This window comes from Manis pentadactyla, chromosome 9 (assembly GCF_030020395.1).
Source record: "Manis pentadactyla isolate mManPen7 chromosome 9, mManPen7.hap1, whole genome shotgun sequence".
NCBI lineage: Eukaryota > Metazoa > Chordata > Mammalia > Pholidota > Manidae > Manis > Manis pentadactyla.
The window spans coordinates 106,469,758-106,591,653 of NC_080027.1; the positions used below are offsets into that span (position 1 = coordinate 106,469,758).

The 121,896-nt window shown below is 43.8% G+C and overlaps 2 protein-coding genes across 10 annotated transcripts; both read right to left on the reverse strand.

Moving 5' to 3' along the window:
* Positions 1 to 19,733: 19,733 nt before the first annotated feature.
* On the reverse strand, positions 19,734 to 69,545 carry SEC16B (SEC16 homolog B, endoplasmic reticulum export factor). 8 transcript variants are annotated; one of them, XM_036916754.2, is made up of 27 exons: positions 55,698 to 55,782; positions 55,088 to 55,162; positions 52,279 to 52,632; positions 50,862 to 50,974; positions 50,294 to 50,414; positions 49,508 to 49,616; positions 46,302 to 46,446; positions 45,511 to 45,662; positions 45,079 to 45,140; positions 43,622 to 43,757; positions 42,915 to 43,145; positions 40,380 to 40,477; positions 38,391 to 38,472; positions 34,206 to 34,323; positions 32,940 to 33,051; positions 31,232 to 31,337; positions 29,475 to 29,615; positions 28,201 to 28,314; positions 27,393 to 27,462; positions 25,870 to 26,139; positions 25,016 to 25,083; positions 23,395 to 23,547; positions 23,170 to 23,262; positions 22,718 to 22,826; positions 22,527 to 22,600; positions 21,492 to 21,590; positions 19,734 to 20,857 (listed from the first exon to the last, which is right to left on the reverse strand). In XM_036916754.2, exons 3-27 carry the CDS (start codon positions 52,572 to 52,574, stop codon positions 20,789 to 20,791), a joined length of 3,141 nt encoding a protein of 1,046 aa, XP_036772649.2. In that variant the 5' UTR covers positions 52,575 to 52,632; positions 55,088 to 55,162; positions 55,698 to 55,782; the 3' UTR covers positions 19,734 to 20,788. The 8 variants fall into 8 exon arrangements, with proteins under 8 accessions (XP_036772649.2, XP_036772651.2, XP_057363888.1 ...); XM_036916756.2 differs by lacking the exons at positions 55,088 to 55,162; positions 55,698 to 55,782 and adding an exon at positions 69,524 to 69,545; XM_057507905.1 differs by lacking the exon at positions 55,698 to 55,782 and having other exon boundaries at positions 55,088 to 55,234.
* A 13,125-nt stretch (positions 69,546 to 82,670) lies between these two features.
* Positions 82,671 to 121,580, reverse strand: LOC118928006 (quinone oxidoreductase-like protein 2). Of its 2 annotated transcripts, none has more exons than XM_036916762.2 (10): positions 121,301 to 121,580; positions 121,112 to 121,220; positions 119,010 to 119,106; positions 117,634 to 117,692; positions 117,034 to 117,099; positions 116,172 to 116,281; positions 115,250 to 115,331; positions 111,395 to 111,576; positions 108,815 to 109,043; positions 82,671 to 84,657 (listed from the first exon to the last, which is right to left on the reverse strand). In XM_036916762.2, exons 1-10 carry the CDS (start codon positions 121,348 to 121,350, stop codon positions 84,589 to 84,591), a joined length of 1,053 nt encoding a protein of 350 aa, XP_036772657.2. In that variant the 5' UTR covers positions 121,351 to 121,580; the 3' UTR covers positions 82,671 to 84,588. The 2 variants fall into 2 exon arrangements, with proteins under 2 accessions (XP_036772657.2, XP_036772658.2); XM_036916763.2 differs by lacking the exon at positions 82,671 to 84,657 and adding an exon at positions 100,136 to 101,106 and having other exon boundaries at positions 121,301 to 121,434.
* Between the last annotated feature and the right edge of the window lie 316 nt (positions 121,581 to 121,896).

A 121,896-nucleotide genomic window follows, 5' to 3' on the forward strand; every position in this document is an offset into this window, starting at 1 on the left:
CTGAGCTTTAAAGTCCTATGATTCTGTGCTGGACCAGCTGTCCAGCTCAGGATTCCAGCAGCCCTCCATTCTGCCTTGGTTTAGATCTAATGCACCTGCTCGTGGAGATACTGTCAACAACGAGAACTTTCTTTTTGAAAAAGAGAAATCCCTGCTCCAGCTCCACTGGAGCCTGGCACACCTGCCAGGTCCTGTCCCGGACCACAGTCAAACACTGGGCCAGAACCAGGTGGAGGAGAGCACGTTCCGCTCCAGAGCACGGGAGTTCGAAGCCACAGGAAGAGCTGCACCTAAGCTGGGTTCATAAATGCTTTATTGTTGTTCTGCTGAGCAGTTAGCCCCATGACAAGCAAGTCAGAACAAGCCTTCTAAGCCGTGGTGATGGATCTTTGCAGGAAACCCACGGGAGTTATTAATATTCACGTTCCCATCACACTTTTGCAAGTAATGGAAGCTTGTTTTCTGAAACACATCATTAGGTGAGGAAGACAAGTGACCTCCCAGAGTTTTGAAGCGCAAAGGGTGGCTGCCCAAGACCTAGAAGGAACCAAGGGGGAAGCAGACAAGATGAGATGGGTGAAGTTGTTAAATGTTCTCTTTTTGGAGACCCCCCAAAAGACTCTTCCAGTGAATGCAGACCTTCGAGGGCCCCTGCGGAGTGAGCAGGGGTGGAATGTGGGGCTGTTCACTGTCTGTTCCATCCCACAGACGGGAGCAGGACCCAGTGCTTTGTGCCTAAGTTCACAGCTTTTGGGGCACCAAGTTGGGGGTTGGGATACCTGGGCTGAGCAGTGCTGTCTGCCGTAGAGCACTGGCTATGCCAGCAGATTCGGGACCAGAATAGCAGGGAGCCAAGTGGGTCAGAAAGAGAGCGCATGCCGAGCTTAGAGGAGACCAGGTTCCCAGCAGCGGGCATTGTGGTGAGGAAGGGCAGAGACGTCCAGCAACTAAAGAGCTGGTCAATGAGGATGGGAGCAGGAGAGGAACCACCCCAAACAGGCCTTTCTAAGCCACCCAGGGCCCCTCCCCACCTGGGAGTAACCAGTTAAAATCTAAGCGGCTTTCACACACCCTTTCACACCTCCGAACAGTTCCCTACTGCACCATAATTAGCTGTGTGGCCTTTTTAATGCCTGTCTCCTTGTCTGCAAAATGGGCATAAAAATAAATCTACCTCCTTTTGTTGTAAGAATTAGAAGAGTTAATATACTTAAATGTGCTTACAACCCCACCTGACATAGTGCACTCCATTAAGTGTGAGCTATCCTCTTTATTCCTATAGCACTATTCATGTGTCCACACCCTTCCGTAGACTAAGTTCTCTGGAAGCAGGAACCATCTCATTAGATCTGTTACCCCAAAGACAAGCATTGTGTCAGGCGCAAAGTAACTGCACAATAAATACTTTGTGAATGAATGAATCTATGAATGAATGGTGTGTTCCTTAATCCTGTGGTTGTAGGAAAGCCCTCACTCCATTCTTGGGCTACACAGAGTCATTTCTTCCTACTAATATCAGGTCATTCATTCATTCAACAAACAAGTATTAATCACCTGCTCTAGACCAGGTGCCGTTCTGGGTGCTGCAGATACAGCAAGGGAACAGCAATGACAAGACCTCCAAGCCTCTTATGGGGGAGATAAGGCAGACAAATGAAAAAAAAAAACAACAAGCAAATTCTGTTAAGGAGAATTTTTGTATGGAGAAAAATTGAATGGCAACAATGCCAGGGAACAAGGGTGCCGGGTACCAGGCTGCAGGCTGAAGACGGCCTGAGAAGGGGGTCCTTGCAGTTGGCCATCGAGGCGAGGGAGCTGGCCACTCAGGTATCAGGGAAGAGCCCTCCAGTTAGAGGGACCCAAACGCACAAAGAGCAGCTCATTTTTACTGTGCTCTGGCCAGTGACACCTCAGAGACAGCTGTCACGGCCTTACTAAAGTGAAAAGGATTTCCTTCACCACCTGAGTGGGCAAGGTGACCTTATGATGCCCAGTCTTCCACACAGTCACAGCAGTCAAATAGCAACAGCCCTTTATTAACCAATGGGTGTTTGCAGAGTGCAACTGGATTTCTCAGTCTGATCAGAAAGAGACACTCCTGAAAGGTGCAGATTTGTTTCTACCTGTATATCATGAATCTCTCTTCCTCCTGGGTGTACCAATTAAATGAGATACATATAAAATCCTAGTACTGTACCTGGCACATTGCAACTGCTTGAAATGGTTATTCCTGTTATTCCGATAACTCCCTCACCACCACCCCCAACAACTCTCGCCCTTACAAAATAAGCTACAAAGGAGGAAAAATGCTGGAGGAGGTTGTCGTTCTGTTGCTCCTGGGGGACTGTGGGTGGGGCCGGGAAGGGATAATTGGCCACGGAACATGTATTTTCCACACCATGCTGTGAGCAGCTTGGGAGCAGCAATCTCTGATGTTGTACCTGTACCCAGCAGAGGCCCTGCCCCACAGTAGGTGTTCAGTGAGTGCTTGATGAAAGAATAAATGGAAAATACAGTACAGTAACATGCAATGGGTCAGGGTACTGGAGCACTCTTCTAGCAATGAGCCCCGCCAGGCTTCTCAGGCCACATGAGCTAGGGACACCCACAGAGGAAGGCTTGGCTGAGACCTAACATCTCAGAAGCTGAAGTCTCTTACTGTCTCACATGCACACTCCCTCAGATGCCACCTGATATTTTGGCTGGTGAGTGAGTGGCAGCCCACGAGGAGGGTTTGGGTGATTTTACTGCCGCATAGCTTTGTTGGCATTTAGAGAAGTCATCCCTTTCTGTGATTTTAAACTTTAGCTCAGTGCTCTCAGAGAAGAAATAAATTATTAAACAAAGGAAAGCAACTCTGGCTTCAGATCAGATGGCAATTAGCATCACCTAGCCCTGAGAAAAGTCCCTTCATGTGGCCCATGTGTCAGCACAAGGAGCTTATGATTTGGCAACCATGCTTACGTTCTGACTGATGTTAATCTCAGATGTGCCTGGAATCCAGAAGGACTAACTGAAATGATTCAGACCTTCACCCCCGCTACCAAAGGAAATAAAAAAGAGAAGAATAAAGAAAAGAAAAAGTAAATCTTGGCATAAGAACAGAATTTCTATTAACTGCTCCTTGTCTGTGCGCCATGTACGCCACATATGTCTCATTTTGATTTTTACATCATGAGGTAGGTGCTCCTATCTCTGTTTTGCAGATGAGGAAATGAGTTCAGACAAGTTAAGTAAGTCACAGTACAGCACACAGCAGGTGGAGGAGCTGGGAGTGGAATCTGGCTCTGCCTCATACTAGGCTGCCTCCTGTCAGATGGCAGGGGGCCTGCAGGCAGCCGCTAGGCTCATCCCGAAGGGCTCACGGGCAAGGAGTGGCAATGCCCTGGAAGAGCCTACCCGTGGGCTACCCCCTGCGAATGAGGGCACTAGGAGGGAGGAATGAGTCTTCACACATTTTGGTGGCATCAGAAATTTCTTCCTTGTTAGAAGAAAAGATGTTCTTTATAGCAAACTGAGCAAAAGTCGTGTGGTCCTCGAGTGCCATTTCTCGACTTTTGGTTCACTATGGCCCCTGACTTTTCCATGTGTCATGTCTCCTCTATTAAATTATAATCTGTATTGTATGTGAAGGTATAGAGATAGAAGAACAGTATCTATTTTGTATTCCCCCTCAGTGTTAGAAATGGGCCTTGCCCCCAACAGGCACAGTAAATAGTCACTAAATGAATATTCTGATGTAAAATCTATCGTGGGAAATAAAAGATTATATCGGATTAGGTTATCCAGCTAAACAGGGTTCAAAAAAGAGAAGACTTTAAGCATTGATTTTTTCTTTTTCTGATTCCTAAAGTAAATCCCTCTTTTGGAATTCAGAAAATGACAGGAATTATTGACAAATGGAACATAGGGAGAGGGGAGTTTGAATTAATCAGGTACCAAAACAAAAACCTTTATTTACCTAAGAGTCCCTGTGCCCCTGCCAGATGCCTCTTATGATAAAGAGTTTTCACTTCTCGGGGATGATCCTCATAGTAATGGGGGGAAATGTGTTTTTAAAAGGTAAATAGAAGAGTTAAAATGACACCATCAGGAAGGCATGTAGGATTCCCAAGTCACATTCTCCCTGGTCAGACGAATGTTAGTAGGAGGGAGGAAGGGCAGAAGGCTGTATTGCAAAAGACCCTCCAACTGCCAAGACAAAAATGAGACTCTGAACAATGAAACCAGGGATGTTGGGAAGAAAATACTGCTTCAAAAATTCCTAGTAGACCCTCTCTATGTATATGGAGAGACCACACACATGTAACTGATGAGAATGTCCCCTAGCCTTGGTGACCTTCCAGTCGTCATGGTTGCCAACTACAGTGCTCTTGTCCCAGACCACCTGCTTTGTATGACACAAGCCAGATTTCAGCTGAGCATCTCCAGACCATCGTAGTCCACATCAGCCAGGTGACTTGAGCCTGAGGAAAGAGCCAGCTTAAACATTCCACTTGGGATCACGCCAAAAGCAGCTGCCTAAATAACAGCCCCATAACCAGCTCCAAAAAGATTCCCTCTAGACGAGAAGGGTCATTTACACTGCCAGGATCCAGGCTGTGAGGCAGAGAGAGATATCTAAGTAAAATAAACTGACAATATGATAAAGTCTAGATCTTTTTCCTTGGAAATTTCATACCTTCTTAGAACAATGACCTAGAGATGCCCTCTGACAGAGCTACTGTCTGCCATTCTATAGCGAACCCACCTTATAAAAAAGCTATAATGTATTCAACATTCAATATGTGCCCAGTACTGTTATAAATATTTACAAGTATTAACTCATTTAATCAATTTTAAAAATTCTATGATGTGAGAAATATCATTACTCCCATTTCTGGACAAGGAAACTGAGGCCCAGGAAAGTTACCTTGTTCAAGATCGCATAGCTCTGGAGCCCACCCACTTACCCACTACACTAAACTATGTCTTATATTAGGATCCCAGGGAAATGCTCTTAGATGTTTATCTCACTTGTTGTCGTTGACGCAGTGAAACCTCTTATTCTTTCCTTTGGGAACATATGGGTGTTCCTGAGGATTTATCCAATTCAGCAAATCCAATGAAACCTTATTCAGCACCTGCCTGGTAAAAATCAGAGCTAGCTCCACTTGCTGGTGGGAGTCAGGTCTCTTCTCACTGCCAAGGACAAGGTGCACTGATGCAGGGCATAGCTTAGAACATCCCTGGACCATAATGGAAGTTGGGGTAGTCTGTGCATTGAGTGCTAAGTGACCTGCTCTCTCTTCTTCCTATTTAGTTCCTGACGTTATCTCCAGATTGTGTCCTCACATTTGGTTAGTGTGATGAGTTAAGCCTCTGGCTTCCTACCAACGTCCCTCTCCCAAGCCCTTCAGGAGTTTGACCTGGGCCACCTCCACTAGGCTGTATTCTCCTCGACACCCTCTGTTAGATTCAGTTGTCCTCGCCCTCTTACCTTCACACAGAGTGGTCAAGACTTGGATGTGGGTCTCAAAGAAGAGGACTGAGGAAGTCAGTTTTTAGGCTGGTCCTTGAGCACTATGGGAGGAAAAGAAAAAACTGTGACTCACCCTTGGTGAAGCCAGCTCACCTGGGCCATGGGTTTCACGTAGAGGTTTTGGCCAACACCCTATAGTAAATAAGAGTGTACTATTGTCTGGCCATGTCCTCCTTGAACATCCACCTCAAAAACAGTAGTGGTAACAGTGACCGATTAAGGGTTCTCATTCTCCGGATCCCACTCACGTCTATCTCCCTCTCAGAGACATCATAGGCAATAAGATCAATGAACCATGGTCCTTCCCTACATTCAAGGAACTTACAATCTAGTGGGGATATTGGCTTAAAAACAGTAGTCAGATATAAGGTAGACAGACACACCGTCTGCCTGGGAGCACAGAGGAGGGCATGATGGATTTCAACTAAAGCAATGAGAAGAGGTTTCACAGGCCTTGAAGGAAGGAGAGGATTTTGATGGCAAGAGAGGAAAGCAGGTTCCAGGTCACAGGAACAGCACAAATGGAAATCATGAAGGATGACAGGAGTTTGAGGAGTATCAATGATTGACACGTTATGCATAAGAGAGGCTCAGTGAGAAACATGGCTGAAACCAGCCCATAGAAAACCTTAAAACATCACATTAAAGTGCTTGGCCTTTGTCCTTTGACAAGTAAGAAGACATTATAAATTTTGAGTATTTATTTTCTGAAGACTTTCTCCTACCTCTCCCTTGAAATCTGGATAAGCAAATACAGCTTCATGAACTTGGCACACCTCGCTTGTAATTCTCATACATATAATCTCAAACCTAGTATTTCCAAACCAAACCTCTCAGTCTTCTCCCCACATCTTCTCTGCCTATAGTCTTCCCCACTTTCCTGCTGCTAGAGCCAAAATCCTAGGAGTCAGGTTTTATTACTTTTTCTTCCCTTGGCAAATTCCATAGCTCAGCCTCAAAAATACATTCAGAATTCCACCACTTCCCAACACCATCTCCACAGCTACTACTGTCCCCTCCTCCTGAATGCGGGCTGTTACTCACACACTGAGCATGCTCTGCCTCAGGACCTTTACGCTTGCTATTCCCTTGGCCTGGATTATGAGATGAGAAGATTAGCCTAGATTATCCAGGTGGGCCCAAAATAATCAAAAGGTTCCTTATAAGACGGATGCAAAGGGATATTTAATAGAGAAGAGGAGAAGGTGATGTGATGTGATGAAGCAGAGATTGGAGAGATGAGTCAAAAGCCGAGGAAGGTGGGCAGTCCTCAGAAGCTGGAAGAGGCAAGTTACAGTCTCCCCTGGACCCCCAAGGAACCAGCTCTGATAACACCTTGATTTTAGCTCCCTAAGACCCATTTCAGAACCCTGACCTCCAGAACCGTAAGGTAATAAATTTGTGTTGTTTGAAGTCACTAAGTTTGTGGTAATTTGTTACAGCATCAATAGGAAACTGATAGAGCTGTGGAATCAGCGATGTCTGTCATAGTAGAAAGGACTCTGGACAAGGATTATTGGGTCCCCAAGAATCCTTTTATTCTTGAAATTCTAAGAAACTAAAAGGGCCTTCAAAAAAATCATTGCATCCTCTCCTGCTTCTGGCTCCTTCCATGGCAAGATGTTAGAGGTGGAGGCCAGCTCTGCACCAGCTCCTGTCTACTCAGCAGGACCTCTTATAGCAGGCGCTTTAGGAAATGTATTTCCAGACCTGACACAGAGAAATCATCTTATCTTTTAAGAGCAGGAACTTTCCTAGCTTTTTCTTTCTTTCTTTTCCCCCAGTGGGAGGAGGAGAAACAGAAGACTTCCTGCCCTGAAGTAGAAATAATTACCTTTTGGACTTGAAGACCGCTTTCCCACTGCGTATGACATTCTGATCAAAGTCAGTCATGAATTAAGAACAAACCATAGCCTTCTATTAACTATTTCTTTAAATAATCTCTCTGCCTCTCCTCGTTGAGAAAAAAAAATTTTTAACTTGAAGACTAGCATTACCCATAATGATAATGTTTCACATGTACATTCTCAGAGCATTATTGGCATTAGGGAATTAATGTGTATCACACTTCTCTTGGGGGCAGGTCAGTGCTGTTCCTCCCCCTTAGCAACAGGGGCCCAGGTGCCATGAGACTCAGCACTCACGTCTACACTTGTCACCCATCAGTCTCAGAGTGAGGGCTGGAAACCAGGTTGACAGAACCTCAGATCTTTTCAAGGGTATGTGGAACCATGAGCGGCCAGCGGCCTCCAGAAAAGATTGTGTTTATTAAAAAGAAAAAGGTTATCAATTAATAACAGGACTCAGAGCATTTCCATTCATTAGGGGAGATAAGACTTGTGAATAACAAAGAGAGAATAGAAGATAACATGAAAACCAAGGGCTATCCTAGGTGGCCTAGACAGGAAGAGCTGTGGGAATTCAGAGGAAGGGGCTGGGATGGTGTGCTTATGCAGAGTCTTTCTCTCCTGTAATTCTAGAATTCTCCAGAGAGGTTCTCTGTATTTACACAACCAGAGCATACATGTGTTCTACCTAACAACGCAGCAGCTGGGCTGCATTACACATTAGTGGGTTGGCCTCCCTGCTCCTCTAGAAGAGTGACTAACCTGCTTTAAGAACTCTCCCATAGCTTAGTGATGGCATTACTGCAAAATTTGTGTGATCCAGCCTGGATCTCTGCTCTGAAGAGACAAGGCAGAGGGATACTTAATAAGACTTGAAGCATCTTATCATTTGCTGAAACAAAATAATTCTTTTAGGCAGCCCAGTGTCTCACTCAAAGTGATTTCAATGAATTTTTTTCAAAAGGACAGAGATGAGTTAAACCAATGGTTTCAGACTTTGGGTTTTACAGACCAATTAAACTTCTGCTCCCTCCACCAAAAAAAGAAAAAAAGGCAGCAGCATTGAACGAGAGTTCCTGCAGCCGGGATTTTCACCTGGCTGTGGTTAACTAGCTCACTGCACACCTGTGTGCAGTACATGGCTGCTGACTCTATATAAAGAGTTCCGCCCAGCGCTCTGGGCGCGACATGCTGGCAGGGCTGTAAGGCTGCAGGAGAGCAGAGGCTGGAGTGGTGGCAGTGCCGAGGACAGATGCCCAGAAGATGGCTGTGCAGACAGAGGGGCCTAGAGGCAGAGACCGGCTTGCTGCATGCAGACTCGCTCTGAGTGAACAGGATTTTAGTGACTGACCTGCCACTGTGAGAATAAAGTTGGATATAACCCTTTCACCCCAAGAACATTTTGCTGTCATTTTCTTTGGTCACACTGAATCCATAGCAAACTTGCCCAGGGCTGAAACTCATTGGCAAGACAGGGAGGGACCCAGGAAGTTTTTGTTTTGCCAAATAAAAGCATTTTAGAAAATGCTATCACCTACTATTACCATCATTTCATAAAAGCAAGTCATTTTAATGTCAAATAAATTAGAAGGGCCTAATCTCAGAATTCTATCAGAAAATTCATGTAGCTTTAAGAAAACTCACCACATCATCCTGATTGGTCTAATCTCATTGCAGACTGGTGGAAACTTTGCAATGTTCTGGCCCCAGCTGCAGACCTGTGTTTGGAAATGTCTGGGCTAAATGCTAATTGTGGTCTCTGACAGCCCTTTGTTTAGAGATCTCATTTGCCATTTCACCATTTGTAGGCAAAGTCAAGGGAAGCCATATGCCACACACCTACTTTGTTTCTTGAAGCCTCAGTGACAAGTAGACTATGCCTGCAGAGGGCAGTCTCTGAAGAAACTCATTCATTCAGCTACCCATTCACTCATGTGTTCATTTATGGAGCACCTACAGAATGCCAGGGGCTCTTTGATTTCCTAAAATAAGCAAAGGGAAGCAAAGAAGAATTTTCAAGCCCTAAAGGCATAAATCACCGAACAAGGAGACAACATTGCAAAATGCACCAAGACTGCAGAGAGCAGCACCAAGGTTTATCCAGGAAGGGTCAGAGATGAGGGGGCTGGGGCAGTAGGAAGGAGGAGCTGTGTGCACGTGCCATACCCACCAAAACTCCCATCTTCTATTATACACATGCTGGTAACGATGCTGACAGCAGGCGTATCTTCAGATAAGGCAGACAATGATACATCCCACTGTTCTAATTCGGGAACTGCTAAGCCACCTCATTAATATGTGAAAATGTGTTAAAAAGCTGCTGATAAACAGCTGCACAGAGACAGAAATAGTGGCTCTCATCACATTTGCAAGCATTTTGGTTCTCAAACATGCAAGAGAAACGAAGCTTTGCCTGCATGTATAAACTGGGCAATTTGCTATAATACACCACTTTATTGGTAGATATTTTGCCCTATCGTGTCTCCTTAACCACAGTTTAAGGACACTTCTGATTTATGCTGCTCTCTAAACTGCCTTTCTTAGAAAGACCCATCATGTCGATTGGCAGAGTTGTTATAACATTCCCATTTATCAATGAAACAGAAGATTGACTAGCTTCCACGCATTGCACCATTTCTAATAACTGAATTTCTATTCACTCAGAGAGCATTTGATTAAAAATTAGATACAAGTTATATATAGAGGAATTCAAGCCCTGAGTCGACTGAGGCAATGGAAAAGTGCATGTCTCAGGTGGGGGCTGTAAAGTTTTATCCTAGTCCAGGACCAGACCTGGAGTTAGGAAGAGGCTTGTCTGAAATGCTATAGAGGGAGCAGATTGTCATTTCCCCCAGGCATTGCTCCCAAAGCCCCCGTTTACCTTACCGTGGGGATGGCTCGCTCCATGTTTCTCTAGCTACACTTCCAGCTGGAAGAAAAGTCCCCAGTGATGCTCAATTCCAATTACCTCCTCTCTCCCCTACCACCTGCCCCTTTCTGGTGATAGATTGATGGCCACCTCAGGTGCCTCCTGAATGTACCGCCTGACAGGGGACAGCATTGAGCTCGCTGAATTGATTTCCACTGTGCCCCTGTTTAGACCAGGCCCATGGAGGTGATTTCCATCACCGACCTCCCCTCAGCCTCCCCAGTACCACAGAGGAGTTACAGCCTGCTTGGCGGGGTGGGGGGAGGGGGGTCTTCTCTTCTGGATAAATATTGGACTGTCTTCTGTTTGGTATCAGGTGGCAGCTGCTCCTTTCCTTCTGGGTTGGTGATTATGTATTTGTGTAATTTTTATATTGTGTTTGTTTTCTTGGCAGATGGCTAACTTCTCATTATTGGGGTGCCACGGTGGGAAGAGGAAGGGTGTAACTCTAGGGGCATATTCTTTTTGATAAAAGACAGATAATAAAAAGGTGGCGCTTATTTTTTTAATGCACAAGAGCACAAGTATGTAATTTAACTAAACGCGAACAGCCTTGGATCCTGCAATTATCCAAGCAATAGCCAAGCAGTGCTTGGAAGCAGGGTAACTTAGAGACAGGATTTTCTTTCTTAAAAGCATTTCTCTGATTCTAGTGGCACACATGTCTCTGTTTGCCTAGGTCCCCTGGACACTGTCCCCACCCCACCACCCCCTGAAGAGTGCAAAAATGGATGCCGGGTCAGGGTGTCCCCACATCTAGAAAATGTGAATGTTTCCTGGCAGTGTCAAGAATAGGGGCCTTAGAATTGCAAATGCAGGATTAACTTAAAGACCTTGATATAAAATTTGACCTAATTAAGACACTACTGGGGCAAAGCATTCCAATAGCAATTATGCAGGTTGTAAAGGGGTGAAGTACCTTTTAAAACCAAGAAATGCTTCTGCCAGAAATAAGCATCCCTGAGGTTATATGAAGAGTTGTAAATGCAGGACATCACTTGCCTTGACCTCAAGTGGGGCACCTCCCAGCAGCTGCCACAAAGGCTGCCTGCCTGGGAGCCTCTGCAAGGAGCACTGGGCTCCCCCGCTTCCAAAGAGCTCTAGCATCTCCCCCACGAGCAGTCTCCGAAGCTGTGATGACCCCCTCATGTGTGCCCCTTGCCTTCCTTACTAAGCCATTCTGTCATTCACAGAGGTTTTTTTTTAAGCATTTACTATATACCAAGACCTGTCTCATCTTCTAACGATGCAGAGATGGAAGAAATTCTAACAATAAGATGACGCCACAGGGCAACCTCTAAGGCCAGAAATAATCTGTGGGCATTTCCTTGCAAACAGTTTGAAGTTTTCATGATGGAAAATTATTCACCCAGGTCTGTTTTGAATACTGAGCCCTGATTAGGCATACCAGCAGTATAGAGATAAGTTATGGTGCCCTACCCCCAAGGAATCACAAGTCTAATGGAAAAAAAGACATACACATAAACACTTCCGATAAGGAGTGATATAGCTGAGGTGCAGGTGGGAAACAGGAACAGGGATTCACCCTAGCTGACAGAGCAGCTAAGATGGAACAAGGTTCAGTGGTCTTACCTGGGTTTGCAGAACAACTATAACTACTTAAACCTAAGTGAACAAGAGGTAAGGGTCTAGACTCTGATATCAGACTGCATAGGTTCAAATCCCATCTCTTCCTCCTACTGTGTGATATTGAGGAAGCTACCTTAACACTGTGCCTCCATGTCTTATAAAGCCACCTCTTTGAGTTGCTTTAAGGACAAAGAAAATAGTATGTGTGAAGCACGTGGCATGATGCTCTCCCAACTCCATCATAAGCTGTATAATGTCGTGCAAGTTATTTGAACTCTGTGCTTAATTTCTTCAAAACACCTACTTCACTATACGGTTAAGAGATTTTAATGAATAAACAAACTCTTGTAACAATGCCTAGCACAAAGTCTTAGTTATTAGTATTGAAGTTTTATTACTACAACCACATCTTCAGTGTAATAATTTTTAAAAAGCCTTACATTTTAAATTATGTTCTCACATTCAAAGGAAAAGACCATTATTCTGGAAATCAGAAATTTAATTAAAGGGATTTAGGAAAATTGATTAACCTCTCCAAGCCAGGGTCTTTTCATCAATGAAGTTACCTCTTCCAGAACATTTCTAATCACCTCCTTCCCTGGTGGGCAGAGTCAGGAGGCTCCACAGCAGCACATCAATAACACCCAGAGCAAAAACTCTCCTGGGATATGCTTGTTCACTTAGTTTCCCAACTTGTTTATGAGCACCTTGAGAGCTTGTACTTTGCTTTCACCTATCTGTCCCATGGGAGGTCCTAAATAAATGTTTGTTGAATGAGCGAATCCAAGTTTTTGGCTGTGAAGTTTGGGGACACTGAGAAATTCAGTTCCCTCACTAAGTCACCAGTTTAGCTAGTGGGAGATATGAAACCTAGAACTGAAAGTCTCACTCTTAACACCAATGTCTTCTACAAAGTCAGCCATTACAAAGTGATACACTGGGAGTGACTGTTTTCTTTGCAAATAATTGTTTATTTTAGAGGCTTACGATCAATTACCTTTAAACTGCAAGTTACTCTGGTGCATTCAAAAACTAATTTGATTTAGCCTATGTCAGTGCATCCCCAACTTGTTGGTAATATACCTGTTGCACGAAGCAAGTGTGGCTGGATCCTGACTCAAGATATTAACTGATGTGCATTGTGAGGATGACGAACACCATCTATGGGTGTGGCGGTTGGTTTATTGATGTCTGCAAACAGAAGCTGGAAAGTTATATGAAGAAGTCATGACAGTAAGGCTCTTGTTTGCTCTTCATTCAGGGGCACTCATCTAAATACTCAAGGCAGTAAAAATGAAATATTGAAGCCCTAATCTCAAATTATTTCTACTCCCAGACAATGAGATCTCCTGATCCCCAATCGTGATGGTAGAACACAAGAGTGAAAAACAAAAACCGTCAGTGATCACCTTTTACATGGCAGAATGGGCCCTCAGAACTCAGAGATAAGTTTTCAGAGTCAAGGCCTTTAATTTCTAAGAACCCAGTTTGAGGGAACATAAATTACCTAAAATTTTCTAGTCAAAGTCTGGATTTATTGACATAGGATCTGTTACAGCCTGTTCTGGTAAGTGGGACTCTGCAAGTATCTGCACAGTACCAGTCACCTGGAAGACGCTCACTGGAGAGGCTGTCTTCTCGACAATCCTCTCTTGGGTACACAGTAATTGTAAAGAAGAGGAAATAAAGGGCAGGGGGTGGCTTAGGTGAATAGAGATACGCTGGGAAGGGGTCTCCATGGGCTGATGTCCGTGTATGTGTACACCCACAAATTCACATCTGGGACCCTCCCCTCTATTGAGTTCCATTGCCATATGCAGTCTTTTCCAGCCTCAGAATCCTGTAAACGGCAGGAAGAAGCCAGAAGGGGTTCTGTGATAGCAGATTGGCAGGTTTACATCAGGTCATCTCCCTGTCAGCTGCCGCTGCTCTGCGGTATTCATGATCCCAGCGCACTATCACCCCGGTTCCTTCAGACTTCATGCACACCCGCATCCTAAAGCCACTTTAAACCTGGCCAGACTTGCTTTTCTACATGCTAGCCAGTGAACTTGGATCTCCACCTACAACAGGTCGTACAATCTGAACATATTGCCTATTAGCCCTCAAATTATATAAACAGATGAAACCCCAACATTATTAAGGGATATCAAGGTACTAAGTCTTTGAATGTATCTTTAAGTATAATGGTCTTCACATTATGCAATAATTTCTGTGTTTATATGTCTTTGTCCCTCACAAGACTATGATTATTTTAAGTGCCAAGACCATCTTGGGAAAGCAGTGCAATGCCTGATACATCATTTAATCAATAGTTAATGAGCAAGTTAACAATAAATGTACATATATACAGGGACAACGTGGACAAACACCCAGATTCCGAGGTCAGACTATCTGGACTCTAAGCCCAACACCATCCGTACTAGCTGTGTGACCTTAAGACAAATTGCTTAAAGCCTCTTCTGAATTTTGAGATTTCCCATCTGTTACATTAATACTATATACTTCACTGACTGCATACCACAGTGCCTGACAAAGTAAACAAAAAATATTACTATTATTATTGAAATTCAGAATGTCTGGCCACTGAAGCTACCAAAATACGCCAAGCATTTAGCTGGTTTCATCCCCAACTCTAGTCAAGAGAAACCCATTTGTGTGCCTTTATTTCATAAGCTGAGACGTGATTTAATGGCCTTTCTGAATGTGAGAGCATTCTGGGCACAGGTGGTGGTGAGCAGCTGTTCTCCATCCCCACTGAGGACCAGTTGAGAGCCTTAAAGAGCCACATGAGTGATTTGAGTATAAAGCATTAAGAAAAGCTTCCTAATGCTTGAGGGTGTGACACTCTAGGTAGAAGCCTCAAGGGAAGCCAGGGAGTCCCCCTCTCTTGAGATTCTTTAAAAATCAGATACTTCATTGTCTCTGAGGTGGATAAAGACCAGAGAAGCATCTCGCATTAAAATAACAAGCAGTTTACACAAGTCGGTCAGGTCTGAGTTACATTGCTATTGACCTAGTTCCAGCGGCACTATAACCTGGAGATACAAACAAAAAGGAAGAAAGTATGGGAAGGTCATTCCTCTACTTGGTGAGATCATAACGAAAACATTTTAGTATGCTTTTAATCCTCACATACAAAATAACTCTAAATCTCATTAAGAACCCCTTTCTGAAGGATGCAAAACGGTGCCTGGTGTTAAGTACCTCAGGACAGGTCATGGTGGGGCCATTTCAGAGGCAACCTCAGGTGAGTGTCTAACATCCTACTGCATGCAGGTCATGGCTGATGCGATTTCCAGCTCAAGGTGGCAAACAGAAGAGGGAAAAGGTATTTCCATTCCGCTAGTGGGGTTGGGGAGGCAGGGGGTGGGTGTCAGAGAAGTGCCTGTGAGCAGAGAGACCCAATTACACACCCATTATTCGTTTCAAACAGAAGAGTGTTTTGCATATTTCCTCTTGGAAGAAAATATTCTGACTTTAGTGAAGAGGTAGCTGCAGTCTCTTGCTCTTCTTCTTGGTTGCTCAGAGGAAGAGACCAAAGAAAAAGATGTCTAGGGGAAAGAAAAGCTAGCCAAGGCCTTAATCCTGGGCAACCTGCAGCTTGAGTGAAAGCTGAAACGGGAGTATGTGTAGGTGACTGAGGAATCCAGGCTTGTTTGCACTGTAAGGCCATACAAAGGGATCAGACAGAAGGCTGGAATAGAGATATGCACGAAGGACACTTAAATGGAATATAACAGTTTGTTCTCTTCCAAATTACTGAACATTAAGTTTAAATGTTTTCATAGAAATATTAAATTATATGTATATAGCAGGGTCAAATTTGCACATCACTACTCAGTTTTTAAAGGAAAATGTCGCTTCTCTATTTCCTATAACCATTCTTCTTCCACGCTTGCAGTCTATTGAGGAGTAGGGGAAAAAAAGTTTGCCAATTAATATCTTGGTCTCTTCCCTTGTAAACAGTATCTTTTTTTTATTTTATTTATTTATTTTAATTTATTTTATTTTTTTTATTGAAGGGTAGTTGACAACAGTATTGCATTACATTAGTTTCAGGTGTACAACACAGTGATTCAACATTTATATACATGATAATTCTAGGTACCAGCTATCACCATACCAAGTTGTTACAATATTTTGACTATATTGCTTATGCTATACATTACATCCCGGTTACTTATTTATTTTACAATTGGAAGTGTGTTTACATATATATATATATATATTTTGTGAGGGCATCTCTCATATTTATTGATCAAATAGTTGTTAACCACAATAAATTTCTGTATAGGGGGGTCAATACTCAATGCACAATCATTAATCCACCCCAAGCCTAATTTTCGTCAGTCTCCAATCTTCTGATGCATAACGAACAAGTTCTTACATGGAGAACAAATTCTTACATAGTGAATAAGTTACATGGTGAACAGTACAAAGGGCAGTCATCACAGAAGCTTTCGGTTTTGTTCATGCATTATGAACTATAAACAGTCAGTTCAAATATGAATATTCATTTGATTTTTAAACTTGATTTATATGTGGATACCACATTTCTCTATTATTATTATTTTTAATAAAATGCTGAAGTGGTAGGTAGATACAAGATAAAGGTAGAAAACAGAGTTTAGTGTTGTAAGAGAGCAAATGTAGATGATCAGGTGTGTGCCTGTAGACTATGTGTTAATCTGAGCTAGACGAGGGCAATAAAACATCCACGTATGCAGAAGATTTCTCTCAGAACGTGAGGGGGGAGGTTCTAAGCCTCACCTCTGCTGCTCCCCATTTTCTCACCAGATGGCCCCCTGCGACTGTGCCTGTCTTAGGTTGTTCCTCCCTTGAGGAATCTTACCCGTCTCTGGCTAACCAGTCATCTTCCGCGGCCATACAGGGAAATGTAAAGTTGGTAAGTGAGAGAGAAGCCTTATTGTTTGAAAAGGTTAGCTTTTTACTTCTTTGCATATTTATGCCCTGTGGCTTCTATGCCCAGCATTTGTCTTGAAGTGTCTTTACCACTTGGAAGAATTATGATACTCGGTAAATTCGACATGTGGCACGAGTTCTATTTAAAGGTTGTGATTAGGTAGGAAGAAGAAAAGCTATAGAAGTAGCAGGCAGAAGAAAGCCTGGGAAGATTGATTATTTCTTTGACATATCTTCTTGTAGAGTAACTTCAGCATGGATAGGTTTTAAACTACTAATTAAATTGTGCACACACATTAACATAATAGGAGTATAGTTACATAACCAAAGCATACCTGTAATTACCAGCCATCTCCAGTGAAACCAAGAAAACCAGTTAGGCACCTTAGGCATTTGTGAAAACTTATCTATGATATGGTGGATATTGTCCAACTGAACTTAAACAGTCTGAGAGAATTCAGATAAACTAGAACAACCCATTCCTGGGGACTGTTCATATCCTATATGTTCTTTTAACGATAAATAGTCTGTGGTTGTAAGATTTTGGAGTGCTACAATTTGCACTTCTCCTAATTCTTGGTTGAGTTCCAACAGTATAGATCCAGTCCAATTTTTGTTTTACTGTATGCACAGGCCAGCTTAGATATCTCCTTCCTCATTCCCATGGCAAGTCCAGGAACTGGTGGGATGAGTGCCTCTACACCTGTGACAGTGCGTGGATCTTTGTTGGAGTTTTTTTTTTGCTGATCATCTTCTGGCATGAGTCTTCCCGAGAGTGCTGATGTTGGAAGTTCTTTTTCATATCGTATCTTAGTTCATTTTCGGGGTAGCCAAATTAGGCTTTGATCCTCTGTATAAACACAAACAGACCCTTTGCCTACACTTTTATATGCCCTTTATATCATTGTGTAGAACTCATTAGAGGTTACCACATAGGAACTGCTTTTTTTTTTTTTTTTAATCATTAATCTACACTTACATGACGAATACTTTGTTTACTAGGCTCTCCCCTATACCAGGTCCCCCCTATATACTCCTTTACAGTCACTGTCCATCAGTGTAGCAAACTGTTAAACAGTATCTTTTGGTAATTCCTTTTTTTAAAGGAAGAATTATGTTTCTTGTCTCTCCCCAAAACAGCTCATGGTGATGGGAAAGAGGGTCTATGGTTTGTATGGTGGGCCCTATTGTTTGGAGGTGGCTGGTCTGGCCAAGCCCTGACCTATGTCCGCTGGGGCTCAACTGGTCCCTGGTGGCCTACTGGGACACTATGCAGTCATTCTCTGCAGGAGTCCACACACACCAGGCTGCAGGAAGCTGGAGGCTCTGCTGCAGCCTATGGTCCTTCCCGAGGCCCAGCTGCTTTGGCTGCCATTGGCCAAGTTGCCAGGCCAAAGCAGCTTCTCCTTCAGGCATGCAGCCTCTCCCAAGCTCCCCGGAGGAGGGAAGGCTCCTTGGTCCCGGCAGCACATTTCTATCATGATCGGCTCTGCTCCCCAAGTTTCCACCTTATAAAGGAAGAAACGTTTTCTCCTTCCATCTCCACTTGCTTTGTTTCACCACAAGTGATTTTAACCAGCTGAAGCTGTCAAATGCTCGTGACCTTAAGCAACCTCACTACCACTTTAAAAAAGCTCATAAACAGCTAAGAACTCTGAGTGACCCCAGTTCATGAGACCCTTAACTGGACCCAACTGAGTGAGGGCTCTTTCCTGACCAATGGACAACAGAACTTGTTGTAACCATGTACAGATTAATGGATGAGCTCTGACTTTGCCAGAGCACAGGCTTTCAATCATGAATTAGCATAAATACCATGACCTCCTCCTCCCTTTCTAGTGCACAGACCCCCTGACTTCCGCCCTCAGAAATGTGCTCACTGCTGCACATCCCTCTGCCTGGAAAACAACTAAGCTCAGGGCTTTGTTGACACTGTGGTCACTGGTTTTCCGTGAATAATCCCAGCAGGAGGCAGAAGTGAATACACAAGCATCTGAGGTCTTTGCCTTCCTCTCCTCACTCTCCTCCACAGTGTTTCTTTTTATGGGGTAATACTTTCCCTATGTCATTGTTCCCGGGGCACTAAGCTGCATGACTAGCATTGATGGCAGATCGGATACGGGAAGAAAAACTGGCTTAGTACTAAGGACACATATTGAGAAGTAGCTTTCAATTATACACTGATATCAAAAATGAGAAATCCATAGTTTAATCTGGTAGGCAAGCAATAAAATAGCCAAGATTTTACTTCTTAGATTGTATACTCATATTAAAAAAGCACTTACATAGTGCTTAGCATGTTTCAGATACTTTCTACGAGCTTGACTCATTTAATATTAATGTAATGTCCCTATGTGATAGGTACTGTTGTAATTATCATCCTCATTCTATAGATGAGGGAACTGAAGCACAGGACAACTACATGACCTTGTCCAAGGTTACAAGGTGAACTGTATACGAGCCAGGATTCAACTCTATGAACAGTTTGGTTCTATGAAATTTAAACCTTACTGCTGTAGTACTGCCACTGGGTGTCAGCATACCAAACTGAAGGAACAGCAGTGTTTTAAGGAAGAAGGGAAACAGGATTTTCTGAGGGCCTTCTAGGAGCAGAACACTTATGCATACATTTCCTAATTTAATCTGAGAGATGAATAAACTTCTTGGAGAACAGAATATGCAATATTTAGTTAATAGATGACTAATTTGTATCAGAGGAGCTTTTGTCCATATTTTTTTAATTGAAAAATTAACATGAGAGTAGATTTGGAAGTCAAGAGGATCAGTCCCTAGAGTCTTCTTTAACACAGGGCTCTTCCCAACTAATGGCACCTTATCACACAAGCAAACTGTTATTAGAAGGACTTCAGGGAAGAGACCACTCAGCTTTCTAGCTCTGCAAAACTCAGCCAGAAGAGCATTAGCTATAAAATTATCAGGTTTAATTGCTATAACATTAGAACCATAGTACATTAGAGTACAAAACCTGTATGTACAATTACACATACAAAAAAATGTTCTCTGTGAGGAGGAATTTTCAGCAAATCTGCAAGAGTTATTCCTATTTTGGGCTTCAAAGGAGAAATGGAAATTTCCAAGATGTCCCCCTCCTCTCTCTGGTTCCAGTGACCCTCCAAACATAAATTTGCCAAAATCTGAGGTAGGAAGGAAGCTTTTAACAGTATCAGGCACTCAATCCTCCTTGCTCATGAAAGGGGTGAATTTTTAGGAAACCTTTTCCATCATTTATTATACTGATGTTCCATCCATCCGCATCATTAGGTTCAGTAGTTACCATGACAATGTGGTGCCTACAGCAATCTAACTTGATAGCCAGATGCCAGAATGGGAAAAATAGGACCAGCTAAGAAAGTAAGAAATATAATTAATCTGAACCACAGAAAAATGTGCTCAAAACTAGGACCAAGAAAGAAACTGCTGAAATGTCAGTGACAAGGGAATTATAACAGGAAGCAATAATCAAGTTCCAGTATAAAACTTTTGCTACCTAGAGCCATGAACTGGTCTGTAACTAAGACTGAGGAAGAAGTCAAAGTTGGTCCAGAATAATGCTCTGCGCGTCAACCACACACACATTAAAAAATGTTCTCTGCAGAGCCCAGTGGTGCGGTTGACTCCAGCAGGGGTCTGTGTGGTATGACCGTCTTGAGGATCTGAAACCCCCATCCTAAGTGCTGCCGAGACGGTGCTCTGCTCACCTCCAGTCCGCTGCATACCAGCTTTCCCATCTGATGAAGTAATCACCACCGTTCTGAAGCTAGTCCTAAGAGACTGGGCTGAGCTGTGTCCTGGAAGCCCCTGTCCCCTTGCCTTCTCCATGCCCAGGGGAAGCAATAGGCCAGCACAACCCTCTTGGGGGCCCCAGTATGGCAAAGGAACAGGGAGAGTAAGAAAGGAGAGCAACACAAAAGCTGTGCTCCAGAGAGACCAGTCTGGGCTGGGCAGTCGTTCTCCTCATGGCTGGGCTGGGTAGCGGCGCTGAGCTAGGCGACTTGGCCGGTTCAGGCTAGTAACAGCGGAGAGCTGGAAAAGAACAAACACTGCGCGAGATTACAGCCCCAGGCGCGACTCCCCCAGGCTGACGGCTGGAGTGCGCGGGGCAGCCTGAGAGTCTGGAACACTTCAGCTACCCTTGACTTCCCACAGTGGTATCAAATTATTCACTTTCACCCAATACCTTCTCCTCTTAAATACGGCAGAAGAAATTCAATTTTATAGAAAGGGGAGGCCAAGTGATCATGAGAACAGTCAGTCTGCCCCAGGTCACTGAGGAGCAGGGAGGCTGGCTCCTCTCAAAGTCTACAATGATCTCCTCACCCTGACAACAGAGCGATGGTACATCCGTACCACTGATCCCAACACTAATTGTGTCTCTCAAGTCTTGAGACTTATGAAAGGTCAAGAGCAATATTAATAATAGCAACACTGAGCATTTTCTGCATGCAAGGCCCTTCCACATACATCCTCCCATTTAATCCTCACAACTCCCATGAGGTAGCTACTACAAACTCCATTTTACAGATGCAGAAACCGAGACTTAGAGTAAGTCACTGTTCAAGGACTCAACCTACAGTAGGTGGTAAACTAGAATTAGAAACCTGGGTCTTCTTAATCTAGAACGTGTGCTCCTAACTCCTGTCCCTCGGGGCTACCTTACCTGGGGGACCTGAGATGGGTTGTAGAGAGGAACTGCCCCTTCCAAGGGAGGTGGGGGAAGCAGAACACCAGGGTTGGAGTAAATCTCAGAGGAAACGCCCTGTGACAGAAAATGACAGAAAAGCTTATCAGTCTCTTCTCTGATTCCAGAACATCAAGGGCCTCCCTGAGCATCAGCTTTGGCCAAGAGCAGATGGGAGGGTTTCAATACAAACTCGGGGAATCTCAAGCAAAACATAGTTCAAGTGAGCACAGCCAACTCCTGGGTCTGGGGTGGCAATACCAAGGCTCAGGGTACCCAGAGCACATAAGAAGTAAAAGCCACTTAAATTACACTAATAGCATCATAAAAAATAATATCATATTCTTTGAAAGACCTAAAATACTACAGGAGTGCTCTAACCAGTCTGCAAGAAATAAAAATGTTTTCTTAGCAATTGACATGAAATCCATACCATGAATTTCATGTCAAGTGAAATGATTCCTTGAGAATTTATGATGGCCCTTGCCAGGAACATGGGCAGGCTCTGACTCCCGAGATGGAGAAGAGGCCGTTCTCTAGAATTCACCTATGGAAGCTGTGATGGGCTGAACTGTGCCCCCACCAAAACTTCGTATGCTGAAATCCTCACTCCCAGGACCTCAGAATGTATTTGGATACAGGGTCTCTAAAGAGGTGGTGACAGTAAAGTGAGGTCATGAGGCTGGGCTCTAAGCCACTCTGCCTGGTGTTCTTATAAGAAGAGGAAACATGGACACAGGCACACGCAGAGGGAAGCCCATGTGAAGACCACGGCTGTCTACAAGCCAACGAGGAGCCTTGCTTCAGCCGAAGCAACCCTGCCGCCACCTTGGTCTCCAACTTCTGGCCTCCAGAACTACGAGGAAACAAGCCCCCTGCTCAGGCGCCCTAGTCTGTGACACCTCATAACGGCAGCCCTAGCGAACGAATGCAGAAGCTTTCTCCATATTCCCCTCCCATGTGAAAGATCAGACCTCACACACCCAGGCTCTGCTGGGGCCCCAGGCTGCTCACCTCAGGTCCAGACAAGCCCCCGGTACCATCAGCTGTGCCCCCGCTGGACAGTGATCCTCGGAATTCACCCCCACCTAGAAAGCATTGGGTCAGAGCTGTTTCCATGGCTCAGGACTGAGGAGGGCCCCTTCCAGATGGCCCCCAGGGAGCACAGGGAGAACCACAGATGGCCTGGAGAATGTTGGCAGTACCTGTGCCCCTGGAGAAGGTGCTGGTGCCCAGCAGAGACGGGGGCTCTGGGAGCGACGTCAGGGAGAGGCCCGGGCCAGGCTCGGGGGGAGAAGGCGCTCTGGGGGCGTCCTGCTCAGGGGAGAAAGGCAGGCAGCGCTGGCAGTTAACAAGCCATGCTGGCCTGCTGGGTGCCTGTAATGGCCACCACGGGGCCTCCGCCTGCTGCTGGGGTGCTCCCCCCAAACCCCTCATGCCATTCCTCTGCTCAAGAATCGAAATCACTGCTGGCCCGCTAAAGTTAACATTCTTCACCCTGACTTTTAAGGCCTTTCATCCTCACAGGACCAGTTTATGTCCCATGGTCGCCCATCACGAAACCTCTGTTTCCTCCAGACTCAGAGTCCAGTGCCAGCTCAGGACCCTGGCAGGTGCTGGGCAACCCCCCGGAAACCCTGGCCTCCCCCGAGGGTACCTCAGCGTCGGGGCTGTCCGACGAGTCTTCCTCCCCTGACGTGCTGCCGCTGGGCTTTGAGCGAAACCAGCTGAACCAGCCGAACCCGGAGCTCTGCAGGGGAGAGGGGAGGTCCTGCGGCTCCCGTGCGCCCCTCCCGCTAACCCACCCCTGTGCCGGCGGCGAGGCGGGAGGGCCGTGACCGGGCCCAGACTCCCCGGCCTGCTCCACCGTCCAGGTCCCCACCTTTCTATGCCCTTTCACATCTCCTGGCTTTTCTCTCTGTGCCGCATTTTGGGAAGATGTTTTGTCTGCCTCATCAGAAGTCTCCCCCTCGTCCTCCTTGACTGAAACGCTGGAGCTCTCGGACCTACTCCGCGCTCTGGGAATCAGTGGCGCCTGGAATTAAAGAGAATAAGAACCAACGTTTTTATGATGCTCGGCAGTTACAAAAGCACGGTTACCTAGACTCCCCCACCTGACCTGCTCAGTGAATTGGTGGCTCATGGTCCTTCAGGATCATGCTCTGCTGATGAGCAGTGGGGTAGCCATGAGACAGGACTTGCCCAAGATCTCCGGTCAAGGCCAGAGCCTGACCCCAGCCCTGGTACTGTCCCCAATCCTCTGGGGGTTTTAGTCCCATTCAGGGCCTTTGCTCTTGCCCGTCCCTCTGCCTTGAACACTTGTTTCCGAAATCCCTACCCGGCTCATGCCCACTGTCCATTCCAACCTCTGCTCAAGGCCTCCTCAGAGACGCCTTCCCAGGCCACCCCAACCAAAGTAAAACCCCTCATACGCACAGCTCTTTGTTTGTAGTCACCTCCACCACATGGAGGCACCATCAGGGGAGGATGTGCCTGGTTCCCTGTGTGTCCCCAGCCCCTGTACAAGTCCCAGGTGTGCTGGAGGAACTCAGTTTTTGTGAATGAATAAATGAATGAAAGATGGTGCTTTCATTCAATCGATTTTATCATACCAATGTTAAAAATCATATTTACGAATGACGTGGAAAATATTTTACAGTAGTAAAAAATAGGAAAGCTTCATATGCACGTTCTTAACCATTTAAAAATGTGTACATATGTATATGTACATATATATGTATGTGTATACTATATAGTCTGTATATATGTGTGTGCATATACATAGAAAAACATTGGAAGGAAATAACCAAAATATTTGTGGGATTATGAATGATGTTTGTTTGATTCTTTATATGACATTTGATCTTTCAAGGTTTCTATAACAATAATGTACTACTTTGAGTCAGAAAAAAAAAAAAACCTGAAAGCTTTTTCAAGTCCTGTAGCCTGGTTACTACTTGAGAAAGTTATCTGATGGCAACGTCCAACCAGGTAAAACTAAAGAACATCTTGAGTTTGGGACCAGCGATGCCCATTTCTGGGGAAAGGGGCTCATTCATTCAGCAGCTGGATAGAAAGATTCATTGACATGGTCACCTGAGACCTTACAGCTTCACCGAGGAGAAAAGACACAGCTGCCATAGGTCCTTCTTGGACATAAGCAAAGTAAAAATCGTAATAAATAGCAAGACTCTTCTATGACAGGGCAGAGCGCCAACAGTGTTTGGTTCAACAGTAAGAAGAGGGCATCTGAGGGGGCCGATCTGTGAGGCCAAAACTAGCCCAGCCTGCTGCTGCTCTGGCCACAGGCACAGGCTGGTGGGACTGATCATCAACAGGAGCACGGCCTCCTCCCCACCACTCAGGATCTGGTGCAGAAAGCAAGCACAAACAAGATGCAGTGTGGAAGAGAGAGCTTAGGAAGGGGTCTGCGTGTGGCTGAGAAACCAAGGCAAACAGTAAAAGCCTGAACATTCGATGGCAAGCCACCCGGGTCTCCCCACCTGTGGTTTGGAGACAAGCTTTTGACCATCAGGATGCTGGAAGGATTCTTGAAACCTTGTGTTCTCCCCTATGGCACAGAATGCAAACAGAAAGAGTGACTTGAAGTTCTATTTTCTCCATCTGTCTGGAAGAAGGGTAATGAGGAAACAGTTGACTTTCTTAACTGCTAAGCAACTGTAGCTCAGAGCCCCAAACCCCAAGTGGATCACAGCAGATGCAAAGTCCACTTGCAAAATGCTTTCAATTCCGGGTGCTCCAGGACATGCTGGCCACCCAGCCTCCACCCCAGCCAAGGTCATTCCTTAGGAATCCTGGAAATTAGGGCCATTTCAAGCTAGATCCAGGGATCCTCCCCGATCTTCCCCTCCATCTGAGTCTCCCATCTTGGACAGGACCTTATCTTAGAAGGTCCAAGCTCTAACCCTTCTGTTTGGTTTCCAGCACATCCCTGGCCTCTGTGAGCACCAATCATCCACACTCAGCCCCCGCTGTCCAAGGCTTGATGGGCCTGGAGAAACCTGGGCCAGGACAGAAGCACAGGCCTTGTAGGCCTCTTGGATGCAGCAGGACTTCAGGAAGAGGAGGGTCTACACTGAAGCTCAAGGTGCCCATGGCACTTTTTTCCCTTCCCCACCCCGCAGCCTTGTGGTAACTAGGTTTTCCAAGGGGAGGGCAGGTGTGTCTGCTGGTGGTCTTGCTGTGCTCATCCCCACAGGAGGCAGGCAGGATGAAGCGCACACTCTCCTCTGGATACAGGGAAGCCCTGCCATGGCTGAGGTCTCTGCGCCTCCCTCACCCGCTTCCTCCCCTCCAAGACCATCCCCAAGGCTCCATCCTGGCAGGCTCGTCTTACCAGGGGGAGGGCATGTCTGTGGGGTTTCCTTCCAGGCCCCTGAGACTGGCAAGCTGCCACCAGTCCCTGGCAGATGCCTCTCAGGAACCGAGTAAAGAGGCACTGGGACCCCCATCTGCCCCGAACCTCCTCCTGCCGGGTAGGAGCCCGGCTGGTGGGGAAAGGGCTGGGCTGGGCCTGTCTGCTCCGCTGCTGGCCACAGAGCTGAGCGGTCCCTCAGGTCTTCCGAGTTGCCTGGATGTCCCGAAGGCTCCTGGTATGAAGTGTTTTCTAAGGACATGGGACAAAGATGAAGATGTGAGACCTAACAGGTGGCATTTGCTTGAACTGCTCACCCCAGGAACATTCCTGCCCACGTCCTCTGTGGAGAGCAGCCACAGGACACGAAGTGGCTACCATTTCTGTGACGGCAGGGACAACCTGCTGCTTGTGACCCAGAGTTCACACAGTTATGCCCACCACCGTGATGGCCTCTGAGCTGGTCGGGAGAGCAGAGATTACTCTCTCACTAAAGTCCACACTTTTTACATTTTGGATAAACTTTCTCCTTTAAGGACGTCCTAATGGGCTTAGGTATTTGAAACTTAGAAAGTTCCAAACCAGAACTGCAGAAATGATGGATTTGCTCTTAAAGGATCAGAGCATCGGCCCAGGAAGGGACATCGGTGGTAATCATTCTGGCTCTGCCAGTTTGCCGAGGACACAGACTAAGGTGTGGATGTGTACGATTGGCCAAGGTCACAGGGTTCTGCGGGCGGCTGACCCACCCGCTGGACTGGCTGACGGGAGACACAGCTGCTTCCTAGGGGAAGTGGCCACTGGGAGATACCTACCCTGGCTCCCCTCCCGTCCTTCACCTTCACAGATGCTGTGACACCGCAGCAAAGCTGGGAAACGGAAGCCAGGGCCTGCCCTTCCTTGCCTCCCCTTCCTCATTCCTGAAGGAAGTACTAAAAGGCTGGGAAATGACTGGAAGTAAAGGGATGAAGCCTGTCTTGACCCTGACATGAGGTGTCATTTGGGAAAAGGGCAGGGAATTAACTGGAGGTACTAATGTCAGGCGACCCAACACTCAGAGGCATCATGAGAAGGGAGGGATGTGTGGAAAAGACCTTGGAACACGTTTCACGTGTGTGGTGATTAATAGCTCAAAAAGCCTGTGAATTTTCTACATCCCCAACACTAACATGACATACACATAATCCGCCATTTCTGGCATGGAAAAATGCGTGCAGCTGGGGAGAAGTCCTGACACAGGTGAAACAATTAGATAATGATGCAATCCAACAAGTATTAGAACCTGAACGTGAAGCCAAAACTCTAACGATGTGGGGACTCAGATGTGCAGGAGGCTGTGACGGGCCACTGCTGGGTGGGGAAGGTGCCTGGACCCATGGTCAGATTTACACAGTAAAGGCAGGAACTCCAGGAAGGGAAGGGTGGATACTTTTTACATTCTGTTATCTTGTATAATCAGATCCTGAGAGTCAGCTATTACACACTCAACCCATCAGCCCAGATACCTGTTGTTCCTCTGGCTCCCAAGATATCTGAGTGAGAACGAAGATCTGCAGTGTCTCCTGCTACCTTTTGCTGTTTAAAACAAAGTCAAATCCTTTAAAGCACACAAACACAACCAAGAACAGGGAACAGTGGTTTAACAAGTCAAAAAGAAACTTCAGAGGGAGCGACAAGGTCAAGGAGCCTCAGCTGAATGTGGGGGATGGCTGTGGGTGAGGTCTCAGCCCTTCCTACCTCCCAGCCTGGGTCCCAGAGCATACGGCCCACTGGCAGCGTAAGGGCCTTGTGTGCCTTAGCAAAATGCACCCTGTCCTTTCTTCAGAGAGAGTGCAAAAAGAAAATGCAGGAAGCCCTGCTCCAATTATTGTTCCAATTACTACCAGCAGTTGTCGGAACAAAAAGGGAAGGCCCGGAAGTCTTTTCAGCAGTTGCCCTACATTACATGAAAGTGACACGGGTCCACTGTGATCCATTGTTCCTAACAGAGAGACGGAAGCTTTGGTGGTCATAAAATGTCTTTTCTGGGACCGCAAAGAAGGGTGGCAAGGAGGATTTGGAAGAGGGCCCCACTATCTCACACAGGCAAACACAGGAAACCCTTTCCACCCAGGAGGGAGGCAGCAGTCAGGAAGCTGAGCGCTGACCCTTCCCTGGTGGGACTGTGCCTGGGTCTCCTGGGTGCTGGGGGACCTCGTGGCCCTCCAAGGGGCCGGGGGCTTGCTGAGGTCAGTGCCCGCCCACTCTGTGTCTAAGGGAGCAAACAGGGGCACAAAGCCCCCCTCCGCAAACCCGACTCCAACGCCCACGCACCTCCAGCTCAGTGAGCCGCCTCCGAAGGTGCAGGAGCCAGTCTGGCTCGGAATGCCCGGCTCCACGGCACTGTTCTAGCACCAGGGGATCTGACAGCTTCAGTCTCTCCGCCAGCTGTGCCAGGTTTCCAGACAGGCCAGGGCCCGGCAGCACGAGAGGGGAAAGAAGAAAGAAAAGTAAGGGAGACGGAAAGAAACGGGGACAGAGGAAAGGAGGAAGAGGGACAACTCACGTGTACATTGGGTTATAAAGCATAACTGAGAGATGGCAAATGCAGCAGATATGGGCCCAAAATTGCAACATAAGTAAACAAGTAACCCATCTTGGTGTTAAATAATAAATAAAATCCAGGGAGGAGCTGTTTCTCAGCTTTCCAGCCTGCAATGCTGTCTGCTCGGTGCCGGGGCCCCTCGAACTTCGTGTCCATGGGAACCACCTGGACCTTGTTCAAATGCTAGTTCCAATTCCACCAGTCCGAGTGGGGCCTGAGAGCCTGCATCTCTCACAAGTTCCCAAGTGACGCCTGTGCTGGTCAAGGGACCGCTTTATACTGCGAGACTATTCCATCATTACATCTCAAAACTCTCCTTCTCCTCCATTCTGGGTGCCTGAGCTCACTACCACCATCACCCTTGCTGGGGAATTTCAGGGTAAGGGGGCTCAGCCCCACAACTCTTACTGGCTACAGAATCGAACACTTTGGAAGGCCTCTTCAAAAGCAAAGCAAAAATTAATGGTAGGCTGCTTTTTTACTCTCCACTTAATGGATTTTTCTTCAATTAATTGGAACAACTATTTCCCTAATTATTTTCTTTCCTAGGAATTAAAAGTTGGTATGTTTTTGTGTTCTTTTTCAAATGTATCCCACATGTGATAAAATACTCCGTGCATTTAAAAACATTTTAATAAGGATAATTTCCTGTTGAAATCACTGAAATTTATTTTCTAAGCCCAGCTGTTATCATTAGAACAGTTCACCATAACATGCGTTTTTACTGTACCAGTAAAGGAGGTGCAGAAATGAATTCCCCCAGTAGCACACACCTGTTTCCCAATCCTTCAAGCCCACTGCCCCGCCCCTAGCTTCCTTCTTTGTGCATTCTCAGGCCTCTGCTTATCACATCTGGGCACGCACATGTGGCCAAAGCCCACCATAGGCTCCAGTCTTACAGCACGTTCAAAGAAGATGAAATGTGGACTCTAAGCTGCTTTACAATAGCTTTCTCTGAACACTGAAGATAAAACACCTGCAGAGAACGCTTTGAGAAGCTCACCTTGATGAGTTCCACTAATAGAACAGGGTGACTGCTCTCTCCCTGGCTGAGGATGGCTGTGCCAACGGCTTCACAGTAATGCAAGGCCTGGGACGCAAGGCCATAATCTGCCAGACGGGAAGCATAAAGGAGCTTATACACCTGTGAAGAGGAACAGGGCCAGTGACTAGTCCATCCAGACAGGGGTAGAAAGAGAGAAACGTAGATAAGGCTTTTTGGAAGTCAGCTGACCACCAGCTCCCGCTAACTCTGGCATCTGAATATCCAGGAGGACTCTGTGCCATTTGGGGCATCCTATCTGTGTATGGGCACAATTGCAAACCCAGCCTGCAGTTCCTGTATTACAGAGAAAGGCATGGAGGTCCCATCAGCTCAATCTCCCTAGGCCCTGGTCACGGCAGAGATGCACCAGACTACTTCCTATCAGGCCACAACTCTGGAAAGCCCGGTGTACATGGGCACAGGACCAGGCACCAGGGGACATAAAAAAGAAGAAAAAATTTCTCTGAGGCAAGGGGTTTAAAGTCTAAGGGACAGGACAGGCAAATACAGGTAAACTTCACAGAAGCCTGAGTGACAGGCTCGAGATGGAACATGAGGGCTTGGCAACCAGACAGACCTGATTCAAACCCCAGCTCCATCCTGCGTGTGCAGCACTGGGCTGGTCACCCCACTTCTCTGTGCCTCAGTTTCCTCAGTAGAGCACCAGGATAATAACACTATCTACCTCTCAGTTGTTGGAAAAACTAAAATGAGATCATCCACATCTAATACTTAGGACAAATGTATGTAAGAATGTGAGCTGACAGCGTGTAACTCCTCTGAACCTATTTCCTCTTTTGTGAAAGCGGGTAATCACGTCTGCCTCACTGGATTAGGAATAATACTCTAAAAGCACAACAGTGCCAGGAATCTAAAACACAGCCACAAAAACCAGCTAATCTCACCCCTCTCAGCCCAAAGGTAACTGAGAGGTGGGCTGACTAAAGAAAAAAGACGAAAGGCTGTACCTGCAGGAGCCGTCAGGCAAGGGAAAGGTGAGTCCAGGGAGACTCTTGAAGAAGACGCGAATGGGATCCTTTCCCTATACCCAGGAATTCATTCCTTCTCAGGGTTTTGTTTGTATTTTGTGTTGTGGGGGGTGTGCACACAAGGTGGGCACACGTTACTGCTGCCGTATGCAGACTCCACACAGGCACTGAGGAGTCTCCAGGGACTGACGGTGACAAGAAGGCACCGAGCGGAAGAGCTGAGGAGAGAGGTCAGAACCTCTAATGTGGACACCACCTGACAGCTGAAGGATGAGGGCCAAGGACAGAGCAGGGGAGAACCTCCAGGGTTAAAGACAGGCATCCAAAAAGATCAGAGGAGCAGGCCAGGAGAGGGAGAAGGATGCGCAGCCCATCGGGTGGCCTTCCAGCTCCTTCTCCTGGCAGGGTGGCGGGGGCTGTGGAGAAGCAGGCTGGTTGGAGAGAAGAGGACAGCAGAGCAGATGCGGGCACTGAGCCTGTGCTGCCGGCATGCTTTTCACGTGTCAGAAGAGAGTCAGGAGCCTCCAGCAGACAGGCCCCTGCAGTGTTTTGCTTTCGTATCTTAAAATGCAGACCTCTAGGGACCTTGAAAGAAACCCTACCCCTTCTCATGCTCAAGCTAAGCAGGAAAATCTGGTAGATGATTTAGCCTGGCTACTATGTGCCATATAGCAGAGCACAGCCATCTGACATGGCCAGGCTGGTGGCTTGTGTGGCTTTAGTTACCTGGAAAGAAGGGATGAAGGATTTGGGACGGCCCAGCATCTGGCAGTACTCAAAGATCTCTGTCCTCTGAATGGCCTCAGTGGTTGCAAATTTCAAAAACTCTTGACTAAAATCAGGGAATAACAATAAAAGAGAATGAGGGGAGGGTCATGGGGAATCTGAATGCCAGCAGACAGCCAAGCATGTGCTCCTCCCATTCATGGTAGAGTTTCTGATCCCTGGGGCAGCTCCAAGAGAGGAAGGAGATGCCGGGACTCCAGAGCGAATGTTCTGCCTCCTTTTGCCCCACCTTCTAGAGGCTGGGGAAGGAACAGAACAGAGCCCTGCACCACACGGAGCAGAGACTATGGGCACGGGGTCCTCTGCCTTCCTTGCTGGAGGGCCACCTAGGGCACACTGCTCTCCCTCTCGGCTCGGGCACTGGGTGCACCTCGGTGCCCTGAACGCCAAGCACATGCACCTGTGCAAGGCCACCCCTCACCTAAGCAAAAGGGTGTAAGAGAGGGAGCCACATCACGCACCAAGAGCACTGAACACAGGTGGCGTGGCAGGGAGTGGGGGCTGTGGAGCAAAGGTCAAGCAACAGTCCCTGTGTCGATGTTCACTCAGCCAAGGAGGGAGCAGACTGGGTGAATGAGATCTGAGGGACCCCCAGTCCTGCCCCTCAACAGCTCGCCATGGGGTTTGAAATCGCAGTCCCTAGGGCTATCTCTGGGGTTAGGACCAGCTCTCCAGAAACTTCCTCCTGCAAGAGGAACCTGAGAACCTACACGGTCACCACACAGTCGTTGGCACACATTCGGCAGAGAGAGGCTCCTTGACCAGCTGTGTGCTGTCGGAGAGCACGACCCTGAGAGAACACGAGCCAGTGCATCCCTACGGAGGCAGGCAGTTCCGTGCCGCAGTTAAAGGGGTTTTACAGCCCGATGGCCCGATTCCAAGTCCCACTTGACCCCACATAGCCTTGGACAAGGTATTTAACCTCTCTGCACCTTGGTTACCCCCCTCTATAAAGTGAAGATTAAAAATACACCTTCACAGGATTAATCTGTAATGATTAAAGGAAATAATGCAAATAAAATGACTGGCACAACATAGGAGTTTAGGAAATCCTAACTATTAACGGGAGGAGGAAAAAGAGATCCAGAGGCTGGGACCGCTACAAAGCAAATGAGTCATTTTGTCCATTTGTCTAGGGACTTACTGGGGCCCTTCTGTGTGAAACGCCCAATGTTAAGGCCAGCAGAATAAGTGACAGGTGGGGGCTTTGGGTATCTTGTGTGCCAAGTCAGTGGTGGGGATGTAGGAGCTAAATATAACTTCTTCCGTTTTCCATTTCTGCCCAGGGCACTTCTGAGAACAGGCCTGGGGCTGCCTAACCCAGAGCCTTAAGCCTCCGCGTTCACGCATTCTGTCGGTCTCTGGTCATGGAGCCAGGGCGCCACCGAGTGGTGAGAGGGGCACAATACAACCCACAGGCACGAGGGGGCGGCTTTCGGGAGCACGGAGGCCCCCTGGTGGTGTGATACTGCCTCCACTGGCATCTCCTTGCCTGTTCTGTGCAGAAAGCAATCCTCCCAAAGGGGACCTGCGGTAGCTGAAATTCACACAAGAAAATGGAAACCTAGCCAAGAAACCCAACAAGGGCTAAAACAGTGTCCTGGAGAAAACGTCCTTCCTATCCCCTTTCTCCCAGAAGATCACATACCTGTGGCTACTGCCCAGCAAGGCCAGACGGTCTGTCTTCACGGTGTAGTGGCCAAAGGGCACGTGAGCCATGAGGTAGCAGAAGTGAGCTGCCTCCACCAGGCCCTTCGCGGCTGCAGGAGGAGCAGAATTAGCCCCGGTCGTGGAACATGCCCATGTGGGGACCCTTTTCTGAGTGGGATGGGAGCTGGAAGAAGCGGCCCCCAGGTCAGAGGGAGAAGCCTTATGGGTATAAAGGAATGAGCTTCCGTGTCATGAGTCACACACCCCAAGCCCCACACCTGCCTTTTTGGCCTCAGACATTACCTTTCAATTCCCTTCACCCAGAATAAGGCACTATTTCATATTCCCCCTCATGGATTTTTTATTACAAATTTTCAAAGCATTTTAGTCCTTCCTGAAGGTGAGAGGTGAATAGGGACGCCCACACCAGAGCAAAGGAGGGGGCCATCGGGCACAGCAGTGTTTAAAGTAGGCTTCCTGGGGCACTGATGCTTCCCCTGCTAACATCAAACAGTAAAAGACACTTTCTGGTGTTCATAAAAATCATAGTACCAAACTGACAGGTTTACATGTTCTCCCATACATTTTCCATTTCCATACATTTCCATTACCTCAAAACTGAATTAATTCCAGTAGGTAAAGTGCCTAGCACAGTGCCTGGAACCCAGGTGGGACTCACCTGCCATCTGACTTGGCACAAGCTTACACTAAGCTACTCCAACAGAGCTGGATTTCGGCAAGTTCCACAAAGAGAACTGAGGGTTCTAGATGTCCTACCCCTTGGCCAAATTCGAGAACCACTGATCTGGGACATCCAAAAGCTCTTAAGTGTTTATAAGAGAGATGATAGGAATAAAGACTAAACAATTACTCAGGGTAGTTCAGGCAAAATCAGAATTTCCTATCCGGTTGAGCTGTGTCACTGTGCGACTAACCACAGCAGGAGACGAGTGCCCCGTGTGTTTACTCCTTCTCCTGGGCAATCTGGCCAAGATGGAAAATCAGCTGCTGAGACATGGTGCCTACAGCAGCCCAACCCCAGGGACAGGTCTGCATTGGCTTGCAGCAGAAGTCCCGGGAACAGAGAGGCAAACTCCTTTCCCTGGAGTTTCTGTCCCCAAAGTGTGAGGCTCCTGGGTCAAAGGAAAGCCTGCAGCACCCACTCAGGCCCCACACAGAACCTGAGGATCTAAGGATGGGGTGTTTCAGGCTCACCTGCAGCTACCCCACGGAGAGCTGGGGGACAGTGCTAGCTTCTGCTTACCCAGGGTGTCCCCCATGGTGACAATCGCACGCTGGTACAGCTCTGGGTCCCCACCTTGATTCGACAGTATCACAGCCAGGTGAGGCCTCCAGTCTCCCCACTTCTTGTCCCCGCAACACTGAAAAGCAGCAGAAAAAAAATGGAAGATTTCCTGAATAAGGTAGCACTGGCCAGAATGGAGGTTAAAAAAAAAGGTGATTTGGAGGAGTTCGAGGAAAGCCCATTATACTGTCTGCAATGCTGCCATTCATTGATTTCAAGTCATCTTTTTAAAAAAGCAAAACTCCTAGAAGGATGGGTAAGCAGAAAGGCAGACACATATACATACATACAGAGGGTTACTGGGAGCTAGATAAATAAAATGACACTGTTGGTCACCTACTAATTTTCAGATCTCTTCCTGGTACCCCCAACCCCAATAACGAGGGACAAAATCCCCAAAAATCCCTGATGTTGCAGTGGAAGAAGATCACACATCCCTGGCTCATGAGACGAGTCCGCATTAGCCTGCTTGAAGTCAGGGGAACACTGGGCTCCTTAAAACCTTGCCAAATGGCTAATGATTTCTGGTTTTTCAGAGCTGTTGCACACACATCACCTTATTTAATCTTTTCAACAATCCTCTGAACCCTAATTCCTATTGCCACCTGAAGAATGAGAAAACCAAGGCATGTGACCCAGCCAGCGATGATCCCTATTCCTCTTCCTCCCAGCTGACGGCGGTGCTCCACCCCTCCGGGGCGATGCAGAGGCAGCAGAAATCCACGAGGGGGCAGCAGAGTGTAAACAGAGCCACCCGCTCGGGAAGAAGCCCCTCACAAATGGTGGGGCTATGACCACCCTTCTCCTGAATGAAGGGGAATTTCAGGACAAGGAATATTAATTTAAAAAAACATAATGTCACAGAAACAACCCAGGACCTGGATTCAACAAGATCCCTGCTTCTTACTAGCTGTGTGACCTTGAGCAAGTTTCTTAATGTCTCTGAACCTTTGTTTCCTCACCTCTGAAATGGAAATCATAATTCCTGCCTAAGAGGGTTAATGTTGATAATAAGATAATTAGGTAAAGCACATAGCATAGTGCTCTACACTTGGTTTGCAGTTTATTAAATTACAGGTGCAAATTAAGTGTAAATACCCATGCACACAGTCACACACATACACACCCACACATATACATGGAAGTCCAGCAAAAGAAAGAGGGGATTCGCTGACCAACCAGTCCATCTTCCAATTTGTTACATAGAATGGGTAATGCAAGAGATTGACAGTAATAGCTAAGATTTAGAGGTCAAAGCAATTCACATTTATTTGGTCTTTGTAATTATCTCAAGGAACAAATGGTGCTTTAATCCAACTCCATTTTATAGTTACTCTTTGTTTATCTGGGCAATGCAGTATGAATGAGATGATGATAATAATAAATCACAATAGCAGTTGTCACTAATTGAGCTCCGACCATGAACCATACTCTGTGCTAAGCATTTTGCTTCTAAATAGTCACATGCACTGGGTGCTATTATTATCCCCACTTTAACATGGAGCTAAAGGAACCAGCAAAAGAAAAGCCCTTGTTAAAAAGAACTTAAAAGTCATTCTTCTGTCTCCTCACCAGGTGATCTAGGGAAAAAAATCACTCTAAAGCAGATCTATGGAGAGCAAGTGCGACCTTCCATGGGCGAAGCAAGGGGTTGATATGGTCAGATATTCTCTCTGTTTAATTTTCACAGTAACTTTATCAGTTAGGGCATCAAAATGCCCACAACAGTGAAAAATGGAGGCTCTGAGATTAAGTAACAAGGCAAAGTTCACACAGTAGTAGGAGCAGAGTCAAGGCTAACCCTTGATAGGAGCCCACATCTGTGTTTTCCAGTTGGCACACTTTTTCCACTACACCATTTGTTATATAAGCAACTAAGTCTAGCTTTCTACTGGATGCTGTCATGCTAGAACACTCTCAGACACTAGGATCAAATACCATATTGGCATATGACCTTGGGCTCCCCAGTTTTCTCACCTAAAAGTGAGGAACACTTAGCTAACTCCCCCATTGCAGGGAGACCCAGCTAACTGTAAGTTGATGACATCATTTCCTGCATTTAGTGCTTCATGACATGATGCCAATTCATGGCAGAGCACAGGCCATTCAGCTGCATTGTGAAGGGCACTCTGTGTTCCAAGACAGCCAGTTGGCTTGATGATAAGGCATGAAAGTCATCATTTATCTTTTCTTTTCTTGGAATTGTCCACAAGCAAGAAGAAGAACAAAAAAGCAAAAGTGTGAAGTTCATTTTCATTAAAACTAGGTGTCTGCAAAAATCAAAGCCTGGAAATACAAGAAAAGCTGCCAAAGTAATGGAGACTGAACAGTGGCAAGTTCAGGAGGAGGCTGATTTCTACTGGATGCGGCCATGCTAGAACACTCTCAGACTCTAGGATCAAATACTGTATTGGTATATGACCTTGGGCTCCCAGTTTTCTCACCTAAAAGTGAGGAACACTTTCAGGAGATCCCACAGCCATCTCTTTCAGCCAGGAAGAAGCAAACACTACACATATGCTCACAGAAAACTCTGGGTCATGCAGAAGATGCCAGATACCCTGGAAACGGCCCTGGTCCCTCCCCAGCACAAACCTGCCACAAATAACTGGTTCAGGGGAGACTTGACTCCTGTAAAGGAACAAGCACAGAATCTGTACAAATATACTGTAAAGATACAAGGAAGGAAGTAACATGAAAAATAAATGGGAGGAAGAAAGAACATTCACCAGAAAAAGGTTACCACAAAACAAAGAATGGTCATCAAACATTTCATCATGAACTCAGGCAAAAATAAAGTAATGAAACAATTTCTTCTACAAAGCAAGAACCTAAAGCAAAGTTACAAGAGCTTGGGAGAGAGAAGGAGGGCAACAGGGGAAGATAAATGTGACCTCAGAGCTCAGGAAAGACAATCTGAAAAAGTAACAGCAAAAATGGAAAGAACACAAAAGCAAAGAGCCACTGAGAACAACACAGGAGGGGATACACAGGATGGAAATGAGCAAAGCAAGGGAGAAGAAAAAAATAAAACAAAAAAAGTTCTTTTTAACTAAAGAGAACATTATATACAGTTGACTCTTGAACAACACAGGTTTGAACTGCACAGGACCACTTATATGCAGATTTTTTTTCAATAAATACTGTATAATACTGTAAATGTATTTTCTCTTCCTTATGATTTTCTTAATAAAATGTTCTTTTCCCTAGCTTACTTTATTGTAACAATACAATATACAATAGGTATCACATACAAAATTGTGTTAATCGACTATTTACATTTTGGTTAGGCTTCTGGTCAACAGTAGCAATTAGCAGTTAAGTTTTGGGGGAGTCAAAGTTTTACACAGGTTTTCAACTGCATGGGAGGTCAGGTCCCCAACCCCCACATTGTTCAAGGGTCAGCTGTTTATAATTCACATATGTATATGCACACAGTTTACATATATTAATAAAATGTATATACATGAATTGTCTGAAAAGAAGACCAAAATAATGGAACACAACAAATATTGAAGAATATAAATCAAGAAAATTCCTGTACTGTAAGATACGAATGCATACTAAGAGAGCATGCTGTGCCCCCCCTGCCAAAAACTGACTCAGGCAGTCAACCCTAAAATACAGCCTAGTAAAGTTACTGTACTTCAAAAATAAGGAAGGAATAATTTAGGGCAAAAAGATCAGTCTCCTCTAATGGAAAAATTATCAAGCTGGCCTCAGACTTCTCCTGAGCCTTATCCAACTGTAGGTGATATGTAAACTCTAATACGTCCGACTTTGAAGGATCAATGTGCAATGGTGGAAAAGGAGGGCAGTCCTGCTGTGGGGGGCAGAGCAGCCTCGGGTTCTATTGCCACTCAGGGAAGAGCAGGCAGTCGTGGTATTGTGGAAAGGGCAAGGTCCTTGGAATCAGAGACCTGGACTGATCCTGACCCCACCGCTCCTGGCTCTGTGATCTAAACGGGGATACTAGTTCCTACCTCTGTGCATTAAGTGGAATAATATGAATCAAAGTGCTTAGCACAGGGCCAGGCACATGGTAAGTGGTTAACAAACTAGTGTTTTAGTTTTTAAAGCCATCACCTCGTTCATGCACAGTCCCCACCCCTAAACCCTGAGAGGTCCTGTCACAAAGGGTACCGTGGCTGCTTGTGGGATCCTCCCCGACATGAGCTGGAAGAGGGTCTGCAGTGGGTCGTTGAGCGCCAGTGTGCTGGTGAAGCTGCAGAGAGAGGCGACCGTGAGCGGGGACCCAGCCAGGAGAGCCTTTCGCCCATTGCCAGCCAGGCCCCAAGCCTTGTACATTTCTATTTCATTTCAGCAGCTTCCCCTGTAAAGTGGGTTTCTCTCTGCCCTCCCGTCCTGCCTCTGCCACCCCCCACTTTCGGAGGGGACCGCAAGGCTCTTCACTCCACCCCACACCCAGGGCAGAGGTCCTCGCTGGGGGACCATCTAGGCACTGCTGCATGATGCCCTAATTCTTGAGTAACCATTTCTGTAGGCCTTCGTCCACCACAGAGATGACCCCCCCCCAACATTTTAAAGACCCTGGATCAACATGAATGCCCTCTCTGTGGGCCTCCCCTTCCTGGCCACCCTGGCCTCCCGCCGCCCAGCAGCCGCCCTCCTCCCTGCCAAGCCCCAGCGCTCCAGGCTGTTTTTCTGGCTCATCACTGGCCTGGTCTGTAGTACTTTTACTCTCAAGCACTTAATAGCCATTTTCAGTAACCAAAGAGGTGTAGAATGGGGACCAGAAATGATCCTGCTGATGATAAACCATGGGATATGCCTAACAAGTATATAATAAGCTCTATAGCTGATTTGAGATTTCAACATACTCAGTAAGAGATATTTTTCACAATTCACTGGGCCCCATCAAAAATCAATGGCCCAAGGCAAAACTCTCTAACAGAGATGTATGCTACGATGTGGGTTGTGGGTGTTCATTTCCAAAACCCAAAGGAAAACCATTCCTCAGAACTCTGCCTTTTATTTAAAAGCACCCTTGCCTGGGGAGCTTAGAGTGCTTATCATCATAACACTCCTAGCGCTCTTTGCCATTCCAGTCCCTGCACACACGGAAGCGTGCAGGGGTGTTACTAGTGCCTGGGAAGACAGAGGCCTGCAGCAGTAAAGGGACTCGGTGGCGGCCATCGCAGGGAACTGGCTCCTGCGTTGTGTGGCAGCCGCCAGCCCCAGAGTGAACTTGAAGGGACATGTCCAACAGGGTTTATGACCAATTTAAGTTAAGTTAAGCTGAGAGGGTAGCATCACAGCTTTAACCAACACAAGAAGATGGACATTTTGAGGTAATATCTTCTCACTGTCTGACCCAAGCCTGCTCCTTATAGGATGGTCCTCCTGTCCCACCCCAGCCCTGCCACATGTCTGTCCCTGCCAACCTATGGAAGCCAGCGGCAGCCTGAGGGACTGACTCAGAAACCCTCATCCAGTGCCCTGACACCCACTGCCTCCACATGACCCTGATTCTCTTCTGCTGTTTCATGCCCCTTATTCCAAACTCCTGGTATGTAGTCACACCTCCATTCCTGTCTCATCCTGGGCTGCAGGCTCCTCCTGGTCTAGCCTGGTACTGGGGTCTTGACGTGCGAGGTGCTTTCCGACTAAACACACCCCTTCAGTCTCGCCATCTCTCATTGCCCTAGACAAAGACTTGTGGGGCTACCGCCCCATCCTGCAAACCCCTTTTCCCAGCACAGCTCCTGCTCTTCCACCCGCAGCCATACTTCTCAGCCCCACATCCCCCCACAAGCCTAAGCCATGGGAGCCACCAGCCCTTAGTCCTGGGCTGTCAGTCGACCTGAAGGGATCATCTGTCCCCTTGCTGATGAAACTATCTAGACCAGTCCCTCCCAAGGAGAAAAGGCTACTGCAATGTAGAAACCTACTCAAGTTTTGGAAACTCTGACCCTGGGAAATATTACTAAAATATTTTATTCAGTTTAGCAGGTTGAAAGAATGCAACTGTGCCTAGGTTGCAAGAATCTGGAAAGGAGATACGCTATGTCCGGCTCAGAAAACAGAAACTGATGTCTCCTTGCCTCACACGGCACCTTTGCTGGGAGGCCTCTCTGCTCCACTGGTCTCCTTTGCAAATCCCGAACTCACCCGCTCATAACCCAGCTGTAGGTCCTGGGGTCCATCTTGCTGGCCAGGAACAAAGCGTGGCCCCACAAATGGTTCTTCATGGCCCACTCCAAGGCTTCCTAAAAACAAAAACCCATATTTAGTATTGCCTTCCTCTCCTTAATCTACAAACAGCAGCAAAGGGCTGTGCTTAGGTGCCGCCCCCTAGCAGCAGGGGCCAGGTTTCCGGGAAGGCTGTTGAGCCTCACCTGTGAGTGGGAAGTGGGCTTTAATTGGCATGGGTTTCTCTCTAAGGTATCCCCTTCTCCAGCCTTCACTTTATCAAAATCCATGATGCTATCTCATGAGGTCCCCGCGAGCCTCACCTCCAGTTAACCTTATTTCGTTAGCAAAAGTCACACAATACTTTTGTGAACCTAAGCACCAGAAATAAGAGAAACACGTCACCCCCAAGGATTCAGCCTCAAAACACAGGGTGCAGAATGGTATCTGTGGGGGCATGTTGAAGGAACAGTTTTTTAACGACTGTGACAGAGACTCCTAGGTTCTCGCCCAAACCCGTTCTCCCAGGCCAGCAGCTGGACCACATTTCCTCACCTCCCTTGCACCTAGTGTGACTGAGTTCCAGAGAGTGCAGTGGAAATGAAGTAACGTGCGCCACCTCCAGGTCTGGCCCATAGAACCCCCCACATCCTTCCTTCATGGCCTTTTCCCCATCTGACTGGCTGCAAGGGAGGGGACATCCATCCAGGCACCTTAGAGACTGCACGATGAGATGGGAGGGCTTCCCACATGCAGGTGCTTGGATGACTCCATGGAGCAAGGCCGCCCCACTGTTATGTTCTCCGCCCAGTGATCTCACATGACTAAAAGGAAGCTGCTTGTATGTTTGAACCAGTATCCACAGCAGTTAACCTACCCTACCTAATACCGTAACTAATGCTTGTTAATGATCAAGTGCTTGTTAACTATCAACTTCATGCACTAAATTAATGACACTATTAACTTGGTGAGGTGCATTAGAAGCCGCAAATTTTAAAACATTCACATACATATATTCACCTTTTCATTCAATATTCAGAATTATTTAGTAAGGGCTTAATTTACATGTGCGCTTTTGACCTGGTATTAATGATTTCCTCAGTGCCCCAAAATAAGGTGATTTTTGGACAGGAAGTCACTCATGAGGTGACTCCACTGCCACATGAAAATTTCTTTGATCATCCCAACACCACCATGCTCTTATTTGAAGAGAGAACAAATTTAACTGGCCATAGTTAGGAAATTCAGCCTCATATCCAATATAAGGAAAAATGACATAAAGAGTTACTTTTTGTATGCTAAAGTATGCTTTTAAAAGGATTTTTAAAAAGGAAAAAAAATCACCCGTAGTCCTACCATTAAAAGATAACATAATTAATATTTTAATATATTTACTTCATAGTATTTTTTAAAAGGAGTCACTAATGATTGGTTGGGAATCAGCACTTTCCTTAAACACCTGCATCTCCAAAAATATAACTGAAGAATGAGTGAAAAAATTTACTCTATCAGAACATCTACGAGAACATCTATCAAAGATACCATCTCACAAAGCCAGAAGTAAGACCTCAGTTAAATATTAACAAAGGTTTTAAAGATATTTAAGGTGACTTAGTTCCTCATGACTCACTCTGACCCCCTGTATCCTATCCCTCACTCGCCTCTGGGAAAGGTGTGCCAGGTCAGAAGCCCGGGATGTGGGAAGCCCTCCCACCTCATTGCGCAGTCTCAACTCACCAGGCTGCCCACCTCTAAACTCTGGCTCTTTCACTTGCTAACTTTCTTCATCTGTAAACACATAAAACAATAATAGAACCTAACCTGCAGGGTTTCCAGGATGATAAGTGAAAGAATGCATGTGAGATTTAAGTGAATGCCTGGCACACATCAAGTATTTTTCACTATTTGCTTCTGTTGTTGTTGTTATTATGCTCATTACTTATCTTTCTTAAGGAAGCAGATCATCACTGATCTATCGCTGTGTTCCCCACTCGGTTCAATGCCTTAGAAGTAGTGGCTGCTTAATAGATGTTTAGTGAATAAATGAATCACTGGTGAATTTGCATGTCCCTACTATACAGTGAAAACAATATATACACATATATATATGTGTGTGTGTATATATATATGTACATATATACATATAAATGTGATTTGGAGATAGGAATTCACTAATGAGGTGATTCCATCTCCAAATGAAAATTTATGTGTAATATATATCATGGGAGTATTTCACCACATAAGCTTAACTGGAAAAAAAGAAATAACTGTACATAAAACTTAATTTTATTTTTAATATATATGCATAGAAAAATACTAGAAGTAAATATATTAAAATGTTAATAATGTTATCTTTTAATGGTAAGACTACGGGTGATTTTTTTTCTTTGTACCTCCCTGAACTTCTTAAGTGCTATAAAATGATTATATATTCCTCATATAATTTGGGGAGAGGTGAGTGGTGGGGCAGGGGAGGCTTTTTCAAAACAAGCATGGTTGAGGGGTGGCCCTTGCCTTCCTCCTTCCATAGTACAGCAGTTTAGTGAATTTCTCCACGATCTGCGCGGGCGTCTCCAGGCTGGGGGGAGTCTCCCCGGTGAGGAGGTTCGGGGTCCCTGAACTCAGCACCGGCCAGTCCTCATCGGTCAGGTTGATGAGGTTGGCCACCGGCGGCTGCCTCTTGTAGTTCTCCAGCTTTTTGCAATCTTGCATCAGTAACTCTGCAATGTCAGATCCCACCATGGACTGCAAGGCAAAGGGGGTTCATCCTCAGGGACAATCCTGCTCATGCTCATGCTGGGAGCCAGGCTGAAGAAGGCAGGTACCAGAGCACCTGCCTTCTTTACAAGGGGCCAGCATGCGAACGGCCCTTTCTTTTATTGTTGTGTGACAAACTTCAGCTTCACTCTCATGGTTATTTTCTGCCCATCAGGAGCCACAGAGGTTACCAGAAACATGCACACTCTCATACATGTATCACCTGCTTGGTGCGGTGACACAAGAACTGCATGGTGACCCCCCACCAGAGGAGATGGGCAGGGGAAAGGTTAGCATTACCAAAGTGGCATTGACATCTGAGCGATGTTTACCCTGGGGTCCTTCATTGCTTCTCTAATGTCACCTTTTGTAATCAAACCATAAACCAATTCTTTTCTGTCCCCGGAAGACTTACATTTCAGTGCAGCCGGCACCCGCCCGCCCATCAGAGTGGTAATACTTACCCCATTCTGCCGACAGAGGAGAACCAACAGTTGCCACAGTAGAGCCGAATCTCTGCTCCCTGGTGTCTCAGATTTGCGGCTCTGAGCTGCTTTCTGCTGGCAAAACGTGATGATATCCACCTTGTGTACATCTTCCCTATGGAGAGATTTCAGGGAGCAAAGAGTGAGGGGCGGGCTCTGCCCCCATACAGGACCACAGGCTCCTCCTGCAGTGCCAGGGCTGGCTGGGCTGGGACTGGGACAGAAGTCTGATCGCCCCGGACTGGGGTAACAAGTCTGCAGCTATTTCCTTGAAGAACAGAAAGGGGCCTCAGAGATTCTCTTGTGCACTGTCTTCACTTCACAGTTGAGGAAACTGAAGGTCAGAGCACAGAAATCGGAGTCAGACAACCCTGGGTTTAAATTTAGCTCACCATGTCTCAGCTTACATGAGTTTCTTATCTCCTCTGAGCCTCTGCTTTTGCCCCTAAATCAGGGATTTAAAATATATATACCTGCATACAAAGTGGAATTAATAAACTGTGTAGTTTATATTGAGGCTTAAGAAAGGGGTATATTATTTGCTCGAGATCATTAGATAAAATCAGTCAACTTAAGACCAATACCCACCCTAGGGTCCAAATACCCATCTGGGTGCTCCACCCCACATCCGTAGACTGAGTGTAAAAAATTGAAACAACACTCATTTTTACTTGAAGGAACTGTCAAAATACTATGGGGATTTTCTTGGAGAGGGAAGCTTCTGGCAAAGAATACATTTACATAATAGTGATGACATTTAAAGGGCTTCCATGTGCATTATCTTATTTGAGCCTCACAGCTACCACCCGGAGTTGGCATAGCTAGTGTGACATCATTTCTTAAAGGGAAAACTAAGGCTCAGAGAGGCCCTGTCTGCCTGGTACCTCTAGCTAGTAGGCTGCCTGGGACTAGCCCCCAGGTCCTCTGACACCAGCCAAGACTCTCCACAATGAAATCTCCAACCTGAATATGGACAAAAAACATAACTAGGAATGTAAAAGCAGTTCTAGCTCAATCCTGCAGAGGGCAGACTTGCATTCCGTCCAAGAAACTCTGACAGTGACCATGTTATTTCTCGCTCTAGAAAAAGGGAGGAATTTTTTTCCGCTATGAACCCAGTTGTTTGTGATTTTCCAGGCTGTGCTCCACGTTTCTACCAGTATCTATTAACTACACAGAACACTAAAACCTCCTACCATGGAGCCTCTGCAAAACAGAACTGATTTCAGATTTTTAAACTTTTTTCTTTCTGCCCTGCAACTACAAATTGCTTGTTGAAATGGCTCAGACCACATTTGGCTCTATTTTGTGGCACAGAGAATTTTAGTCCAATGGGGACAGACATTTTCTTCCAAGGAAGCCAAGAACAAATCCCCAGAATGCTGACCTGGGCAAGATTTTGTAGGTTTCAAAAGCCCTTGCTTGGCATTGTTTACCTTATCAGTGGTCCTGAGAAACTCCTCATCTCTTCTTGTTCTTCGTAATCATTAAGAATAACCTGGAACAAAAAAATCAGATTTGGTCTTAAGACTAAGCCTGCCCAATGCCCCTTCCAGTCAAGTCCGGCATCAGTACCCAGAGCCACAGTTCTAGGATGTGGCTCAGGATCTATGCAGAGGGCATGAGGACAAAAGTGAGTCCTCCAGTTGCTGAAAATGAGCCAACAGCATCCCAGCAAAGATCACTAACATCACCTCTTTCTGAGAAGATCCTCACCCGTTCCTTCACACATACAACCCCCCTCCAATCCATTAAGGTCCATGGCTCCGTTCCGCACAAGAGCACCCCATTCCTGGAGACGCTCAGGCTCAGGCAGAGGGAAGCAGGGAGCAGTGTACCAGCACTGAGAGACACACACTCTTGCTCACCTCCATGCTGTGCAGTTCAACAAGGGATGTTTGTCCATCGCTGGGAGACCTGGGGCCCACGCACACCAGCTGACCTCCTGGCCCAAAACTCACAGGCACATGAGGAACATAGAACTTCATGGGCTCCTGGGGAACAGCTGCTGAGACATCCTCTGACCAACAGGTACAGGTGGACACTGTTAGCCTCACTGCCACTGCTCTGCTTTACTTTAGGAATAGGCTACAGACACATTTCTTTCCAAATTCCAACTGAGACCAAGATAAGATTCTAGGGGGGCTACATAATTAGAGGAAGCTCACACTCCACGTCAGATTTAAGCCTCTGAGTATCTGTCAGAATATAATGCAACGATTAGATGATTTGGTCCAAATAATAATGCAGTAGGCCCAGACTCTCAGTGACGGGGAGAGGCAGGGATTCTGGCTGCCATAGCCCTGAAGCATGTGACACTTGGGCTCTGTGACCTGCCTTTGCTTTACCAAACTGACTCTGGTCTCCACTTCTTCACCTGTGCTTAAATGTACCTCTGAGGGCCTCCTCTCTTAGCCTAATAATGGCTCGGGGCATTCTTCCCTTCCAGGAATCAGCTATGATGCAACTTCCAGCACAAAAGAAAGGTGGAAAATGGAGCCAAAATTGGCCTCTCTGCCCAGGGAACCTACGTAAGCAAATGAGGTGGACAATAACCCACTCTTGGCAATACAGAGTAAAGGTGACTTGCCAAGAGACTTGCCACCCAGCCCTCTTCCAACCAGATTCGACCAGCTCCTCGGCACACTCCAGGACCCACCAGCCTGAACTGGACTCCAAGCCGCTGGAGACATGGGGTCATACAGCTCAGGGGCATCCGCCAGGTACTGACTAAGCTCGTAGCTGCTGGAGCTAAGGCCAGACTCGTGCTGCTGGAGAAGGCTGGGCTCATCCATCAGTGTGGGCTAGAAGTTAAAAACAAGGAAAACACATGGGAAGAGTCAGAAGCACTTCCAGAGAAATAGTCCTTCCAAGTGTTCCTTCAAAGCAACAAGATTCAGACTTGCAAATAAATTCAGTGAATGTGGATGTGTTGAAAGGAAAGGAAGGGATCGTTTGATTGACAGGTATTTGCTAAAGGATGCACGATGGCCTACTAGAGAGAGTACAGGCCCCGGGGCCCAAATCCCAGCTTTGTCAACACCTAGCTGCTGTGACCACAGCCAAGTGACTTAGGCTCTCTGAACTCAGTACCCTTATCTGTAATACAGATCATTATATCTGCCCTATATAGTTCAAGTACTTACTCATGCATGTATTCACTCACCAACTACTTAATGAGTACCTACTATGCTCCAGGCACTGTGATTTCCCTGGGGGTTCAGGTATACAAGAAATTCATTGACCTTACATCTTGGGAGGACACAAATTAAAAAAAGGATGCCAAAGCTCTTTGTAAACTGTAAAGTGCTATCCCTGTATATGGCTTCTGTTGTTGTGTTGTGTTGTATGACTAACAATGTTAGTCATAATATGTGTTCTATCCTGTTAAGCATTGGGATACAGAAAAAGCTATTGTCAAAAATCATACATATCTAATCAGGGAAACAAAATTAACATAAAACACTCAAAAATTAAGGGCTTGTTGTGACAGACCTATACGCTGAAAACTCTTGAGGGAAATTAAAGAGGACACCAATAAATGGAAATTCATCCCATACTCTTGGGTAGGAAGAATTAATATTGTCAAAATGGACATCCTACCTAAAGCAATCTGCAGATTCGATGCAATCCCTATCAAAATACTGACAGCATTCTTCAACGAACTAGAGAAAAAAGTTCTAAAATTCATATGGAACCACAAAAGATCCCAAATAGCCAAAGCAACACTGAGAAGGAAGAATAAAGCTGGGAGGATTATGCTCCCCAACTTCAAACTCTACTACAAAGCCACAGTAACCAAGACAATTTGGGACTGGCACAAGAACAGACCCATAGATGAATGGAATAGAATAGAGAGTCCAGATATAAACCCACACATATATGGCCAATTAATATATGATAAGGGAGCCATGGACATACAATGGGGAAATGACAGCCTCTTCAACAACTGGTGTTGGCAAAACTGGACAGCTACATGTAAGAGAATGAAACTGGAATACTGTTTAGCTCCATACACAAAAGTAAACTTCAAGTGGATCAAAAACCTGAATGTAAATCATGAAACCATAAAACTCTTAGAAAAAAACATAGGCAAAAATATCTTGATTATAAACATGAGCAACTTTTTCCTGAACATGTCTCCTCAGGCAAGAGAAACAAAAGCAAAAATGAACAAGTGGGACTATATCAAACTAAAAAGCTTCTGTACAGCATAGGACACCATCAGTAGAACAAAAAGGCATCCTATAGTATGGGTGAATATACTCATAAATGACATATCCAATAAGGGATTGACATACAAAATATAAAAAGAGCCCACGCACCTCAACAACTAAAAAGCAAATAACCCAATTAAAAAATGGGCAGAGGATCTGAACAGATACCTCCCCAAAGAAGAAATTTAGATGGCCAACAGGCACATGGAAAGATGCTCCACATCACTAATCATCAGAGAAATGCAAATTAAAACCACAATGAGATATCACTTCACACCAGTTAGAATGGCCAACATCCAAAAGACAAACAACAAATGCTGGCAAGGATGTGGAGAAAAGGGGATCCTCCTACACAGCTGGTGGGAATGTAAATTAGTTCAACCATTGTGGAAAGCAGTATGGAGGCTCCTCAAAAAACTCAAAATAGAAATACCATTCGATCCAGGAATTCCACTCCTAGGAATTTATCCTAATAAAACATGATCACAGATTCAAAAAGACATATGCACCCCTATGTTTATCACAGCACTATTTACAGTAGCCAAGAAATGGAAGCAACCTAAGTGTCCATCAGTAGATGAATGGATAAAGAAGATGTGGTACATATACACAATGGAATATTATTCAGCCATAAGAAGAAAACAGATCCTACCATTTGCAGCAACATGGATGGAGCTAGAGGGTATTATGCTCAGTGAAATAAGCCAGGGGGAGAAAGACAAGTACCAAATGATTTCACTCTTCTGTGAAGTATAACAACAAAGCAAAAACTGAAGGAACAGAAACAGCAGCAGACTCACAGAACCCAAGAATGGACTAACAGTTACCAAAGGGAAAGGGACTGTGGAGGGTGGGTGGGAAGTGAGGGATAAGGGGATTAAGGGGCATTACGATTAGCACACATAATAAAGTGGGGCACAGGGAAGGCAATATAGCACAGAGAAGACAAGTTGTGATTCGATAGCATCTTACTATGCTGATGGACAGTGACTATAATGGGGTATGTGGTGGGGACTTGAGAATAGGGGGAATGTAGTAACCACAATATTGCTCATGTGAAACCTGAGCATAAGATTGTATATCAATGATACCTTAACTAATAAAAAAAATTAAGGGCTTGCCTCTGTAGTATCTCTGCAATTTTTTCATAAATCTAAAATTATTCTAAAATAAAAGGTTTATTTTAAAAAAGTGAAAAACTCCATTTTGTGCCCAGCTGGTATACACAGTAAGGTTATAGGAGAGAGAGATGGGAGAGTCAAGAAAGGTTTCAAGCTCTGCTTTTCAGACCTGAATTAAAAGATTCTAGCAACTTCCCACTTCCTGGGAAAACCTAATTGCTAGTCCTCTGGGGATACTGGTGGCAGCCTCTTCTCCTCTTTACCAGCACCTCAAAGTGACTTAGTGACATTTCCTGATCCAGCCAATTTGACGAAAATGCAAAAGGGCCAGATCAGGGCCCAGACCCATATGACTGAAACAAGAAGGCAGGGAAAGCAGGAAGTATGAGTGGAGCCCTCCCAGAGAGTAAGAAAGGGGCCCTTCAGGCTGCTGGCCACTGGAGACCTCCACCAGCAAGGGCCCTGCCCCACAATGGTGGTTGTGATGCACTTTCATAGGCCACTAAGCCCATGTCACTTTGGGTTACCTTATTCTTCTGGGTCCTAGTTAGCAGACTCTCCGGAAATAGGTCCCCAGGCCTCTCCTGTCCAGAGTTAGAAGCAGGACTGTCTTTATAAGGATTCCAATTCTTAGATCTACAGCAAAGTGACAGGAGCGGGTGAGAGGGGATCCTGGGCAAGCCAGCAAGGCTGAGCTGTTCTCTGCTGCAGGCTGTTCTGCTGCGAGCTCCTGGGTCCATGGTGCAGTTACTAGAAGGGGCCCCAAGCCCTGCAGAGAAGGGTTGGTCTCTGCAGCCTGACATCCTGGAGTGACTGAAACCAGAGCAGCTGGGGTGGGGAGTTCCAGGCAGAGTAAGCAGTCAGGCCTGTGGCACCAGGACAGCTGCTTGTGCACAAGCCTCCCGTGCGCACCTTCCCAGGGGATACCCTATTCTTGGGGCCCAGAGGTGAGTCAAATAGTAGCACATAGCCCCAGGCAAGACCTAATGATGAGAACATTTGCAAGGCCTTATCTGTCCTCAGACGCACATCAAATTAAGGATTCCACACCTTCAGGATGGCACTCAGGTCACTCTCCAGGGCTCAGACCAGCCCACCTTTGGGAACTGCCTCTCAGAGTCAGGAATCTCTCCTCCCAGGGTCCATGTTACAGCTGGCCGTGGCCAGCCCGGGCTACTCCCACATCCCTGTGGCCATACAGAAGCAGATGGGCTTCTGGAGATGAGGGACCAGCACCTGATGCCATAGTACTTGCCTAACATAGTCTGAGTTTGGCTGAATCACGTTGACCCGGCCTCTCCAGTCACACTTACTGGCACTGAGTCTCGCTGTTTGTTCCAAACGAGCTGTTCTGGTTTTCATGATGATGTTCATTGAGGTACCTTTGATCATGGTAATCTTCATGCCAGATGTAAGGACTCCCTTGCCTCAGCGCTGCACCCTCAGAGAGAACAAAATGCAGGCAGGTCACTTCCTACTCCTAAAAGTCTAGAAAGATGCTCGCAAGCCATGCAGCTGAGTTACTGAAGGCACTGGAGCACACCGAGTATAAAAATATATTTGCCCAGTTGAATAAAATGAGTAAGTTAGCAGTAGCGGAGACTAATTTTGGCTATAATGAGGGGTAGAAGCAAAAATGTGGATGAAGTACAAACTATCCAAAATACTGTAACACAATGGTAGCTTCAGTACTATCACCCACACGTAGAAAGAAAAATGGCTCCTTTCTGTCTCTTCTCAAGACATCCAGCAGCTGTGTCTTTGCTGTGGCCTCATCTGGCCAGGAAAGACTCTGCCTCAGCCAAGCAGGATGCCCAAGGGGATGCCTGGGCACCAGACCAGCCACACCAACCCAAAGGCTTCTTGGAGATTATTCTATACCTCCTTCTTCCTGTTGCTGCTGCGGGGGTCCAGGGTAGTAGTAATTTCGGTAAGCATATTCTTCCCTTAGGTTTGAAGAATAATAGCTCTGATATGGATCCTCAATACCTCTCCTAAAACATCACAAAAAAGGTCAGTCATTCAGGGTGAGTGTGGGGAAGAGAGAAACCCAAGGGAGACTTGACAAGTTTAATAACTTCAGAGGACAGGACTGTAACCCCTGTGCAGTATGTGCTTTAAAGACACAGTTAATTCTAGATCCTATAAACAGAAAATACAGAAGCAGAGCAGGAGCCAGAACTTTGTTTCAGAACAAGGCTGGGACTTTAATAGCAAAACCATAGTCAAGTGTCTCATTCTCTTTCCCCATGATCCCTCTTAGTCCTCAAATACACACATCCAGCAAAACAAGATGTTATCTTAGAAAACCCCTTCCTAAAATGGCATAAGCACCCAATATGCCATTGTAATTCCCATGCATGTTACAGATGGAAATGAGATTAAAAAGTCAAGTTGGACTATCTTAAATCTGATTGCTTGTATTGCCTCTGTCCTAAACACACCTTCCTTCAAGAATTTAGTACAGATTGGGGAAAGGAATGTCATGTTGTTAGTATTTCTTAGTAATAATTTAAATTATTCCAAGTAGTTTTGAAAGACTTAGGAATTCTTTAGTATTTCAAAGGAGCAAAATATTTTACAGTAATTGTCATAATTTCAACCCTAAATCTGTAGGCAGGTAAATATCACCCACCTGGAAAAGATAAAGGAGAACATAGATGGCTTGCAATATTCCATAAAATATTAAGCCTAGTGCTATGAGTTAGAACTCAAGAGCTAGAATTCCAGATTCTCCTAGAATTACCTCCCTGAGACCTCACCATTCTGAACTTGGAGCCTGCAAACTTGTATCACCTTTCTCTGAGATTGATTTTTTTTTTTCAAGTTCCCATTCAGTCATTCAATACATATGTTTCCTTATTATACGTACTGTTCTAGTACTAGGGCCCTTGTTAGAGCTAGTGATGTCAATGCTAACCCTGGGTCACAGTCATCCAAAGATGATAAAGAACTTTATACAGGGATCCCTAGGAAAAGCTTTTCCGTAGTCTACAAATTGCCTTTTATGATCCCAAAGTCAGAGGGTCCCATCTGCCGTCCAGATTTTCACATTTCCTTCTACCCTTCTCCCCCACCCACAACACCAGTCACATCGTGATGGCTTTTTTAAGAAGCTCCACTAGGGAAATACTATTTTCAGCCACCAAACACAATTTGGGAGACGAAAGGGTTTAGCTAAGACAATGTGGTGGAAAAAAGGAAAACGTGGAGAAATATAAGGAAAAGGAAGAAGGAAAAGAACAATCTGTTCATAAGCATTTAGAAGCGCTGGGTCAGTTTCAAGGCAAAACCGCACCTTGAGTACAGCCGACTGGAATAACCACCTTCGCCGTAGTCAGCCCCAGCCATAGGCTGGTGCTCTTCCCCAAGTCTGGACGCATAATGAGGCGCCTGGTGGTCTGCCCTGGGGTCCTGCTGTGACTGGGGGCTCCCTCGGATGTCTTGCCATTGATAGAGCCTCTCTCCGTGGTGCGAAGAGTGAGGAACAGGCCGATGATACCCGTCTCTCCAAAGCCCTCGGTCTGCAGCCTTTGATGATGCTGTGGGCCTCCCTCGCGGCTGAGGCGGCCACCGGGGAACCCAAAGTTCCATCCCTGAGCCCCTGAATTTCTCTTGTGTTTTAAGTCAGTTATGTAGTTATTTTATCTTCCTGAAGACAAAACAGAAAGACCAAAAAAAAGGAAAGAAAAGACCATTTTAGGCATATATCCAAATGATGGTTGGTTAGGTATTGTGAAAAAGCAGCTATGGTCCTCAAAATCTTCTATCCAAAACAAACTGCACGGGCTGTGAGAAAGAGGTATCAGGAAAAATCTCAAGCAGATACACAAAATAAATAACAGGCTAGACAATTATGTTGATGTCACTTTAAAAATTAAAAAACATATTTGGAGCAATACAGATGTGGGAGACATAAAAGACAGAACAGTAATGAAGTTCCAAAATGCTATTCCAATTATTCCAACCGAATAAGCATTTGGTCATTTATTCCACCAGCAAATATTTACTCGACATTTACTATAGAGGCCTCATGCTATCATAGAAATAGAGTGGGCCTTAGAGCTAGATGAGAGTTCAAACCCCAACTCTGCCACTTGTCAGCTAGTTAATTTTTTCAAGTTTCAATTTCTTTACTCTTAGGATGGAGACCACCACCACTGTTTGCAGAGTAAGTGATAACTTATGAAAAGAGCCCAACATACAGCCTGGTATATAATAATTACTCAATAAATAGTAGTTAGTGTTATCCAAGATAAAGATTAGGTTAGTGTGAGTGGCTGAAGATATTCCCTAAACATAAAGAATCTCAAACTGACCTCAAGAGACATCTTTTCTGAATCCGTAAATTAAGCTCTTAGAAGAATTAGGTCCTATACTATGGCTATGACTGCCCCTCCTCCAAAGGAGCCAAAGAGAGGCACGTTCAGGGTGGCCTCTCTGACAAGTTAGAGAGCCATGTCTCAGTAATCTTCCTGACCGGAGATCTTGATTCCTGCAAGTCTCCCCAGCATCAAACTGATTTTCCCTACTTATTCTAGAGAAATAGCTCCAGAGAGCAGACTACTTCCCAAGTTCCTCTGCCCGGATCACGGAGGAGCACCTGCATGCCTCTGCCTCCAAAGAGGAAGCGCACATCAGACCTTACTCCTGCTCAGAGATTCTCGTGTCAGGGGAACAAACACATCAGCTCACTCAGACCCCATGTTTTCTCTCCCTTGGGAACTGTTTTAAATGGAAAGATTCTGATCAAATGCAGCTAACATGCTCCCACTGCTGAAACTCCCAGCCTAACAGAACAATTCACAGCAGAACAAAGGGTCAAAGGGCATGTGTTGAAATCAAGATGTCACTCTGCTCGAAAGCCAAGGAGCCAGGGTCCACAGCTATGAGCTGTAAGCAGAACATACTGGAAGAGCAAGGCTCAGAAGTACCCTCCACCCTCAAGATCAATCACAGCTAGGGAAAACTTGCACCTTCCTTCCCATGCCAGCCCATTCCCTTCAAAAAGCCAGGGCCAGGTGCAAAGAGAACCTTTCCAGCAAATTCCAGCAGACACTCACTGCCCCAGAAGTCCACAGAACTCAATACCATCTGGACACAAGGAAGCTTAACAAGAACAAAGCCTCTTTCACCTCGTCCCCTGGTATTTTCACAAGACAGCCTTTCTCCCACTACAAAGGTGCAAAACCCAATCTCTGCTGACATCACATCCTTTTGTTGCCAAGATATCAATTCCAGTACTTTAGACCCCAGGTTATATAATTAAGGACACAACGAAAAGCACCTAAGATCCTCAAAATGAAGGCATTGTCTACAGTGACAATTGCACATTCATGTTAATGACCTTCCCTGGCCCCAGTTAAGGGCAATGCTGCCCTTCTCAGGCTGACAGCACAGTGTGTGCAGCTGAAATGGACAGAACGCAAGCCCTAGCATTCCCACACACCTGCTCTGATGGCTTTCCATCTGCCTTCAGCGCAGCTCCGCACCTGGCCCGACACTGTCTCCTCTCCTCTTGGAGACTGTCAAAGTCCAGATGCCACATCTACTAAGACTTCCCAACCTTCAGATCTATAGCCAGCCAGCTGCCTTTGGAACTGCTTGGCGTCCATGGGGCTGATTCACTAGGGCAAAGTACAGCCCAGCCACCTCAGTCTAGGACAGATCTGACTTGGAGTATTTGCTTAGAACCCTGTCAGAGACTAGGGCTTCTGTTTGCCTACTCCTGGACTGACCCAGGTTCACTCATGTAGAGAGCTTCCAAACCCCCAGAGCAAACAAGGACCAGAGACACGAGGGAGAGGAAATGCAGAAAGCCCTTAGGCAGCCTGGCTGATCAGAGAGCACCACCTCTGGGGTGCTGGCTTGTGGCCCTACCGGCTGGCTCTACTACTTAGCCTCTCTGAGTCTCAGTTTCTTCTTCTCTAAAAGGGGAATAACGATACTTAGCTGATAGGCTTATAATTAGGATAAAATACTGATAAATTGTCACATGATATATAATATACACATGATCTATAAATATTATATTTTCCTTTCATAAGAGATGAGCTAATTCCATTGTTTGAGGTAGATAAGAGAACTCACGTGTGGATGGTAAATACCTGGTTTGTCTGATTTTGGTTTTTCTCATTCATGTTTCTCTCCACAGGGTCCTGGTTGTGTATCAGCTGTGTTATCTAGACAGAAGGCAAATTTTAAATGCCCAATATTAAACTGAAGGCATTGAAAAGTTTTCTGTTGCAAGAAAGTAAGTTCTCACATTTGAAAAATACCTTTTTTTCAGGTAAACACAATAAGCTCATGTCCTCTTTTGAATTAATATTTTAAAATTTAGGAAATCAAGTTATACATTTTGAACTTGGACAGTATTATAAGTCAATTATAGCATAATAAAGTTGGGGGGAAATAACTAGAATTCGGAGTTTGCTCATAAAAAGCCCATACAGTTTATTCTCATCCAACAAATACTTCCTGAACCTATTATGTGCCAGGATTTGGCACACATAAATACAAAAGATCCAGTCCTTGCCTTCAAAACACTTGGGGCTAATTAACCTTTCACGTTGTTGCTAGTCCAGGGCAGACACCATAGATGGGTCTCACAGTCAGATAGGGTAATGTACCTAGACCACAAGATTTTTGTCTCAGTCATTCAACTGACTCCTAGACCCAACTGGGTGTAGAGTTTCCTGACTGTGGTAGTCTTCTTACCCCACTGGCGGGCCATGAAGCTTGCCTCCCTAATGCATATACTGTTGTTTTGAATCCTCCTGGGAAGAGGAGCTCAATTCCTCCTGGTTTCTAACCAAATCTACCCAGCCTGACAGGGCATCAGCAGTTCATCCCCACCAGGAGGTGGGTTCAAATTAATCTTGCCACCCCGAGTCCTGGTTGCAGTATGCTTGCATGACACCATAAGCTCCCTCCGGCTGGACAGCTACAGTCTTCACAACATCCCTTTCCTGAGGTCCTGTCTGCATGCCTGTTTCCTGCTCTGCATTCCAGCTATGACCTAGAGAAGAACACACACATCGACAGCAGGAATCAGAACATGGTTGATTATGACAGACTTAGATATCAAAGTATGTGTCCCAATATATCCCAGTAATATTCATGAAAATCTCATGCAACTGTTTTGGCTTATGCCAAGATGTTAGTCCTTCCCTCCAACACCAGCTCCGATACTGACGTGTTGACTTTGGAAGGGACTAGAGAGCTTATTCTAGTAACTTCAACTTACTGATGATAAAACTCCAATCTAAAGAAATGAAGTGATTTACCCAAGGCCACAAAACAAACTAGAAGTTCAGTCCAGATTATACTGGTGTGCTGGAGTTATTTTGCACTGAGTTTATAAGAGTTGATTATTAAATATTCAGGAAAAGTTATGAGCCAGTAGTTAAATCACTGGCAATTTGAAATCCACCACAGGAGGAGTATTTATACAGAAACTGGCAATCCTGCAAAGCAAGGTGGTGGTATTTGCAGTGAGCCAGTTTACCAGCATCCTGATTACAACCCTAAACTCCTAGCTCTTAATTCACTGTTCTTTCAGAAGTAGAATTGTCCATTACTAGTCTTTATAGCACATATCTGGTTTAAACATCTAGCCCCGCTATCCCTAATCCTCCTTTTGTGACATCCCAAAGCATCTCTAATTATCTCAAGAGTTATTATGAACCTCTTCAAATACTCACCAACCAAAATTAATTTTAATTAGCTTTAATTATTTTATATAGACATATGGCATCAACAGTTATATGGGTCATGGAAGGAAAGAGATTGGGGTGGGATCTCACCACTCCAAAAGGTTTGGGATTATTAGTCCCTGTGTTCCCTCCCCAGTCCTACATATCTGCAGTACTAAGTCTTTCAACATGGCAGCTCAATTCCTCCTGGTTTCTAACCAAATCTACCCAGCCTGACAGGGCATCAGCAGTTCATCCCCACCAGGAGGTGGGTTCAAATTAATCTTGCCACCCCGAGTCCTGGTTGCAGTATGCTTGCATGACACCATAAGCTCCCTCCGGCTGGACAGCTACAGTCTTCACAACATCCCTTTCCTGAGGTCCTGTCTGCATGCCTGTTTCCTGCTCTGCATTCCAGCTATGACCAGAATTAGAGACCTGGCTGCTTGCTAACTTTTGTGAATTTCCTTTCCGTGTTCCTGTCTTCCTTTCCAAATACCAGACCAGTGACAAGGATCCTGCTTCAAATAGAAGTAACTACCTTGGTCTGACACCCGTCTAACAAAGTCAGATTTGCCCTTAATCCATGAACACTATAATTTAATGACTGTTTACTCTGTCAAGGGACAGCTCACCAGCTGAGACCACCCTAGGGTTGACTCCATTCCTTTACTGAAAGTAAAAACTTAGAAAACAAACTGAGAGGCCCTTATGGCAACAAGTGAATGGTAATTATTTGTCTGGATAATGGGACTGTGGTTTTATTTTTGTGGCTTTATTTTACTTTTCTTGCTTTTCCATATTTTCTAGCTTTTCTACAATAAACATGTTATTTTAAAAGACAAAAATCAACCACATTGTTTTTAATCAATACTATGTCCAAAAGTGTCATTGTCATATCAGTAAAACTAATTATGCACCTGAGTTGCTAAAATGGGGTAGTGTTCCTCCAAGCATCCAAAATTGGTGAACCGTGCTCAGTTTGCTCTTCTGGGAAAAAGACTCAGGAAATTATTCAGACTAAACAAGTATTTAGTGAACAGCCACTACATGCCCAGCATTGTCACATGTATAGGAGGAATACAGAGAGAAATAACATATAACCCCTTCCCTAAAGAAGCTTTCAGTCCAGTAGAGCAGTGGACATTCAAGTATGCAATCATAAGGCAAGGCAATCATTACTCCAATGGATATAATGGATTTTTTCTAAGGGAAACACACACACAGGAAGGTGCAAAATTAGAAATGGGGAGGTGCACTATTCAAGGTTATTCCACAAAACAAGCAAGACGGATGGATGCCTGAACTAGACCAGCTGCAGAGGGTGGAGGAAAGGAGAGAGAGAAAACATATATGTTCATATACACATTCATACACTTATAAAATATTCATATGTTAATAAAATAGAATTGACATGAAATGATACTCTGTTGAATGCAGAAAGTGAAAAAGGACAAATGAAGGACAATCCCAAGTTTTCAGGCTGTAGAGAGGGGACCGTGTTGCCTTTTTATGGATAATAAGCTTGGAAGAGGAGCCAGTGTGGTGGAAAGATGGTAGCTTCCATTTCGGATGTGCTAGTCGGGAGGGGCCTGCAGGCAGAGGTAAGTGTGGCCGATGCGTAGTTGGCCCTAAGGGTCCAGAGCTCAGGAGAGAGGTGCGGTGATCGAAGCCACAGCATGGGCAGTATTGCCTGAGAAAAGCTTAGGTTGAGAAAACGAGTCCCAGGAGGGACTCTGAGGAGCAGTGATATCTAAAAGCTGGATATGGAAGAGGAGCCTGTGAGAGATAATAAGAAGGTGCCAGAAAAGCAGGCAGAGAGCCAGGGGAGGAGCATGCTCCAGGAGCCAGGGGAGCTGGTGGCTTCAAAAATGAGAGTGGCCGCGACGCCAACCTTAGGAGAAGTATCGGGGAAGGCAGCGCATGAAGTGCCCTCGTCCGCTGACCTACTTGAACCATTAGGAGGTTTGGTGATCACAAGGTGAATGATTTCGTGGAACTAAGGTTGAGAGAGTGAGGAATTAGACACAGAAACCACTTACACAAGAAACAGTAAAGAAAAGGGGATGGCAAGTAAAACCACTATTTCTAGACGCCTGGATGTGAAGAAAAGGGAAAAATAGCTGGGGCTACTATGAGGCAGTCAGGTTTGAAGGACTGATTCAGGGTGGAGAAGACAAAGAGAGTTCACACAGTAAGTGAAGAAATACATCTCAGAAGAGGCCAGTCATGTGAGATTCAGAGTATAGGAGCAAAATTAAGCCTCACTAAGAGGAAAGGCATCTCTTCCTCTGGAAAGGGGATAAAGGAGGTGAAAATGGGCATAGAAGGTGACCCGTTTGCACATAAAGGGACCTGGTTCTGGGAATTCTCTGTGGAACAGACTGTCAAGTTCCTCTGGCCAGAGATCAGGGTGAGTATTTGGAAGGAGACTTGAGAAACATGAAGATTTGGATTACCCAGCTGGAAAGAACAGAGTGGGCTTTAACTAGGAATGTGTGCTCAGAGTAACAAGTAAGCTGGAAACGCAACTGCTACTGGCCACCTTGATGGACCTGGAGCTCCACAGGGACGTGCCCATCTGTGCTTTGTTCCAGGCGATCCCCTCAGTGCTTAGCACAGTGCTGGACAATGACAAAAGCACAAGAGAGATGTCATTCATGAATGAATGGACACCTTACATTCATAACAGCAACATCCTAACTGTAGGATTATGTCCAGTAGTTTTCACACCCTGAATATAGACTTAATCTTTGACAGGAAGTTTCTAGTCAAAGTAAAGAAGAATGTTGAAGCAGTGAGTTAAGGGGACTGACCAGAGAGGTGTTAAAGGGATGTCATGTGAGACATACATGAGACAGAAACAGATGCAAATTATCTGCATACCTTATTAAACTGAGGTCCCTACATATGCTTAAGACACACACTCTGATAGGACAGTAAAAGAAAAACACAGAATCGTAACTTTTCTAAAAACCCTTAGCCAAAGTAGGAATGCCTAGATAACACCCATACCTGTATTTCCAACCTCTGATTCCTTGAGGCTTTTCTAAGTCAGCACACACCTTGGATCCCTCCTCCAAGAATGAGTCAAGGGGTGAAGGTTTCTACAGAACGGCAAAGCAACCGCTTGGAGCCAGTGTTGGAGATACGGAGCTCGTGGCCTCAGCTAGGGACTGGCCACCAAGGCTTTGACCCCTTCCCTCAGGTGAGCTGGGTTCAGCACAGTGTGTGCCAGTCAGCAGTTCCACTTATCAGGAAAGACAGGTGCCAGGGAAATATAGTCTGAGAGACAGAGACAATTAGCCTGGCACAGGCACCATGAGCTGCCAGTGCCAATTCTGGGACTTGCTCTGGCCACAGTCTGAGTTGGGAAGGTTTGGGCCTAATGCAGGTTTGTTACAGGACCAAGGAGCACTGTGCACGAGCCCTGGCAAAGGGGCTTCTTTAAATGCCACCTACCTTGCCACCTGCAAACGTGCCCTCTGCCGCCAGAAGCTAGAGAAGCAGTAGAGCACTCAAGAAGCATGACTCCATTCTTCCTTGCCACCCACCTTCTTCTCTCTTTCCCTCTTCCGTTTTATTGATGCCCCCTGAACCAGGATGAATGAGGTCGTAGGTGGATGCTGCTATGACTGCTGACCTCACATCATGCTCCACAGGCAGAGGTGATTTGCCCACTAAAGGAAATAAAGAGCCATAACATGCTTGGAGTGTTCACTGAGCCCCCAACACCCATAGGACTCAAATTCTCCAGAGGAGAGGTATAACTTGGTGGCCTGGAATAAGGCTTCCTCTCTGTATCTCAGCTCCGCTAATCTGCTGGTTATGTGAACTTGGCTAAATCAATCTGTATCCCCTTTTCTTCATCTGTAAAATAGGGATAATAGAACCTACCCCACAGTTATTATAAAGGTATAATTAGATTAAAAAGCTACTAAGTACTTTACATACAGGGAATGCTCAACAAATGTTAACTGTTCTCATTTCCCTAGAAATGCTGTAAAGTGCCTAGGAAGTGTTCTGCACAAGTCATCAGTAGGGATTAAGTTTTCATTACTGCTGTGAAATCCACAACTCCTTCTTGACACTTAATTCATTGCCCCCACTAAGCCATAAGATAAGGGGAAAATCGAGAAACTATGTCACATGATCACAAAGGACAAAGAGAATGGGTTAAAGTAAGAACATGATAATTAGAAGCTTCAAGAAACTGCAGTCCAGTGCTTCTCACACTGGAGTACTGGTGGCCCCAGGGACAATGCAAGATTCCACCAGAAAAGCACCAATTTTATTGCATAAGCAATTTTAAGATGTATCTTAATTTTAAACAAAGACTGTACTATTAAATATTATGGAATAAAATTCAAATTCTTGCAAATTTTCACACTGAAGCAGGCAACATCAGTGGGATCCATCGTACCACACACATTCACATACACATACCTTGCAGCCCCAGAAATTACTCTCTGCCATTTGGTGGAAATGTTTGAAAGACACATTCTGAACACAAGCAGATATTCAGGCACATAACTGTTGAGCTGGAAAGAATCCACACCTGCAGGTGATGCAGTTTCTAAGCCAAGGAGACTCGGCCGGCCCTGGCCCTCCTCGCCTACAGCTCTTTTGTTTACAGGCCCCAAGCCCCACAGCTCTTCACTGCTGGATACAAATTCTCAATTATAGAAGACTCTGTCCAGGGTCCAAGAGCCCCGTGGACTCTCTCGATTTGTCTGGGGCAGGAAGAGTTTGTCCTCCAGTGAAGGCAGGTCCTCGGGCTCCTTATAGAAACATCTCCCAGTATTTCAATAAAGAGGCTCTTCTAGATGGATATCACATGTATGTGACTCAAACTGTAGTCAGAGCACTTTGAATAGGAGAAAGCAGCCATCATACCCCTCAGTAGCCTTCCCCTTCTGGATTACAGAGTCCCAGTCCTCTTTATGTTTGCTAAAAAAATTTCCTTCTAGCAATCATTTGGGGGAGTAGCAAAGGCCCAGGGGAAAGGAAATAGGAATTGAAACCTGAATTTGGTTTTAGCTGTGCCATTTCGCAGCCTGTGCCTTTGGGAAAAGTCACTCAGTCTCCATGAGCCCCTGTTTCCTCACCTTTAAAATGAACTCTAAAAAGATACCTCACAGGGCTGTGATGTGGATGACATGAAATGATATGGGAAAAACACCAAAGTGCCTATCAAATAGAGGAATGGGTTTTCAATAATTCTTCGCCCTTCCCTCTTCCAGGTGCCTTACATTCTGTCAAAGGCATGACAGAATGTGTAGAAGGTCAAGTGTGTACTGAGCTCATGAGTGTTGTGCAGAATAGCAGTTAAGAGCTCAGGCTTTGAGGACTTTGCACAATGGGCTTTGAGTTCCAGGGCCTCTGCTGATGGCCGTGAGACTTCAAGCAAGTTACTTAACCTCTCAGGTAAGCATCCTCATTTATTAAGTGGCTGTATAATAAGAGATATTTTCACAAGGTTGTTGTAGGACAAGTGAGATAACGTACTCATTCACGGCACGTAGCAGCTGCTCAGTTAATACCCGATGATTCGATGAGCACATGATCTAGGAAAAGCACCTCACATGGTACCTGCTCATAGTAAGTGTTCAACAAATGGTTGCTGTCAGTGTTGTTATTTAAAAGAGCACAGCAGAAGATTAACTCTCTAGGCTGTTCAAGCTATATGTTCTTATTTTGTTTTTATAATAGCATATTTCATTCGTATCTTAGCTGTTCTTTATTATTGGCTTTACCTGTAATCTGCAGTTATTGCTTAATTTTTACTCTGCCTTCTCTCTCATCATCACAATCCATTGCTTTCATTGCTTGTCATCCCCAGAAATGCCCATCCTTGGCTCATTATTTTCATTATCCAGTGGCATGGGTAGTGGGTTTGTCCCTTTTGGGGCAATAAAAGCAAGACCAGAAAGGGTCAGAGATTTCACCATATTCACACAATGTCAGTATCAGTGACCAGGCAGAGGAAAATCAATCACAGGACTTCTATTCAAAGCTTCGTTCACAAAAGCACACTGGTTGGTAACAGCCATGTGATATATTTATCACAAAAATGCAATTACTTAAGAATGCATTCCACGAAATATAATGATTACAATCTTCAAAGCTATCAGTCAGTGCAAATAGGTTCATTCAACTTGATATATACACCTAATCATAAAAATAAGAACTCAAAGATTAGTTTTTCTCATTTTCTCCTTATCCCATTTGATAGTCAATAAAGGTGCACACCACTTTGCTGGTTCTACTCGTCCGCCCACTGTTCCATGTCCAAGAATAGCCCATGTGTGTGCAGAGGGTGAGTGCAGACACTTATTTTAGTGGCACTCCCATCCCCGTTCTCTCAGTCGGGAATAAATGACTGCAGATACAGCAAAGATCCCAGGGGTGCTGCTCTGATGCTGAATTTAGCACATCAGGGCAATTTCCATAGGAGGCACTTAGAAAGCCAAAAAACAATGTTCAAACTTCAGTTTCTGGAGGACATTGAAGGGCATGACAGGATGATGGAGAAGTTTCTTTTCTGAGCATAAATAATCTGCAGCCATCACAAGGCAGATGGCCAAAGTTCATTATTTTCTGGGAGCATCCCATAAATGAATGTTACAGATTCTCTGCATGCTGAGTAAATGCTTACTGCCTTTCCCAACATTGCTTCTGTGATGTAGTCCCGTACAAGATTCCTAAGAATACTTCCTTTTTCACTAAGGATGCAGCACTTTTTTATGCCTCATGACATCATGACACTATACCTTGTCCAAGTGCCGGTCCAAATGTCATTCATTGAATGAATGCTGTCACTAAATGACCCTGACTAAGGTATATATCCTTACCTCTGGAATGAAAACAAAATTATTTCCTTCATTCAACAAGTAATATTTAGACAAAAATCAGTTCATTATTTATTGTAATAAAGACATTTTCTCCTGTATGAGCTGACTCTCCATCATTTATTTCCCCAGTAAGGCTGCTAAGCCCAGGACTGTGTGGAAGGAACCCAGAAGAGTCCCTGTTCCTATTTAATAATCAAAAAAAGGGTGAGAAACTGAGTACTTCACTCATCATGTATTCACTGAGTGCCTACTATGTGCTAAGAATCATTTTAGTTGTGAGCTGCGGGCCACATTATATATATATATAAATGACCAAGATGAGATTGTTCTTTATCCTCTTGGCATTTACTGCCTGATGGAGATGCAGACAAGGTAACAGGTAATTCCAGTGATCAGTGCCAGCAAAGGGTGTCTGTAGGGCACAGATGAAACACAAGCAGAGGTGCCAGATCTAGCAGAGAAGGCTTCCCAGAAGAAAGACATCTCAACCGAGACCCAAGGGACGTGAATGCGCTAGCCAAGGAGGGGAAGGAGAGCAAGCGAGAACATGTTCACAGCAGGATGGATACCATCAGGGCTCAGAGATGAAGAAGGGCCAGTGCATTCAGCACGTCAGCAGGTTTTCTGTTCAGTGTGGATGGAGCCTAGAATGCAAAAAGAATGCTTATATACTCAATGTTTTTGCCCACACCACTCCCCATTCATATGTTGAAATCCATCCCAGGGTGATGGTGTTAGGAGGTGGGACCTTTGGGAGGTGACTAGGTCACACGTTGGAGCCCTCCTGACTGGGATGGGTGCCCTTATAAATGGGCCTCACCTTCTGCTCTGTGAGGACTCAGCAAGAAGACAGCATTTATGAACCAAGAAGCCCTCACCAGGCACCAGATCTGCCAGTGCCTTGATCTTGGACTCCCAGCCTCCAGAACTGGGAGAAATAAATTTCTGTTGCTTACAAGCCAACCAATCCAAGATAATTGGTTATGGCAGCTCAAATGGCCTGCAATAGGGACAAGTGCTGAGGCAGAGAGACTCTCCTAGCTGCCTCAGCCACATTGCTTGAAGTAGGTGTGACCCACAGGCTGCCACTTGAAAGAAATTAAGCTGAGTCAAAAATAAGCCAGGTTGTGGTTTCAAGTAGAATAGAAAAATCAAAAAGAAGAAAACAGAAAATGCCCACCACTATTTACTGTGTGGTTCAACCTCAGCATCCTGAAATTCATCACCATCAGCTCAGACATTTTTGGCTTTGGAAATTGAGGGAGTCTCACTAACGTGTTTCAGTAGAATGATGGATAAAATCAATTTCTTTATATAATTAATATGCATGCTTTTTTCCATCAGCCCTGCCTAGCCTAGCTCACAGAATTGTCCACACGGGCATTCGTATATTCCTTCTCAGTGGCAGAAATGCCACTTGCTGGTTGGTATAAAATAGGAGATGCTTGACCATGTCTCCCTATAGTGGAAAGCCAGTTACAGGAGAGACTGAAGAGATAGGGGAATAAAGGAAATGGCTGATGGATGTGGTCACTTAGGAGGGCAATGGGCATGGGGTTCGTTAGCACAAGAGAAGGGATTATTCAGGGGTCAGGAAGTTCATTTTTGCCACTGAGAAGGGAGGGAGGCAGCAAGGGATATACGAATGCCCGTGTGGACAGTTCCGTGAACTAGGCTAGGCAGGGCTGATGGAAAAAAGCATGCATATTAATTATATAAAGAAATTAATTTTATCCATCATTCTACTGAAAGATGTTAATGAGACTCCCTCAATTTCCAAAGCCAAAAATGTCTGAGCTGATGGTGATGAATTTCAGGACACTGAGGTTGAACCACACAGTAAATAGTGCTGGGTCTTTTCCATTTTCTTCTTTTTGATTTTTCTCTTCTACTTGAAACCACAACCTGGCTTATTTTTGACTCAGCTTAATTTCTTTCAAGTGACAGCCTAGGGGTCACACCTATTTCAAGCAATTTCATTTTCCTTAGCATCAGGCTTTTTGTGTTTTTGCCCCTCAAAAATCAGCAGAAATTGTAAAGGTTCTTGTCCCAATCAATAACCATTGGAAAATAGAAAACCAGATCTTTAAGATGAGTCTGTGTGGAATTGCAGCCCTTCAGACATCTTTCTCAGAAGCAACCTTTCCTTCTACCAATATCATATCGTAAATGGGCCCATCCAGAGGGATCCTTCAAGTTTCTGTTATGGAAAATCTTACTCTGACGAAGCCTGGGTGATGATATGTAAGGTGCAATTCATAACTAAAGCACCTGCTTCCAAACTGGCTGTGGAGCAAATTCACTGCTATGTAGAAAGCTGTTCAGCAAGGGAAAAACTCACACACTAGGTGAGGAATCAATTACCAAAGAGGTCATTCTTTCCAACCCGTTCATTTTACAGCACATAACTGAAGCCCAGAGTGCCATATGGTTAACTGGGACCAAGGCCAGGATCCTAATCCAGCTCTCTTGACTCCCCACCCACTATTCATTCCTCTTCTCATAACATCTGTTTTTCCTGCTGGGCTGCAAACCCCAAAGGGCCAGGGACCTCTTCCATCTTGTTCATTTATGTACCCCAGCATTGAGGTAACAAACAGAAGTACTTAGTAGTAAGTTAAGCACACTCAGGGTGAAGAGCTGTTGGACATTTGTGAGGTTTTGTGCAGAGCTGAACATCCGAGTAAACGGTCTCAACAGAAAGGGGAAAAAAATAACCAACCCATAAACACAGGGTTTATGAACTCTGAAAACGCACAGAAACTTCAGACGTGGCTTCCAGGGTGGACGCCTTGGGAACGGCAGCGGTAGAGCCACTTCTTGCTAAAGGATCCGGGCCAGGATTTCATTTGTTGTTGGGTTGGCAGACACCATGACCCTCATCATCTCTATAACTTGAGAACAGAAGTTTCCACATTGCCTCTAAGTCAGCTTTAACCATCCTGAAACCATAAAATATTTAACAGGCTCTCTCCTCTCCCCCAAACACTGTAACTGCTAAGCCTCCTTTCATCTTTCATAATAAATTAGGACAACAGTTGAAATAGCGTGGCCTTTTGCACGTTAGCAATGCATCCCATCCCACAGGGGACAACCCCTGCCAGAGTTCTCAAATGAGTTTGCTAGAGGGGTCTTTAGTGCGAATTGCATTCCTTCTTAGCATTCGTCCGTTGGGTTTGATGTGGGCTGATTAAGGGTGAAAATAAGTACTTACATCTTTTGCCCCTAAATCAGGAGTTGCTGCTGGTACCCCTGTTCTATCCCATCATGAGAGCCTGCTGTTACCCTCACCGGGCAGAACTGTAAACTGTGACGCCACGTCAGCTACCCAGAACCTTTCTGCTGCAGCAACAGTTTCCCAACGGAATGATTTTGTGCGTGCATCCTGAGGCTGGAAACATGATCTGACCACCACATTGAGAAGGTCTGAGGAAAGAGGTCTCTGCCTGAAATACAGAGAGAAGCCACACCTACCCCATCCTGTGTCTAAGTAAGAATTCCAAGGAGAACCTAAATATCTTGTTGACTTTCTAAACATCATGACAGCAAGTCTGAACTGACCAAAAAAAAATCAGGATTAGATGTTGAAAAGGTAAAATTTAGAGACTTTCAGTCGGCATTATGGTTTTTAGCTCATTAAAAAATTATGAGCTTGGAGTGGCAAAAAATTGGAAAAGTGAATGCTCGTGGGTAAGAAAATAGTTGAATAGATTATGAGATTTTTTATGTCATGGACTATAAGGATATCTAATAACAAATAATAAATTAGGACAACAGTTGACTTGCAGGGGGTCCTATGGCATATTACCTCGCAAAAAAAAGCACAATATTACTCCATTTGGAGTGGCTATGACAAATTGAGTGAAAAAGTATATTATCCAACATGCTATCATATATGCATAGATGTAATTATATGTGATTATATAGGAGCATTTATATATTTGTACAGATGAAAGTATATAAAAGATAAATACCTAGTAGTGAATAATACTTCCTTTGTTTAAGAGAGAGAATGTGCTAAAGCAGTGGCTGGGGGCAGAAGTAACTTTTTAAGGGCTTTACAATAAATAGCATTTACTACATCCCATTCCTGTACAATTACCTGGATGTGAATGCTGTGTGTGCTTCCAGAGAAGTATGTGTATGTTTATAAAAGTGTTAATTAGATATCTTAAAGTGGTGGGATTCCAGATGACTTTTATTTTATCCTCTATAATTTGATGTACATTTCATTTTTTTCAGGAAAATAATTTATAATGTAATCAGAATACGCAATAAAGCTGTTTCTGTTATATAAAAATTATCGACAAGTGGTAACTTGCCTAGACTCATGTTTCTGAGTCTCTCTGCTGAATCTTAAATAGATTTGGTGTTTTTCTTCTCTGTGTTCCAAATAGTCTCAAGAATGCTTTAGATGTCTTGTGCTTATCTGGAACAGACAAGAGAAATGTAAAACACTCTTCTAGCCCAGACCTCACATGGCCCTCCTCTCCTTTGATATCAATGTCAGAGGTGGGTCACATCTTTGCCCTACTGTGACGTGTGGTGAGAGGGAGGGCTCCACAGCAATGCACACACAAAGATGTTGCTGACAGTCCTGTAATGCACACTGTCTTAGATTATGCCCCTGGGGGCGACTCAGAAATCATTTGGGAAAATGCCAATTGAGGAAAAGAAGGAACTTGAAATTAGCCTACCAATCCCTGCATTTCAGCAACAAAGGCGAAAATTGGGAAATAAGCTCTTATTCATCAATGACCAACACAGTTTACATAATTAAAACACCAGAAAGTTCACTATATATATTTACTGACCATATTTTCTGAATTGAAATGAGGTATATGAATGTACTTGGATGTTTATTTATCTTAATTTTATGAACAGTGATACATCACCTGGGGCAACCATAGAAAATTCAAGATGTCAATCACCATAAAGCTGTATATCAAATAGATAATGTATACATTAGAAGGCTTATATTGCATGTATTTATTCACTGCACTGAACTGAGGGGAAGCTCTCAATTTAAACTTAAATGGGGAAAAGGCCTGATTTAGGTAAAATTTCTGAATTATAGAATTGCTTTTAAAATAACTTTTTAAAAAGAAATGTTTTTTTACTTTCAACTACAAAAACAATCCGAAACACAGCCCCAATTTTTTTTTTAATCCTAGAAGGATCTTTAATTCAACTCATCATTTTAGATAGAAAGCTCCACCCTTTAAAGTCCATTCCTTAGAGATTCAAAGTGATAGGAAACTTGCCCAAGGTCACACAAAAGAAGTTAGGGGCATGGCTCTCAAGAAACCATCCCACAACATCATGCTGTAAATTTTAAAAATAGATTCTGCCTCATCTGACTTGTCATAACTACAGAAGACACTCATAGTTAACATACTCTTGCTCTGTACACAGGGGACCTCCTTAGATTTAGGCGAAGAATATGCTTTGTTAAATACGATCTGTATTTGTCTTCTTATCTTATGATTTACTCTCCTTTATCTTGTTAATAATTACTCAACTAGATGAAATGAAGGATACAAACAGGCATCAATGAAAAGTAGAATGTAAATAAATGCCAAATGTGGGATGGCCACACTCAATGCTAAGAGATCAGAAGAGGGAAGTAAATTTAAGGTCGTTCTGAGAAAAGAAATCAATGCCAAAGGCACAGCAAGAATATTCAAAATATGAGGCTTCTTACCCAAGAACACTTCTGTTCAGGCTACTACTGACAATACTGGGTCTTAGTTTACATGGGCCCTGTGACCTGATGTGAAGACAATCTAGCACTCTCATTTTCCATACCTTTCCCTTACTTAAAAAGAGACACATTTGGAAAATGTGCAAAGAGTATATACCCGTATTTTCATAAACCTGCACTTTCTTTGACTCAGACATCTTGGGTAAATTGAAATTATAGATGTCTGTTTGTAACTTAACAACTGAATAAAAAGAGGAAAATGCAGTGATTATTATGCTCCCAATTACATACCTTTTGATTTTTATAGACACACTCTTTCCAAAATCAACACATTGGAGGTATTAGTTCACACTTTGCTGAACCAGAACCTATGGCAGAAAACAAATACAAGTGTTGCTTCTTGAAAGAATTTTAAGTTCTATCCATTAAACTAAAGTACTTATATGGAACAAACCAAAAGTCTCATGTTTACCTGCCACAAGACTGAGTCAAGTGATGGGAAAACATCTTGAATTCCCCAGGAGAGATTATGCAAAATGTTTTTAAGCAGAGACCTTACATCATCACAGTGGTTATGTACACAGGCTATGAAGCCACACTGCCAGGCTGAGGGCCTTGCTCTGCCACTGACGTCAGATAAATGACTGACCGTCTCTGGGCCTCAGTTCCTTATCTATAAAATGGGTTAATAATAACATCCTCAGGGGCTGTCACTAAGAGTGATTGAAATATTACAGGTAAAGCTCTTAGAAAAGTGCTACAGCCTTTGGTTTATACCTCTAGCCTAATAATAATAATAATTGTTATCATTATTATTATATAACAAAAATAATTTTACGTAATCCACACAGCAGCTTTACGGAGTAGCTCCTGTTTTCCCCTTTCTTTTATTTATTTTTTTAATTTGCCCATTTTAAACTTTATTTTTCTTGTTATTATTAGTTTGTAGTTCCAGCTCTGGATATGAATCCTTTGTCAGATAGCTGAAGGAGGGTATTTTTCCCCAGTTTGTGGCTTGCCTTTTCATTTCTTAACTGTCTTTTAATAAGCAGAAATTTTTAATTTTTATGAAGTCCAATTTATCCATTATTTTTCCTTTAAAATTAGTGGTTTTGGAGTCCCATGAAAGAAATCTTTGCCTATCCAAAGGTTATGAAGATATGCTCTGAATTTTTTCTTCCAGAAGTTTTACAGTTTCAGCTTTCACATTCAGGTCCACGATCCATGTTGAGTTATCTTTGGTGGGGCATGAACTTAGGAACAAGCAGACAGAAGTGATGCATAGCACAAGGCGTGTGGGAAGGGATGTCAAACTTCAACGCTCTCTCCCAGCACCACCCTCCAGTACCTCCATGTGATCACAACCCTGGAAGATCCTCCCCTTTCTTTACAAATGAGGAAACAAGAAGCTCACAAAGGGTGAGTAATCTGCTCAAAGTCCCACAGCTAGTAAGGACAGTGCCAGACTTTGAATCCAAGGCTGGTGTGAATCAGGAACTTGAACTTCTAATCCCTGTTAATATTGCCTCCCAACTCAACAGTTCAAAAATATACAACATAGGCCCATTCCTTCATTTGTTCATTCCCTCATTCATTCAATGAGAGTTTACTGTGTGCCAGGCACTACCTGGTGCTGAGATGTAGACATGACTAGATAGACCAGGAAGGAACTGGTTCACAGAGCCACATGACAGTGAGAAAGACAGACAAGCAAACAAAAACAAATCCACCCTGTAACATCAGAAAGAAAATCAGAAAGAGGATAGGAAGTGTTAGGGTCCAGGTGGGAGGCTATTTTAGGTAGGCAGGCGGGGAATTCTTCCCATAAGTGAGACGAATCCAGTGTGGGGTGTTCTACGTTAAGATCTGGAGGAAAGTGCAGAAGGCAGTGAACTGCAGGTGCAGACGTCTTGAAGCAGGAACAAGCTTAGCCTCTTGGAGGAGTAAGGAGGCCAGAGATACTGGAGGGAGCTGGTTTGGAGGGAGAAGGTATAAAAGAGCCTCTCAGTCCTTCATGTAATTGTAGATTAATGATACCAAAATAAAATATTATAAATAAATAAATAAAAGAGCCTCTCAAAGTATAGGAAAGTGAATTAACTAGGGAATTGAGGCCATGTGGCCAGGCAGCACTGAGAACTGTCTTGAGCTCTGTGGTCATAAAATGAAGACCTGGAAGCCAGCTGTGTGTTTATCCAGACACATTCTGAGATTGGTGTTTGGAGGCAGATGTGAGTAGGTGAGCACAGGGTGTTATTGAGTCCAGGGCTTTGCCAGGTGAAGGCAGCAGAGGTGAGAGGCAAGGGAGTTGAGACTGCCCCCATGGACTCTGGCAGGGTGAAGCAGAAGGCAAGCCCTGAGAGCCGTGATGGACAGTGGGAAGGTGTCTGGGTGATGGACAGGGGCACCTGGCGAGATCAAACAATGCTTGCAGGGGGTTCTAGAGGGAGTGAGCTGGAAGTGAGGAGGTGGTGTCAGAAAACACCGTTTTTGAATTGGGGCAAGTTGACTAACAGCAGAGTTACTGTAAGACTAGGTGGCTAAGGTGGGAGAGGGACCGTTCAAAGAAAGGAGGTCCAGGATCCAAGAGGCCAGGACATTGCTTGGAACTGGTGTTCTCTGACCTGGCCACATACTAGAGTGACCTGGGGAACTCTTAAAAATGCACAGGCCTCCAACCCCCAAAGATTCTGGCTCAAGTGGTTGGCAGGCAGTGGGAGAGCAGTGCCTAGGCTTTTTTAAAAAGCTTCTCAGATAATTTTAAAGTGCAAACAAGGTTGGGACCAACTGATCTAAGTGGGCCAAACACCAAGAGTGAGAACAGAGTGGCAGTGAAGGGGGTGGACATGAGCCAGTGGGGCTCGGAGCTTCACTGGGTAAGGAGTGGCCACAGGCTGGGAGTGACCACAACATGGGAGGTTTATAGAGACTCAATAGCCTGCCCTTCAAGGCTGGTGGGGGAGGGCCAGGAAGGGACAATGGTCTGGGAATAGCCATGGGGAGCAAAACAGACATCTCCCCCACTACCAAGCCCTGGGACACCTGCAGTGTGTCTCCAGGTCCCACGAGTGAGTCAGGTATCTGTCAGAGCAAAAAGGTGAGGGGTATATTCAGAGAAGAGGTTGAGGACATAGCAGAGGGCTTGGGGGTCCACAGGGTGGGAGATAAAATCAAATAAGGGTGCATGCAGAGCTGTGTGTGGAAGGAGGGCCTGGGAGTCTAGGACATTACAAGGTCATTACAAGGGAAGGCACGGCCTTTCAGAGGAAGACAGGTATTCGACTCTCAGAGCCTCCCTTTTGTATGTTATTTAGACTCTTAGGCAGTGTATTAGTTTCTTGGGGCTAGTGTAACAAATCACCACAAACTTGGTATCTTAAAACAACAGAGGTTTATTTTCTCCTAGTTCTGGAGTCTGGAAGTCTGAAATCAGGGTGTCAGCAGGGCCAAGCGGCCTTTGAAGGGGGCAGTCCTTCCTCACCTCTTCCTGGCTTCTCGTGGCCCCTGGCCATCCTTGGCCTTCCTTGGCTTGTAGCTGTCTCGCTCCAATTTCTGCCTCCATCTGCACATGGCCATCTTCCCCAAGTGTGTGTCCAAACCTCTCTCTACTTACACGGAGACCAGTCCGTGGGTTAGGACTGCCCTAATCCAGCAGGACCTCCTAACTTGATCACATCTACAAAGACCCTATTTCCAAATGTCACGTTCACAGGTACCGTGGGCTAGGATTTTGACGTCTCTTTTTTCTTTTTTGGTGGCAGTGGGGGTGTAAATTCACAACAAGCAATTCATAGAAGTGTTGTGACAGCCAGGAATAGTTCTTACCGAAAGAATGCAGGCTCTTGGGGCTGCTATTAAATCCTCTGAGAGCCTGTCATGGTGGAAGAGGGCAGCTATAGGCCCCTTTCCAGAAGTCAGTGCCAGATGGGGGAAAGGTAGTCTCCCCAGGCACACTCACTGCTCAGTGGGTCATCCTCAACCATGCCCAAATGAGAAAACAAAGCTGATTCAGAGGACACCCATCCTCACAAGGGATAAACCGCTCAGGCAAATTCTGTGCTCATGGAAGGTCAGCAGTATCCCTGAATACACAAATAGCACGGATTTCATGAGAAGCTATAAACTGGCGAGCTAATGAGAGCCTAAAAGATTTCCTGCTAACTCACCATCAGCAGCCAATGCTGAAACTGGAGAAAGATGAAGAAAACAACCTACGTCATGCTACAGAACCAAATTTAGTTAAACAGATAACGTGCTCCATCTATCAGTGACCAAGGATTAAGTGCCGATACTGCAACATGGACACAAGAAAAAAAAGCATAGCACCGTCCTGCAAAGAACTTATCCACCAGTTGGGGAGGTGAAAACACTAGAGCCAAATAGTAAAGGCAAGGTGAAGTTGAGCATTACATTGTCTGGTGTGGATAGATTCCATAATACAGAAATCCAAATGCAGGAAAGATGAATGATTCCAGCATTACTCAAACTGGGCTCACTGGAGTTTGGTAAGTATATCTTTGGATCCTGGTTTGTGTGCCCCACTCACTGAACTGGGCCCTAACCCACAGCCCTCACTCAATGAGATCACCAGCATCTCTGTTTCACAGGTGAAGAGACTGAGGTGTACACACATAAAGTGACTTGCCCAAGGTCAGGCAGCCTGTAAGCTTCCAAGCCAGGAACTGACCCCAAGTCTCTAATCCTCAAGTGCACGGCTTTTTCCACAATGCTGTGGAAGGTAAGTAGGATTTGGATAGGTAAGGAAAAACAAGGGGAGTGTTTGATGTGTGGTAAAGAGGATTAATATTTTATTATTACATTTAGCTAATTGGCTCCTGAGAGCCAGCCTGTATCCCCGGACGAGAAGCTGCTGTCAGTCTTCCAGCTCGTAAAAAATCTGGGTCAGTGCGAAGAGGATCACAAGGTCTCCTTGTGGTTATTTTTAACTTACAAAAATAACTTTTAAAGAAAAGGAGAGGATAAAAATGAAAAGGAGCAGAAATCTTACAAGCTGAAGTTCTATAGGATTAGCGAGGTTATTGACCCTAACTTGGAAGCTGCAGGATCCCTGGTGGGCCACAGGGCTTCCTGGCTCCCTCAGAACGGTGACAGGTGGCCTGGAAGCTACATCAGAAAGTGGACCTGGGCCTTAAGCAGAAACAAGGCAGGAGATAGGCAGGTACTGGTGCCACTTCCCCATACGTTCTTTCAAAAGGACATCACCCTTGATCCTCTCTTCAGAGAAGAAAGGGAGAAAGGAATTCAGCGGAGGTGTTCCAGCTTCTACCGCTGGCCTTTGCAATTTTCAGAACAAAAGGAAAGGATGAGGACTCTTTTAAGCAATCATCCTGTGCTGCTTCAAAGTGGCACCAACTGACATGTGGATGCTGTTCTTATGAGAAAAAAGATATTCTCAGGGCTGCTTCATGTTTGAGACAAATTTGCAATAATACAAACCCCTGTATAGCTTTCCTATCAACTCAAAGACACTAGGAATGAAAAAGCCGTAAGTGCCAGAAACTAGGTCTCCCAGGACCTCAGAGTGAGAGGCTTTTGTAAAGCATCCCACTGTGATATTGTGTCAAAAGCCGTTGGAGGCAAGATGGGTACTTCCTGCACAAAGCCCCATGCCGGGCAAAAAGGGTCAGATACAGGTCTGGGCTCTAAGGGTGCGTCTCTAACCCAGGGCTCCAGTGACAGCAAGCATTCAGTAAATGTTGAACATCACTGAAGGATATGACTAATGTGTATGATGCATCATGAGCTATGCAAATCCATGGCTCTCGGAGGGCTAAACTGCGCGCTGTGGAAGTTTCTAGCAGAGCTACATCAACACAGACTGGTTTCACTGAGGATGAGCCTTCAGCCAGGCCCTGAGTGGATACAATGTGCACAGAAAGGGAGTGACTGGTTCCTGGTACAGAAATTCATTTCTTTAGGAGCTGGGCATGCACCCCAGACACAATGGTGAGCAAAGACACCAGGTCCCTGCTTTCACAGAGCTTGGAGTCCAGCAATCAGCTTCCCTAGGATAGAGGGTACTGGTGGGTCATGACAAAAGCTGACATTTATTTAGGGCCTAGGATGTGCCAGGCACTGTGCTAAGGGCTTCACAAGTAGATCCTCACTACAACTCCAGGAGAGGGGGTTAACTATTACCACCATTTTAGGGAGCAGAAGCTGAGCCCACATGACTAATTAGTGGTGAAACTAGATTTCAAATCCAGGGCTGCCTGGCTCATGGGCCATTGTCTTTCCATGATACCCCATGGGAAATGAGATTGGGTGAGACTGTATGATGGAGTGTTAGAAGCCAAGTGAAGCGGTTCCTAATTGCCATGGAGGAGATAAGAGATTACTTGTTATCAGTTCTCTCCTTCTGCCATCACCATACCCCCTCTGCCAAAGTCCCCAGGGATACACACAAAATTCAGATACTCTAGGCAAGAATTTCTCTCTCCCTCCAGATCTCCATAGGTTTTCTTGCCATAGTAAACTGCAATGGCCATCTTGAAAGGAAATGTCAGAGTCCTATTTTCCTCTCTGCCTTACACCCAAAACCTATGATGAGAAGCCAGAAGAAACCAGTCCCCCTAGTGTTTCTCACCTGGCCCCTATACTGGCCCTGTTCAGTTTTCCTAAAATCCACCCAGAGATCTAGAACACCACAGTTTTGGAGGTGGCATCTCACCACCCAAAACATCCAAAGGAGAAGAGATTCTTGCAAAGTTCTCTTTACCTTTAGTTCACCACCTTCACAGGGAGGAACAAGGGAGAGTGGAGAGGTGTCTGCACGGCCTCCAGCTCCCCACAGGACAGGGGGCTGTTCCCTGCCCTCAGTCCTCTCCTTCATTTCTGAGTTGGGAAATACTGCTCCCTAACAAGATCAGAGTCACGAAGAACACGATGAAGTTCAACCCACTTTGAAGACACAGAACGGGAAATGCTACAATAAAAGTGGGAAATCGTTACGTTCATATGGATATCTGCTTATCACCTTCAAATCACTCCCAGAAACATCCCTCATTTGAATCTCTCACAATAGTTAGGTAGGTTTTGATGTTGATATTATCTCTTATTTTTTTTGAATGATGAGGAAACTGCAGTACCTAAAAGAGAAGTGACTCTGTAAAGTCAAAGGCAAAACATACAGCTGGACCCTCCAAGTTCAAATTCTCTGCTCTTTCCTCTCCCCCAGATCCACTAGGACCCCTGATTTGGGCAAAGATGACAGATAGGGAACAGAGAGGTTAATGGCCACTCTCCATGGTGTCATTCTCCAAGATTAAGGACTCAAAATAGTTTGGGGACCCATTAGGAACTCAAAAACTCAAATAGTTTTAATTTCATTTTATAATCTCCTATGAATCTGTCCTCCAACAATATTAAGTTTTTGTCTTATATTTGGTTTTGGTCTGAGCAAGCTTTGAGACTGATAAGTTCCACAGACTTACACATTCCTTATAAAGAAGTTCTATTTCTACTTTGCCCTAAAATGATTTCTTTAAAATGATAAAGTTCTCCTAAGTTCTTATACTCTGGAATTTATTAAGTTCATGTTTTTGTCCTATGATTTTCATTATTTTATAGATTTCAATCATAGTTCTCTCTCTGTCTGTGTCTTTCCAGAATGGAGAGCTAAATTCTTTCATCATTCCTCACAAAGAACTCCCTCTGGTCTCTGGATCAATTAGGTGTCTTTCTCTAGACCTTGACTGGCTCCACAAGTCTTTGAGCACATCTGATTATCAGGCCCCCATCACTTTGCCATTATTCTCTATAAAAAAGCACAATGACTTCAGCTAAAATAAAATGCAGGAATATTTGAGAGGCACTTCTAAAAATCAAATAATTCCTTTGCTCCATGTCAGCCAAGCATATGCTAAAAAATATATACATTTTGCTTCAACTCTGAAATGAATTAAACACACTGGTAGGCAACCTTGTAATCTATTATGAAAAATGACAATTTGCAAAGTACTTTCAGCTCCTCTGACCCTTATATAAACCATGCAAGGTAGAAAAAAATTATTATACTCTTTTTTCACATTGGAAAAGTAAAAAGATGAGTCTAACCCAAATTCAAACAGCTGGAATTAGAGCCCCAGCCATTAGCCCTACATTGAGAGAAAGGTGCTTTATCCACTATGCAATACAGCCTTCCCCCCTCCCTTCCTTCCTTCCTTCCTTCCTTCCTTCCTTCCTTCCAACCACTGTGATTTCTTTTAAATCAGCAAGCTATCCATTGTTAAGCCTCATTTACTGGTCCACAGCACAGTCATGAAATATTCTATTGAAAGAAAAGATGTTTAACCTTGGTCTAGCCCCTCTTCCCCTCCCACTCTACGTGCCCAGCAGGGGCAATCTCAGCCACATCACAGGCATCAATACCACCTCCATGCAAATGACTCCAGTTTCTACCTCTGGGCCACACCTCTCTCCTGAGCACCACAGGTAACCAGAATGCACACTTGACATCTCCTGGATGTCTCAATATGTACAAACATCATCATCTCCCCGCATCACGTTCCCCTCCACTGCCAAAACCCAACTCTCTTTTGATGCTCCTCCTCTCAAGTTCCTGTCCAGGAACCTAGGAGTCATCAGGACATTTCCCTCCTTCCCCTATCCCTGCCCCTCTCTCCCGTCTAACACCAAGCCCTTTTGCTTCTACCTCCTGCATAGCTCTCCAGTTTGTCAATCTCTCTCCTTCCCCATCATCACCACCTGAGCCCAAGATACCGCCATCTCTCAGGTGGACGTTCGTGGACTTCTAATTGCTCTATTCCTCTCCAATGCTTTCTTGCCACGATAGCTAGAGGGATTCTTCCAAAATGCCATTCTGGTCAGGCAGCCCCCACCCACCCCTGCTTAGGGAACTTCAGTGGCATCCTATTGCTTTTAGGGTAAATGCAAAACACTTACAGCTGGTCACAAATCCCTGCCTAACCTGGTCCCCATCTCCAGGCTCATGTCACAAAACACATCTTCCTTGTTCAAGCCCCACTACCTCCTTTCAGCCCCTTGTACTGGACATGCTTTCTTTGCTGCAGGGTCCTAGAATGCTCTTCCCTTTCTTCTCTGCCTATTTAAATACCTACAATTAAATTCCTAGAAACTCAGAGTTTCAAGGGTCCTTCCTCAAGGAAACTTCTCTTGATCTCCCATACTTAAAGCCCACAGCCCTGGCTTGGCATGGTTTTGTGAACTTAATTAATGTCTGTCTCCCCCACTAGATTTGTAAACTTTTGCCCACCATCATATCCCCTGTACTGTGCTGAGCTTGGTACACATTGTTACATAAAATAATAAGCCCATGTGGATAAAATGAAAGTTCCTATGACCAGGATTCTCACCTGGCCCTGGCTGGCTGGCCCACTACACAAATGTGGGCAATATGTTGCTATTGACTCTATATAAAGAGCTCTGCCCAGTGCTATGGGTGACATGATGGCATGGCGGCAAGGCTGCAGGAGAGCAGAGCAGAGGCTAGAGCGGTGGCAGTGCTGAGGACAGAAGCCCAGAGGATGGCTGTGCAGGTATAGAGGCCCAGAGCATGGCTGTGCAGGCTGGGAGGCCGAGAGGCAGAGACCAGCTCACTGTGGAAATAACATTAGGTATAACCCTTTCACCCCAAGAAAGTTCTACTGTCATTTCTTTGGTCACATTGAATCCATAGTGAACTTGCCCAGGGCTGAAACCCATTGGCAAGACAATTGGCATAGTCAGCAGGATTCATTGATGACCAAGGAAAAAGAACAGGTTACCCTCATGGAAGGAGTGTTTCAACAGGCTTCCCTCAAGGACAGGGAGAAATCTGAGTGTCCCCTGTGGACATGTGGTACTGTGAAGAGGTGGAGGACTGGGGTCCATCCCAAGAGAAAGCTGACTGAAATGGCATCACTATGAAGTGCTGTGCACAAGAGGAAGCAGCACAAGAAGGAGCAGCGGCCCGAGAAGGAGCGGCATGAGAAGCAGCAGCACGCAGGCTGCCAGGTGTTGTGGGGCAAGAGAAGGATGTCGTGGAGCCGTCAGCCCCAGAAATGGAGGAGCGGAGGTTCGATGAACAAGTGGGGCTGGAGGCCCTGCCAGTGCTAGAGGCATCGGCCCCTCCACGATTGAGACCCCCACCTGGTTGAAAGCTGGTGGAGAGCCAGAAGGACTCGGCAACTGTGGGTTCTTTCAGGAGAGGTGCAGCCCCCTCCCCAGGTTGTGGAGCACTCCACCCTCTGCTTCTATCCTCAGGCTCAAGTACAAAAGGAAATACAGTCTGCTTCTCGAAGGAAGAATTTAAAGGGCCCCGTGAAGGTCACAAGGACCAAGGGTTGGTTTGAAAACACAGGAGCAGACAGAAAGAAATTGGACTGAAGCTGTGGCAACTTAAACCAGAGCAATGATTCCAGCTGCTGAGGATGAAGCAGAAGGCAGAGATAAAGCAACAAGACCACTTGTTTGTCTGCAAGACTTTTTGCTGGAGAGGCTGGAGGTGGGTATTGTAAGGCCCACCCATGGTCCTTTTGATTAACTCCTTTGAATAGAACTGATTGGAATACAGCCAGCGTGACCACTTGGTGGCAATGGATCTCCTCAGGCTTGAGGGTTATTATAATTTGTTAGAACTGGTTTGAATACAGCCAGGATGCAATGGATCTCCTCAGGTTTGAGGGTTATTACAATTTGTTGTAATTTTTGTTATTTGTATATTGTCATAGCCTCTGTTGTTATTATGAAATTTGGTTACAATGCTCCAGCTTTCTCGCACAGGGACCACTGCAGATGATTGAGGGCACAGAGACTGAGAAGAGAGAATCCTGGAGGGTTGGAATGTGGATAAAATGAAAATTCCTGTGGCCAGGATTCTCACCCGGCCCTGGATGGCTAGCTCACTACACACATGTGGGCAATACACTGCTATTGACTCTATATAAAGAGCTCTGCCCAGTGCTCTGGGCAATATGGTGGCATGGCTGCAAGGCTGCAGGAGAGCAGAGCAGAGGCTGGAGTGGTGGCAGCGCCAAGGTCAGAGGCCCAGAGGATGGCTGTGCAGGCCGAAAGGCCCAGAGGCAGAGACCGGCTTGCTGCATGCAGACTCACTCTGAGTGGATTGGGTTTTAGTGATTGACCTGCCACCATGGAAATAAAGTTGGGTATATCCCTTTCATCCCAAGAAAGTTCTACCATCATTTCTTTGGTCACACTGAATCCAGAGTGAACTTGCCCAGGGCTGAAACCCATTGGCAAGACAGCCCCTAATAAGGGAATAGTTGTATATGATAAACATCCTCATTATGGACTACTCAGCCGCTGTTAGAGAGAATGTGCTAAGTCTGTATTTTCTTATATGAATGATCCCATGACATATTATTGAATAAATACAGTACATTACAGAACAGTATATGTACTGTGATTGGTTACTTTTAAAACTTGTGCATCTTTATATAAATAAAAAACGAACCTCTGTGTACATGTATTTAAAAAGGCCTGCATGACTAACACCTAACTGCTTACAGTAGTTTCCCGGGAGAGTCGGAACAAGACAAGATACAGAAAAACAGAACAGTATCTACTCATAAACTTCTTGCTGGTTTGACTATTTCAGTGACCATGTGGAAGTGTTATAATTATTTTAATAATGCCATTTAAAAGATAATGGTGCAATTCACACTAAAATTCAAGAAACTGACCAATTCCAAATATAGCCAAAAAAATATCTTTTTTAAAACCACTTTGTGTATGATTTCTCAACTATGGTAAAGTTCCAGAAACTGGTATTATTTCCAGCCCAGACCTTCAATCTAGCAATAAGCTGTGATGAAGAAGTAAATGGAAGAGAACAATTAGACGTGCCAATATTAGTTTTTTTAATTAGATCTTCCCCTCATATGACTTTTATAAATACTTTTGAAAATTCACTGCTCTTTGACTCACTTATGCAATCTTGGAAGGAAAAATAAAAGAAATAATAGCATGAACTTTTCTTAGTTTACATAGTGTTTTTGTTTAAAAAATGTAATTATATGAAGACACTTTTATTTTCCTTCACTTGCCAAATAAATCTTTTGTCTTTCCCATAACTCAGATAGAACAGATAGCTTTCTAAAGCCACACCGATTGTAGATGAAGGAGCAGGGACAATGATACTGGTGATGTGGAGACAGAATTATTCCACAGCCAGGAGAACAAAACCTCCCTTGGGTTGTTGAGAGAAGCATGTGCAGGTGGACAGGCCAGAGTGAGTGAAAAAGAAGAGGCAGGTATGGGGGAGTGATTCCCGAGCTGCCAGCCCACAAGGGAGAACTGGGGAAAGTCTACTGACATAGGTGAATGCTGTCACTGGGCACCACACTGACTCTTTTTTCAGACTAACTAATGGCTCAGATGATGGAACCACCAAACGATGACTAGAATATGAGTCAAATGCTTTCAAATCGAGTCATTCCAATGAAGCAGGAACATGACCAAGCAGGGAGCAGGTCATTAGAGACTCTAACCAACACTTGTTAAACCTGAGGACACTCGCTCTCCTTAATGACTGCCACTTTCAATCTAAGTGATCGTGATGTTAGTGAGGTGGGGACAACGATCTTTATTACCAGTGGCACCTACTCTTCGACTCTGAACAGGTGGGAAAGGTAGTTCCCAGCTGGGCTTCCACACTTTGCCTAATGCTGATCGGTCTTCATTCTCTCCCAGGGTCTCCCCAGCACATCTTCAATTATCCCAAAGGATGTCAGGAAGTTCTAAAGTTGGCCTCAAAGTTGGTGTTGATATTTTTGAAAACCAACTTTCATTCAAATACAAATATAGCTCACATTAAAAAGAAGGGCCGGGGGAGGCAGGTGCAGAGAGGCACACCACTAAATGGAACCACAGGGCGTGCAGCCCTCAGAAGGACAAACTGTGGCAAGCAGGGGGAAAGAGGCCACAGCCTGTGTTCTGGCCCTCATGCAGGCACCACGTGGGCCCACAACACACACGCGGCTGTGTTCCCTGACACCTTCTCCCTCCTCACTCCTGCTAATTTCTCCGTTTCAAATTCTTTTCCAAAATGTTCACTCCCTATTTTACAATGCAGTTCTTCCCAAAGCTTTTTGATGAGACCCTGATTAGATAAGTGTTTTCAAATGGCCTGAAGTACTTACCAGGAAACAAAGCCTCTTACCACATTTATTAGAACAGGACCTCATCATAAGCAGAAATACCCCCATCTCGGTGGTGTCAGGTGCCTTTTATCCGCACCCCACCACTATCCTTTCTGGGAATTACCACTCGTGTGGTAGGAGGAGAGAATGCTGCTTAGCACCCAGCAAAGGTACAGGACCTCTTCCTGCACACTAGGCCATGGGCAGAGACTGGAGCTTATTCAATCTAATCTAGACCCTCTACTCACATCCTCTTTCTCTTCTCTGAATGAATTCACTTAAAGGTGAGGGTAATCTTATATTTTGTAAAAATTTTTTATTGTGGTAAAATGTGTATAACATACAATTTACCATTTTAACCATTTTTCAGTGTACAGTTCAGTAGCTTTAAGCACATTCACATGGCTGTGCAACTATCACCACCATCCATCTCCAGGACTTTTCACCTTGCCCATTGAAACTCTGTGCCCATTGAACAAGGACTCTCCATTTTCTCCTCCCCTCAGCCCCAGGCAACCACCATTTTACTTTCTGTCTCTATGAATTTAACTACTCTAAGTACTTCCGTAAGTAGAATCATACAATATTTGTCCTTTTGTGACTGGCTTATTTCACTTACATATCATATGTGTATGTATATACACACTTACATAGCATAATATCATCAAAATTCATTCATATTGCAGCATATTGTCAAGCATTCCTTTTGAAGGCCACATAATATTCCATTGTATGTAGATACCACATTTTGTTTGTGCATTCATCTGTTGATGGACATTTGGGTTGTATCCAGAGCAACATATTTTTTTTTACTAAAGTATCATTGATATACAATCTTAGGAAAGTTTCACATGAGCAACATTGTGGTTTCATCATTCACCCATATTATCAAGTCCCCCCAACTGACCCCATTGCAGTCACTGTCCATCAGTGTAGTAAGGTGCTGAAGAGTCATTACTTGTCTTCTCTGTGCTGTACTGCCTTCCCTGTGACCTACTTATATTGTGTCAAGGAAACATATTAACTTAATCCCACAATTTAAGACTTGCAGATAATTCAAATTTAATTCAATTAATTGAGTATTTACCAAGGGTGATTCAATGTGCTAGGTACTGTGGGAAGTACAAAAGTGGATCAGTCATGGTACCTGCTATCAAGGAACTTACACTGCATTAGGAAAGGAGAGAGAGTAAAAGTAACTAGCATTTGCTAATTGCTTACCACGTGGGGGGCTTTGCCCAATCACTGCATGTATTGCTGTCAACCAACTGCAAGGTAGATATGGTAATATTCACTTTACAGTGAGAAAATGCAGGCTCAGAGATCTTATGTAACCACCTTCAAAGTCCTGAGACTGGGATTCAAACCCACATCTTGGATTCAGAATCCTGTGTTCATCCCAGGAGACATGCTGCTCCCTTTGGAGCAAGGCAGAATGTGACAAATTCTGGGGGAGAAGCTACTGGAAGGTAGAAGAGATGACAGCCTTGCTGGGGGGAAAGGATCATGGCCAAGGCATGTCTTGGAGGCCAGGAAGGCTTACGCTGGAGATAAGGGAGTGGAGGAAACCACCTGAGCAGAGCCGCATCGGGGAGGTGGGAGATGAATGTGCACACCAAGGGACCAGTGGGACTCAAGGATGGAAAACAGAAGGGCAAAATCAAGGTCATGACAAACTGCCAGCTCAGAGAGTCTCAACTCTACCATGTGGACAATGGTGAGCCACTGTAGGTTTTCTGAGAGAGACATAATCACAGCTATCCTTTGAGGTCACCACAGCCATAATGTACAACAAGGATGAAGGGGGTGGAGGTTGTTTAAAGGTAGGAAAGTCAGTTAGGAGGTCATTGGAGTTAGCAGATGAGACACAGTCAGAATGGAAAAGAAGATGTGGAGATGAAATTCTAGAGGTGGGGATGACAGAACCTGGCTACTGATGCATTACAAATAGGGTGACCATACATCCTGTCTTGCCTGGGACACCTATTTTCCTGGTGTAATTACTAACAGCATCCTTTCACTCTCAGATGGGTCCAAGTTTGGCCAATAAAGGTTATCATCACACTAATTATGAGGAGTAAGAAAACAGAATCAAAGGTGACTCTAAAAAGATTCTGAACCTGGATTAATAAGGAAGGTGGTAACACTTTTAGACAAACAGGAGGGAAATCAAGTTTTTTGGAAAGATGACAAGTCTCCTGCTGAAGTGAGGATTTACTTAAGGGAGAGAAGCACCTTGCCCGTGGATTTCCACTGCATCACATGAAGGAAGGCGTCATTGACCTAAAAAAAATGGTTTTAAATTATGGTCAAAATTGCATAGATGCATATTTCAACAAACATTTGTTGCTGGTTCAATTCTTAAAATAGTTAAAGTATCAAGATGTTACTCTAATGAACTGTATTAGCTAACTATGCAATACTAACTAAATAATCACCACAAACTCAAAGGAAAGCAATAATATTTAAGAATGACCCAACCCCAGAATTTTTCAATCTAAACTATGGTTTTCGATGTTATCAGGTAAAGGACAGCAGATAGAAAGTCTTCAGCCTGGCCATCCTCTATTATAGTATTTCTGTGTGTTCTAGCTGTTGAAAGAATGGTACCACTGTCAGAAGAATCAATTATTTAATTTTTTACAATTTTTATCATTTTATTAAAATTATCCTGTTTTCAACGTAACTGAAGTTGCAGTCTATCTCAAATCCTTTTTTTGGAAATACAAGGTTATAAAACACAAATTAAAAAGCAGCCCCAGTAATCAAGACAGTGTGATACTGGTAAAAGAAGAGACAAAAAGATCAATGGAACAGACTAGAGAGCCCCAAAATAGACCAGGACAAATAGTCAAATGATCTTTGGCAAAGGAGCAAAGGCAATCAATGCAGAAAAGGTAGTCTTTTCAACAAATCATGCTGGAACACATGGACTTCCACATGCAAAAAGAAAATGAATCAAGACACTGTCCACATTTTTCATAAAACTAAACTTGAAATGAGTCTTACACCTAAGTGTAAAAGGCAAAACTATACTATTTCCAGAAGAAAACACAGGAAACATCTAAGTCACCTTAGCTTTGGCAATAAGTTTTCAGATACAAAACAAAGCACCACCCATGAAAAGAAAAGGAAGTTGGACATTATTAAAATTTAAAACTTCTGCTCTGCAAAAGACATTTAAAAGAATGAAAGACAAGCCATGGTCTGGGAGAAAACTTTTGCAAGGTATATATCTGATAAAGAACTTGTATCTAAAATATAAGAATTATTAAATCTGAACAATAAGAAACTAAACAACCCAATTAAAAAGTGGCAAAAAAATCTGAAGACACCTCACTGAAGAAGATACACAACTGGCAAATAAGCATATGAAAGAAAAGATGCTCAACATCATATGTCATTAGAAAATTGCAAATTAAAACAAGAGATACTATTACACACCTCTCAGAATAGTCAAAATCCAGAATACTGACAACACCAAATACCGGTGAGCATGTGGAGCAACAGGAACTCTTATGCACGGCTGGTGAGAGTGCAATATGGTACAGCCACTTTGGAAGAGAGTTTGTCAATTTCTTTCAAGGCTAAATGTAACTGCCAAAAGTTGGGAGCAATCAAGATGTCCTTCAATAGGTGACTGAGTAAACAAACTGTGGTACATCCGGACAATGGATATTATTCAATGAAATGAGAAGCCAAGCTATCAAGCCACAAAAAGACACAGAAGAACCTTAAATGCATATTGCTAAGTAAAAGAAGCCATTCTGAAAAGGCTATGCACCATGATTCCAGTTATATGACATTCTGGAAATGGCAAAACTACAGAGATGGTAAAAAGATCAGGGGCTGCCAGGGATTAGGGGTGGGGGAGCAGGGGTGAATACCTGGAGCCCAGGGAATTTTTTTTAGAGCAGCAGGCTATTCTGTATGATACTGTAATGGTAGAAACCTGACATTTTGCATTTAGCAAAACCTACAGAACTGTACAGCACAAAGAGTGAGCCCTAATGTAAACTATGGACTTTAGTTAATAAGGATGTATTGATATTGGTTTACCAGTCTTGTCAAATACAGCACACCAATGTAAGATGTTAGTAAGAGTGGTAACTGGGTGGTGGGAAAGGGAGTATATGGGAACACTCTATGCTTTCTATTAAATTTTTCTGTAAACCTAAGACTGCTCAGAAAGTAAAGTCTACTTTTTAATTTCTATTTTTATTTTTAAAGTCTACTTTTTTCTATTTTTTTAATAAAAAATAAAATTTTAATAAAGAGTAAAAAATTTAGATTTAAAAATGCAAAGAAGAATGAAAGTAAACAAAAGTGTCACTGCTTGCATATTATAATCTACATAAAAACTAATCAAAGCAACAAATAAGAAAGGTCAGCAAGATTGAGAGATACAAAGTCAGCTCACAAAAATCAGTGACATTTCTCTATAACAGAAATAATCAACTAGGAAATACAAAAAAAAAATATTGTTCTCAAAGGCAACAAAAATAGTACAGTACTTGTAATTGGTATAGTAAGAATAATCCACAAGACTTTATGGAGAAAAACTTTAAACTCTATAAACAGCAATATATCCCTGTTCATAAGTGCGACAGCTTAACATTATAAAAATATCAATACACCCACCAGTTAATCTATAATGTCATTAAAACTGCAATTCCATTCAAAATTTCAGCCAGATCTTTTGAATAACTACTAGTCCAAAATTTATCTAAAAGGACAAAGATTCACAAATAACAAAGTCAAATTTATAAAAGAACAAAGGTAGAAGAGTTAATACCCTTCCATACTTCAAAGCCATGAACATAAAAACAGTATGATACTATTACAGGAACACATATGTGAACCAAGAGAATAGAATAGAAAGCAGAGAGCAGACACATGAACTTGAAGTAAGATGAGGATAGCGCCATAAATCAATGGAGAGACAATGAACTATTTGGTCTGGGAAAACTAGCTCACTGTAAGGAGAAATATAAAAGTTGGTACTTAATTTATATCCAATATAAAGGTGACCTCAGATGGATTAAATCCATAAGTGTGAAATAAACATATAAAGTTAATAGAGAAGTAAATCACCATGACCCAGGGGTAATAAAGGACTTCTTAAACAAGTCCCATACAGCACTAATGATAAGGTGAAAAATTTGATGGGTTGGATTACATTAAATCTGGACAAAGGTAAGGGACACATATTTGGAAAGAGAGACTTGCAAAGTCTCAAACTACTATTTGGAACCACACTACTCACAGGGTGGTTCAAGGACCATAGGTTATGTGTCATCTGGGAGCTTATTAGAAATGCGAGATCTTGAGCCCCTCCCAATTGGGTCATAATACACATTAACAAGATCCTCAGGTGATTCAAATGCACATTAAAATTTAAGAACCACAGATCATACGAGCAATTTTTGAAAATCAGTAAGAGTGAGCTAGGAAGCTCCATAGAAAACTGCACAAAGGGCTTAAACTGTAATTCAAAGAATTGTAAACCTAAATGGATAACAAATCTCTAAAGAGATGCTTAAACTAATGAGAAAACAGGGAAATGCAAATTAAAACAATAAGATGCCACTTGATACCTATTGGTTTGGCAAAAATCAGAAAATTGGACAATGCTACATATTGACAGGATGGCAAAGAAGTCACATGTGCTGTTGGTAAGGACATATACTGGTCAAAGTCATTCTGGAGAGCAGCTGGTAGTCAAACTGAGTATGCAGGCATCCTATGATCCAGCGATCCTACTCCTGGGGAAATACTCTCAAAGCAACATTTGCACAAGTTCCTACTCTTACTTTTCAGATTGTTTAATATAGAACTGATCACAGCAGCAGGGAACCAAGTCAATCTCAAAGCTTATCACTAGGGAACAGATCTATACACCATGGTGGATACGCAACATGGACTAGTTAGTTAGTGGCAGGCAGCAGTGGGGAGCCGAGAAATGGATACGGGCCCAGCAACACAGGTGGGTCTTAAAAAGCCATGAGTGAAAAATTAAGAAATGCAATAAGGTCTACAGCATGACTTTATGCTATGAGTTGGTTATGCAACTCAAAAATAAATTAGCACACAAAATAATTCTGTGGTTTACAAGTAAATATAAACCCAAAGATGTATGTCAAACCCATTACAGAGACTGACACTGAGGGGAGGAAAAAGAGTGAGGAATGATCACAGGAAATGAGGATAAAGAGAGTAAGTAAATACAGGCACCATAAATGTACAGACACAAAAGCAGAAGAGGGGCCTGGCATGGTCCAACAGTGAAAATGTGCTTTGAAATGAAGATTATGATTAACCAATGCTTTCCACTTGAAATCCTCCCAAAATAGCATAAGAGAAATAAATAAATGAATAAATAAGCAGAGAAACAAATCAATTGTGGCAATCTCTCTGCAACATCAAATCTCTGGTTTCAAAAATATCTGTCTTCTGGGGCTTTGTGCTTTACAGAAGCCTTTCCAATCTGTGCAAATTTAGATGTAGTCAGAGGAGGTGGAAGATGTCTATGGCAGATACTTGAAACACTCATGCCTGCCCTGCCCATCACTCAGAGGCCCATCTCCAGGTGACTCACAGCAGCATCCCTTTCTTGGTCAGGTAGAAATTGCTCGTTCCCAGAGACCTGCCACAGTCCAGCCAACAGAAAATACTTGGGAAAACAAGCATAATTTGAGATGGTGATATTTTTTTCAACCTGGCATCCTAGAGGATGCCTCCTACAAATAAATATTAACATGAAAAGAAAAAGTTATCCTTTCAAAGGCTAAAGTTTACTTTTAAGCATTTTGCATATAAATATACAATTGTAGCACCAATTTACCTGACTTCTTTAAAAGATAATACTGGGGAGAGAGTATTATCTCTTTGTCCCATGACTTGGGAATCTTATAACTTTCTGTTTTTCAGATGTTGCATTACTTCTATGTCCAATTGCCACTTCTGTTATGATTGTAGCTGCTTGTAAAAATAACCTAACTCTGTCCCTTTCTACCTTGTGGCTTCTATCTGGGCTGGAAAAACAGACAACCAGTGGTGTTAAGGCCTGGGTGTTTAGCAAAAGTGATAAGGCTCTGAGCAGACACAAAGAAGTAAGTGCATGGCTTTAACCCAGAGTTTTCTGATAGCTAATTCAGTGCCTGGGGACATTTTCTCCTGTACTCTAGAGGCTGAGTCACAGGGAGGGAGGCTGCTGCCTGCTGATGCCTAGCTAGATACACAGACTGTTCTCAGAACCCCTGTTCTCTGCCTTGCAGTAGATGAAGCCATAATTAAATTTGTCTCTGGAGATATGCAACCTGGAATTTGGGGGCAGGGTGAAGTGAGTGCTTTTGTTTTGGATTCCGCTGCTGAAATTTGTAATTAGCTCATCAAACAGGAATAATCAAAGTAATTTACAGTTCCTCAAATACATTGTGCTGATCCTGCTTACCATTAGAAACCAGCTCTTCCCCATCATAGCACTGTCCTGATATCTTCCCAACTTTTTATTTATAAAAAATAAATTCCTTGGGGGGCGGAAGATGGTGGCGTGAGTAGAGCAGCGGAAATCTCCTCCCAAAACAACATATATCTAGGAAAATATAACAAAGACAACCCTTCCTAGAATAAAGACCAGAGGACACAGGACAATATCCAGACCACATCCACACCTGAGAGAACCCAGCGCCTCGCGAAGGGGGTAAGATACAAGCCCCGGCCCCGCGGGAGCCGAGCGCCCCTCCCCCCAGCTCCCGGCGGGAGAAGAGCAGGCAGAGCGGGAGGGAGACGGAGCCCAGGGCTGCCGAACACCCAGCCCCAGCCATCCGGGCCAGAGTGTAGGGCCCTCGATACTGGGAAAACAGGGCAGCAAGAACAGTGAGCAGGCACTGGAGGCTGGGCGACAGAGGACATAAGAAAAGCGCGCGACCATTTTTTTTTTTGCTTTTTTGCTGCTTTGTTTTGGCGAGCGCTGTTTGGAAGTCTTAAAGGGACAGGGACCCCAATATTAGGGAAACAGGGCAGAAAGACCGGTGAGCAGAGGCCTGAGGCTGGCACCGGAGAATAAAGAAAAACGAACGACCACCTTTTTTTTTTAAATAAAAATATATTTTTTTTTTTAATTAAAAAAATTTTTTTTCTTGTTTTTTTTTGTGGTCGTTGTTTTGGCGGGTGCTTTTTGGAAGTCTTAAAGGGGCAGGGCGGGCCACTTAATCCAGAGGTAGGGAATCCGGGACCTCTGGGCACCCTAAGCCCTGGGCTGCAGGGAGCAGGGAGGCCCCTTACAGAGATAAATAGCCTCCCAGCAGCTCCTGCTCCAACGTGACTCCACCATTTTGGAGTAGCTGCCCGAGCCAGGCCACGCCCACAGCAACAGCGGAGATTAACTCCATAGCAGCCGGGCAGGAAGCAGAAACCCTGTCTGCGCGCAGCTGCGCAGCACAAGCCACTAGAGGCCGCTGTTCTCCCAGGAGAGGAGGGCCACAAACCAACAAGAAAGGAAGTCCTTCCAGCCGTCACTCGTCCCAGTTCTGCAGACTATTCCTATCACCATGAAAAGGCAAAGCTACAGGCAGACAAAGATCACAGAGACAACACCAGAGAAGGAGACAGACCTAACCAGTCTTCCTGACAAAGAATTCAAAATAAGAATCATAAACATGCTGACAGAGATGCAGAGAAATACGCAAGAAAAATGGGATGAAGTCCGGAAAGAGATCACAGATGCCAGAAAGGAGATCGCAGAAATGAAACAAACTCTGGAAGGGTTTATAAGCAGAATGGATAGAATGCAAGAGGCCATTGATGGAATTGAAATCAGAGAACAGGAACGCATGGAAGCTGACATAGAGAGAGACAAAAGGATCTCCAGGAATGAAACAATATTAAGAGAACTGTGTGACCAATCTAAAAGGAGCAATATCCGTATTATAGGGGTCCCAGAAGAAGAAGAGAGAGGCAAAGAGATGGAAAGTATCTTAGAAGAAATAATTGCTGAAAACTTCCCCACACTGGGGGAGGAAGTAATCAAACAGACCACGGAAATACACAGAACCCCCAACAGAAAGGATCCAAGAAGGGCAACACCAAGACACATAATAATTAAAATGGCAAAGATCAAGGACAAGGAAAGAGTGTTAAAGGCAGCTAGAGAGAAAAAGGTCACCTATAAAGGGAAACCCATCAGGCTAACGTCAGATTTCTCAACAGAAACCCTACAGGCCAGAAGAGAATGGCATGATATATTTAATACAATGAAACAGAAGGGCCTTGAACCAAGGATACTGTATCCAGCACGACTATCATTCAAATATGACGGTGGGATTAAACAATTCCCAGACAAACAAAAGCTGAGGGAATTTGCTTTCCACAAACCACCTCTACAGAACATCTTACAGGGACTGCTCTAGATGGGAGCACTCCTAGAAAGAGCACAGCACAAAACACCCAACATATGAAGAATCGAGGAGGAGGAACAAGAAGGGAGAGAAGAAAAGAATCTCCAGATAGTGTATATAACAGCTCAATAAGCGAGCTAAGTTAGGCAGTAAGATACTAAAGAGGCTAACCTTGAACCTTTGGTAACCACGAATTGAAAGCCTGCAATGGCAATAAGTACATATCTTTCAATAGTCACCCTAAATGTTAATGGGTTGAATGCACCAATCAAAAGACACAGAGTAACAGAATGGATAAAAAAGCAAGACCCATCTATATGCTGCTTACAAGAAACTCACCTCAAACCCAAAGACATGTACAGACTAAAAGTCAAGGGATGGAAAAACATATTTCAAGCAAACAACAGTGAGAAGAAAGCAGGGGTTGCAGTACTAATATCAGACAAAATAGACTTCAAAACAAAGAAAGTAACAAGAGACAAAGAAGGACACTACATAATGATAAAGGGCTCAGTCAAACAAGAGGATATAACCATTCTAAATATATATGCACCCAACACAGGAGCACCAGCATATGTGAAACAAATACTAACAGAACTAAAGGGGGATATAGACTGCAATGCATTCATTCTAGGAGACTTCAACACACCACTCACCCCAAAGGATAGATCCACTGGGCAGAAAATAAGTAAGGACACGGAAGCACTGAACAACACAGTAGAGCAGATGGACCTAATAGACATCTATAGAACTCTACATCCAAAAGCAGCGGGATATACATTCTTCTCAAGTGCACATGGAACATTCTCCAGAATAGACCACATACTAGGCCACAAAAAGAGCCTCAGAAAATTCCAAAAGATTGAAATCCTACCAACCAACTTTTCAGACCACAAAGGCATAAAACTAGAAATAAACTGTACAAAGAAAGCAAAGAGGCTCACGAACACATGGAGGCTTAACAACACGCTCCTAAATAATCAATGGATCAATGACCAAATCAAAATGGAGATCCAGCAATATATGGAAACAAATGACAACAACAACACTAAGCCCCAACTTCTGTGGGACACAGCAAAAGCAGTCTTAAGAGGAAAGTATATAGCAATCCAAGCATATTTAAAAAAGGAAGAGCAATCCCAAATGAATGGTCTAATGTCACAATTATCGAAATTGGAAAAAGAAGAACAGATGAGGCCTAAGGTCAGCAGAAGGAGGGACATAATAAAGATCAGAGAAGAAATAAATAAAATTGAGAAGAATAAAACAATAGCAAAAATCAATGAAACCAAGAGCTGGTTCTTCGAGAAAATAAACAAAATAGATAAGCCTCTAGCCAGACTTATTAAGAAGAAAAGAGAGTCAACACAAATCAACAGTATCAGAAACGAGAAAGGAAAAATCACGACGGACCCCACGGAAATGCAAAGAATTATTGGAGAATACTATGAAAACCTATATGCTAACAAGCTGGGAAACCTAGGAGAAATGGACAACTTCCTAGAAAAATATAACCTTCCAAGATTGACCCAGGAAGAAACAGAAAATCTAAACAGACCAATTACCAGCAATGAAATTGAAGAGGTAATCAAAAAACTACCAAAGAACAAAACCCCCGGGCCAGATGGATTTACCTCGGAATTTTATCAGACATACAGGGAAGACATAATACCCATTCTCCTTAAAGTCTTCCAAAAAATAGAGGAGGAGGGGATACTCCCAAACTCATTCTATGAAGCTAACATCACCCTAATACCAAAACCAGGCAAAGACCCCACCAAAAAAGAAAACTACAGACCAATATCCCTGATGAATGTAGATGCAAAAATACTCAACAAAATATTAGCAAACCGAATTCAAAAATACATCAAAAGGATCATACACCATGACCAAGTGGGATTCATTCCAGGGATGCAAGGATGGTACAACATTCGAAAGTCCATCAACATCATCCACCACATCAACAAAAAGAAAGACAAAAACCACATGATCATCTCCATAGATGCTGAAAAAGCATTTGACAAAGTTCAACATCCATTCATGTTAAAAACTCTCAGCAAAATGGGAATAGAGGGCAAGTACCTCAACATAATAAAGGCCATCTATGATAAACCCACAGCCAACATTATATTGAACAGCGAGAAGCTGAAAGCATTTCCTCTGAGATCGGGAACTAGACAGGGATGCCCACTCTCTCCACTGTTATTTAACATAGTACTGGAGGTCCTAGCCACGGCAATCAGACAAAATAAAGAAATACAAGGAATCCAGATTGGTAAAGAAGAAGTTAAACTGTCACTATTTGCAGATGACATGATACTGTACATAAAAAACCCTAAAGACTCCACCCCAAAACTACTAGAACTGATATCGGAATACAGCAAAGTTGCAGGATACAAAATCAACACACAGAAATCTGTGGCTTTCCTATATACTAACAATGAACCAACAGAGAGAGAAATCAGGAAAACAACTCCATTCACAATTGCATCCAAAAAAATAAAATACCTAGGAATAAACCTAACCAAAGAAGTGAAAGACTTATACTCTGAAAACTACAAGTCACTCTTAAGAGAAATTAAAGGGGACACTAACAGATGGAAACTCATCCCATGCTCGTGGCTAGGAAGAATTAATATCGTTAAAATGGCCATCCTGCCCAAAGCAATATACAGATTTGATGCAATCCCTATGAAACTACGAGCAACATTCTTCAATGAACTGGAACAAATAATTCAAAAATTCATATGGAAACACCAAAGACCCCGAATAGCCAAAGCAATCCTGAGAAAGAAGAATAAAGTAGGGGGGATCTCACTCCCCAACTTCAAGCTCTACTATAAAGCCATAGTAATCAAGACAATTTGGTACTGGCACAAGAGCAGAGCCACAGACCAATGGAACAGACTAGAGAATCCAGACATTAACCCAGACATATATGGTCAATTAATATTTGATAAAGGAGCCATGGACATACAATGGCGAAATGACAGTCTCTTCAACAGGAGGTGCTGGCAAAACTGGACAGCTACATGTAGGAGAATGAAACTGGACCATTGTCTAACCCCATATACAAAAGTAAACTCAAAATGGATCAAAGACCTGAATGTAAGCCATGAAACCATTAAACTCTTGGAAGAAAACATAGGCGAAAACCTCTTAGACATAAACATGAGTGACCTCTTCTTGAACATATCTCCCCGGGCAAGGAAAACAACAGCAAAAATGAGTAAGTGGGACTATATTAAGCTGAAAAGCTTCTGTACAGCAAAAGACACCATCAATAGAACAAGAAGGATCCCTACAGTATGGGAGAATATATTTGAAAATGACACATCCGATAAAGGCTTGACGTCCAGAATATATAAGGAGCTCTCACGCCTCAACAAACAAAAAACAAATAACCCAATTAAAAAATGGGCAGAGGAACTGAACAGACAGTTCTCCAAAAAAGAAATACAGATGGCCAACAGACACATGAAAAGATGCTCCACATCGCTAATTATCAGAGAAATGCAAATTAAAACTACAATGAGGTATCACCTCACACCAGTAAGGATGGCTGCCATCCAAAAGACAAACAACAACAAATGTTGGCGAGGCTGTGGAGAAAGGGGAACCCTCCTACACTGCTGGTGGGAATGTAAGTTAGTTCAACCATTGTGGAAAGCAGTATGGAGGTACATCAAAATGCTCAAAACAGACTTACCATTTGATCCAGGAATTCCACTCCTAGGAATTTACCCTAAGAATGCAGCAATCAAGTTTGAGAAAGACAGATGCACCCCTATGTTTATTGCAGCACTATTTACAATAGCCAAGAATTGGAAGCAACCTAAATGTCCATCAATAGATGAATGGATAAAGAAGATGTGGTACATATACACAATGGAATACTACTCAGCTATAAGAAAAGGGCAAATCCAATCATTTGCAGCAACATGGATGGAGCTGGAGGGTATTATGCTCAGTGAAACAAGCCAAGCGGAGAAAGAGAAATACCAAATGATTTCACTTATCTGTGGAATATAAGAACAAAGGAAAAACTGAAGGAACAAAACAGCAGCAGAATCACAGAACTCAAGAATGGACTAACAGGTACCAAAGGGAAAGGGACTGGGGAGGATGGGTGGGTAGGGAGGGATAAGGGGGGGAGAAGTAGGGGGGTATTAAGATTAACATGCATGGGGGGGTAGGAGAAAAGGGAGGGCTGTACAACACAGAGAAGGCAAGTAGTGATTCTACAACATTTTGCTATGCTGATGGACAGTGACTGTAAAGGGGTTTATAGGGGAGACCTGGTATAGGGGAGAGCCTAGTAAACATAATATTCGTCAGGTAAGTGTAGATTAGTGATAGCAAAAAAAAAAAAAGGGCAGTTCCTGTGTGGTAACCTCCAACGAGTTCTACACAAGGGTATAAAGGGCATATAAAAGTGTAGGCAAAGGGTCTGTTTGTGTTTGTACAGAGGATCAAAGCCTAACTGGGCTACCCCGAAAATGAACTAAGATACGATATGAAAAAGAACTTCCAACATCTGCACCCTCTGGAAGACTCATGCCAGAAGATGATCATCAAAGAACCCCAACAAAGATCCACGCACTGCTACAGCTGTAGATGCACTCATCCCACCAGTTCCTGGACTTGCCATGGGAATGAGGAAGGAGATATCTAAGCTGGCCTGTGCATACAGTAAAACAACAAAATTGGACTGGATCTATACTGTTGGGACTCAACCAAGAATTTGGAGAAGTGCAAATTGTAGCGCTCCAAAGTCTTACAACTACAAACTATTTATTGTTAAAAGAACATATGGCATGTGAACAGTCCCCAGGAATGGGTTGTTTTAATTTGTCTGATTTCTCTCAGACTGTTCAAGTTCATTTGGACAATATCCACCATATCATAGATAAGTTTTCACAAATGCCTAAGGTGCCTAACTGGTTTTCTTGGTTTCACTGCAGATGGCTGGTAATTACAGATATGCTTTGGTTATGTAACTATACTCCTATTATGTTAATGTGTGTGTGCAATTTAAGTAGTAGCTTAAAACCTATACATGCTGAAGTTACTCTACAAGAAGATATATCAAAGAAATAATCAATCTTCCCATGTTTTCTTCCGCCTGCTACTTCTATAGCTTTTCTTCTTCCTTCCTAATTACAACCCTTAAATAGAATTCGTGCCTCATATCAAATTTACCGAGTATCATAATTCTTCCAAGTGGTAAAGATACCTCAAGACAAATGCTGGGCATAGAAGCCACAGGGCATAAATATGCAAAGAAGTAAAAAGCTAACTTTTTCAAACAATAAGGCTTCTCTCTCACTTACCAACTTCACATTTCCTTGTATGGCCCCGGAAGATGACTGGTTAGCCAGAGACGGGTAAGATTCCTCAAGGGAGGAACAACCTAAGACAGGCACAGTCGCAGGGGGGCCATCAGGTGAGAAATTGGGGATCAACAGAGGTGAGGCTTAGAACCTCACCCCCCCGTTCTGAGAGAAATCTTCTGCATACGTGGATGTTTTATTGCCCTGGTCTAGCTTGGATTAACACATAGTCTACAGGCACACACCTGATCATCTACATGTGCTCTCTTACAACACTAAACTATGTTTTCTACCTTTATCTTGTATCTACCTACCACTTCAGCATTTTATTAAAAATAATAATAATAAAGAGAGAAATGTGGTATCCACATATAAATCAAGTATAAAAACCAAATGAGTATTCATATTTGAACTGACTGTTTATAGTTCATAATGCATGAGCAAAACCGAAAGTTTCTGTGATGACTGCCCTTGTACTGTTCACTATGTAACTTATTCATTATGTAAGAATTTGTTCTACATGTAAAAACTTGTTTGTTATGCCTCAGAAGATTGGAGACTGACAAAAATTAGGCTTGGGGTGGAATAATGATTGTGCATTGAGCATTGACTCCCCTATACAGAATTTTATTGTCGTTAACAACCATTTGATCAATAAATATGAGAGATGCCCTCACAAAAAAAAAAAAAAAAAAGAAGGACAGACTTCCAATGGTAAAATAAATAAGTAACCGGGATGTAATGTATAGCATAAGGAATATAGTCAAGATATTGTAACAGCCTGGTAGGGTGATAGCTGGAACCTAGAATTATGTATATAAATGTTCTACCACTGTGTTGTACACTTGAAACTCATGTAATGTAATACTGTGTGTCAACTACCCTTCAATAAAAAATAATTATTAAAAAAAAAAAAAAAAATACCACTATTTCCTAATTTGTAGGAATGTGGTGAAGATTAAATGGATCAGTAGTCATCAAGTGCTTAGAACAGTGCCTGACCCATAGTAAGGCCCAACAAGTGTTTGCCATCATTGTCATTGTTATTATTAAGAAATAAGTCTCTGAATCTTCTGCATACGTGGATGTTTTATTGCCCTTGTCTAGCTTGGATTAACACATAGTCTACAGGCACACACCTGATCATCTACATTTGCTCTCTTACAACACTAAACTATGTTTTCTACCTTTATCTTGTATCTACCTACCACTTCAGCATTTTATTAAAAATGATAATAATAAAGAGAGAAATGTGGTATCCACATATAAATCAAGTATAAAAACCAAATGAGTATTCATATTTGAACTGACTGTTTAGAATTCATAATGCATGAGCAAAACCGAAAGTTTCTGTGATGACTGCCCTTGTACTGTTCACCATGTAACTTATTCATTGTGTAAGAATTTGTTCTACATGTAAGAACTTGTTTGTTATGCCTCAGAAGATTGGAGACTGACGAAAATTAGGCTTGGGGTGGATTAATGATTGTGCATTGAGCATTGACTCCCCTATACAGAATTTTATTGTCGTTAACAACCATTTGATCAATAAATATGAGAGATGCCCTCAAAAAAAAAAACAAAAAAAAAAAACGGGACAGACTTCCAATGGTAAAATAAATAAGTAACCAGGATGTAATGTATAGCATAAGGAATATAGTCAAGATATTGTAACAGCTTGGTAGGGTGATAGCTGGAACCTAGAATTATGTATATAAATGTTTTATCACTGTGTTGTACACTTGAAACTAATGTAATGTAATACTGTGCATCAACTACCCTTCAATAAAAAATAATTATTTAAAAAATAAAAATAAAAATAAAAAATAAATTCCTTAAGTTTTATTTTTTATTGACAGGCACACAGAATGTCTACTAGGAGTGTTTGGTGAATAAAATAACTCATGAATGAATAAATATCCCTGGGACTGAGGGGAATTGTTTTTAAAAGGTAAAAATGTTTAGTTACAGATACACTGTCATAGTTGAATTATATTCATCATATCATTGCTCTGATTAAAGTTGATTTTAATCTTCTTTTGAAAATTAGTCAATGCCTTTCACCAAAAAAGAGATACAGATGGCAAACGAACATAAAAGATATTCAAGATAAAAAAAAAAAGATATTCAAGATAATTATTCAACAGAGAAATGCAAATTAAACCCACAGTCAGATATCACTACACATCTATTGGGGTGGCTAAAATTAAAGAAAACAACTGGCAATACTAAATTCTGGTAGATGCAAAACAACTAGAACTCTCACACAGTGGTGGGGGGGATGCAAAATACTATAACCACCCTGATGAACACTTTGGTAGTTTATTAAAAGCTAAACATACAGTAGCAAATCAGTACAAACAAAATCCTGAAATGTTCAAGCAGATAATATATGCTGGAGCACCAGTTTCAAATCCAGAATACACCAAAAAACAGAAAACCTATGTGCTATGGGCTTTGATAAGAATGCAATAACAGTGGCCTTGTCTTCAACTCATGGGCTGTAGAATTGCTTCAGATTAACTGAAGCATGGAGAGAGAGCTGCTGATAGAGTCAAGCTGATGCTCTTGAGGAGCATCAACATCTGTTACTTGTAGGATTCTGTACAGATTTATTTTCAACTGACATTCTCATCCAATGATGTTATCTAAGCACCATTGGAGATGGGAGGGATGGGGCAGAGAGAGGAGGGAGTATCTGCTCTATAAATTAAGACAACTAAATGTCTATGTAAATTTTTAAAAAATGTTAAACATACACTTAGCACATGAACCAGAAATCCCAGTCCAAAAAAATTATTTTAAGTCTATACAAAACTTGTACATGAATGTTTATAGAAGATTTATAATAATCATCAAAATTGAAAATAATCAAATATTAATTGGTGAATGAAAAAACAAGTTGTGGTACATCCTTTCAATGAAATACTCTTCAGCAATGAAAAAGAACAAATTACTGACATATGCAAAACATAGATGAACCTCAGAAGTGTTACACAAAGTTATAAAAGCCAGACTCAAAAGGCTGCATACTGTATGATTCCATTTATATGAAATTCTGGAAAAGGCAAATTTTTAGAGAGAGAAAATAGACCGGGGGTTTGCCAGGGGCTATAGGAGTAGGAGAAAGGGATTGATTTCCAAGAGGCACAACTGACAGAAGTATTTTTTGGAGTAATGGAAATAAATGTTCTATATCTTGATTGCAGGGGCATGGTAACAGGACTATGTACGTTTGTCAAAACTCATTTATTGAGGTATAACTTATTATATGTAAATTATACATCAATAAAACTAACTTTTAAAAAAGTTAAGCCATGCATTATTAAACACAAAAATAAATAGATTTTCAAAATTGTCAGCCTGGGTTCCTTAGAAAATATAGCCTAATCAAAACATATGCCCTAATATTTCACTGCAATCTCAGGGAGGCAAAAGTGAGTGAAAAGATGAAGTGAATCAAGGAAGGAGGGAGAGGAACTAAACGGTATATGTTGTTGATCTTGAACCAGTCATAGCTTCAGGGGGACATGCAGCGAGCTGTCCTCAAGGAGCCTCTCCAGAGAGGCCATATGGAATCCAAGGCATGTTGAAACAGTCCATCAGGAGCAGGTAAGGCAGCAATTCACCTCCTATCTTTCATTTGTCAAAGCTTGCTCCATAGAGTGAGCCCCCCACACTTCTGGGTTGTGTTACCCAGCCATTGCAGACAGTTTCTTGGGAAGCCAGAGCTTTAACAGGTCCTTCAGATCAGACCTCTACCCCAGTGCTGTAGCAGCTCCTGCCCTGAGGAGCAATGTGGAGGCCTTGCCTAAGATCAGCCCTCACCCCTGGGAAAGCATGAGACAATCAGCAGTGTTCAGAGATAGGCCTTCCAGACAGGGCCTGGGCTGTATGACTTCAGGAATCCCTGGCATAAGCCATCACTGGAGACTCATGACAGGTGGCTAAGGCCTGGGTCAGGTGGGGCTGGCAGATATGCAGAGGCCCAAAAACTGGGTCTGGAACAATGGACTAAAGTTAATATACTGCAATATAATGAGTCACAAGAAATACATATTTCCCAGGTATACTTGGTCTTCATCCACAGTTCCTGAAAACACTGCAGGGTCTTAAAGGTGAAGTGGGTGTCTTGTCGTGTTAATGAGGGACTTTTGGACCCCCTCACCCCCAACCCTGCCCCTGGACCCAAGGCTGGGGCCTGGAAGTTCAATCAGCCAATAGCTAATAATTTAGCTTCAATCTTAACTATGCAATGAAGCCCTCACAAAAACCCCAGAGAAGAGCTTATCAGTCTGTACTCTCTGGGATCTGCTTCTCTCTTGGTGACAGCTTCCATGCTTGGGGAACCAGAACACCTCCACATGCCACCAAGCCAGGCTCCAAGCTCCACGAGGATAGAAGTTCCTTTATTTGGGACTTTTCCCTATGCATCCCTTCATCTGGCTGCTAACTTGTATCCTTTAAGGTATCCTTTATTAAACTGGTAAACCTAAGTGTTTGCCTGAGTTCTGTGAGCCGCTCTAGCAAATTAATTAAACCTAAGGGGGAGGTTGTTGGAACCTCCAATCTGTAGCCAGTAGGGCAGAAGCACAGGTAACTGCCTGGCACTTGCGACCAGCATCTGGAGTTGGGGGTGGAGGGCAGTCTTGTAGGATGGAGCCCTTAACCTGGGGAATCTGGTGCTGTCTCCAGGTAAAAAGCATCAGAATTGTGTTGAGTCCTCTGACACCCTACTGGTGGAGAATTGCTTGGTGTCGTGTGTGTGTGGGAAGCACCCAACATTGGAGTTGGGTCCAGGAACCCAAAAGGAGTTAGGCAGCTTACCAATGCATATACCATCTAAACTAAAAGAATAATTTAATTTTTAAGAATATTCCACAGATACATACACTCAGGAAACTTGAAATAAACAATTTCTATCCATTAAATCTTTTCATGTGGTGATCTCACCCAACCTTTACATAATGAACAAGTTCAGATCTGTAAGGTTTAAGTACTGGGTCAGGTCAAGATGTGTGTGGGCAGCTCCCTAAAGAAAACAGACTCGGCACATCTAAGTAATGCTGTCCTCTGAACAGATCATGGAGTTAATTGATGATCCATCCATCATGGTAGAGATATAACTCTTCAGAAAACAATAAATTCTAGTTAAAATTCAAAATCTAAAGACTGTCTCTAATCCTGTCCTATGAAATGTCAATGCAAACATGTTACAGTTCAGGGGAACTGAAAAAGCTCAACTCAGTATTTTATAATGGTATGTATTTTTCTTTAGAAAATATACTGTTTACTGTGCGCTTTGTCATATTTAATCTTCATAACCAATGAACATATTACTGCACCCATTAAAGATGAGGACACTAAGGCACAAAGATGTAAATAATTTGCCCATGGCCAGCAAAGTGGTAGGGCCAGGATCTGAACTCTGGTGGTCTGATCCTAGAGCCCCACACTCTCCATCAGTCATTCCACAGATATATGAGTACCTGCCAGAATCAGGAGACACAGAGATGCAGACAACAGTTGGCCCTGCCTACAGGGAGCTTATGGTCTATGGGAATAAGAGGCATCAAATAAATAATTACAAGCAGGGAGAAGCAGAGTGCTACAGAAGTTCATACCGTTTGCTTACTAAAAATGCTATACTACAAACCATATAACTATCATGGTCAGATCTGTATGTCCACATATTCAGGAGAAAAGGCAAGCTAGGAAACACCAGTATCTCTGGTGCTGCGTAATATTCGTACAGCGGTCATTATCTAAGCCCAAGCAGGTTCTGATCATTTTTTCTAATATGCTGATTTACATGAGAAAACATGACCCAGGCTTTCAAGTTCAGTGAAATTAATGACATATTTAATCACCTCTATTTTAAAAGAACAAAATATATTAATATAAATATATTTATATTATCTATGTTAATTATATAATAATATAAATTACACAAATATAAGCAAAGTGTATATATTCTGGTACTGCTTGGGAAAAATTCAAGATTCCTGGTCATTTTAACTGTACTATAGTCCTTTCACATGCATAATTCCCTGGTAGAAGGAGAGACTTCATATTCCAGAATAACGTTTCTAAGAAACAACTTCCTAGATGTTCTGGTGTCAGACGAACCTGGACTGGACTCCAGGCCTGTCCCTTACTACATATTATTGGGCAGGTTGCTTAGCCTCTACAAGTCTTGATTTCTTAATCTACAAAATGTGATAAAAATTGTCCATACCCTCAAAGGGTTGTTGTAAAGATTAAATGAAAAAATGTATGTACAAGGCTTAGCACAATTTGCAACCCAAAGGAAGCACCTAGTGTGTGGAAACTGCCATTATTATTATTATTCCTCTAGTTTGCATACTAAAAGAAATGGAGAAGAAAACATGAATGCACAGGTGTGAATGAGATGCCTGGACTTCTTAGGGGGCACGGCCTCACACAGCCAGATGACGATGGAAGCGGAAGAACTAGAAGAATCCCATGTGCAGAGCCTTCTTTGGAAAGGAGAACAAATGGAAACTGACAGGTTAGGAATTAGTGAACTCGTGCTTAAGAGGACAGAGAACTTCAATATGAGTAATTAGAACAATAATCTACCCTTGGCTTTTTTTCGTGCTTGAGTGGCACAGAGAACACGTGGATGGAGAAAAGAGGCTGTTTCAAACCAGCACATGAGTCCACTCCTATACTGCCTAACTGTCCTTATCCTCTATCAACAGGCATCCCAGGTGAGCCTCAGGTAAAGCAACCTCAGCTTACAAGTAAAAAGATAAAAAGCCACAAGAGAACTAACAGTTACCAAAGGGAAAGGAACTGGGGAGGGAGGGATAAGGAGAAAAAGGGGCATTATGATTGGCACACAATATAGTGGGGGGCATGGGGAAGGCAGTATAGCACAGAGAAGACAAGTAGTGACTCTGTAGCATCTTACTATGCTGATGGACAGTGACTGTAATGGGGTATGTGGTGGGGACTTGATAATGGGGGGAGTCTAGTAACCACAGTGTTGCTCGTGTGATTATATATTAATGATACCATAATAAATAAAAATTAAAAAAAAAATATATATATATATATATATATATATATATAAACATAAGTAAGACCATAGAAGCTTTGTAAAAAAAAAAAAAAAATGCATGATTTAAAACTACCATGTATCATACAATGGCGAAATGACAGTCTCTTCAACATTGGTGCTGGCAAAACTGGACAGCTACATGTAGGAGAATGAAACTGGACCATTGTCTAACCCCATATACAAAAGTAAACTCAAAATGGATCAAAGACCTGAATGTAAGCCATGAAAACATTAAACTCTTGGAAGAAAACATAGACAAAAACCTCTTAGACATAAACATGAGTGACCTCTTCTCGAACATATCTCCCCGGGCAAGGAAAACAACAGCAAAAATGAGTAAGTGGGACTATATTAAGCTGAAAAGCTTCTGTACAGCGAAAGACACCATCAATAGAACAAGAAGGAACCCTACAGTATGGGAGAATATATTTGAAAATGACACATCCGATAAAGGCTTGATGTCCAGAATATATAAGGAGCTCTCACGCCTCAACAAACAAAAAACAAATAACCCAATTAAAAAATGGGCAGAGGAACTGAACAGACAGTTCTCCAAAAAAGAAATACAGATGGCCAACAGACACATGAAAAGATGCTCCACATCGCTAATTATCAGAGAAATGCAAATTAAAACTACAATGAGGTATCACCTCACACCAGTAAGGATGGCTGCCATCCAAAAGACAAACAACAAATGTTGGCGAGGCTGTGGAGAAAGGGGAACCCTCCTACACTGCTGGTGGGAATGTAAGTTAGTTCAACCATTGTGGAAAGCAGTATGGAGGTACATCAAAATGCTCAAAACAGACATACCATTTGACCCAGGAATTGCACTCCTAGGAATTTACCCTAAGAATGCAGCAATCAAGTATGAGAAAGATAAGTGCACCCCTATGTTTATCGCAGCACTGTTTACAATAGCCAAGAATTGGAAGCAACCTAAATGTCCATCAATAGATTAATGGATAAAGAAGATGTGGTGCATATACACAATGGAATACTACTCAGCCATAAGAAAAGGGCAAATCCAACCATTTGCAGCAACATGGATGGAGCTGGAGGGTATTATGCTCAGTGAAACAAGCTAAGCGGAGAAAGAGAAACACCAAATGATTTCACTTATCTGTGGAATATAAGAACAAAGGAAAAACTGAAGGAACAAAACAGCAGCAGAATCACAGAACTCAAGAATGGACTAACAGGTACCAAAGGGAAAGGGACTGGGGAGGATGGGTGGGTAGGGAGGGATAAGGGGGGGGAGAAGTAGGGGGGTATTAAGATTAGCATGCATGGGGGGCTAGGAGAAAAGGGAGGGCTGTACAACACAGAGAAGGCAAGTAGGGATTCTACAACATTTTGCTATGCTGATGGACAGTGACTGTAAAGGGGTTTATAGGGGGGACCTGGTATAGGGGAGAGCCTAGTAAACATAATATTTGTCATGTAAGTGTAGATTAGTGATACCAAGAAAAAGAAAAAAAAAAAAAGGGCAGTTCCTGTGTGGTGACCTCTAATGAGTTCTACACAAGAGTATAAAGGGCATATAAAAGTGTAGGCAAAGGGTCTGTTTGTGTTTATACAGAGGATCAAAGCCTAATTGGGCTACCCCGAAAATGAACTAAGATACGATATGAAAAAGAACTTCCAACATCAGCACTCTCTGGAAGGCTCATGCCAGAAGATGATCATCAAAAAACCCCAACAAAGATCCAGGCACTGCTACAGCTGTAGATGCACTCATCCCACCAGTTCCTGGACTTGCCATGGGAATGAGGAAGGAGATATCTAAGCTGGCCTGTGCATACAGTAAAACAACAAATTTGACTGGATCTATACTGTTGGAACTCAACCAAGAATTTGGAGAAGTGCAAATTGTAGCGCTCCAAAATCTTACAACTACAGACTATTTACTGTTAAAAGAACATATGGGATGTGAACATTCCCCAGGAATGGGTTGTTTTAATTTGTCTGATTTCTCTCAGACTGTTCAAGTTCAGTTGGACAATATCCACCATATCATAGATAAGTTTTCACAAATGCCTAAGGTGCCTAACTGGTTTTCTTGGTTTCACTGGAGATGGCTGGTAATTACAGGTATGCTTTGGTTATGTAACTATACTCCTATTATGTTAATGTGTGTGTGCAATTTAAGTAGTAGCTTAAAACCTATACATGCTGAAGTTACTCTACAAGAAGATATGTCAAAGAAATAATCAATCTTCCCATGTTTTCTGCCGCCTGCTACTTCTATAGCTTTTCTTCTTCCTTCCTAATTACAACCCTTAAATAGAATTCGTGCCTCATATCAAATTTACCGAGTATCATAATTCTTCCAAGTGGTAAAGATACCTCAAGACAAATACTGGGCATAGAAGCTACAGGGCATAAATATGCAAAGAAATAAAAAGCTAACCATTTCAAACAATAAGGCTTCTCTCTCACTTACCAACTTTACATTTCCCTGTATGGCCCCAGAAGATGACTGGTTAGCCAGAGACGGGTAAGATTCCTCAAGGGAGGAATAACCTAAGACAGGCACAGTCACAGGGGGGTCATCAGGTGAGAAATTGGGGATCAACAGAGGTGAGGCTTAGAACCTCACCCTCCCGTTCTGAGAGAAATCTTCTGCATACGTGGATGTTTTATTGCCCTTGTCTAGCTTGGATTAACACATAGTCTACAGGCACACACTTGATCATCTACATTTGCTCTCTTACAACACTAAACTATGTTTTCTACCTTTATCTTGTATCTACCTACCACTTCAGCATTTTATTAAAAATAATAATAATAAAGAGAGAAATGTGGTATCCACATATAAATCAAGTATAAAAATCAAATGAGTATTCATATTTGAACTGTTTATAGTTCATAATGCATGAGCAAAACTGAAAGTTTCTGTGATGGCTGCCCTTGTACTGTTCACCATGTAGGAACTTGTTCACTATGTGAGAATTTGTTCTCCATGTAGGAACTTGTTTGTTATGCCTCAGAAGATTGGAGACTGACGAAAATTAGGCTTGGGGTGGATTGGTGATTGTGCATTGAGCATTGACTCCCCTATACAGAATTTTATTGTTGTTAACACCATTTGATCAATAAATATGAGAGATGCCCTCACAAAAAAAAGTATACACTTCCAATGGTAAAATAATAAGTAACCGGGATGTAATGAATATAGTCAAGATACTGTAACAGCTTGGTATGGTGATAGCTGGTACCTAGAATTGTCATGTATATAAATGTTGAATCACTATGTTGTACACCTGAAACTAATGTAATGTAATACCGTGTGTCAACTACCCTTCAATAAAAAAATAATTATCTAAAAAAAAAAACTATCATGTATCAATGTAGATACTATATTATTCTTAGTACATAAAATATAGTTGCTTGAAAAAAAAAAAGCCACAAGATAGAAGGGATTCAGAAGTTCTCTTAACTGGTGGTTTACAAATTTTTAAGCCACAAAAGGTTTTCTTGAGAGAAAAGTATGGACAAAAAAGTAAAATGTGCAGCTAGCTAGTCAGGCCCCAGCAGAGATGGTGTCCCAGAGCCCAGGCAGCTCACCTGCCCACCCCGTATCCTGACAGGGGCTCCGGGAGCATAATCTGAAAGCCACTGATACCGTCCTACCCCTCAATCTCAGGGGTGCGGAAACTGATGGTCAGAAAGGGGAGGGTCCTTCTAACCACGCTGTAACCAGAGGGAGGTGAAGCTGTTAACAGAATCCAACCAGTTTTCTTTTTCCCACAGAACACCACCCTCTTGATGGACATGCCAAAAAGGTGAGGAAGAAAGTAAACTGTAGTTGAGAAGAATGTGCCTCATCCTAGGAAAAGAGCATAATAACGAAAGGCTGGTGAGAGATGAAGTCCAGCACTGACAGCTCCGGCTCCACTAATCTGCATATGAACAAAACACTGCCTCCGTCAATGGCTCAGGAGAGTTACCAGAACAGTTTTTTGAACACTAAAAAAAAAAAGACTTCACAAAGAATGCCTAACAGACTCACATTTACAAGTATATTGCATATGCATGCACACAATTTCACTTTGGAGGAAGTTTAAGCCACATTAATGGGACTGTGAGGGAATGAAAAGGGAGCGAACAGCCAACAAAATTAACTCCAGTGACTAATGGATGAATTACAGTCTTGTGATGCTGAGCATGATTTAGTGTTTTGTTCACAGAAACCCAGCTTAGATCATCTGGTTGTACATTAAAGCACTTTTATTCTAAAAATCAAAGGTCAAGTGCTTTGTTTTAGACTTGTGTGTCATGGAGTTCAGAGTTCAGAAGAACATGGGTAAATTATTGTCTTAAGTACCATCACTTCCTCTGTTTGAGACACCGTGGTGTAGACAGAGCCCCCAAATCCAGCTCCTTCCTGCTGCTGCAGACCCATTTCCCAGGTGATTCACTAGGCCTGTGTCTACCCACACAACCCAGAAGATGGGGGAAATCCTGCGGGTCTGCAGCCTGTGAGACCCCACTATTCTGCACTGCATTTTCACCTGTTTGTCCCATAAAAGGAGGACTAAGAGTTTCCAGAGAGAAATTACTTTTACACAGATTATTTCCTGGCCTTACCCACATCACATCCCTGAACAGCATCTCACCTCCTCCAGCTTAAAAACTGCTCCAACGTGTGGCTGGATGCGCCCTTGCTGGCAGTACTGAAGAGCTGAGGACAGGCTCCTGGAGAAGATGGGAAAGTTCTGGACCTGGTATCGGCCAAAGTACAGTCCCATGGCAGAGACATTCTTCAGGAGCAGGAGGTTAGCGGGCACAGAAGCAATGGTTCCTCCAGCAAAACCTACCACCACAATCCTGCCCTCCCATGCCAGGCTGAGGGAGAAAGGGGAGAAGGAAAGGATATCATAAAAAACAATGTACATTCACATTCATTACGATGTCTCTAAAAAATAACAAATAACAAGTGTTGATGCAAATGGAGATAAGGTGGAACACTCATGTATTGCTGGTGAGACTTATACAATCTGTTGGTGCAACCACTATGGAAAATAGTGACGATTCCCCAAAACCTTAAATAAAAGAGAACTATCACATGATCCAGCTATTCTACTTCTGTGTCTGTAGCCAAAAAAATTGAAAGCAGTCTTCAGATATCTGCACACCCACGTTCACAGGAACACCATCTACAAAAGCCAAGAGGCAGAAACAAACCAAATGTCCATCAACTGATGGATGGATAAACAAAATGTATTATATACATGCAACAGAATATTATACAGCCTTAAAAAGGAAGGGGAGTCTGTCACAAGCTACAACATAGATGAGGAACCTTGAGGACATTATCCTAAGTGAAATAAGCCAGCTACAAAAAGACAAACACTGTATGATTCTACTCATATGACATATGAATAGCAGTAAAGTTCATAGCAACAGAACGTAGAACCAGGGCTGAGAGCACCTGGGAAAAGAGGAGTTGTTTTCATGGGTGTAGAATTTCAGATTTATGAGGTGAAGAACTTATGGAGCTCTGTGTCACAACAATGTACATACACTTAACACTACTGAAGTGTAATCTTAAAAATTATTAATAGAGCAATTTTATGTATTTTTTTACCACAGTAAAAACTGTAGAATGAAAAACAAGCAATGTGTATTAATTCATAGAAAGTAGAATAGAGGCTACCAGAGAGGCAGAGGAGGGAGAAGGAGCATTATGGGTACAGAGTTTTTGTTGGGGATAGTTTTGTAACAAGTGAGCATATTTAATGACACTGAACTGTACCCTTACAAATGGTTAAAATGATAAACACTGGGTTATATGTATATTTTACCACAATTTTTTTTAAAAAGCAACATGAGTTAAACCCCCAGCTGGGAAGTCCTCTTGACCTTACTAACTAGCAGAGGTGAACCATCCTGTACCATTCTCTTCAATAGGGAAATATAAAAATAAGCCATAAACAAGATAATAGGGGATGAGAGGAGGTTTACCAGGGGACTCGGTTTGGAATCAACACTATTTAACTACTCAGTTACTTTACTGAAGGAAACTGGATGTAAACAAATGCCATTCCATATGCTGCACTTCAAGACAACTCTGTAGATTTTGAATTTAGGAAGCAGAATAAGAAAACAGACTCTTTTTATGAAGCATCATTTGCTTTACATGAAGACTTACTTTAGAATTCCTTTAAGTTATATGTTTTTCTAGAGAATTCTGAATTATCTACAAACACTCATACAAGTTTACTTCGGCCCATTATAAGTACCAGACAGTGTATGCTAAGCAATATATTACAAAAATAAACTTTGTAAACATCTTTGATATGAAATATGTGTATGTTAGTTTGGGCTTTTTGCTTTTCTTCTTTAGAAGGTAAATGAGAAGCTGTTATCAAACCACTGTCATCCAGAAGCAAGAAAAGGGTGAGTACTGCAGCTCCCTGTCCTGCTCTCCACCTAGTCGACCCATTCCTCCCTTTGCTTCTTGTTTAAGCACAGCACCGGGAACAGGGAAGTGATGCTCAGGGGCTACACAACCACCTGGGTCCCTTCTGTGGGTAAGCTGCTCTCTTTGCTTGTTGCTTCTACTTTAGAGTAAGATAAACCACAAAACTGTTTGCCAAGATGACATGAGAAAGAAAAGCAGTATTTTCAGGGCACTCTAAGGTCCCTGGTTGAAAACCAAATGAGAATTGGTGTGGACACAACAATCCCACTAAATCCCCAGTGATTTTTTTTTTTAATAAAACAAATCAAGTAGACACCTACACTGTTGGCTGCTTCAGAAAGGAGATCAAAGGAGCCTGTACCTTGGCACATGGTGAACTAGGGAAATGCCACCCCAGTAATGCCAACATCTGAACAATGATCTCCTCAAGAATTACCCACGCCATGTATATAAAGTAGTTAGTGGGGGCTGACAAAGCTGAATTTAACACATGTATAATTTCTAAGGCATTTGATATTGCCAACTAAAGAGTCTGCACTCATTTTTTGGATATTTTCCAGTTGGAGATTTTGTTTTTGCTAAATTTAAGCATTTCCTGATTTTCCCTCTGCTTCTATTCCTTTTCACCCACCCACTCAGCTGTTCTCGTTGATGCCTACAGGAAAAGTGAGCAGCAAAGACAAAGAGAAGTAAGGCCAGAGGAAGGCAGAGGGCTGGAAAGGTGTCCTCAGAGCCCCAGGCCCACCCACTCCGGGAAGACCACTTCACATACCTGCCTAGAGCCTCTAGGAAGATATCTCCTCCCACGGTGTCGATGACCACGTTTACCCCGCCACTGCCCACCAGTTTCCTCACTGCCTCCTTCAAGCTATTCTGACTGTAGTTCACGCTGGACTGCGCACCCCTCTGCATAGCCAGCTTGCACTTCTCATCACTTCCAGCTGCAGCTATTACCTGCATAAAGAACACAAAGTTTTCGATGGTCCAGAATATGCACCAAGAGGGGCTCACCCCAGCGACCCAGCCTCCAATCAAAGGGCACTAATCAAGGGAACCAATGAGGCTTTGCTGTCCTACCACCAGCCTCAATCCCACACATCATGCCCAACACACAGGACAATCATGCTGGCCCCTCCATACCCCACTGGCCATGCGATCCACATTTCCAGAAATTCTGGAACCCCAGTGGGTCTAGCTACAAGACTGTTCAGGAGACACCCAGAGAGTCATCTCCAAATGTGATTCAAACCACCATTTACTGAGCACCTACTATAAGTCAATTAGTAAGGATACAAGCTAAATATCAAGCTTAGTGTCAGGAAAGCAAGATACAGCAATGTGATGGGGGAAACACAGAGGATTCCAGAAGTGCAAATGAGAGGTGCCCAATCTAGATCTAGAAAGGTTTCCCAGAGGGTAAAACATCATTCAATGGAAAGACACTGAAGTTAAAGAGTTGACCTAAGTTCAAATCCTGACTCTGCTACTAACTAGCTATGATACCTAAGGCAAATTACTTAGTAAAAACTACCACTTACATGGTGCTTACTATGTACCAGGAACTACTATAAATGCTTTACATATCTGAATAACTCACTTAATATTATCAGTCCAATGATATAACACTATTCTTATCCCCATTTTAGAGATGAAGAAACTGAGCCAAAAGAAATCAAGTAACTTGCCCAAGGTCACCCAGCTGATGGGAATCCCCATTGGGCTCCAAGCTCAGGTAATTTGTCTCCGGAGTTCATGCTTTTCATCGATATGCTGTCTGCCAACTTCTCTAAGCTTCAGTTACCCCATCCATAAAATAAGATTTAAAAAATCAAGTGGAATACTGTATATAAAGCACTTGGAAAACAAAGTGTTAGATAACTTGAACCTATTGTTACACATATGCATTTATTCTAGTTAAACCCCATAAGAACATTATGGGGGAGGTATAATCACTCCTGTTTTATAGATGGAAACATAGACCCAGAGAAGTTGAATAATTGCCCCAGGATCATTAAGGAAGGAGGTGGAAAACAACTATTCAAATCCAATGCTATTTGACTCTACAGCCTATGCTTTCCCACCCTATCACCCTGGGAGAAAACCACACATAAAGCCTGGCAGAGCGGGCACAGATGACTGCAGGCCATACCGGGAGCAGGTCTGGGGTTACCAAGGCTCTGGAAAAGCTTCAGATGCTCAAGCATTGCCTAGAGGTGCCTTCCCAATGGGCAGCCCCCACCAGACCCAGCACTTTGGTGCCAAGGTGACACTCAGAAAGTGTATTCAAACACCCAAAACATCGGTGCCCTTAAAATGGTCCAACCTCATCCATAATGATTTGAAAGGAAAAACTACCTTCAAACACTCCCCAGTGGACCCCTCAAATAGCTACAGTTCACTGAGCACTACCAGCACAAGGGGCCACAGGGGCAGATACCAGACGAGGGCCAGGCGCCTGGTTCCAATCCCCGGACTCTTGTGAGGTGCCCGTGAGACCTGCCATGGGTCAAGGTCTCTCCTGATGCCTCACTTTCTGTACCTGTGAAACAGGAATAATAAACACTAACATTCCCCATCTCCCTGGAGTTTTGAGCAGTGGACGGTAAGGTAATTGCTGTGGAGGCACTCTGAAAGCCACATGCAATGCTGTGAAAGGAAGGTGTTACCACAATGGCCTGTTCCAAGTAGGTGGCATGAGGACATTATTTTCATTAATTTTTTGTTTGCTTTTGCTGAAAACCATTACTGCTGCCAAAGAAAATACAGCTTGGGTTAATTTTAGTATCTCAGCTGAGGTGAATTTTCCTCTCTACTTAACCTCCAATAACTACTTAAAACAAATGGTACAATTTTATCTTCCCAGAAAGGTTAAATAGTCAATGGTTGGAGACAATGAGACTCATTTCAGCCATCCCCACAAGAGAGGGGCTAGAAGCCCTTGCTTTTGACGTGAAATGTGTTGATATTCCATGAGGAGCCTCCTGATATCTAAGATTATTTTCAGAGCTCACATGTCCTTCCCCAAAGGAGCTGTTGTGAGAAGGGAGAGATACCACCTGAAGAAACTCCAGACCAATCCAATTATCCCCAAACCCGAACATCCTGGTGCCTCTGGATCTCCCCACCGCAGGCTCCATGGGAGCCTCACATTCCACACGTCCGGAACTGTGCTCTCCATTCCCCCTGTGTTCTCAGTCTCACTAAATGGCAGATCCACAGGTTAACCCAGTTTGCGCCCTCCCACTCCATGTCTAATAACAGGATCCCCTTTTAAGAAATTCTTACTGACATGCCATGCCCTGCAGTAGGTGCTCTGCACACATCAGGTCCAACATTCCACAATAGCCCTATGAGAAAAGCACCATTTTACCAATGAGGATACTGAAGCAATTTCTCTAGAGGCACAACTAGAATGTGAACCTAGCTCGGGATAACTTTAAAGTCCTTGGTCCTTCAACCACACTGGGATGCTCTCCAGTCACCAAATTCTCTATTTTCTTTCAATTCAGTATCTCTGAATCCATTGCCTTCACCACCTTGGTTCAGGCAACACCACCTCTGGCTGGAATTGCTCCAAGAGCCTGCCCCAGACCACCCTGACCATGCCCCATCCCTAAGCCCCATGGCTTCCAGAGTACCATCTTTGCAAAATGCATACATGATCATTTCACTTCCCTACTTAAAATCCTCAATAGCCCCTAAAAGCTTCCAGTGAATGGTCAGATTCTTCAGTGCCTCATGATCTGATCTCTGCCCACCTCTCTAGACTCATCTCCCCTCCCCCGCCCGCCCCCCATGGCTCCTTTGCTCCATAGATGCTATTTACAACTCCCTGAAGGTGCCATGTTGGTTCCCACATCTGTTTTCTAGTATGTCCTCCCACCACTGACTTTGCCTTCACGTTCCTCCTTCTTCTAGTCAACTACTGCCAGTCCTTCAAAAGTCAGCTTAAATGTCCACCTTCTCCAAGAAATCCTCCTCTGACAACTACAGCCTCAGAGAGATAGTCCTGCAGAGACTTAGGTCTTTATTGCACCTGTTTATTCATTCATTCAAGAAATAATTATTGAGTGTCTACTATGGTCTAGGCACTATGCCAGGAGCTCAGACTACAACAATGGGCCAGACACGGTTCTTGCCTTCTTGGGGATTATGGTCCACTAAGAGGGAGACAATAATTCAATAATGACACAAGTAGAGGACTGACCATACCCTGAGGTGTGTGCTATGAAAGAGAAGCATAGGCAGCTACAAGACCATACACAAACGGTGCAAGGGAGCAGATTAACACTTGAGGGACAGGAATACTTTCTTGAAAACATGACATCTGAGTTGAAATTTGCAGTGCAGGGACAGACAATTCAGAGCATTCCAGGTAGAGGGAATAGGATCTGCAGAGGCTGTGAAGTGAGTCAGACCTCGCCAGGCTCTAGTAACTGCGGAGAGGAGGGAGTTACTCTTCAGCCCCCTCACTAGTCTGCGAGTAAATAGATGGCAAGACCCTACTCTTGGGTACTTCCTATCCCCAGTGCCTGGCACATGACTTTCAATAAATGAATGTATATATTCCATGACTGAAACCTGGAGGTGTGACATTTTTAAAATGGAGAATCTAACACGCAGATACCTTGGCCTGAAGAACATTTGTGGCCACATCTATCACTGCAAGGCCTGTGGCTCCAGCTGCTGCCGTCACTAAAACAGTTTCTCTGCCAGAGAAAGATGAACGTTACTGGAGAAACCTTCAAGAATCAGCCAGGAGTAGGATTTCATGAACATTTGAAAGCAAGAAGAGGGCTTAGAGGCCATTTCGTTCAACCCTTCATGTACATCCGTTGCCCGGCTTTTTGGGCCAGGTCTTGTATGTACCTAGACCTGTGTTAACTGGGTCCAGTTTTGAAGGCTGCCTAGGAAAGAGATTCCTTATCTCTCTAGGTTGCCCCTTCCTCATTCTGTAGCAACCCTTCCTTTGAGCAACGACTCCAATTTCTGCTTCAGAAACTCTGTTCTAAACTCGCTCTCCTACTGAACACTGCTAAATTTTAGAAGATGGTGATCATGCCATGACTGCTGCTCAGCCAAACCCACTTCTCTGGAGCAATTCTGAGGCTCTCTGAAAAGAGCAGAGGCATATGCTCCAGGTACAGTGGGAAATTCAGCACCTCTGAAATACCACAGTTAGGCACATGGACCAAGCCTTATAAAAACAAACACAGGCCTCCATTAACTCGAGTGAAGCATGGTGAAATAAACCAATTCTCTAAAATTTAAGGTTTTCTAGGAGGTAGTCTTCCAGAGCATCAGTTTTGAAAGAAAGATTTCTCCAAATGCATATTGGCCAAGTTCACAGTCTACCATGCCCTCTCAGAAGAAGGATATCCCTACCCTCTCTGCACCCCAATATTGGGTTCCTACCTTCCTTTGGCCTTTCCTCAGACTAACATGAGCTAAAGGCCAGGGAAGTGGAAGGGAGGGTCAAGGTATTGGTGGGCACTTCTGATATCAGAGAAGGGTACCACCCAGCCCTCTGTCATCTACACCATCCTTACCCAGGCTGGGTATGGGCCCGATGTTCCAGGGCCAAAATAGCAGTGCCATAAGATACGGGCAAGACGGCAGCTTCTCGGAGAGGGATCTTTTCTGGAATCTGCCACAGTGCCTACCAAAAGAGAAAACAGTGACTTAGGGATTAAACACATGCACCTGCTCATAAAGGCTGTCCAGTAAATATTCTGATTTCATTGACTGACCGATCTGCAAAGGGAAACATGTGTCAGGAACCAAGACCAGGGGAAGTCTAGACCAAGCAAGCTGCAGCAGAGTTCAAGACGGGTGCATCAACATCCTGAGGTTGGCATCTGGCTCAGGAAGGAACCAACTTTTGGAGAATAGAACACACCCCACTCTACTGTAATGCACAAGATGGTAAATTTCACCTCAATAAAGCTGTGAAAACATTATATACTGTTCACCACTAGGGAGCACCATTCACGTCCTGCACAACCATACCCTGCCCTCCTAGCTGGCTCCATGCCCAGGGCTCTCTTTGTCAGATGCTTTGTGTCAGGGAGAAAGCCATTACATCCAGCTCAATGCCCCAGACCAGTTTTTCTACCAAATCTACGAAACTGGTCCAACTGGACAGCCAGCCAGTTGCTCCGGGACACAGAAAACAGAATGCCCTTCTTCATGTAACCACTCCATACAAACAAAACGCTATGCAAGGGCTGTCACACCCATATAAAGAAGGGGCTTAGGATTTGAAAGAAGGAAGTGCTTGGCTGAGAAACAAGGTAAGACGGAATGAGTACAAAGAGAAGGAGAATGAGGAATGAGGAATAGGTGGAAATTAAAGAAAACACAGGAAGAGAAAAAAAATCTCTAAGCATTAATATTGAGAGGTAGAGATACCTTCTGGTCAGTGATGCATTCTTCAGCCATGCCATGAGAGTCACTCACGCCAAGAATTCGATCTCCCTGAAGGGAAAATGCCATTAAAGTTATATTCCGATGCATGGCCCTACCATTTACCTCTTCCCAAATTAATCAAAAAAAAAAAGAAAGAAAATTTTTCTGACTCCATAAGACACAGATTTGCCTTGAATATCTATAATCCCACCATTTTCTCAATACACCCACCAAATTGACAAGCCAATCTGAGCACATTTTGGACAATGATAGAAAAGAGTAAGGAAAAGGCTGACATGAATTAGACTCGAAGTGTTCATTTTGCTTCACAAGAGGCTGAAACGTGGGAATTTTTCTAACTTCTCAGTAACTAAAGACCGAGGCGCTGTTTTTTATTAGTAATAAAAAGTTTATTTTATTACAGGACCTTTCACTGGTTTCCTTTCCCCAATTCAGTATTAGTTTCTTCCCCCTCCAACTGGGTTTCCCTTTGGTGTCTGGCTGGCAAAGGCCAGGAGGAGCAAGACCCTTCGGCTACAAACGAGGTTGGCACATTTCTCATAGCTACACACACATCAATTTCTTAGATTTCAATTAATTTACCTCTTTCACTGTGCTGACATCTGTGCCTGTCTCCAATACTGTCCCAGAAAACTCCATGCCTAAAGCAAATTGTTTAAAGAATAGGTTATCTGTAAAGCCCAGCATCTTGGAGGTAAGAAAACCTTGATCAACAGGCCATCCTATTAGCTTTCTAGAGCTGAGAGGGGTTAAGGGTCCCCCCAACCCAGGGAAGAGGGATGAGAATGTTGCACCCAAAGTACAGGAACATAAAATGAAGATTTCATGACCACAACCTGACAAGCTATAGCAGCCTCACTCTTACCACAACACAGATGAAAAATCTCAAGGATGGTGAAAGGAAAGAAAATCACAGGCACACTAGTACTTCTGACCCCAGTCCCTGGGGCCTTGGGCTCCTACAGCACCCCTCAATTACAATGCTCATTGTAGTGTACTTACCTGTTTCCATGTCTCATCTTCGGGACTAGGAGGCCCTCAAGGACATGACTTATCTTTATTCATATAGTACTTGGCTCAATTGGATGAGTTATATTGTCTACCCTTTCCTCTTCCACTTCCAAAATTTCAGAATTTAATAATCATACACTTACCACTTGGCCTACCAGAGGAATAACTCAATTGAGTATATCTTCCCCCCATCTAGCATTCAACAAATACAAATAGGAAGAAATGGTTCCACCTATTCAGACACAGTCAAACACCCTAAGGCCAAACATAGCAACTATTTTGCAATCATTGTATCCTTAATACTGTGTATCAATATAAATATACATGTACTGTATACATACTACACTATACTTATATCCCTTTAAATAAATTTCAACAGCAAAAATCAGTCATTTGACCACATACTCATCAGGATCTAAATGTAATCAGATTGGGCATAATGAAAATCAGACAGTGGGCTGTTAGAAATGTATAAACTCTTTTTCTTCTTTCTGATCCTTTGATACTAGGTTTCTTCGGGAATGTGTTTGTGAGGATTGGGAGTTTTAGCTGCAAACAGATGTTTATGATCCCTCAGTGAAAAAACAACATTGCAGCACCAGTGAAAGGGAATGACTAGGGCCAGTGATGATTCTGATCAGAATTCTAGTAAACATAAGGATACGTAAAAATTCATTTGTTCATTTATTTGTTTCCTTAAGTATTTACTGAGCACCTACTAGAAGCCAGGAACAATGCTAAAATGCGGGTATATTCTCACACAAAACAGTCATGGAAACTTCCCTTCAGGTACTCACAATCTAGTGCTTCTAATTAGCGGTGAGGCCGACATATCTGTGGCATTACTGAGGGCGGGCAAGAACTGCCAGAGTATTACCTGAAACAAAGCATGTGGTTCTGAAAACTCCCTGTATCCTGTATCTTCTTTTCCTAAAGCAGATGCTCACCAGGTGTGAAGGGAAGTTGGGGCCTTTTCTGATACTGACCACGGCACACCAAAATATCAGCAAAGTTAACGCCACAGAAATGGACATCAACTCTGACCTACAAAAGGAAACAGAGCAACAGAGCAAGGCGGTACACATCCATGGAAACAAAGTTCATTCAATTATACCAAAATATTTACTGAGTGCCTACTATATGCCAGGTACTAAACTGAGTGCCAGTGTACAATCACAAAGCATAAGACAAACTTCCTGTCTTCTTGGACTAAGAGTACATAGTAGAGAAGACAGACATTAACCAAATAATGATGGTTTCTGTGTTAAATTACAACTCCTACACAACATGTTAGAGAAATATTTGCTGCAATGAAAGCACATAATGGAGGGATTTGATCTTTTGGAGAACTCAGGAAAAACTTGCCTGAGCAAGTAATGCCTGAACTAAGAAAAGCTAACAGTTAACTATTCAAAATAAGAGGAAAGCCTGGCACAACCAAAAGCAATGGCGTGTGCAAAGTTCCTGTGGTGAGAACAAAAGAAAAACCAGTGACCCTAAAGCACAAAACGGAAGAAATGGGCCTAGAGAGCAGGCCAAAGGTTTGCAGGCCTTACTGGATATCTTAGTCTTCATACTAGGAACAATGAAAGGTCATTAAAGGATTTTAAGCAGAAGGGTAACATGATTGGCTGTTTGGGAACCAGGTATCATCCTGGAGGCTAATCCTAGATCCCCGATTTCTGCATTTCATAGAAATGCTAAGGCAGAGGTAGGTCTGAAGCAATGTAGCTAGCGGTTTCTGTAGACCTTATAAGCCAGTGGTTCTCAAAGTGTGGACCACAGACCACTAGTTTATGTCACCTGGCAACTTGTTAGAAATTCAATTTCTCAGGCTTTACCCCTAACTCTAAATCAGAAACTCTGGGACAAAGCTCAGCAATCTGTTTTAACAAGAGCCAGGTGATTGTAATGCAGGCTAAAGTTAAGAGAAATACCAGTCAAGACAGCCCTGAACCACAGCAGGAAATGAAGGCTGAGAGACAGAATGGATGACATTCATTTGTTTGTTTACACTTCCTATATAGTTCAGAGGTGGCCATATTGGTGAGAAGACATTTTTATAGACAAAATGTATTCATTCAACAAAGTTTTAAGCATCTGCCACGTGCCAGGCACCACTCCAGACTATGGGGATTTAATGGTTAGTAAACTCACCTAGCCCCAGCTCTCATGAGCTAATTTACAAGGCAGTGTCTGGGCAAATAAGAGAACAAAGGGGCCCAGCCTTCAGCCTGCGCACATTGTGTGCATGACACATGAGTGCTGACGTGCAGGGCACACATTTATCCTCAAGCCACTCTACCTTGATTCAAGGATAATTGAAGGATGAACGTCTTTCAGTACGTGAATCCCAGGAAGCTGACTGGCTGCCATCACGTGCTTACCCACATAATCCATTTAACCACAGGGTCCATGTTAGTGACACATCAGGGCTGCAGCTATATTTCTCTCTCTCACCCATGGTTCCCACCACTGAGGCTCACTGCCGGCTTCGCCTTGTCGGAGGTTCTCATTCTCCACCCCGGATGACACTGTGCCACCAAAGCGACTTCCAGATTTCATCAGAAATGCACACAATCCTAAACTAACCCCACCTAAATCACTGCAGTACACCAGAGGGCACAAGGCACATATTCAGATGGAAATGCAAGACAGACGTTATAGGGCTGGTTTGGGGGGAGGAGGGAGGACTGGTAATTAGACGCTGACACCGAAGAGGAAGCAAACGATGGGGTCCATTTTTCTGTTAAATCAGTAACTTGCAGGTGGTTATGTAAAATCGTGTGTAATTCAGAATTCTGTTTCCAAGGCAACAGCTCTGGGGCCTTCAGTTATTGGAGAACAATTTTCCTTTAGCACTCGCGGCCTTTTTGTGAATCCGGAAAGAGCCCTTCCAGTCGAGCACCAAGTTGCGCTCGTCTCCCAGTCGCCCCCTAGCTGAGCACTGGGAGCTCCATGCAGGACGGAAGCCTGAGGTGTGTGTGTGGTGGCCCAGTTAGGAGTGGAAGAGGCGTCAAGGGATCCGGACGGAGGCCAGTCACCCTACCTCGTGAGGCCCGACAGGGCGGGGGGCGACCTCCTCAATGGTCAGGGGCTGCTGCAACTCGGCGCAGAGCGCGGCGCGGTAGTGCCGGCCACAGCCCGGCCCGACACGCCTGCAACACGGAACGAGGGTCGGGTTACTCGGGCCCAACCCGGGGCTACCTTTGGGACCTCAGGGAAGTCGGGGTCGCACCTGCAGAGCCACGCCCGAGGGAAGCGCCGTCCCCAGACCAGCGCCGCCATGGCCAGCGCAGGGAGCCCAGGGGGCGTGGCCGCGCGCGGCAGGAAGCCCCGCCCGCGGTGCCGCGAGGGCGGAAGGGGGTCCGGCTGGGCCCCGAGGGCTGGCTGCGGCCGGGACCGCGCCCTGGGCCGCCCCACCCGCCGGGCGCCGGGCTTCTCCAGGGAGCCTGAGCTCCTTCGTCCCCCGGCCGTCCTGGAGGAGGAGGCCGCTGGGGAGGAAAGAAAATGAGTAAAGGAAATGGATTAACCAGATTACCAAACTGGCATTTTTACAGCAAATTTGGGAAACTTCAAAACCTCCTTGGCGACGTTTAAATAGCATTCTTGGGTCCTCTGCACGTGCGAAATCCTAAATGCGTAGGTAAAGGCTTTAATGTCTCCATTCAACACCGTACTAGAATTCAATTCTTACTAATTTTCTCACACTTTCAAGACCATTTACACTAAAATTATGTGGTTACTAGTAATCCGATGTTGAAAGATCCTACACAAATCCAGAGAATGCTTCCAGTGAAAATCAGGCCAAACCCTGGTAGTTTTCACGTTCCA

What these genes read in the sequence shown, in the direction of transcription:
- SEC16B (XM_036916756.2), bottom strand. Translation starts at nt 52,574, where the DNA reads ATGGAACTTTGGGTTCCCCGGTGGCCGCCTCAGCCGCGAGGGAGGCCC. An exon ending in TTGAACTGCACAGCATGGAG is followed by an intron (nt 45,141 to 45,510) that starts GTGAGCAAGAGT and finishes TTTTTGTTCCAG; the next exon opens with GTTATTCTTAATGATTACGA. An exon ending in TACAGCTGGGTTATGAGCGG is followed by an intron (nt 38,473 to 40,379) that starts GTGAGTTCGGGA and finishes CTCTCTCTGCAG; the next exon opens with CTTCACCAGCACACTGGCGC.
- LOC118928006 (XM_036916762.2), bottom strand. Translation starts at nt 121,350, where the DNA reads ATGGCGGCGCTGGTCTGGGGACGGCGCTTCCCTCGGGCGTGGCTCTGC. An exon ending in GCCCTGTCGGGCCTCACGAG is followed by an intron (nt 119,107 to 121,111) that starts GTAGGGTGACTG and finishes TTCCTTTTGTAG; the next exon opens with GTCAGAGTTGATGTCCATTT. An exon ending in CCAACTTCCCTTCACACCTG is followed by an intron (nt 117,693 to 119,009) that starts GTGAGCATCTGC and finishes AATTTGCTTTAG; the next exon opens with GCATGGAGTTTTCTGGGACA.